This window comes from Dama dama, chromosome 19, assembly GCF_033118175.1.
Source record: "Dama dama isolate Ldn47 chromosome 19, ASM3311817v1, whole genome shotgun sequence".
Taxonomy (NCBI): Eukaryota; Metazoa; Chordata; class Mammalia; order Artiodactyla; family Cervidae; genus Dama; species Dama dama.
This window is the reverse complement of record NC_083699.1, coordinates 81,861,853-82,006,031: the sequence shown is the minus strand read 5'-3', so window position 1 is coordinate 82,006,031 and position 144,179 is coordinate 81,861,853. Positions and strand designations below refer to the sequence as shown.

The following is a 144,179-nucleotide window of genomic DNA, read 5'->3' as shown; positions in this document are numbered from 1 at the left end:
GAAATATTCAGCATTAATACCTGGTATTAATGTTTAAGTTTTTTGACTTAATTAATATAGACATGTCTTAGAGTCATCAACATTAAGTATAATACTTTTATGGCATCTAGATTTAAATAAAATCTTGTTATAGCTATTGCAACTTTGTCAGCAAGGAAGGTAACTTGATGTGAAGGAACTTTAAAGGAAGGAAAATACAAATAATACAAGAGCTCTTAGAAAAACTCTATTAAGAATAATTATGCTTAGAACTGTCTATCTAAAGGGTGGCTCAGAGGTTAAAGTGTCTGCCCTCAATGCGGGAGACCTGGGTTCGATCATCTAAAATAGTCTTTCTAGATTCTGGTAGCTTGAAATTCTAGAGTTGTGCTGAATTAAGTGATGGAAGTTTATTGAATAGCTAGGCCACTCCCAAATAAAATAATATATTGAAACATTAATTACTAAATACTGGCTTCCTTTTTCAGAAACACGAAAGATACTTTGGGGGGCAGTCGTAAGATGGCAGAGGAATAGGACAGGGAGATCACTTTCTCCCCCACAAATTCATCAAAAGAACATTTGAACGCTGAGTAAATTCCACCAAACAACTTCTGAATGCTGGCAGAGGACATCAGGCACCCAGAAAAGCAGCCCATTGTCTTCAAAAGGAGGTAGGAAAAAATATAAAAGATAAAAAGAGAGACAAAAGAGGTAGGGACGGAGATCCATCTGGGGAAGGGAGTCTTAAAAAAGAAGTTTTCAAACACCAGGAAACACTCTCACTGGCGAGTCTGTGGCGAGCCTTGGAACCTCAGAGGGCAACATAACTGGGAGGAAAAATAAATAATTAAAATCCACAGATTACCTGCCCAACGGTAACTCCCAGCGGAGAAGCAGTGCAGACGCCCGCATCTGCCACTAGAAATTGGGGGCTGGGCAGGGAGGCGTGGGCTGCATTGCTTAGAGTAAGGCCCGGGCCTGAATGCCCCGAGGGCAATCTGAGGAAACTAACTTGAGATGGCAAACTAGACTGTGGGATAGCTATCCCGCGAAAAGCCATAACCTAAGACACTGCCAGGCCCACTCACAAAACAAAGGACTGAGCAGAGCTAGCCGGCTGTGGACCGGCCCATCTCCCGCTGGAGACAGGCGAGGGCAGCCAGAGCCGGAAGGGGGAAATCGCGTCTCTAGAGAGGCATCATCTGCAAGCAGGCTTCATTGCTAACTAAGACTTCTTGGGATTCTGGACGGCTGACATCTGCTGGGAGGGTCGCAGCCAGAGACCAGCTCCCCAGAATAGACACACGGCACACCTGAGAAGGTGTGCTGGTTGTACACCCAGAAAACCGAGTGGCGGGGATGGGGGAGGCGATAAGTCGCAGTGACCGCGCTCGCCAAGCTCCTGGTCCCCTGAACTGCTCGGACCTGGGAAGGGCACAAAACGCAGGCCCAACCGAGTCTGCGCCTTTGTGGAGTACCCGAGTACCTGAACTTGAGCGGCTTAGACCTGGGGAGTGCGTACAACCCGGGGCCGGCCTCAGACAGTTCCCGGCAGAGCAACCTAGAGCCTGAGCAGTGTAGACTGGGAAAGCACACACGCCGAGAGCGGGGGCAAACCCAGCGTGGCTGAGACACTGCGAGCGCTCCCCACACACGCCAGTGATATTTCTTGGCAGTGTTCCCCCCCTCCCCACAGCACGACTGAACAAGTGAGCCTAAAAAAGTGTCCACCACTGCCCCCTTGTGTCAGGGCAGAAATTAGACACTGACGAGACCAGCAAACAGAAGAAGCTAAGACAGAGGGAACCGCCTTGGAAGTGACAGGTGCAACAGATTAAAACCCTGTAGTTAGCACCGACTACATGGGAAGGGGCCTATAGATCTTGAGAAGTATAAGCCGGATCAAGGAACTATCTGAAAATGAACTGACCCCACACTGCCCACAACACCACCAGAGAAAGTCCTAGATATATTTTTACTATTATCAATTTTTAAATTTGTAAAAAAAAAAAAATTATTTTTAAGTCCTCTCTTACTCCTTTAATTTTCATTTTTATAACCTACTATTACTTTGCCAAAAACAAGACCCTATTTTTAGAAGCAAATTTCATATATATACATTTTATAATTTTTGTGACTTTGTTTTTTTCTTTAATATTGTATTTTTGAGAATCCAACCTCTACTCTAGATTTTTAATCTTTGCTTTTTGGTATTTGTTATCAATTTTGTACTTTTAAGAACCCAATCTTCACTACCCATTTTTACCTGGGAGCAAGATTACTGACTTGACTGCTCTCTCCCCCTTTGGACTCTCCTTTTTCTCCACTGGGTCGCCTCTATCTCCTCCCTTCCCCTTCTCTTCTCTACCCAGCTCTGTGAATCTCTTTGTGTGTTCCAGACAGTGGGGAACACTTAGGGAACTGATTACTGACTGGATCTGTCCTCCTTTTGATTCCCCCTTTTATCCTCCTGGCCACCTCTGTCTCCTTCCTCCCTCTTCTCTTCTCTGTGTAACACTGTGAACATCTCTGAGGGATCCAGACTGTGGAGGGCACATAAGGAAGTGATTACTGGCTACGTTGCTCTCTCCCCTTTTGATTCCCCCTCTTCTCCCCCTGCTCACCTCTATCTTCCTCATCCCTCTTCTCTTCTCCATGTAACTCTGTGAACCTCTCTGGGTGTCCCTCACTGTGGAGAAACTTTTTATCTTTAACCTAGATGTTTTATCATCGGTGCTGTACAGATGGAGAAGTCTTGAGTCTACTGTAAGAATAAGACTGAAAATCAGAGGCAGGAAGCTTAAGTCCAAATCCTGAGAACACCAGAGAACTCCTGACTCCAGGGAACATTAATCGATGGGAGCTCATCAAAGGCCTCCATACCTACACTGAAACCAAGCACCACCCAAGGGCCAACAAGTTCCAGAGCGAGACATACCACACAAATTCTCCAGCAACACAGGAACATAGCCCTGGGCTTCAATATACAGGCTGCCCAAAGTCACACCAAACCCACTGACATCTCAAAACTCATTACTGGACACTTCATAGCACTCCAGAGAGAAGAAATCCAGCTCGACCCATCAGAACACTGACACAAGCTTCCCTAACCAGGAAACCTTGACAAGCCACCTGTCCAACCCCACCCACAGTGAGGAAACTCCACAATAAAGAGAACTCCGCAAACTGCCAGAATACAGAAAGGCCACTCCAAACACAGCAACATAAACAAGATGAAAAGGCAGAGACATACCCAGCAGGTAAAGGAATAGGATAAATGCCCACCAAACCAAACAAGAGAGGAAGAGATAGGGAATCTACCTGACAAAGAATTCCTAATAATGATGGCGAAAATGATCCAAAATCTTGAAAACAAAATGGAGTTACAGATAAATAGCCTGGAGACAAGGATTGAGAGGATGCAAGAAATGTTTAACAAGGACCTAGAAGAAATAAAAAAGAGTCAATATATAATGAATAATGCAATAAATGATATCACAAACACTCTGGAGGGAACCAACAATAGAATAATGGAGGCAGAAGATAGGATAAATGAGGTAGAAGATAGAATGGTAGAAATAAATGAAACAGAGAGGGGAAAAAAAACGAATTAAAAGAAATGAGGACAATCTCAGTGATCACTGGGACAATGTTAAATGCCCCAGCATTTGAATCATAGGAGTCCCAGAAGAAGAAGAAAAAAAGAAAGACCACGAGAAAATACTTGAGGAGATGATAATTGAAAACTTCCCTAAAATGGGGGAAGAAATAATCACTCAAGTCCAAGAAACCCAGAGAGTCCCAAACAGGATAAACCCAAGGCAAAACACCCCCAAGATACATATTAATCAAATTAACAAAGATCAAACACAAAGAACAAATATTAAAAGCAGCAAGGGAAAAACAACAAATAACACACAAGGGGATTCCCATAAGGATAACAGCTAATCTTTCAATAGAAACTCTTCAAGTCAGGAGGGAATGGCAAGACATACTTAAAATGATGAAAGAAAATAACCTACAGCCCAGATTACTGTACCCAGCAAGGATCTCATTCAAATATGAAGGAGAAATCAAAAGTTTTACAGACAGGAAAAACTGAGAGGATTCAGCACCACCAAACCAGCTCTGCAACAAATGCTAAATAATCTTCTCTAGACAGGAAACACAGAAAGGGTGTATAAACTCGAACTCAAAACAATAAAGTAAATGGCAATGGGATCATACTTATCAATAATTACCTTAAATGTAAATGGGTTGAATGCTCCAACCAAAAGACAAAGACTGGCTGAATGGATACAAAAGCAAGACCCCTATATATGTTGTCTACAAGAGCCCCACCTCAAAACAAGGGACATAGACAGACTGAAAGTGAAGGGCTGGAAAAAGATATTCCATGCAAATAGAGATCAAAAGAAAGCAGGTGTAGCAATACTCATACCAGATAAAATAGACTTTAAAACAAAGACTGTGAAAAGAGACAAAGAAGGACACTACATAATGATCAAAGGATCAATCCAAGAAGAAGATATAACAATTATAAATATATATGCACCCAACATAGGAGCACCACAATATGTAAGACAAATGCTAACAAGTATGAATGGGGAAATTAACAATGACACAATAATAGTGGGAGACTTTAATACCTCACTCACATCTATGGATAGATCAACTAAACAGAAAATTAACAAGCAAACACAAACTTTAAATGAAACAAATTAGACCAGTTAGACCTAATTGCTATCTATAGGACATTTCACCCCAAAACAATGAATGTCACCTTTTTCTCAAGCGCACATGTAAACTTCTCCAGGATATATCACATCCTGGGCCATAAATCTAGCCTTGATAAATTCAAAAAAATTGAAATCAATTTTGAATTTTGAAATCAATGAAATCATTCTGACCAAAATGCAGTAAGATTAGATTTCAATTACAGTAAAAAACTATTAAAAATTCCAACACATGGAGGCTGAACAACACGCTACTGAATAACCAATAAATCACAGAAGAAATCAAAGAAGAAATCAAAATATGCATAGAAATGAATGAAAATGAAAACACAATAACCCCAAACCTGTGGGACACTGTAAAAGCAGTGCTAAGGGGAAGGTTCATAGCAATACAGGCTTACCTCAAGAAACAAGAAAAAAGTCAAATAAATAACCTAACTCTAACCTAAAGCAACTAGAAAAGGAAGAAATGAAGAACCCCAGAGTTAGTAGAAGGAAAGAAATCTTAAAAATTAGGGCAGAAATAAATGCAAAAGAAACAAAAGAGACCATAGCAAAAATCAACAAAACCAAAAGTTGGTCCTTTGAGAAGATAAATAAAATTGACAAACCATTAGCCAGACTCATCAAGAAACAAAGGGAGGAAAATTAAATCAATAAAATTAGAAATGAAAATGGAGAGATCACAACAGACAACACAGAAATACAAAGGATCATAAGAGACTACTATCAGCAACTATATGCCAATAAAATGGACAACTTGGAAGAAATGGACAAATTCTTAGAAAAGTACAACTTTCCAAAACTGAACCAGGAAGAAATAGAAAATCTTAACAGACCCATCACAAGAATGGAAATTGAAACTATAATCAGAAATATCCAGCAAACAAAAGCCCAGGACCAGACAACTTCACAGCTGAATTCTACCAAAAATTTAGCGAAGAGCTAACACCTATCCTACTCAAACTCTTCCAGAAAATTGCAGAGAAACGTAAACTTCCAAATTCATTCAATGAGGTCACCATCACCCTAATACAAAACCTGACAAAGATGCACAAAAAAAGAAAACTACAGGCCAATATCACTGATGAACATAGATGCAAAAATCCTTAACAAAATTCTAGCAAACAAAATCCAACAACACATTAAAAAGATCATACATCATGACCAAATGGGCTTTATCCCAGGGGGGCAAGGATTCTTCAATATCCACAAATCAGTCAATGTAATACACCACATTAACAAATTTAAAAATAAAAACCATATGATTATCTCAATAGATGCAGAGAAATCCTTTGACAAAATTCAACATCCATTTATGATAAAAAGAAAAACCCTCCAAAAAGCAGGAATAGAAGGAACATTAGTTCAGTTCAGCCACTCAGTAGTGTCCGACTCCTTGCGATCTCATGAATCGCAACACACCAGGCCTTCCTGTCCATCACCAACACCCGGAGTTTACTCAAACTCATGTCCATCGAGTCGGTGATGCCATCCAGCCATCTCATCCTCTGTCATCCCCTTCTCCTCCTTCCCCCAATCCCTCCCAGCATCGTGGACTTTTCCAATGAGTCAACTCTTCACATGACGTGGCCAGAGTATTGGAGTTTTAGCTTCAGCATCAGGTCTTCCAATGAACACCCAGACTGATCTCCTTTAAGATGGACTGGTTGGATCTCCTTCCAGTCCAAGGGACTCTCAAGAGTCTTCTCCAACACCACAGTTCAAGAGCATAAATTCTTTGGCGCTCAGCTTTCTTCACAGTCCAACTCTCACATCCATAGATGACCACTGGAAAAACCATAGCCTTGACTACACAGACTTTTGTTGGCAAAGTAATGTCTCTCTTTTTTAATATACTGTCTAGGTTGGTCATAACTTTCCTTCCAAGGAGTAAGTGTCTTTTAATTTCATGGCTGCAATCACCATCTGCAGTGATTTTGGAGCCCCCAAAAATAAAGTCAGCCACTGTTTCCACGGTTTCCCCATCTATTTATTTCCCATGAAGTGATGGGACCAGATGCCATGATTTTAGTTTTCTCAATGTTGAGCTTTAAGCCAACATTTTCACTCTCCTCTTTCACTTTCATCAAGAGGTTTTTTAGTTCCTCTTCACTGTCTGCCATAAAGGTGGTGTCATCTGCATATCTGAGGTTATTTATATTTCTCCCGGAAATCTTGATTCCAGCCTGTGCTTCTTCCAGCCCAGCGTTTCTCATGATGTACTCTGTATATAAGTTAAACAAGCAGGGTGACAATATACAGCCTTGACTTACTCCTTTTCCTATTTGGAACCAGTCTGTTGTTCCATGTCCACATCTAACTGTTGCTTCCTGATCTGCATATAGGTTTCTCAAGAGGCAGGTCAGATGGTCTGATATTCCCATCTCTTTAAGAATTTTCCATAGTTTATTGTGATCCACACAGTCAAAGGCTTTAGCATAGTCAATAAGCAGAAATAGATGTTTTTCTGGAACTCTCTTGCTTTTTCAATGATCCAGCAGATGTTGGCAATTTGATGTCTGGTTCCTCTGCCTTTTCTAAAACCAGCTTGGACATCTGGATATTCATGGTTCACGTATTGATGAAACCTGGCTTGGAGAATTTTGAGTATTACTTTACTAGCATGTGAGGTGTGTGCAATTGTGCAGTAGTTTGAGCATTCTTTGGGATTGCCTTTCTTTGGGATTAGAAAGAAAACTGACCTTTTCCAGTCCTGTAGCCACTGCTGAGTTTTCCAAATTTGCTGGCATATTGAGTGAAGCACTTTCACAGCATCATCTTTCAGGATTTGAAATAGCTCAAGTGGAATTCCATCACCTCCACTAGCTTTGTTCATAGTGATGCTTCCTAAGGCCCACTTGACTTCACATTCCAGGATGTCTGGCTCTAGGTGAGTAATTACAACATCATGATTATCTGGGCCGTGAAGATCTTTTTTGTACAGTTCTTCTGTGTATTCTTGCCACCTCTTCTTAATATCTTCTGCTTCTGTTAGGTCCATACCATTTCTGTCCTTTATCAAACCGATCTTTGCATGAAATGTTTCCTTGGTATCTCTAATTTTCTTGAAAAGATCTCTAGTCTTTCCCATTCTGTTGTTTTCCTCTGTTTCTTTGCATTGATTGGTGAGGAAGGCTATCTTATCTCTCCTTTCTATTCTTTGGAACTCTGCATTCAAATGGGAATATCTTTCCTTTTCTCCTTTGCTTTTCACTTCTCTTCTTTCACAGCTATTTGTAAGGCCTCCTCAGACAGCCATTTTACTTTTTTGCATTTCTTTTCCATGGGGATGGCCTTAATCCCTGTCTCCTGTACAGTTTCAGGAACCTCCGTCCGTAGTTCATCAGGCACTCTGTCTATCAGATCTAGTCCCTTAAATCTGTTTCTCACTTCCACTGTATAGTCATAAGGGATTTGATTTAGGTCATACCTGAATGGTCTAGTGGCTTCCCCTACTTTCTTCAATTTAAGTCTGAATTTGGCAATAAGGAGTTCATGATCTGAGCCACAGTCAGCTCCTGGTCTTGTTTTTGCTGACTGTATAGAGCTTCTCCATCTTTGGCTGCAAGGAATATATTCAATCTGATTTCGGTGTTGACCATCTGGTGATGTCCATGTGTAGAGTCTTCTCTTGTGTTGTTGGAAGAGGGTGTTTGCTGTGACCAGTGCGTTCTCTTGGCAAAACTCTAATAGCCTTTGCCCTGCTTCATTCTGTACTCCAAGGCCAAATTTCCCTGTTATTCCACGTGTTTCTTGACTTCCTACTTTTGCATTCCAGTCCCCTATAATGAAAAAGACATCCTTTTTGGGTGTTAGTTCTAAATGGTCTTATAGATCTTCATAGAACTGTTCAGCTTCTTCAGCATTACTGGTTGGGGCGTAGGCTTGGATTACTGTGATATTGAGTGGTTTGCCTTGGAAACAAAGAGAGATCATTCTGTCCTTTGAGATTGCATCCAAATACTGCATTTTGGACTCTTTTGTTGATTATGATGGCTACTTCATTTCTTCTAAGGGATTCCTGCCCACAGTAGTAGCTATATTGGTCATCTGAGTTAAATTCACCCATTCCAGTCCATTTTAGTTCGCTGATTCCAAGAATGTCGACGTTCACTCTTGTCATCTCCTGTTTGACCACTTCCAATTTGTCTTGATTCATGGACCTAGCATTCCAGGTTCCTATGCAATATTCGCTTTACAGCATTGGACCTTGCTTTTATCACCAGTCACATCAACAACTGTGTATTGTTTTTGCTTTGACTCCATGCCTTCATTCTTTCTGGAGTTATTTCTCCACTGATCTCCAGTAGCATATTGGGCACCTACCAACGTGGGGAGTTCATCTTTCAGTATCCTATTATTTTGCCTTTTCATACTGTTCATCCAGTTCTCAAGGCAAGAATACTGAAGTGGTTTGCCATTCCCTTCTCCAGTGGACCACATTCTGTCAGACCTCGCCACCATGACCTGTCCGTCTTGGGTGGCCCCACATGGCATGGCTTAGTTTCATTGAGTTAGACAAGGCTGTGGTCCGTGTGATCAGATTGGTTAGATTTCTGTGATTATGGGTTTAGTGTGTCTGCGCTCTGATGCCCTCTCGCAACACCTACCCTCTTACTTGGGTTTCTCAATCAATATAGTGAAGATGAGTATACTATCCAAAGCAATCTGTAGATTCAATGCAATCCCTATCAAGCTACCAATGGTATTTTTCACAGAACTAGAACAAATAATTTCACAATTTGTATGGAAATACAAAAAACCTCGAATAGCAAAGCAATCTTGAGAAAGAAGAATAGAACTGGAGGAATCAACCTGCCTGACTCCAGGCTCTACTACAAAGCCACAGTCATCAAGACAGTATGGTACTGGCACGAAGACAGAAATATAGATCAATGGAACAAAATAGAAAGCCCAGAGATAAATCCACGCACCTATGGACACCTTATCTTTGACAAAGGAGGCAAGGATATACAATGGAGAAAAGACAATCTCTTTAACAAGTGGTGCTGGGAAAACTGGTCAACCACTTGTAAAAGAATGAAACTAGAACACTTTCTAACACCATACACAAAAATAAACTCAAAATGGATTAAAGATCTAAATGTAAGACCAGAAACTATAAAACTCCTAGAGGAGAACATGGGAAAAACACTCTCCGACATAAATCACAGCAGGATCCTCTATGACCCACTTCCCAGAATTTTGGAAACAAAAGCAAAAATAAATGGGACCTAATTAAAATTAAAAGCTTCTGCACAACAAAGGAAACTATAAGCAAGGTGAAACGACAGCCTTCAGAATGCGAGAAGATAATAGCAAATGAAACAACTGATGAATAATTAATCTCAAAAATATATAAGCAACTCTTGCAACTCAATTCCAGAAAAATAAATGACCCAATCAAAAAATGGGCCAAAGAACTAAACAGACATTTCTCCAAAGAAGACATACAGATGGCTAACAAACACATGAAAAGATGCTCAACATCACTCATTATCAGAGAAATGCAAATCAAAACTACAATGAGGTACCATTTCACGCCAGTCAGAATGGCTGCTATCAAAACGTCTACAAGCAGTAAATGCTGGAGAGGGTGTGGAGAAAAGGGAACCCTCTTACACTGTTGGTGGGAATGCAAACTAGTACAGCCACTATGGAGAACAGTGTGGAGATTCCTTAAAAAACTGGAAATAGAACTGCCATACGACCCAGCAATCCTACTGCTGGGCATACATACCAAGGAAACCAGAATTGAAAGAGACACGTGTACCCCAGTGTTCTTCGCAGCACTGTTTGTAATAGCCAGGACATGGAAGCAACCTAGATGTCCATCAGCAGACGAATGAATAAGGAAGCTGTGGTACATATACACAATGGAGTATTACTCAGCCATTAAAAATAATGCATTTGAATCAGTTCTAATGAGGTGGATGAAACTGGAACCTATTATACAGAGTGAAGTAAGCCAGAAAGAAAAACTCCCATACAGTATACTAATGCATATATATGGAAATTAGAAAGATGGTAACGATAACCCTGTATGCGAGACAGAAAAAAGACACAGATGTATAGAACAGTCTTTTGGACTCTGTGGGAGAGGGCGAGGGTGGGATGATTTGGGAGAATGGCATTGAAATATGTATATTATCATATGTGAAACGAATTACCAGTCCAGGTTTGATGCATGATACAGGATGCTCAGGGCTGGTGCACTGGGATTACCCAGAGGGATGGAATGGGGAGGCAGGTGGGAGGGGGTTTCAGGATGGGGAACACATGTACACCCATGGCATATTCATGTCAATGTATGGCAAAAGCAATACAATATTGTAAAGTAATTAGCCTCCAATTAAAATAAATGAATTTATATTAAAAAAAAACACTAAAGATATTTTGGACTATTGATAACAAATGTTTGGTGCTACACCAAGATATTTTCTATAAGAAGGCAAATGTTTTTAGAAATTATTACTGATATTTATGTTCACCAACCTACAGAATGCTAATATAAAGGACAGTTCATGGTTGTTTTAGAAAAGTAGGATATGTGTTCTCAGTAAAGAATTTCATTTTTTTAAGGGAAAAGGAAATAGTCTGACTTACAGCTGGCTGGTTCTGAATGGGAAAAAAATATGGATACAGAAAATGATTAAAAGTTACTGGAAAGTAGACCCTGATAGAGTGTCATGCATGGTTAAGACTAAGGTTAAAGTAAATTTGAGTGAATAAATACATTTAAAAGTAAGTTGGTTTAAAACTTGGGTGTTTCTCTCTGTTTAGAAGATAAGTTTTCTTAAGATGCTGAACTGCCTTTGATGATAGATTTTAAGTTATTTACCTTTTAAGTGATCTATTCTGTATTTGCCTTTGAAATCTCTTATTGTTAATTTTTATTGTTTTATTGTTATTTGAAGTCAAGTGGGCCTTAGGAAGCATCACTATGAGCAAAGCTAGTGGAAGTGATGGAATTCCAGTTGAGCTATTTCAAATCCTGAAAGACAATGCTGTGAAAGTGCTTCACTCAATATGCCAACAATTTTGGAAAACTCAGCAGTGGCCACAGGACAGGAAAAGGTCAGTTTTCATTCCAATGCCAAAGAAAGGCAATGCCAAAGACTGTTCAAACGACTACACAATTGCACTCATCTCACATGATAGCAAAGTAATGCTCAAAATTCTCCAAGCCAGGTTTCAACAGTACATAAACCATGAACTTCCAGATGTTCAAACTGGATTTAGAAAAGGCAGAGGAGCCAGATATCAAATTGCAAATATCCGATTGATCATTGAAAAAGCAAGAGAGTTCCAGAAAAACATCTACTTCTGGTTTATTGACTATGCTAAAGCTTTTGACTGTGTGGATCACAATAAACTGTGGAAAATTCAGAAAGAGACGGGAATACCAGACCACCTTACCTGCCTCCTGAGAAATCTGTATGCAGGTCAAGAAGCAACAGTTAGAACTGGACATGGAACAACAGAGTGGTTCCAAATTGTGAAAGGAGTACATCAAGGCTGTATATTGTCACCCTGCTTATTTGACTTATATGGAGAGTACATCATGTGAAATGCCGGGCTGGATGAAACACAAGCTGGAATCAAGATTCTGGGAGAAATATTAATAACCTCAGATATGCAGATGACACCACCCTTATGGCAGAAAGAGAAGAGGAATTAAAGAGCCTCTTGATGAAAGTGAAAGAGGAGAGTGTAAAAGCTGGCTTAAAACTCAACATTCAGAAAACTAAAATCTTGGCACCTGGTCCCATCTCTTCGTGGCAAATAGATGGAGAAACAATGGAAATAGTGAGAGACTTTATTTTCTTTGGCTCCAAAATCACTGCTGATGTTGATAGCAGCCATGAAATTAAAAGACGCTTACTCCTTGGAAGGAAGACTATGACCAACCTAGACAGCATATTAAAAAGCAGAGACATTACATTGCCAACAAAGGCCCGTCTCATCAAGGCTATGGTTTTTCCAGTAGTCTTGTATGGTTGTGAGAGTTGGACTGTGAAGAAAGCTGAGTGCCGAAGAATTGATGCTTTTGAACTGTGGTGCTGGAGAAGACTCTTGAGAGTCCCTTGGACTGCAAGGAGAGCCAACACAAGTCATCCTAAAGATCAGTCCTGAGTGCTCATTGGAAGGACTGATGTGGAAGCTGAAACTCCAGTCGTTTGGCCCCTTGATGCAAAGAGCTGACTGATTTGAAAAGACCCTGATGTTAGGAAAGATTGAAGGCAGGAGGAGAAGGGGATGACAGAGGATGAGATGGTTGGATGGCATCACTGACTCAATGGAAATGAGTTCGAGTAGAGTCTGGGAGTTGGTGATGGCCAGGGAGGTTTAGCATGCTGTGGTCCATGGGGTCGCGAACAGTCAGACAAGACTGAGCAACTGAACTGAACTGAAGGAGAATTCAGGGTTCCAGGTGGCACTAGTGTTAAATAAACCTCCTACCAATGCAGGAGTTACAGGAGATGCAGGTTTGATCCCTAGGTTGGGAAGACCCCCTAGAGTGGTGTATGGCAATCCACTCCATTATTTTTGCCTGGAGAATCCCATGGACAGAGGAGCCTGATGGGCTCCAGTCCATGGGGTCACAAAGATTTGGACATCACTGAAGTGACTTAGCATGCACGAATGCAAGAAGAATTGAAACGTTTATCTTTTTTCTCTATCTGCTTCCTCCAGAGATGGTAAATTCTTAAGTTCCCAGGAACTTTACCAGAAAAATAAGGAAAGCCACTCACTTAACAGCTACAGAAAGCTCAATGTAATTGGGGGACCTTTAAAAAAGACAAATTAACCAATATATCTGTTATGTGAAATCTTTGACAAGCCCTTTGTGTACCTTTTCTAGCCCTGAGAGGATCTTTAAAAGTTCACTCTGAGACTCCTTATAAAATTTTCAGCAAAGAGTGTATATGATCAATTATAGTTACATAAATTATCAGGCCAAATTTTTGAGATCAGACTTATTTTGCAAAAAAAAAAAAAAATAGTCAATTTTGTTATGTTTGGTAGAAATGAGGGTAATTCTAGAGAGAAAAAGATGTTTCAATTAATGTTAAATCCCAGTTTTGTTAACGGAGGTCTATATTTACTAAGCCTCACTTCCTGGATAGGTCCTTGCTGTTATATTAAAGTCAAGTTTAACTGAATTGTTAAAAGAACACTCTTAAATTTGTTTCTGAAGCTTTCTTTATGGTCCAACTCTCACATACATACATGACTACTGGAAAAGCTATAGCTTTGACTATATGGACCTTTGTAGGCAAAGTGATGTCTCTGCTTTTTAATATGCTGTCCAGATTTGTCACAGCTTTTCTTCCAAAGAGTAAGTATCTTTAATTTCATGGCTGCAGTCACCATCTGCAGTGATTTTGGAGTCCAAGAAAATAAAATCTGTCACTGTTTCCACTTTTTCCCCTTCTATTTGCCATGAAGTGATGGGACCAGATGCCATGATCTTGGTTTTTTGAATGTTGAGTTTCAAGCCAGCTTTTTCTCCCTCCTCTTTCACCCTCATCAAGAGGCTTTTTAGTTCCTCTTCCCTTTCAGCCATTAGAGAGGGATTATCTGAATATCTGAGGTTGCTGATATTTCTCCTGGCAATCTTGATCCCAGCTTGTGATTCATTCACTCTGACATTTTGCATGATGTACTTTTCTTTTAAGTTAAATAAGTAGCATGACAATATATAGCATTGAAATACTCCTTTCCCTCTTTGAATGGTCCATTGTTCCATGAGCAGCATGAAAAGACAAAAAGATATGAGACCAGGAGATGAGCCCCTCAGGTCAGAAAGTGTCCAATATGCTCTTGGGTAAGAGTAGAGGACAATTACAAATAGCTCCAGAAAGAATGAAGCAACTGGACCAAAGTGAAAACAGTGCTCATTTGTGGATGTGTCTGGTGGTGAAAGTAAAGTCCGATGGTGTAAAGAACAATATTGCATAAGAGCACAGAAAGTTAGATCCATGAATCAAGGTAAGTTGGATGTAGTCAAGCAGGAGATGGCAAGAGTGAATATCAATATCTTTGGAATCAGTGAACTAAAGTGGACAGGAAAGGGTGAACTTAATTCAGATGATCATTACATCTACTACTGTGGGAAAGAATCCCTTAGAAAAAAATGGAGTAGCCCTCATAGTCAACAGAAGAGTCTAAAATGCAGTATTTGGGTGCAATCTCAAAAATGACAGAACGATCTTGCTTCATTTTCAGGGCAAACCATTCAGCATCACAATAATTCAACTCTATGTCCCAACCATTGATTCTGAAAAGCTGAAGTTGACCAGTTCTATGAAGACCTAATGCAAAAGTAGGAAGCCAAGAGATACTTGGAGTAAGTATCTCTTGTTTGGCTTTGGAGTACAAAATGAAGCAGGGCAAAGTTTAACAGAGTTTTATCAACAGAATGCACTGGTCATAGCAAACTGGTCATCACAAAAGACATCTCTACACATGGACATCACCAAATGGTCAATACTGAAATCAGACTTATATTCTTTGCAGCCAAAGATGGAAAGGCTCTATACAGTCAGCAAAAAAAAAAAAAAAAAAAAAAACAAACAAAACCTGGAGCTGACTGTGGCTCAGATAATGAACTCCTTGTTGCAAAATTCAGATTTGAATTGAAGAAAGTAGGGAAAACCACTAGTCCATTCAGATATGACCTAAATCAAATCCTTTATTATTATACACTGGAGGCGATGAATAGATTCAAGGGATTAGATCTGGTAGACTAAGCGCCTAGAGAACTATGGACAGAGGTTCATAACACTGTACAAGAGGCAATGACCAAAATGATCCCGAAGAAAAAGAAATGCAAGAAGGCAAAGTGGTTGTCTGAGGAGGCTTTACAAATAGCTGAGAAAGGAAGAGATGTGAAAGGCAAAGCAGAAAGGGAAAGGTGTACCCAACTGAATGCAGAGGTCCAGAGACTAGCAAGGAGAGATAAGAAGGCCTTCTTAAATAAACACTGCAAAGAAATAGAGGAAAACAATAGAATGGGAACAACTAGAGATCTCTTCAAGAAAATTGGAGCTGTCAAGGGACTATTTCATGGGAGGATGAGCATGATAAAGGACAGAAACAGAAGAGATTAATAAGACGAGGCAAGAATACACAAAAGAACTATACAAAAAAAGAACTGAATGAAACAGATAACCACGATGGTGTGGTCACTTACCTAGAGCAGACATCCTGGAGTGTGAAGTCAAGTGGGCCTTAGGAAGCATTACTACAAACAAAGCTAGTGAAGTTGATGGAATCCCAGCTGAGCTATTTCAAATCCTAAAAGACGATGCTGTTGAAAGTGCTGTACTCAATATGTCAGCAAATTTGGAAAACACAGCAGTGGCCACAGGACTGGAAAAGGTCAGTTTTCATTCCAATCCCAAAGAATGGAAATATCAAAGAATGTTCAAATTACTGTACCAAGTGTGCTCTTTTCAAATGCTAGTAAGGTAATGCTCAAAATCCTTCAAGCTAGGCCTCAGCAGTATGTGAACCAAGGACTTCCAGATGTACAAGATTGGTTTAGAAAAGGCAGACGAATCACAGATCAAATTGTCAACATTCATTGGATCATAGAGAGAGCAAGAGAATTCCAGAACAGCATTTACTTCTGTATCATTGACTATGTGAAAGCCTTTGACTTTCTCATTGACTATGTGAAAGCCTTTGATCTCCAACTCTGAAAAATTCTTAAAGAGATGGGAATACCAGACTACCTTACCTGTCTCCTGAGAAGCCTGTATACCAATCAAGAAGCAAAAGTCAGAACCAGACACAGAACAACTGAGTAGTTCCAAATTGGGAAAGGAGTATGACAAACTGTATATTGTCACCCTGCTTATTTAAGTTCTATGCAGAGTACATCTTGTCAGATGCTGGGCTGGATGAAGCACAAGCTGGAATCAAGATTGCCAGGAGAAGCATCAACAACCACAGATATGCAGATGATATCACTTTAATGGCAGAAAGTGAAGAGGAAGTAAAGAGATTCTTGATGAGGGTGAAAGAGGAGAGTGGAAAAGCAGGCTTGAAACTCAACATTCAAAAAACTAAGATCATGGCATCTGGTCCCATCACTTCATGGCAAATAGAAGGGAAAAAGTGAAAGTACTGGCAGATTTATTTTCTTGGGGTCCCAAATTACTGCAGACAGTGATTGTAGCCTTGAAATGTAAAGATGCTTACTCCTCAGAAGAAAATCTGTGACAAATCTGGACAGCATATTAAAAAGCAGAGACCTCACTTTGCTGATGAAGGTCTGTATAGTCAAAGCTCTGGTTTTTCCAGTAGTCGTGTATGGATGTAAAAGTTGGACCATAATGAAGGCTGAGCACTGAAGAATTGATGCTTTCAAACTGTGGTGTTGGAGAAGACTCTTCAGAGTCCCTTAAACAGCAAGGGGTTCAAACCTGTCAATCCTAAAGGAAGTCAACCCTGAACATTCATTGGAAGGACTGTTGCTAAAGCTGAAGCTCCAATACTTTCGCCACTTGAAGTGAAGAGTGGATTCAATGGCAAAGACTCTGATGCTGGGAAAGATTAAGGGCAGGAGGAATAGGGGGTGACAGAGCATGAGATCGTTGGATGACATCACGGACTCAATGGACATGAATTTTAGCATATTCCAAGATACCTTGAAGGAGAGCAGAGTCTGGTGTGCTGCAGTCCATGGGGTGGCAGAGCCAGACAGGACTTAGTGACTGAAAAACAATATGTAGTTAACACCAGGCTGAGGTCATTTAAGTTTTAAGCTCCCCCCCACCCGCCAATCTTTTATTATTTAGTCACTAAGTCATGTCTGACTCTTGTGACAACAGACTGTAACCCACCAGACTCCTTTGTACATGGGATTTCCCAGGCAAGACTACTGGAGTGGGTTGCCATTTCCTCTTCTCAGTGATCTTCCTGACCCAAGGATCAAAGCCCATCTCCTGCATTGGAGGCAGATTCCTTTATCTTGGGAACAATTAAATTATATTAAGGATAAACAGCCTAGTAATACTAAACTGGGTGCTTTATGGACAGTGCCAATCCCAGGTGGTGCAGTGGGAAAGAACCCCCCTGTCAATGCAGGAGATGCAAGAAATGCATGTTTGATCTTTGGATTGGGACTATCCCCTGGAGGAAGAAATGGTGACCTACTCCAGTATTTTTACCTGGAAAATTCCATGGACAGATGAGGCTGGCAGTCTACAGTCAATGGCACCACAAATAGTCAGACATGACTGAGCACACAGAAAATTTATTATTTCCCTGAAAAATAAAGATTGGTACAGAACAGATGAAGTCAGACAATCTGAGGATATACTGGGCTACACCTTATGGAAGTTCTTGACTTCTTATTGATGACTTTAATAATACTGCTAGCTATGTTATTTGTACTTTATCTGTTTTACAAGGTTGTTGTTTCTTGCATTACCAAATGTGTGACTGAGCCTCTGATGAAAATATTTTTGAGAGCAATGATTGTAATAGTGTGACTTTAGATATGGTAAGATACAACAAGAGGGAATTTTTCCTGGACATAAGAAGTTAATAAGACGGGTGATCAATAGTTCTGGTTACTGTTGATAAGACCTAGTCCAGTAACTGCACATTGAGTGGTCTATCAGTAAAATCTTTGACAGATCTAGAAATGAACCTTCCTAGCACTGTGTGACAAAATGGTCATGAAATGCCTCCTGAAGCATGGTCGAATTTAATACCAAGAGGGGGCCCTATCAATTTCAAATTGGCACTTGCAATCTACCTCTCAGTTCAGTTCAGTCTCTCAGTTGTGTCTGACTCTTTGCGACCCCATGGACCATAGCACGCCAGGCCTCCCTGTCCATCATCAACTCCTGGAGTTTACTCAAACTCATGTCCATTGAGTCGGTGATGCCATCCAACCATCTCATTCTCTGTCATCCCCTTCTCCTCCTGCCCTGAATCTTTCCCAGCATCAGGGTCTTTTCCAATGAGTTGGCTGTTTGCATTCGGTGTCCAAAGTATTGGAGCTTCAGCATCAGTCCTTCCAATGAATATTCAGGGTTGATTTCCTTTAGAATTGACTGGTTTGAAGGGGCTTGCCTCGTAGATCAGGTGGTAAAGAATCTGCCTTCAATGCAGGAAATCCACCTGCAATGCAAGAGACCCAGGCTTGATTCCTGGGTCCAGAAGATCCCCTGAAGAAGGAAATGGCAACCAACTCCAGTATTCTTGCCTGGAAAATGCCATGGACAAAGGAACCTGGCGGGCTACAGTCATGGGGTCACAAGAGTCAGACACAACTTAGGGACTAAACCACCACTGGTCTGAACTTGTTGCTGTCCAAGGGACTCTTGAGTCTTCTCCAGAACCACAGTTTAAAAGCATCAATTCTTCAGCACTCAACCTTCTTTATGGTCCAACTCTCATCTCTGTACATGACTACTGGAAAAACCATAGCTTTGACCATATGGACCTTTGTTGGCAAAGTGATGTCTATGCTCTTTAATATGCTCTTTAGGTTTGTCATAGCTTTTCTTCCAAGTGAAACAGAGCAGGACACTGTGTCCCTGCCCACTCCTTCATCATGTTTACCTGCCTTTTGTCTGTGGAAAACTTTAGTCAAAGAATAAGCTTAATCAGAGAAGTGATAAATGTGGAAATAAAAGAAAACAGTCAGAAGAGACTTAAGAATAATGTAGTTGTTAAGCATTATCAAGGACCTTTATCAAGGGCTGTAGATAATATTCTGAGCCATATCCTATGAGCTGTTTTATAGATACTAAAACCCCAGGTGGAGAAGATAACTACATGATGACCAGACTGTATCCAGGACATGAACTGCCACAATTTCAAGGACTGATCACAAAAAAATGAGAACAAATGGATCCTGGAAGTGAAGATTAACTGTGCCTAAAACAATCAAGATGATGCTGGTCAGATCACTGATGACCAATTTGAAGATGACTGTTAGAGCTGTACTGTTTCTGCACATAGTCTCCACCCCACCCCCACTCTGTTTATAAAAGTTCTTACCCCACTGCTTGTGGTGAGAGTCAGCTTTTGGAAAGATGTCTGCCACCCTCTCCCCACCCCAGCTGCCAGCATCTGAAATAAAGCAAACTTTCATTTCCATCAACCTGGCCTATTTAAGCATCTTTTAATTTCATGGCTGCAATCACTGGCCCCAGTGATTTTGGAGCCCAAGAAAATAAAGTCTGTCACTATTTCCATTTTTTCCCCATCTATTGGCCATGAAGTGATGGGACTAGATGCCATGATCTTAGTTTTTTGAATGTTGAGTTTTAAGCCTGCTTTTCACACTTTTTTACCTTCATCTAGAGACTCTTTAGTTCCTCTTTGCTTTCTGCCATTAGGGTGGTGTCATCTGCATATCTCAGATTATTGACATTTTTTCTGGCAATCTTGATTTCAGCTTGAACTTCAGCGAGGTATTTCACATTATGTACTCTGTAAATAAGCAGGGTGGCAATGTACAGCCTTGACATACTCCTTTCCCAATTTGGAACCAGTCCATTGTTCCATGTCCAGTTCTGTTCCTTCTTGACTTGCATACCCATTACTTAGGAGGCAGGTAAGGTCAGTTTTCATTCCAATCCCACAGAAAGGCAATGACAAAGATTGCTCAAATTACCACACAATTGCACTCATCTCACACGCTAGTAAAGTAATGCTCAAAATTCTCCAAGCCTGGCTTCAGCAATACAGGAACCGTGAACTTCCCGATGTTCAAGTTGGTTTTCGAAAAGGCAGAGGAACCAGAGATCAAACTGCCAACATCCACTGGATCATTGAAAAAGCAAGAGAGTTTCAGAAAAACATCTATTTCTGCTTTATTGACTATGCCAAAGCCTTTGACTGTGTGGATCACAATAAACTGTGGAAAATTCTAAAAGAGATGGGAATACGAGACCACCTGACCTGCCTCTTGAGAAACCTGTATGCAGGCCTCAGGAAGCAACAGTTAGATCTGGACATGGAACAACAGGCTGGTTCCAAATTGGAAAAGGAGTACGTCAAGGCTGTATATTGTCGCCCTGCTTATTTAACTTATATGCAGAGTACATCATGAGAAAAGCTAGGCTGGAAGAAGCACAAGCTGGAATCAAGATTGCTGGGAGAAATACAAATAACCTCAGATATGCAGATGACACCACCCTCATGGCAGAAAGAGAAGAACTAAAGAGCCTCTTGATGAAAGTGAAAGAGGAGAGTGAAAAAGTTGGCTTAAAGCTCAACATTGAGAAAACTAAGATCATGGCATCCGGTCCCATCACCTCATGGCAAATAGACAGGGAAACAGTGGCTGACTTTATTTTGGGGGGAGGGGGGGCGGCTCCAAAATCACTGCAGATGGTGACTGCAGCCATGAAATTAAAAGACGCTTACTCCTTGGAAGTAAAGTTATGACCAACCTAGACAGCATATTAAAAAGTGGAGACATTACTTTGTCAACAAAGGTCCGTCTAGTCAAAGCTATGGTTTTTCCAGTAGTCATGTATGGATGTGAGAGTTGGACTATAAAGAAAACTGAGCACCGAAGAACTGCTGCTTTTGAAATGTGGTGTTGGAGAAGACTTTTGAGAGTCCTTTGGACTGCAAGGAGATCCAACCAGTCCATCTTAAAGGAGATCGGTCCTGGGTATTCATTGGAAGGACTGATATTGAAGCTGAAACTCCAATACTTTGGCCACCTGATGTGAAGAGCTGACTCATTTGAAAAGAGCCTGATGCTGGGAAAGATTGAGGGCAGGAGAAGGGGATGACAGAGGATGAGATGGTTCATGGCATCACCAAGTCAATGGACATGAGTTTGGGTAAACGCCAGGAGGTGGTGATGGACACGGAAGCCTGACGTGCTGTGGTTTATAGGGTAGAAAAGAGTCAGACACAACTGAGCAACTGAACTGAACTGAAGGTGCTCTGATATTCCCATCTCTTTAAGAATTTTCCACAGTTTGTTGTGATCCAACAGTCAAAGGCTCGAGCATAGTCAATGAAGCAGATGTTTTTCTGGAATTCTCTTGCTTCTCTATGACCCAAAAGATGTTGACAATTTGATCTCTGGTTCCTCTGTCTTTTCTAAATCCAGCTTGAGTATCTGGAAGTTCTTTGTTCACATACTGCTGAAGCCTAGCTTGAAGGATTTTGAACATTACCATGTTAGCATGTGAAATGAATGCAACTGTGCTATAGTTTGAATATTCTCTGACATTGCCCTTCTTTGGGAATTGAATGAAAACTGACCTTTTCCATTCCTGTGGCCACTGCTGAGTTTTCCAAGTTTACTGATGCATTGAGTACAACTCTTTCACAGCATCATCTTTTAAGATTTTAAATAGTTTACCTGGGATCCCATCACCTCCACTTTGTTTGCAGTAATGCTTCCTAAGGCCCACTTGCCTTCCCACTCCAGGATGTCTGGCTCTAAGTGAGTGACCACACCATAGTGCTTTTCTGGGTCTTTCAGACCTCTTTTATATAGTTCTTCTGTGTATTCTTGCCTTCTCTGCTTCTGCTACATCCATACTGTTTCTGTCCTTATTTTGCCCCAAATAAAACTTAACTCATCACTCTCAGGTTGTGCAGTTTTTAAAGTTGACAGTGGCCAACAATGCCCATTTTCTAGAGGACTGCCTAGCAGAGTGAGCAGGAGCCCTCTGTCCACTGTCACTCACCCCACAAATAGTAATTATTATATCAGCTCAGATTTGCTCCTTCACAGTGAATTGTGGCAGGGTTGTCTCTCATTTTTTTTTTTTTTTTTTAAACAAGTCTAGTAACTTTGGTGTATCTGTAAGGCTTTCCTCACTTCCTTCCTGACAACAGGCCTTTCAGTTGGTCTTTCAGTTACTGATTCTGATTCACCTTCCACCTAAGTGTTCATACACTTTGACCCAAGATGCTATCTATCATCTTTAGACGTTTAAAAAACCAAGGTACAGTTCATTAAACTCTCAGGTTACTCAAGTCATGATTTTCTCACTCTCAACAGTCAAGAATAGAATGAGAAGAAACGCTGACCAAGCAATTTGTCATTGGCCATCAACAAGCCAGAGATCCTAATCCTATTTCACCTCCTCTCCCCATTACCTTTGCCATTTGAACATTAGGTTTTATCCCACAATCTGCCCAACACTTGGGAAGCTACAGAGAAAAAAATGAGATGCTCAAGGTGGGAGAATGGGGTGTTAGTCCCAGAGAGGGCACTACTGAAGTTGGCAAAGACCCCCTACGCACCAGGTGTGTAATTCACGTCATCCTGACGTCTTTCTTTCCTTTAGACCCTTGGCTGTTGTAGCTGGTGAACACATTTGGGCTATACTGGAAGAAAATAATCCAGTCCACCAGTCCATGGAGTCAAAAAGACTTGGGTGCAGTCTTAAACTTCTACCACTTACTGTGACCTTGAACACTTCATTTAATTTCCCTAAGCCTCAGTTTTTACATCTGTAAAATGCAAATCAGTATTTGCCTCCCAGAGTTGTTTTCGATAACATATGGTTTCTCGGCATAAAGTATTTATTAAAGAAACCCTCTTTTACCTGTCTTTATTTTTTGATATGTTAGGGTCTGCTCTGAGGCATCAGTCCCCAACATTTTTTGTCACTAGGGACCGGTTTACTAGAAGACAATTTTTCCCAGGACAGGGGGAGCTCGGCGGTTCAGGCGGCAACGCGAGAAATGGGAAGCGGCTCTGCTTCCACCACTAACCTTTCCTGGCCCTGGAGTTGCGAACTCCTGCTCTAAGATACCTCTGACCCGCCGCCCCAAAGCCCTAGCCCTCGGCGCTTGGCCAGTTTCCCGCAAAGGCAAGACCCGCCCTTCCAGCTCCTGAGCCGAAGCTCCTGCCACAGCCTTCCTGGAACACCTTGGCCTCCGGGTCGGAGCCAACCACCACCGCCTTCTTTCGTCTCCGCCCTCCCCGCCCCCGCGCTGCAGCTGTGGTAGCGTCACTTCCGCCGGAAGGGGCGGGCGAGACCGCGCAGTTGGCGCGAAAGTCGGTTCGCGGTTCGGCAACTTCCGGGTCTGCGTTTGCTTTGGTTGGGGGCCCCGCCGGGTGCGGCGGGTGTGCGCCGGGCTGGCGCCCGACCCCAGCCGCAGTCCCGCGCGCCGCGCGGCCCCCCACTCGCCGCCCGGAGATCCCCAGGCTCCACTGAGGTGAGTAAAGCTCAGAGTGAGCACCCAGCTCCCTCCCCAACTCGCGGGGGTGGGAGGGGTCTTCGACGCCGCCTCTGGCCTTAGGGGCCCTGGATTCCGGACTTTGTAACCGGTTCCCGGACCGGTGGATGGGACACCGGAGAGCTAGTGACTGGGGCTGGACTGATAATCGGACTTTTCCCTGGCAGCTGGGGAGCGGGAGCATCTGGCCTTTTAGGGCCCTGACTTGGATGGCTGGCTTTCATGTTCATATTCAAGTTCGTTTACTGAGGGCTTAACCTATCTCGAGGGCCGCAGATGACCTCAGGGACCTATTCGTTCTGAGCATTCTCAAGCAAAATGAAGTTGAATGACCATCGGCTTAGGAGACTTTAGAGCTCCAGGGCAAAGGTCCTCGATGAATTCAGTTTAGCAACATTAATTTCGTATTTTGATTTACGAAGATTGGTTGTTGTCATCTTTTCCCTTGATTCTGTTCACATTCCACTGTTTCTTACAAACCATAATGTACGAGTTTATGGGCAAGAGCAGAATGTTTGTACTTCGGCATTCTTACCTGCGCAGAAAAGTAGGTGCTTTAAACATTTAACTTTATATGTAATGTGTCTTGCTCTTGTTAATGGTTCCTTTATTTTGGCAGTTCAGAAATGTCCAAAAATGAAAAAGAACCGTTTTTTGTGAAGTTTTTAAAGTCTTCAGACAATTCTGAATGTTTTTTTAAAGCTCTTGAGGTAAGACTACTTGACAATGTCTTGCTGTGAATTCATTTTCTTGTTTCTAGTGTTTTTGACTTAGGCCTTTTATGTCTTAGTCATGGTTATTTTATTTTCATAATAGTTTTACTCTACATTTATAGATATCTCATTGTTAACACACTTTTGATATTAGTATATCATGTATTTTGGGGAGCTTGAAATCTTTAATGACATTTATATTGAAAGTGATGGACATACTATTCTTAGAAATTAAGTAGTTTTCTTTTGTCTACTAACCATAGACCTTTGTGTGTTGAAAAAACTTGAGGCAGTCCTATATTGGTTACACTTCATTTTTTGTTTTTGTTGTTGTTAATTGTTAAAAGTATGTTTATTATATAGTTTTATGTGGGAGGATGTAGGGGTAGTGTCTCCCCTAGTAGCATCACCATGGCCTGAGAAATTGGACCCCAACTCAGACTTATCAATTGGAATCTACTTTTTAACAAGATCTTATGTATGTTTAAGAAACACTTGTAGCAGGTTTGTCTTTAAAGTTCATTCATTCAGCAAATCTGATAAGCACTGTTCAAATACTTGGGATACACAGTGATGAGATGATGAAAGCAGGCAAAGATCCATACTTTCTCAGTTTACATTCTATTCTAGCTATAGGAAATAAACTAGTCAGATATATAAATGTGTAAACTATATAGTATGTTAAAGGTGCAAAGTGCTATGGGAGGAGAAATGTGAAACAAGTTAAAGCATTCCAGAAGATGTTAAGGAAGAAGGGAAGTTTACAATTTATTTTAAATATAGTGTGATATTCTCTGTGGAGAAGTTGATATTTGCAGACACTTGAAGGAGGTGAGATAAATAGCCGTGTGAATATGTGGGGAAGGTTTCAGTTTCAGGCAGAGGAAATAATCATACACAGGCCCTGGGAAGGTGCTTGCAGTGTCTATCCTGCTTTATTGTGGCTGTAGTGTAGTGTGAACAGGAGATGTGGGATAAATGTTAAGGTTTGCTTCAGAGAGTAAGAAAGGACTTCAAAATTTGTTAAGGAAATATTTGAGTGCTTATTGGGAGCCAGGCTATGTTGCCAAACAAGATAGATCATGAAACTTTCATTCTTACAAGGGAGAGAGATAAAAACAGTGTGTATGTATGTATATATAATATTATATATATTATATATGCTAGTATACATATTATTACATCTATGTTATTTTTCTTCATAAAATGGGGAAAGAATATTTTAGAGACATGTGACCAGGAAAAGCATCTCTGAGGAAGTGACATGTGAGCAGATGTGGTTGAAGTGAGATAAGTCAGGTGAAGTCCTGGGGGAAGAATATTCCAGGTAGTGGGAGGAAAAAGCAAAACCTGTAAATGAGGTCATGCTTAGCTTGTTCTAGGCCTGGAAAGAAAGCAGGAGTGGCTAGAGAAGAGTGAGTCAAAGGGATTAGAGGAAGAAGTAACAATATTGTAAAGTAATTAGCCTCCAACTAATAAAAATAAATGAGAAAAAAAAAAGAAGTAAGCATGGGGAGACAGAAACAGGCAAGGGCCAGACTCTGGTCTTGTAGGTGATTGTAAGAAATGAGGATTTTATTCTGAGTGTGGTGGGAAGCTGCTGGAGGTTTTAAGCAGAGTGACATGACCTGATTTGTATTGTTGAAAAGATTCGTAGCTGCTGTGTGGAGAATAGATTTAGGGCAAAGGATGAGAAGGAACCCCTTTGGAGACTCCTGCACAGGCCAAGTGAGAGATGATGGTTCCTTTTGATAGGAAGAAGGCTGGATTTGAGATAGATTTTGAAGATAGAGTTCACAGGACATAAATACAGGTGAATAATTTCATATGCATTATTTTTTTCTTTCAGTCAATAAAAGAGTTCCAATCAGAAGAATATCTTCAGATTATTACAGAAGAAGAGGCATTGAAAATAAAGGAGAATGATAGATCACTGTATATCTGTGACCCCTTTAGTGGTGATGCCTTTGATCATCTCAAAAAGGTTTGCTAATTTTTAGTGTGTTCTTTCAGGTAGTGTTTTTGGTTTGCTTTTGCTGCAGTGGACATAAGTTCTTTACTGGTCATGATGTGTTTTGTAAATTATGACTTGAGAGGAATCTTTTGGTTTTGAAAGACCAGAATAGTATTTTTAAAGGGTAATTATGTTCCAGTAGGCTTTGGTTGGGCTTCCCTGGTGGCTCAGACAGTAAAGAATCCACCTGCTGTGCAGGAGATCTGGGTTTGATCCCTGGGTTGGGAAGATCCCCTGCAGGAGGGCATGGCAACCCACTCCAGTATTCTTGCCTGGAGAATCCCCATGGACAGAGGAGCCTGGCGGGCTACAGTCCATGGAGTCACAAAGAGTCAGGCATGATTGAATGACTAAGCACAGCATAGAACAGACTTTGCTTAATATGTGATTTTTATATTTCAGGGAATTTAACCTCACTTAGTATAATTTAACCCTATAGTAGTGAAGTATTTTTTGATGAAGTTCTAATGTACTTAAACTCAGTTTGATTGTAGAGTAAGAAAAGACTTCCTTGTTTACTTAATGTCTTTACTGTGTGCTCTTGAATTTTAGTACCTGTGCTTTGTATAGGGTATGAAAAATTTTATGCTAAAAGGAAGCATTTTGGGGATGACCATTGCTAATATACCATTGAGCCATCTTATTTCTTTTTGTTGATTCTAGAGTCTACTGACTCATTTCTTTTTTGGTGTCTGGACAAGAGAGAAGCATTGAAATAAAAGTAAACTGGCTATAATTCCATCCAAATTACAAAGAAGTGACTCTTGTTTGAAGGAGAAGAAAATATAGAAGAGTAGCTAGATGCAGTACTATACAGTATATGAAAGGTCTGTGCCCATGTTTGCCAAAAGCATTATTGGTCTTACCCTCCTTTTGGAAATAACACTGCTCGTGAGATAGAATCAATAGCATTGAATACTCAGTTTTCTTATGACTGACCAAAAAGATAGAAATGAACATTTACCCTGTAGACATTTGCATCAGTTATGCTTTGGTAACTTAGGGAACTGTAGGCTTTTTAGTCTGGCCTGGATGTGCTGATGTTGAGCAAGATTGTTACTTCTCTCAGTTAGCAATGAAAGTGATACCTTAGGAGAAGTTTCTGTGGGCCTTCTTTGGAGAAACATTGAGTTGTGAGCAGTGTTTAAAAAGACAAATGTAGAAACTACCTAGGATTATGCTTTTTTGTAGCATAATAGGCATTTTAGAGGGGAATTATTTGGGTTCTTACACTTAACTGCCTCATTGGCTGGGTGCTTCTTTTGAAAAGTAAAGGTAGATGTTTCCTACTTATTATGGCATAAGGCTGTTACTTGTATCCCCTATTGCTAAGATTGTGTTTGTTTCAGAGATTGAAATTTTAATGGCAATTTTGAGTGAGTATAACTTTTGGAGCTAATTTCTTTTGATAGCCTGCATTGTTTGATTTGCTTGTGTGTTAATGTGTGGTGTGTCTGAGAAATTATATAACGTGTGTTTGTTTTTTTAACAATTTGGTGGGTTTTCTGCGGTGATCAACTTCTGTAAAGAATTGGTAAATACAGTATTACAAAATATAGTTTTCTAAAACTGGAAGTCTTTTCCTACTTAATAAACTTTCCTTGATTTTGTAGCTTGGTTGCAGAATTGTTGGTCCTCAAGTAGTCATATTTTGTATGCACCACCAGCGTTGTGTCCCAAGAGCTGAACATCCAGTTTATAACATGGTTATGTCTGATGTAATCGTGTCTTGTACAAGCCTGGAAAAAGACAAAAGGGTAAGTATTGCCATATTGAGTGAAATATCATGGTCAATATATATTTGCACATTTAATTTGTCACTGTGTAGGGGATGTTTTGAAAGACCTTGCATTTGGTGTTTATGACATGTAACAGAGTCTAGATGACATTGTATATCTCTTTTTTTTTTTTTTTTTTTTAATTGGAGGCTCATTACTTTACAATATTGTAGTAGTATTTGCCATACATTGACCTGAGTCAGCCATGGGTGTACATGCATTTCCCATCCTGAACCCCCCTCCACCTCCCTCCCCATCCCATCCCTCAGGGTCGTCCCAGTGCACCAGCCCTGAGCACCCTATCTCGTGCCTCAAACCTGGGCTGGTGATCTGTTTCACGTATGGTAATATACTGTTTCAATGCTATTCTCTCAAATCATCCCACCCTCGCCTTCTCCCACAGAGTCCAAAAGTCTGTTCTTTACATCTGTGTCTCTTTTGCTGTCTTGCATATAGGGTCATCATTACCATCTTTCTAAATTCCTTATATATGCATTAATATACTGTATCGGTGTTTTTCTTTCTGACTTACTTCACTCTGTATAATAGGCTCCAGTTTCATCCACCTCATTAGAACTGATTCAAATGCATTCTTTTAAAATCTGAGTAATATTCCATTGTGTATATGTACCACAGCTTTCTTATCCATTCATCTGCTGATGGACATCTAGGTTGCTTCCATGTCCTGGCTATTGTAAACAGTGCTGCAGTGAACATTGGGGTACACGTGTCTCTTTCAGTTCTGGTTACCTCAGTGTGTATGCTCAACAGTGGGATTGCTGGGTCATATGGCAGTTCTATTTCCAGTTTTTTAAGGAATCTCCACACTGTTCTCCATAGTGGCTGTACTAGTTTGCATTCCCACCAACAGTATAAGAGGGTTCCCTTTTCTCCACACCCTCTCCAGCATTTATTGTTTGTAGACTTTTGGATAGCAGCCATTCTGACCTTCCTGAGATGGTACCTCATAGTGGTTTTGACTTGCATTTCTCTGATAATGAGTGATATTGAGCATCTTTTCATGTGTTTGTTAGCCATCTGTATGTCTTCTTTGGAGAAATGTCTGTTTAGTTCTTTGGCCCATTTTTTGATTGGGTCGTTTATTTTTCTGGAATTGAACTGCATGAGCTGCTTGTATATTTTTGAGATTAATCCTTTGTCAGTTGCTTCATTTGCTATTCTCCCATTCTGAAGGCTGTTTTTTCACCTTGCTTGTAGTTTCCTTTGTTGTGTAAAAGCTTAAGTTTCATTAGGTCCCATTTGTTTATTTTTGCTTTTATTTCCATTACTCTGGGAGGTGGATCATAGAGGATCCTGCTGTGATTTATGTCAGAGTGTTTTGCCTATGTTTTCCTCTAGGAGTTTTATAGTTTCTGGTCTTACATTTAGATCTTTAATCCATTTTGAGTTTATTTTTGTGTATGGTGTTAGAAAGTGTTCTAGTTTCATTCCTTTACATGTAATTGACCAGTTTTCCCATACGTATACAATGGAGACTATCTTTTCTCCATTGTAGTGAGTGATTTATCTCTGGACTTTCTATTTTGTTCCATTGATCTATATTTCTGTCTTTGTGTCAGGACCATACTGTCTTGATGACGGTAGCTTTGTAGTATAGTCTGAACTCAGGCAAGTTAATTCCTCCAGTTCTGTTCTTCTTTCTCAAGATTGCTTTGGCTATTCGAGGTTTTTTTGTATTTCCATACAAATTTTGAAATTATTTGTTCTAGTTCTCTGAAAAATACCGTTGGTAGCTTGATAGCAATTACATTGGATCTATAGATTGCTTTGGGTAATACACTCATTTTCACTATTATTGATTCTTCTAATCCATGAACATGGTATACTTCTCCATCTATTTGTGTCATCTTTGATTTCTTTCATCAGTGTTTTATAGTTTTCTATATATAGGTCTTTTGTTTCTTTAGGTAGATTTATTCCTAAGTATTTTATTCTTTTGTTGCAATGGTGAATGGAATTGTTTCCTTAATTTCTCTTTCTGTTTTCTCATTGTTAGTATATAGGAATGCAGGGGATTTCAGTGTGTTAATTTTACATCCTCCAACTTTACTGTATTCACTGATTAGCTCTAGTAATTTTCTGGTGGGGGTTTTCTATGTAGAGGATCATGTCATCTTCAAACAGTGAGAGTTTTACTTCTTTTTCCAATCTGGATTCCTTTTATTCCTTTTTCTTCTCTGATTGCTATGGCTAAAACTTCCAAAACCGTTGAATAGTAGTGGTGAGAGTGGACACCCTTGTCTCGTTCCTTTCTTTAAGGGAAATGCTGTCAGTTTTTCACCATTGAGGGTAATGTTTGCTGTGGGCTTATCATATATGGCTTTTATTATGTTGAGATATGTTCCTTCTGTGCTTGCTTTCTGAAGCAAGCATAAATGGATGTTGAATTTTGTCAAAGGCTTCTCTTCAAAATTGAAAGCAGTGGACTCTTTCATTGCAAACTGACTACTTAAAGTTTTTTGTTTTGATTTAAAAAGGAAACTCACTTTTTTCTCTGTATAATCAATGAGTTTGTCTTTGAGTCACTTTTTTCCACCATAGTTAATCTTTTAAAAAAGGATTCTGAGATTTACATTTATTTTTTTATATATTCTATATGTAATTTGTGTATTTTTAAGTATGTGCATCAGTTCAGTTCAGTCACTCAGTTGTGTCCAACTCTTTGTGACCCCATGGACTGCAGCACACCAGGCCTCCCTGTCCATCACCAACTCCCGGTATTTACCCAAAACTCATGTCCGTTGAATCGGTGATGCCATCCAACCATTTCATCCTCTGTTGTCCCCTTCTCCTTCTGCCTTCAATCTCTCCCAGCATCAGGGTCTTTTCAAATGAGTTAGCTCTTCGCATCAGGTGGCCAACGTATTGGAGTTTCAGCTTCAACATCAGTCCTTCATAGTATATTAAAATATATAGTGTTCACTGTAGAAGCAAGATAATTAAATTCATGGAGTTGCAAAAGATAAACATAGGAAAATAATGTGCATAAAGGTAATTCTAAAATTTATACTTTATCTTCTAAAAAGTAACTTCATGAATATTTAACTTGTAGTGATGAGAAATATTTGTGTGTTCAAGCTAACAACAACAAACAATGTTTATGGGACAGTGTATTTAAAAATGGAAGAAATATTGTTTGTTTCTGTATTAATAATTTTCTTTTGGGGCTACAGGAAGAAGTTCATAAATATGTACAAATGATGGGTGGACGCGTATACAGAGACCTTAACATATCAGTAACTCACCTTATTGCCGGAGAAGTTGGTAGTAAAAAATACTTAGTTGCTGCAAACCTAAAGAAACCTATTTTGCTTCCTTCTTGGATAAAAACACTTTGGGAGAAGTCACAGGAGAAGTAAGAGATATTTTAGATATTTTCTAGATTTGAATAAATGTTATCATTTTGGCATATTATGGGTTTTCATAGGGGAGTTTTTATGGTATCCCCTATGGATTTGTTATTTTGGGACAAAAATTGGATCATTACTCTTTTCTCCAATGAAAACAAAAGATAATCTATAAGTTCTTATTATCAAGATATAAGTTGTTAGGTAGACTGGGCTATGGACTTAGCATTAGCTACAAGATAAGAAATTCTTTGATAATAAAATTGTTTTCAGCAGTGAACAATGATAGAATAGTTGAGAGAATCTGTGTGGCAACTGTAACTTTTATGTTGCATTAGCCTTCAATACCATGCCCTCATGTTAGGATGGAGAATAAATTTTAGCCACTTTGGTATTTGTGTTTCCTCCCAAAAGGGACGTATTTAAGGTTGAATGTAAACATATATAAGCCATTCGCTGAGATGTAATTATTCAGTAAATGTTAATTTAACCCATTTTATGTACCTGTCCTGAGCTAGGCATTAGATATAACTGGAGAGCAAAACAAGACAGCATCCCTGGCCTCATAGAGCTTAGAGCCTATTTCAAAAGATAGAATTGAGTTTCCCTTAGAATTAGATTAACACTCAATAAGTATTTAGTTACCACTGTTTAAGTAGACATTTTCCAGTCTTCCTTTCAGCACCATCTAGCATATTTTAAACATGTCTCTATGTTGGCATCCCCATTCCTAGCCTGTTTGATCAGCACATTTGCCTACCAGGGCAGCAGAATGATGGTATTTTTGTTGGCATTCTGCTGAAAATCTTTGCTTATTATTTGTATAGTATAGCGAAAGGATTAAAAGTCTGTTTTTCTAGTAGGCAACCAAAGACCCTTTGAGTTTTTAGTTAGAAGTTTAGACTTATAAGTTTGGAAAATGCACTTCTTTGACTGGCATGGATTTATAGTTACTGAAATATATATATATTTTCCCTTAAAACAGTTTTATTTGAAACTCTGAAGCATTAATTTTCTTAGAGACATGGTTTGAGCTAGATGAGCAGTTAATATAATTTTAAGTGTGCTTGTCAGTTTCCCTTAATATTGATTAAATTCCTAAAAAATGAAGAAAGCATTAGTGTTATTTCTGTTGTTTGTCATTCTTCAGATAAAATTTAAACTGTCTGGTGTTTTGATATCTTAATTTATGGGTTTTTGTTTGTTTTTTTTTTTTGGTTCATTTTCCCCAGGAAAATAGCTAGATATACTGATATAAACATGGAAGACTTCAAGTGTCCTATTTTTCTTGGTTGCATAATCTGTGTGACTGGCTTGTGTACCTTAGACAGGAAATCGGTTCAGCAGCTCACAGTAAAGCATGGAGGACAGTACATGGGACAATTGAAAATGAATGAGTGTACACATCTCATTGTGCAAGAACCAAAAGGTAAAACTGTTTCACAAATAGATGAATGCAATATTTTCTAGTATTCATCATTTTGAGATCATTCTAGAATACCTTTTACTTCTGATATTTCATAAACATGCACATTTCTTTTTTCTTGCAAAGATAGTTTTGTTTATAATCTAGAAAAATTACAGACTGGTCCAGATCATTGAATAAATATTAAAGAATAAGAATTTCCAGGGGTGTTTTATCTAAACTTATTGCCTGGTCTTTTGGGTTTTTTTCTTTTTTTTTTAAGTCCCCACACAGCCACCCAGTACTCGAAAGATGAAAGATTTAGATGAGTTTAACACAAAAGCTGATGTTTTTTTATCTAATGGTAATTTTAATAAAATAATTTTATTTATTTATTTATTTTTGGCTCTACTGGTTCTTTGTTGATGCACAGGCTTTTCTCGAGTTGCAGCAAGTAAGGGCTGCTTTCTAGTTGGAGTGGCTTCTCTAGTTAACTGGCATGGGGTCCAGGGTATGTGGGCTTTAGTAGTTGCAGTTCCCGGGCTCTAGAGCATAGGCTTAATAGTTATGGTTCACAGGTTTAGTTGCTTCACAGCATGTGGGATCTTCCTGGACTAGGGATTGAACCTGTGTCTCCTGCATTGGCAGGTAGATTCTTCACCACGAGCCATCTGGAAAGCCCTCTAATAGTGAGTTTTAAAGGCTTGGCCTCATTTTTAATTGAATGAGTTAACCTTACTGAGTAAACTACAAGTTTTAACTTGAAGATACACCTTGAAGAACATGGAACTGCTAAAAGAAAAATATATTACCAGGAAAAGGGGTTCCTTAAAATGCAATTAATTTTGGCATTCTATAACCATTATAACTATTCTGGAGAATATTTTTACCAGTTGTTTTAAAATATATAAAAGTTGATGAGAACAGAATTTTATTAACATTTTTACTGTCTCTTTTTACCTACACATAGACATCAGAGTTGCTTTTTTCTTCCTAGGTGTGATTGTGAACAACTTTAATTGAAAAAAAAATTGTTTTTATGTTTTATATTAGAAATATGTATTTTGAAACTACTTTCCAAAATGTTTTATTGTATCATGTCACCTTTGTTTCCATCTAAGCTTATTCATCCTCGTATATCTCTATAAATTATAAATATAGTTATCCCTTAACCCGTATTCCTTATAGTATGAAACTGAGGGTCAGAATCTCCTGAGCAGTAAATGCTCTAGATAGAACGGCTTCTTCAGGGGGTCAGAGCAATTTAAATACTTGTATTAAGTAGGAGTTAAAGTATATATACACATAAATATATCTGTGTATATATACACAGTAATTAGTTTAAAATGAAAAGCATAAAACCACTTAATTCTGTGAGTTATCCACATGTTACAGATTAAGAAGCTGGTTTAAAGAATTTAAATGATCGAAGCTATACTCAGAAATATTACTTCAGTTACCCCACTAATGCCTTCTGTCTGCAGTTTTGTAAAACATAAACCCCCTCACATAGCATGTGTATTTACACAACACACAGAAAATATAATTGGATAGTAACCTAATATATTGCCTTTTAATACACTGTATAGCATACTGTTTAAAAGTAAGAGTAATTGCTGGTAATTTTCATTTTGTTTCAGGTGAATTTTTTTCATAAGCTTTCATATAAATATTTCTGCAAAGATAGATTCTAATGGCTTGCATTTCTCTCTTTTTTATTTGACATGATAGGTCAAAAATATGAATGTGCCAAAAGATGGAATGTACACTGTGTGACCACACAATGGTTTTTTGACAGTGTTGAGAAAGGTTTTTGTCAGGATGAATCCATGTACAAGACAGAGCCTAGATCAGAAACAAAGAGTATGCCTGATACTTCAACTCCTACTGGCCAGATCAACACAATTGACAGTAAGTCTCTTTGGGATTAAACAGTCATTTTTAAGACAGTTTTCTGTGTAAGAATTGATTTGTTAATAGGATCGATGAGATACAGTAGGGAATTCTTATCTTTTCCTGCTTTGTTTCCAGGTATAATTGTATAATAAAATAACCAAATTATATTTAAAAAGTCCAGAACTTCTGCTATTTCATTTTCTAATGAATACCTACTTTCTTTCATATCCTTATATAATGCACAAGATGGTTAAAGAAATTAAGAATATTAATAAAGACTTAAAATTAGAGAATTAAGTTTATAAAACTTGACTGGCATGTGGATATTAGTCACATTTCTTTATTAGTTTGCCACAGTTGTTATAGATCATCTATATTCATATAAAATTTAAAAACCATTTCTGTTTTGGAAGTACCATATATACTTGTTGTTGGCAATATAACAAATGTTACCAATTTTTTTTCAAATATAACCTTCCTGGACCTTGAAGTCAGCAACTTCAGATTTTTATTGGAAGCCAGTCACTATTAAGAGAATATATTAAGTATATTTTCATTAAAATGAACCTTAATTAGATTCATTTTCCGTTTTCATACTTGACCCCCAAGATTTCATTAAAACCATTTGAATTTTACTTTAGAAATTGTTCATGGCTCTTGTGGTATAAGAAAAGTTTATCTATAGGAAAATATGTAATCAGTTATTTTATTTCCATAAATTTATGCATCTTTGTTTTTAATATGTAGGTCGTACTCTTTCAGATGTCAGCCATATTTCCAACATCAATGCAAGCTGCATAAATGAATCAGTATGTAATTCAGTTAGTAGCAAACTGGAACCTACAGTTGAAAATCTGGAAAATTTGGATATCAGTGCATTTCAGGCACCTGAAGATTTATTAGATGGTTGTCGGGTATGTCTTTATTATGCAAAGCACTAAGTGATAATACATGTTGGTACTTGTAGCTTCACTCTGAAGACCCTTCAGAGTTGGGCTTGCTCCTTACCTACAGAAGCCCACCACTCAAGCTAAGCAGATGCACTCATTAGGCCATGTTTGTCTTTTAGCTATTAGGGTCTCTTTGCGTGGGATGTACCTTCATTTGTCATCCATTAAAGTTCATATCATTTTTCAAATCTTCTTTGAACCCTCCTAACTGCCTTAATCTTCCCATGTACTGTGGGGTTTTTTTGACTGCATTGGGTCTTCATTGCTGTGCTCAGGCGTTCTCTGATTGCTTCGAGCACGGGCTGTGCTTCATTGTAGCATAGCCCCTGTAGCACAGGGGTTCAGTGTTTGGGGTGAATAGAGTTGCTCACTCTGTGGCATGTGGATCTTTCTAGACCAGGGATCGAATCCCTGTCCCCTGCATTAGCAGTATGGATTCGTAACCACTGGACCCCCAGGGAAGTCCCATCTACTGTATTTTGAGATCATTTAGTTTTTGAACCACTTAATGGATTTTTATTTATAACTGTCAGGTATTGTTTATAATAAGTGAGACACTGTGCTAATTATTTCATATACATGTTAGTATGTCATATATAATCCCATATAATTCCCACAAATAACTCTAAAATGGATATTATTGAGGCTGAAACTCAGAGGATTAAAGTTCTTGTCCAGAATCTCACAGACAGTAAGTAACTAGCCATCTATTTCAAGCCTGTATTTCTAAAGATTAGGTATACCACTTTATTTACTATCTCTTGGGCTATTTAATTTTTTAGTGTCTTGAGTAACTGACTAATAAATGCCTTGATGGGAACATCATATATATCTTTTAGAACTAAATACTTAGTATATTTCTTGCTTGTAGAATGAATAGGTTATGCACTGATGTGCAGAGTAGCAAAGACTTAACTTTCTTTTTTTATTCTTCAGAATATTGGGCAAATTACTTTCCTTTCTATACTTTTAAAACTTAACAGTTTATTAACGGAATAGGAGGTGTCATGCAATCTTTTATCTACACTCTACTAATTGTGGATGTGACTTAATTATTCTTATAGGAAATGTATGATTACGCATTTTTTGTTAAAATGTAATCTAGTGATGGAGGTTATTTAGTTTGGAATATAAATGCAGTTTGGAATAGATTAAGACATTTTTTAAAGATCCATTTTATAAAATAGAGATGAAGAAGATAAAATATAGTAATATTGATTGAATTGGTTTCAGTTCAGTTCAGTTGCTCACTCATGTTCGACTCTCTGCGTCCCCACGGACCGCAAAATGCCAAGCCTCCCTGTCCATCACCAACTCCTGGAGTTTACCCAAACTCATGTCCATTGAGTCAGTGATGCCATCCAGTCATCTCATCGTCTGTCATCCCCTTCTCCTCCTGCCTTCAATCTTTCCCAGCATCAGGGTCTTTTCCAGTGAGTCAGCTCTTCGTATCAGGTGGCCAAAGTTTTGGAGTTTCAGCTTCAACATCAGTTCTTCCAGTGAACACTCAGGACTGATCTCTTTAGGATGGACTGGTTGGATCTCCTTGAAGTCCAAAGGACTCTCAAAAGTCTTTTCCAACACCACATTTCAAAAGCATCAATTCTTTGGCGCTCAGCTTTCTTTATAGTCCAACTCTCACATCCATACATGACTACTGGAAAAACCATAGCCTTGACTAGACAGACCTTTGTTGACAAAGTGATGTCTCTACTTTTTAATATGCTGTCTAGGTTGGTCATAACTTTACTTCCAAGGAGTAAGCGTCTTTTAATTTCATGGCTGCGGTCACCATCTGCAGTGATTTTGGAGCCGCCCCCCCTCCCCCCAAAATAAAGTCAGCCACTGTTTCCCTGTCTATTTGCCATGAAGGGGTGGAAACGGATGCCATGATCTTAGTTTTCTGAATGTTGAGCTTTAAGCCAACTTTTTCACTCTCCTCTTTCACTTTCATTAAGAGTCTCTTTAGTTCTTCTCTTTCTGCCATAAGGGTGGTATCATCTGCATATCTGAGGTTATTGATATTTCTCCTGGCAATCTTGATTCCAGGTTGTGTTTCATACAGCCCAGTGTGAAAGTGCTGCAGTCGATATGTACTCTGTCATGATGTACTCTGCATATAAGTTAAATAAGCAAAATACAGCCTTGATGTACTCCCTTTTCCTGTTTGGAAGCAGTCTGTTTTTCCATGTCCAGTTCTAACTTGCTTCCTGACCTGCATACAGGTTTCTCAAGAGGCAGGTCAGGTGGTCTGGTATTCCCATCTCTTTTAGAATTTTCCACAGTTTATTGTGAGCCACACAGTCAAAGGCTTTGGCATAGTCAATAAAACAGAAATAGATGTTTTTCTGGAACTCTCTTCTTTTTCGATGATCGAGCATGTGTTGGCAATTTGATCTCTGGTTCCTCTGCCTTTTCTAAAAACCAGCTTGACAATCTGTAGATTCAATGCAATCCCTATCAAGCTACCAATGGTATTTTTCACAGAACTAGAACAAATAATTTCACAATTTGTATGGAAATACAAAAAACCTCGAATAGCCAAAGTAATCTTGAGAAAGAAGAATGGAACTGGAGGAATCAACCTGCCTGACTTCAGACTCTACTACAAAGCCACAGTCATCAAGACAGTATGGTACTGGCACAAAGACAGAAATATAGATCAATGGAACAGAATAGAAAGCCCAGAGATAAATCCATGCACCTATGGACACCTTATCTTTGACAAAGGAGGCAAGGATATACAATGGAAAAAAGACAACCTCTTTAACAAGTGGTGCTGGGAAAACTGGTCAACCACTTGTAAAAGAATGAAACTAGAACACTTTCTGACACCATACACAAAAATAAACTCAAAATGGATTAAAGATCTAAATGTAAGACCAGAAACTATAAAACTCCTAGAAGAGAACATAGGCAAAACACTCTCCGACATAAATCACAGCAAGATCCTCTATGACCCACCTCCCAGAATATTGGAAATAAAAGCAAAACTAAACAAATGGGACCTAATGAAACTTAAAAGCTTTTGCACTACAAAGGAAACTGTATGTAAGGTGAAAAGACAGCCCCCAGATTGGGAGAAAATAATAGCAAATGAAGAAACAGACAAAGGATTAATCTCAAAAATATACAAGCAACTCTTGAAGCTCAATTCCAGAAAAATAAATGACCCAATCAAAAAATGGGCCAAAGAACTAAACAGACATTTCTCCAAAGAAGACATACAGATGGCTAACAAACACATGAAAAGATGCTCAACATCACTCATTATTAGAGAAATGCAAATCAAAACCACAATGAGGTACCATTACACGCCAGTCAGGATGGCTGCTATCCAAAAGTCTATAAGCAATAAATGCTGGTGAGGGTGTGGAGAAAAGGGAACCCTCTTACACTGTTGGTGGGAATGCAAACTAGTACAGCCGCTATGGAAAACAGTGTGGAGATTTCTTAAAAAACTGGAAATAGAACTGCCATATGACCCAGCAATCCCACTTCTGGGCATACACACTGAGGAAACCAGATCTGAAAGAAACACGTGCACCCCAATGTTCATCGCAGCACTGTTTACAATAGCCAGGACATGGAAGCAACCTAGATGCCCATCAGCAGATGAATGGATAAGGAAGCTGTGGTACATATACACCATGGAATATTACTCAGTCGTTAAAAACAATTCATTTGAACCAGTCCTAATGAGATGGATGAAACTGGAGCCCCTTATACAGAGTGAAGTAAGCCGGAAAGATAAAGAACATTACAGCATACTAACACATATATATGGAATTTAGAAAGATGGTAACGATAACCCTATATGCAAAACAGAAAAAGAGACACAGAAATACAGAACAGACTTTTGAACTCTGTGGGAGAATGTGAGGGTGGGATATTTCAAAAGAACAGCATGTATACTATCTATGGTGAAACAGATCACCAGCCCAGGTGGGATGCATGAGACAAGTGCTCGGGCCTGGTGCACTGGGAAGACCCAGAGGAATCGGGTGGAGAGGGAGGTGGGAGGGGGGATCGGGATGGGGAATACGTGTAACTCTATGGCTGATTCATATCAATGTATGACAAAACCCACTGAAATGTTGTGAAGTAATTAGCCTCCAACTAATGAAAAAAAAAAAAGAGAAACAAACAAAAAAAATAAATAAAACCAGCTTGAACATCAGGAAGTTCACGGTTCACGTATTGTTGAAGCCTGGCTTGGAGAATTTTGAGCATTACTTTGCTAGCGTGTGAGATGAGTGCAATTGTGTGGTAGTTTGAGCATTCTTTGGGATTGCCTTTCTTTGGGATTAGAATGAAAACTGACCTTTTCCAGTCCTGTGGCCACTGCTGAGTTTTCCAAATTTGGTGGCATATCGACTGCAGCACTTTCACAGCATCATCTTTTAGGATTTGAAATAGCTCAACGGAATTCCATCACCTCCAATTGCTTTGATTGTAGTGATGCTTTCTAAGGCCCATTTGACTTCACATTCCAGGATGTTTGGCTCTAGGTGGGTGGTCACACCATCATGATTATCTGGGTTGTGAAGATCTTTTTTGTACTGTTCTTCTGTGTATTCTTGCTACCTCTTCTTAATATCTTGTGCTTCTGTTAGGTCCATACCATTTCTGTCCTTTATCAAACCCATCTTTGCATGAAATGTTCCCTTGGTATCTCTAATTTTCTTGAAGAGATCTCTAGTATTTCCCATTCTATTGTTTTCCTCTGTTTCTTTGCACTGATCACTGAGGAAGGCTTTCTTCTCTCTCCTTGCTCTACTTTGGAACTCTGCATTCAAATGGGTATATCTTTCCTTTTCTCCTTTGCTTTTCACTTGTTTTCTTTTCTCAGCTATTTGTAAGGCCTCCTCAGTCATTTTGCTCTTTTGCATTTCTTTTTCTTGGGGATGGTCTTAATCCCTTTCTCCTGTACAGTTTCAGGAACCTCCATCCATAGTTCATCAGGCACTCTGTCTATCAGATCTAGTCCCTTAAATCTATTTCTCACTTCCACTGTATAATCAGAAGGGATTTGATTTAGGTCATACCTGAATGGTCTACTGGTTTTCCCTACTTTCTTCAATTTTATTCTGAATTTGGCAATAAGGAGTTCATGATCTGAGCCACAGTCAGCTCCTGGTCTTGTTTTGCTGACTGTATAGAGCTTCTCCATCTTTGGCTGCAAAGAATATAATCAATCTGAATTTCGGTGTTGACAGTCTGGTGATGTCCATGTGTAGAGTCTTCTCTTGTGTTGTTGGAAGAGAGTTTTTACTATGACCAGTGCGTTAACTTGGCAAAACTCTAATAGCCTTTGCCCTGCTTCATTCTGTACTCCAAGGCCAAATTTGCCCATTATTCCAGGTATTTTCTTGACTTCCTACTTTTGCATTCCAGTCCCCTATAATGAAAAGGATATTGTTTTGGGGTGTTAGTTCTAGAAGGTCTTGTAGGTCTTCATAGAACTGTTCAGCATCAGGTTCTTCAGCATTACTGGTCGGGGCATAGACTTGGATTACTATGACATTGAATGGTTTATGTTGGAAATAAACTGAGATCTTTCTGTCATTTTTGAGATTGCATCCAAGTACTGCACTTCAGACACTTTTGTTGAATATAATGGCTATGCCATTTCTTCTAAGGGATTCTTGCCCACAGTAGTAGATATAATGGTCATCTGAGTTAAATTCACCCATTCCAGCCCATTTTAGTTCGCTGATTCCTAAAATATCGACATTCACTCTTGCCGTCTCCTGTTTGACCACTTCCAGTTTGCCTTGATTCACTGACCTGACATTCCAGGTTCCTATGCAATATTGTTGTTTACAGCATCAGACCTTGCTTTTGTCACCAGTCACATCCACAACTGGGTGTTGTTTTTGCTTTGGCTCCCTCTCTTCATTCTTTCTGGAGTTATTTCTCCACTCATCTCCAGTAGCATTTTGGATGCCTACTGACTTGGGGAGTTCATCTTTCAGTGTCCTTTTTGCCTTTTCATACTGTTCATGGGGTTCTCAAGGCAAGAATACTGAAGTGGTTTGCCATTCCCTTCTCCAGTGGACCACATTTTGTCAGAAATTGGTTTACACACATACATACATATATATATATATATAAAACCCTGTCTTTGCCACAAAAAACATAGGTGGTGGTGGTTGTTCAGTCACTAAGTTGTCTGACTCTGTGACCTCATGGACTGCAGCACACCAGGTTCCCTTGTTCTTCATTATCTCCTGGAGTTTGTTCAGATCCATGTCCATTAAGTCAGTGATGCTATCCAACCAGCTCGTCCTCTGCTGCCCCTTTTCCTTCTCTTCAGTCTTTCCCAGAATCAGGGTCTTTTCCAGTGATTCAGTTCTTCTCATCAGGTGGCCAAAGTATTGGAGCTTCAGCAACAGTCCTTCCGATGAATATTCAGAGTTGATTTCCCTTAGGATTGACTGATTTGATCTCCTTGCAGTCCATGGGGTTCTCAAGAGTCTTCTCCAGCACCACAATTTGAAATCATCAGTTCTTTGGTGCTAAAGTTTCTTAATGGTCCAACTCTCATATCCATACATGACTGCTGGAAAAACCATAGCTTTGACTATGCGCACCATTGTGGGTAAAGTGATATTTCTGCTTTTTAATACACTGTCTAGGTTTGTCATAGCTTTCCTTCCAAGGAGTAAGTGTCTTTTAATTTCATGGCTTCAATCACTCTCAACAGTGATTTTGGAGCCCAAGAAAATAAAATTTTCACTGTTTCCATTGTTTCCCCATCTGTTTATTATGAAGTGCTGGGACCAGGTGCAATTATCGTAATTTTTTGAACATTGAGTTTCATGTTGACTTTTTCACTCTCCTGTTTTACTTTCATTAAGAAGCTTTTTAGTTTCTCTTCATTTTTTGCCATTAGAGTGGTGTCATCTGCATATCTGAGGTTGATATTTCTCCCGGCAGTTTTGATTCCAATTTCTGATTCATCCAATCTGGCATGCTTTCCTGGTGACTCAAAAGGTAAAAATACCTGCTTGCAATGTGGGAGACCCAGGTTCGATCCCTGGGTCAGAAAGATCCCCTGGAGAAATGGCAGTCCACTAGAGTATTCTTGCCTGGAAGATACCATGGACAGAGGAGCCTGATGGGCTACAGTCCAAAGGGTCAGACAGGACTGAGCAGCTAACAAATTCATTTATTCACTCTGCATATATATGTGTACATCAGTTCAGTTCAGTCACTCAGTCGTGTCTGACTCTTTGCAACCCCATGGACTGCAGCACGCCAGGCTTCCCTGTCCATCACCAACTCCCGGAGCTTGCTCAAGCTCATTCCATCAAGTTGGTGATGCCATCCAACCATCTCATCCTCTGTCGTCCCCTTCTCCTCCTACCCTCAATCTTTTCCAGCATCAGGGTCTTTTCAAATAAGTCAGCTCTTTGCATCAAGTGGCCAAAGTATTGGAGTTTCAGCTTCACCATCAGTCCTTCTAGTGAATATTCAGGACTGATTTCCTTTAGGATTGACTGATTGGATCTCCTTGCAGTCCAAGGAACTCTCAAGAGTCTTCTCCAACACCACAGTTCAAAAGCATCAGTTCGTCGGTGCTCAGCTTTCTTATAGTCCAACTCTCGAATCTCACGTGTACATTATTGATAGTTAAAAATAAGTTACTGAATATGTTTCATCCTCAAAGCATTGTGCTTAGCTCTTTGACCTAGTTTTTTTTTGTTTAATCAACTATGAAAACTGTATTTCAGCATAAAAGGAAGAAAATTGGTTTAAATAGTATAAGTTGGACTTGCTTGGTAGTCCAATCATTAAGAATCCGCCTCCCAATGCAGAGTACACAGGTTTGATCCCTGGTCTGGGAAGATTCTTCAGTGACTCAGCAGTAAAAAATTCACCTGCAGCGCAGGAGACGAGGGTTTGATCCCTCGTTGGGAAGATCACCTGAAGTAGGAAATGGCAACCCACTCCAGTATTGTTGCCAGTAAAATCCCATAGACAGAGGAGCGAGCCTGGCAGGCTACATAGAGTCCATAGAGTCGAAAAGATTCGGACAGAAAATGAGCACGCTCGCACCCTGAGGATTCCCACGCCGTCAGGCAACTAAGCATGCGTGTCACAGCTGCTGAGCCCACGCGCCCTCTGAGCCCATTCCCTGAAAAAAGAGACGCCACTGCGTTGAGAAACCTGCACATGCTCTCTAGAGAGTAGCATCCACCTGTCCCAACTAAAGAAAGCCCTCGCGCAGCAAGGAAGATCCACACCACCAAAAAAAAGCCTAGTATGCTGAAGTGGTTGTGTGGTCAATCATTGGCAGCTGACCCAAAATTTAAACCTAGATTCTCTGAATTCACATATTTAACTCCAGTTTATTTCTGTAATTACTTTGAAATTTATAAGCAGTAAGACCAGTTTAAGAAGCTACCTACATTTTAGAAATTGTTGTGCACTAATATTCAAAAGATATTTGAATTATTCTTGTTTCTATTTTATTTAAAGCCACAGTACTTATCAGTAATGGGTAATAATGTTATGGGATTGTGAAGAAGTGATAAAATTTTAGATTCTTTAGAAATCAAAGTTTCAGAATATACTTCTTAATGTACTTAAACTGTAAATATAAAGGTTGCCTTATTTACACACAATGGGTTTAGATACTACACACTTTAAATAAATAGATTGCTATTGAGAGAAATAGGCCATTTTAAATGTGTTAATCTAAAGCCAAGTTTTTTTTTCATTGCAGATCTATCTTTGTGGTTTTAATGGCAGAAAGCTAGATAAACTGAGAAGACTTATTAACAGTGGAGGTGGAGTTCGTTTTAATCAGCTCAATGAAGATGTAACTCATGTTATTGTGGGAGATGATGATGATGAATTGAAGCAGTTTTGGGATAAATCAGCCCACAGGTTTTGTTGGTTTTTAATTCAAAGCAATTTCTACTCTGTAATGATTTTTCTTAAAATTGCATATCCTGGCAGTTATGGAAACTGCATGGCACATGGGATAATGGTATTTATAGTTTAATCTAATATATAACTGTACTGTTTTTGTAGGCCTCATGTAGTGGGAGCAAAATGGTTGCTAGAGTGTTTTAGTAAAGGTTATATGCTTCCTGAAGAGCCATATATCCATGTTAACTACCAGCCAGTGGAAATTCCAGTTTCAGATCAACCTGAAAGTAAAACAGCCCTTTTAAAAAGGAAGAACAGCAGCTTCTCTAAGAATGACTTTGCTCCTGAGGAAAAGCATGAGCAAGCTGATGAAGATCTACTCTCTCAATATCAGACTAATAACTCAACAGTAGGTAAGAAAGAGTGACCAGTGTTAACATTCATTAAATATTTTGGTAGCAGAATACATACTTATGTGATTTCTGACAGTTCCTATAGAATTTAGGTCATACTAGCCTCTTTCTTCCCTTGAAGTTTTATTTGTGTTACTTTTTTTTTTTTAACCTGGCAAGGCTAAGAGATTCTAGACTTTCTGAGTCCCTCTTTTCTCTTCAATTCATCTGTACCTCCTGGGTTCGGTTTTTAAATACAGTCACTTGGTTTGTGTGTTTGTAACATCCTGAGTTTGTTACAGGGTCAGTTCAGTTCAGATGCTCAGTTGTGTTCGACTCTGCAACTTCATGGACTGCAGTATGCCAGGCTTCCTTCTCCATCACCAACTCCTGGAGCTTACTCAAACTCATGTTCATCAAGTTGGTGATGCCATCCAGCCATCTCATCGTCTGTCATCCCCTTTTCCTCCCACCTTCAATCTTTCTCAGCATCAGGGTCTTTTCCAATGAGTCAGTTCTTCGCATCAGGTGGCCAAAGGGTTGGAATTTCAGCATCAGTCTTTCCAATGAATATTCAGGACTGATTTCCTTTAGAATTGACTGGTTTGTTCTCCTTTCAGTCCAAGGGACTCTCAAGAGTCTTCTCTAACTGCACAGTTCAAAAGCATCAATTCTATGGCACTCTTTTTATGGTCCAACTCTCAACATCCATACATGACTACTGGAAAAACCATAGCTTTGACTACACGGACCTTTGGTAATGTCTCTGCTTTTTTATATGCTGTCTAGGTTGGTCATAGCTTTTCTTCCAAAGAGCAAGTATCTTTTAATTTCATGGCTGCAGTCACCATCTGCAGAGATTTTGGAGCCAAGAAAATAAAGTCTCTCACTGTTTCTATTGTTTCCCCACCTACTGGCCGTGAAGTGATGGGACCAGCTGCCATGATCTTAGTTTTCTGAATGTTGAGTTTTAAGCCAGCCTTTTCACTCTCCTGTTCCACTTTCATCAAGAGTCTCTTTAGTTCCTCTTTGCTTTCTGCCATAAGGGTAGTATCATCTGCATATCTGAGGTTATTGGTATTTCTCCTGGAAATCTTGATTCTAGCTTGTGCTTCATCCAGTCCAGCAAGGTATTTTTCACAAGGTATTTTAAGCTTATAACAAATGCCTCTTAGTTTGTAATTGTGGCTTTAATGAGTATAATGCACTGTAGGCTACTGTCTCAGGATGTAGTCTTCTCAGTGTGCTAAACATAATTGCCAGTGAAAAGTTGTGAACAGCATTTCTACTTTTTAAAAACTTTTATTATAAAGTATTTAATACATCCAAAAAGATATAAAGAACAATTTAACAAATAACCATATACTACTAATCTAACTGTTTATAGGATATTCTGCTTGGTCAAAATTCTCCTGTGACTCCCTCCTCATTTTCTTAGTAGTTTATAACATATATATATCTGTAAGTAATATACACACTGTTTTGTTTTGTGTGTATTTTAACTTACATAAATCATATATGATATGTACTCTTTTGCTACCCTACCCTAAACATGCAAGATACTCACCTCAGCCTAGTAACTGGTTATGAATATATCACGCTGGTATATCAACATTCCATAGTTTATCTATTGCCCTTCCTGAGGAGATTTTTATTGTGGTTTTTTTGTTTTGTTGTCTAATAACAAACAGTACTGGTGAAATTGTTCTTATGTGTATCTCTGTGCACGTGAGCAAGAATTTCTCTAGGGTGGGATGGCTGATTCCTGGGATAAGTATGTCTTCCACTTTCTTACATAAAGTGTATTGCTTTCTGGAGTGTTTTAGTTTACCACTTTATACTAGAACAGTAGTAAGGGTTCCTGTTGTTGCACATCCTTTCAACATTTAGTATTTCTCATAAGACTTGAAATTCCTATTTATTTGATGGGTGTAGAGTGGGATCTCATTGTAGTTTTAACTTTATAACATTGCTAATAAGGTAGAGCATCTTTTTGAGTATTATTCGGTTATAATTTTTTTAATTTATTTATTTTTTATTGAAGGATAATTGCTTTACACAGTTTTGCTGTTTTCTGTCAAACCTCGACATGATTCAGCCATAGGTGTACATATATCCCCTCCCATCTCCCTCCCAATCCCACCCCTCTAGGTTGATACAGAGCCCCTGTTTGAGTTTCCTGTAAAGTAGGTTTTTTAAACCATTATTTTGTGGTTTGTGCTTTTCTGTTTTATGTAAGTTTTCCTATCTGAAAGCCATAAAGTTGTATTTTAAAAGTCTTAAGGTTTTGCTTTTTCATATTTCATCTTCAGCCCACATGGGATTGATTTTTGCATTTGTTAAGAAGCATTCAAATTATCAGTATAAATAATCACTTATTCTCAAACTTTTTTGAATAGGCCATCCTTTCTCTACTAATTTGCCCTGTTGCCCCTGTCATTTATTAAGGGTCTGTTAAATGGGGATCTAGGTTTAGGCTTTTTATTTTGTTCCATTGAGATACTTCACTGATAAACCATCTTATTTTAATAGCCTTTGTAATATGTTTTGGTATCTGAAATGTCAAGGCTCTCCAGTGTTCTTTACAAATGTTTCTTACCTATTCTTGGACTTTTGCTTCTATATAAATTTTTAAAATTAGTTTGTCAGTTTGAATAAATCTGTATGGGAATTTGGTTGGGATTGTATTGAATTAATTTATTATTTGGAGCGGGATTGACATCTTTACAATGAAAAGATCTTCCTATCCATGAATATAGAATATCAGCATACAGTTTATGTTTTTCAGTAAAGTGTAACTGGAGTCATAAGATACTAGACATGCTGTGTTACAACTATCCCTAATTTTTTGTGTTTTGTGTCTGTTCATTTGAAATTTTAGTTCTTAAAATTATATTTTACTGGTGTGTAAGAATAAAACATTTTGAATAAGAACATTTTGGGTATTGAGTTTTTTAAAAATTGTGGTAAAATATGCCTGACGTGAAATTTACCATTCTAACCATCCTTAGATATACAGTTTAGTGGTATTAATTATATTCACATAGTTTTGCCACTATCATTACCATCCATGCCTGAACTTTATCTTCCCAAACTAAAACTTTATAGGCCTTAAGCAGTAACTCTGTAGTCCTCCTTCAACCCATTTCCTGGCAACCACCATTATATTTCTGTCTCTATGAATTTGACTATTCTAGGTAGCTCAAATACATGGACTCAAGACAGTACCTTTTGTGTCTGGCTTATTTCACTTAGCATTATGTCCTCAAAGCCATGTTTTAGCATGTGTCAGAATATGATTCCTTATTAAAGTTGAATAGTACTCCATTGTATGTTGAAATTGTTCCATTTTCTGTTGATGGACACTTGAGTTATCTCTACCTTTGGCTGTTGTAAATTGTGGTGCTGTGAACATTGGTGAACAGATATCTGTTCAAGTCCCTGCTTTCAGTTCTTTTAGACATAGTCTCAGAAGTGGAATTGATGTCATATGGGAATTCTATGTTTAACTTTTTGGGAAACCACCTTGCTGTTTTCCAAATGCTGAACTACTTTGCATCCTCACCAGCTGTGCACAAAGATTCGTTTTTCTACATCCTTAGAACATACTGTATTTCCTTTTTTTTTTCTTTCATAATACAAGTCATCCTAACGGACTTGAAGTGATATCTCACTGGTGGTTTTGATTTTCATTTCCCTGATTAGTGATGTGCATCATTTCCTGCTTTTATTGGCCATCTATATATTTTCTTTGGAGAAATGTTTTTTCAATTGGGCTGACTTTTTGTTCCTGAGTGGTAGGAGTTCTTTATATATTCTGAATATTGATCTCTTATCAGTTATTTTATTTGTATATATTTTCCCCCTTCTTTGGGTAGCCTTTTCACATTGTGTTCTTTGGTAGACGCTAGTTTTAATTGTGATGAAGTCCAATTTATCTGTTTTTTCCTCATTCCCTGTGTTTTTGGTCTCGTAATTAAGAAATCACTACCAAAGCTAGTCATGAAACTTTCTCATATGTTTCCTTATAAAAGTTTTGTTTTTATTCTTCTTTAGGGCTTTAATTTGGGTATTACATACTTTTCCTCTGCTCATTGGAATTATCATATGGTTTTTCCTTTTTGGTGTGATAAATTGTATTAGTAAATTTTATATTGTTAAATCAAGTTTAAATTCTAGATGTGATATATTCATCTTTTTTACACATTACTATATTTAGTTTGCTAATATTTGATTTAGGCTTTTATCTATTCAGTGTGATACTGGCCTATACTTTTCCTTTTTCTGTTATCTTTTTTGGATTTTGTTAACTAATTGATAAAATGGATTGGGGGGTTATTCTTCATTTTTTAAAAAATCTCAGAGTTTGTGGTAGATTGGGGGGTTATTTTTTCCTTTTTTTAAAAATCTCAGTGTTTGTGTAACATTGGGGTTCCCTATCCTTGAATGTGTGATAAAACTCATCTGTCTATTTGGGCCTAGTGTTTCTTTGTAGGAAAATTTTATAGTACTAATTCACTTAATGGATATAAAACTGTTCAGTTCTGTTTTTTTCTGAATCAATTTTTGTAAGCTGGGTTTTCTAGGAAGCTTAATGGCTAATTTTATTAGTCTTTTTAGCAAACTAACTTTTGATTCATAAATTGTTTTTTTCCTTCTGATTTCTTGAGTTGCATGATTTGCTTTCTCTTTTTTTTTTTGGTAGTCTTTTTATCTAAGTATGTCAATAGATTTCTCTGAAAGTACTCACTCAAGTAGTTGTATTTCAAAAGATATTTTATTTTATATTTTGATTGCACTGGGTCTTCGTTGCTACACACAGGATTGCTCTCGTTGGCGGGCAAGGGCTACTCTCTTTGCAGTGCACAGGCTTCTCGTTGCAGTGCATGGGCTTCTCCTTACAGTGACTTCTTCTGTGGAGCACAGGCTCTAGAGCACTTGGGTTCTCGTAGTTGTGGCATGGGCTCAGTAGTTGTGGCACATGGACTTTAGTTGCCCGCAGCATGTGTAATCTTCCCAGACTGGGAGTCAGACCCATGTCCCCTGCTTTGGGAGGCGGATTCTTCTCTACTTTACCACCAAGGAAGTCCCAAAAGATCTTTTATGTAGCATTTTTGTAATTTGTTATTGTTGTTACTCACTTGCAAAGTAGTGTCTGACTCTTTGCCACCCCATGGACTATAGCACTCCAGGCTTTCTTGTCATTCACTGTCTCCTGCTCACACTTGTATCCATTAAGTCAGTGATGCTATCTAACCATCTCATCCTCTGCTGCGCCTTTCTCTTTTTGCCTTCAATTTTTCCCAGCTTCAGGGTCTTTTCTAATGAGTCTATTCTTTGCATCAGTCACCAAAGTAATTCTAAATATTTTCTAATTTTATAATATCTTTGGTCTGTGAAGTGTTTAGGAAGTGGTTTTTGTAAATGTTCTTCTGTGCCTGAGAAAAATGTTTTCTATGATTATTTGGAAATTTCCATACATTTATATGATCTAATAAGTTTTGTCAGTTCTGTCTATGCATTAATGAAATAGATGTCACACTCCTCTGTTGTGATGGTGACTGTTACTTTTTCCATGTAGTTCTGTCACATTCAGTTCTTTTGTGTATATTTTGAAGTTTTATTACATGGTGATCCTCATTTTCCTAATTTTTCTTTTACTTAAGATCTATTTTATCTGATATTAAAACACCTATGCCTGCTTCACATCGGTATTTTTTTAGTATGACTTTATTTTAATTGAAAATTGGTTGATTTACATTTATTGTTATTTGTGATATATTTTGATTATTTTCTGTCCTCTTGTGCTGTTTGTCTCATTTTTCTATGCTTCCTTGATTTTCGTTTGTTTTTTAACATCTTTATCTTTTGGATGGGTTGAGCTTGCCTTTTCCTTCCCCTGATGACACTCCCAATCCTGCATCTTTCCATCTACTGATTTGGAAGCTTATATATACTATTTTATGTTTTCAATGTTTACCCTTGAAAATCTAATGTACATTATAGCTTAAAATTTAAAATTAATCAGAATTTTTGTCTTGTGAATAATATAAGAACCTTATAACATTTATCTTTAGCATCACTACCAACCATACCCTCTACACATACACTCATTAATATATTCAACTTATGTGATTTTTGTCTTGTATTTTCATTATCCTTTAATCTCACAATTAGGCATTTTTGTTGTTTTCTATATTCCGTTATTGTTTTGATTTACCAGCATATTTGCTATTTCTTTGCTCCTGACTCCTTATTGCATCTGATCTCTCTCCTTCGGAATAATTTTCTTTTTTCTTAAGATATATCCTTTGGAAATTTCTTCAGTTTCTGTTAATGTCTTTATTTTGCCCTTGTCCTTAAAAGACAGTTCTAGACAGTTAATTTGTCAAAGCTCTTGGGAGATATTTTTTCTTTGTCATGTGTTTCCGTGACTGCTGATTAAGAAGTCAGATATCAGCTTACTTGTCATTCTTTTGTAGGAAATCTTTTTTTCTCTGTTTGTTGGTGCTAATAGTTAAGAATCCACCTGCCAATGCAGGAGACACAAGAGATGTGGGTTTGATCCCTGAGTTGGAAAGATCCCCTGAAGTAGAAAATGGCAACCTGCTCCAGTGTTTAAGCCTGGAAAATTCCATGGGCAGAGGAACTTGGCAGGCTACAGTCCATGGAGTCGCAAAAGAGTCGGACACAGCTTAGTGGCTAAGCAGCAGCAGCATCTTTTTTCTTTATTTTTAATACCTTTTATTTTTTGTGTCCTGAGTTTTACCATTTATTTATCTTATTTGCAAGTCATTGTGCTTTTTGAATCAGAGAATTAGTGAGTTTTTTTTCCCTTTGTTAGTTTTTTTAAAATTTTCGTCTATTATGTCTTTGAATATTGCTTTCCTTCATTGTCTATGTTCTGTAACTCCCCTTTAGCTCTGTGTCCTTAATCTGTCCTGCTAATTTCATCTTTTTGTTTATTATTTATTATATGTAATTTCTTGAGTTTTTCCTGTCAAAACACTGTTTTTCTGCTTAGCTATTGCCTAATGTGTTTAACCCATCCATTAAACTTTCAATATTTTGAAAAAAAACTTCCAGTATTTTTTCAGTTTGTAGGAGTCCTAGTTCTTTCAGTAGTGAGTTATTCTGTATTTATTGGGGTTTTTTGCTTTATTTCTTGAGACATTTTAAACCTGTTGCAACATCTGGATGGACAGGGGTAGTTCTCTTGATTGTTGTCCATGATGCCTGGTTTCCTCATGTGTTTTGTGACATTTATTATAAACTCTTTCTTGTTAGGACTTGAGGTTCTAAGAAGCCTGGGAAGAGAATTAGGTCCTTCGGATAAAGTTTATGTTTAAATCTGCCAAGAGCCTAGGAATTTCCCAACTTAGGACACCCCTAAGTTAATTTTTAGCTGGATCTTCTTGGACATCAGGCCCTAACCTACTCTGATGACCAGCCTATAATGACAGATTCCCAAGAGAGATATGTTGACACCCCCCACCCCCCAAAAGCCAAAATAGTGTACTTCTCATCTCTTTGCAGGGTGAACGTGGTGGTGGTGGTTGATTGGTTTTTGATGGACATTTTTACTGAAGGCATCTTCCTTTAGGGTTTCTGAGTGGAAGGGTATACTCCACCCCACCTCTAAATAGTATGGGATAAAAGGCTTGACTTCTGTCCCTCCATGTGACATCCTTAAATCCTAAGGGTTTTGGTCACTGCCAAAATAGATAGTAATTGTTACCTTTATTGATCATTTAATGCTCTGGATTCATGCTACTACTTCATTTTTAGCCAACTCAGCTTTGCATTTATAATAATATCTTTAATATTTCATCCTCTATTTTTAGGTGTTTTATGGTGAGAAGGTTCTGCATGTCTAGCTGGCCATATTTTTATTTATTTATTTTTGACATATTTTTAGAGAATTTCAATTTTCCTTTTTTTAAAATTTAATCCACACTCTGTTCATGTTGTTCTGCAAGATGATTTTTGTCAGAAATTTGCTTATGCTTTAGTAGTGTATCATATCAGATCATCCTAATTTTTTTAGGATGTTTTAGTACAAAAAGACCACCTGTTGACTGGAAGCAGTTTTATGTGCTATCCTTCAACAAGGGTTCTTGCTGGAGGCAGGCAATTAGTTTCTCAAATTTTCTTTTCTGAAGCAGCTGGTAGGGTACTGACTTTGAAAGCATTTAGTAATAGTAAATCTCAGTGAATCCCCAAGTACCTTTGAAAGAATATAATTGTTTACTTCATATTGAAAAAGCTATCAAAAAGTGTCTGTTGGGCTTCCAAATGGCATCTGTTTGAAAAGAGGGTTCTATTGCTAAAAGAACTGCTATGAAATGTGTTATTTTATTCTGAACCTTTAATAACTTCAGGGTTTTACTTATAATTTATAAGCACATAGTATTTCTAGTTTGTTTTTATAGTATGTACTGATGTGTTCAGTCATGGCCAACTCTGCGACCCCACAGACTGTAGCCCACCAGGCTCCTCTGTCTGTGGAATTTTCCAGGCAAGAATACTAAAGTGGGTTGCCATTTTCTTCTTCAGTTTTTATTGTAGTAGTCTAACATTCCCCCAGGTTTCTTTTTTCTTCCCACTTCACCAGTTACACAAAAACATCAAACAGAGTCGGTTTTTTCCTCCTAGATGTGATTGTGAACAATTTTAATGCAAAAAAATTTGTTTTTACATTTTATATTACATATTTTAAAACTACTTTCTAAATGTTTTATAGTATCATGTCACCTTTATTTTCATCCAGGCTTATTCATCCTCATGTGTGCTCAGTCATGTCTGACTCTTTGTGACCCTTTAGACTGTAGCCTGCCATGCTCCTCTTTCCTGGCATTTTTCAGGCAAGAGTATTGGAGTGAGTAGCCATTTCCTCCTCCAGGGGAATGTCCTGACCCAGGATTAAACTGTAGTCTCCTGCATCTCCTGCATTGCAGGCAGATTCTTTACCTGCTGAGCCATTGGGGATACATCTGTCTAAATTATAGATACACTATTATCCTTCATTCTTTGCAGTATGAAACTGAGGGTCAGAGAGTCTCCTGACGTACTGATCAGTAAATGCTCTAGACACAACGGCTTTTTCAGAGTCTCAGAGCAATTTAAATACTTGTATTAAGTAGAAATTAAAGTGTGTATATACACACTTTATTATATATATATATATATATACACACACACACACACACACACACACTTTATACATACTTTTCTCCAATAAGCATGACTTTTCACTTTTCAACTAATGACTGTATGCATGTGTATATAGAGTAATTAGTTTAAAATTGTAAAGGGTCACATGTATATACATACACACACACCCACCCATATACAGTAATTAAAGTAAAGAGAGTCCTGCCTATTAGAGATGAGGATAGAAATAAGAAGATAGCTTCCCTGGTGGCTCAGCAGTAAAGAATCCGCCTGCTGTGCAAGAGATGTGGGTTCAGTCCCTAGGTCAGGAAGATCCTCTGGTGAAGGAAATGGCAACCCACTTCAGTGTTTGCCTGGGAAATCCCATGGACAGAGAATCCTGGTTGGCTCCAGTCCATGGATTCAGAAAAGAGTGGGACATGACTTAGCAACTGGAACAACTATAACATAATGTTATGGACCCTGGAGTCAGACATACTTTGGTTTATATCTCATTTCTGCCAGCTAATAACTGTGTCACCTTAGAGAAATTACATAACCTCTTTAGACCTGACATTCTTCTTGAAGGATGGGTGTAGATACAGCAATAGAGCTAGCCTTATATTATCATAAGCATTAATTACATGCACGAAAAGCACTTAAGTACAGTACCTATGTCCCTGGTGGCTCTGATGGTAAAGTATCTGCCTGGAATGTGAGAGGCCCAGGTTCGATTCCTGGGTTGGGAAGATCCCCAGAAGAAAATGGCAACTCACTCCAGTGTTCTTGTCTGGAAAATCCCATGGACAGAGAAGCCTGGCAGGCTGTAGTCCATGGGGTCACAGAGTCAGACACAGCTGAGCAACTAACTCTTATGTAAATAGAAAAGAATCTTTGAATAGCTTTCAGGCTTGTTGGAATCCCAGGAAGCAGGGCTTGTAAAATTCTGAAAGTTGCTCAGTTGTATTTGACTCTTTGCAACCCCATGGACTGTCCATAGAATTTTCCAGGCCAGAATACTGGAATGGGTGGCCTTTCCCTCCTCCAGATCTTCCCATGCAGGGATTGAACCCAGGTATCCTGCATCGCAGGCAGAGTCTTTACCAGCGGAGCCACAAGGGAAGCCCCTTGTGGAGTTATTGGAGCTTCATAATTTTCGAGTTACTGGAGCCTCATAATTTTCTGATACACTAAGAATACATAGAATACTAACATGACTACTCTTATCCCAGGATGGTAATACTCATTGCTGTCTTGGGAACCCAGAGGATGGGGTAGGTCGTATTCTTTCTTCATTGTATACTTAATAAAGCCTTAGTTTTGTAAGTGTGGTCGCAATTCTCAGGTTCCCTGTTAACCTTTATATCCTTACTAGGAGATAAACTTTATAAAGTAAATTACCTGTTAGAAAACATTTCTCTTTCTTTTCCAGTTGAAGTTGCCAAGTCCGAAGTTGGGCTCTGTAGTGACTCTACCCATGTGGAGCCCCTTAATGATTCTACTCGTATTTCTCTGCAAGAACACCAGTCTTCCATCAGTCATTGCTTTCCTGATGTTTCTACAATTACCGAAGAAGGTTTATTTAGCCAAAAGAGATTCCTAGTTTTGGGTTTTAGTAATGAAAATGAGTCTAATGTTGCAACCATCATAAGAGAAAATGCTGGGAAAATTGTGTCCCTTCAGAGCAGAGTTGTTGCTGATTACGCTGTGGTTCCTCTGCTGGGGTGTGAAGTACAGGCGACTGTGGGAGAAGTTGTAACAAACACGTGGCTGGTAAGAAAACACCGCATCAGTTCAAGTGTAGTGTTGAAGGGTGTCCGAAGCCAAGAGCGCATGTTTATATCTTTGGCACTCTAGTTTCGGTAGACTGGTATTTGGGTTTGGGCACTGTCTGGATTTTGCTTTTAGCAAAGGAAATTATAAATAATAAAATATGCAAGCTTCTTGGTCCTAATCCTGGTAGAATAGAGGGGCTACATCAGCAGCATTCCTTCCTAGGAAAGTGACTCCAAGTCTTCTCATACTTAGGTTTTCCCTGTTTTCTTACTACCAAAGCATGACGTGAACTTTTGTATTATTGCATCTTGTTGGCTTATCACTGATCATTTCAACCATTGGCTTTTTCAACTTACCAAGACTTAAGAGAAAAAAATGATAACTACATTTTGGAAGAAATTAAATTTAAAGAAATATTTAGGAAATCCAGTGATAAATCTGACTGATTTTAATATCTTGTATAATGACTGATACATTTTAACATTATAATTTTAAATGTATTGTGAATGAGCATATACACATTTAAAGTAAAATTGCTTTTCACTGTAACTGAACCAGTGTTAACCACTAATCACTTATTTCAGGTTGATGATGATGTTTTTCTTGTTTTTAAAAGGTAACTTGTATAGACTACCAGACTTTAATTGATCCAAACTCAAATCCTCTCTTCACACCAGTTCCAGTTATGGCAGGAATGACTCCTTTAGAGGATTGTGTTCTTTCGTTCAGCCAATGTGTAGGAGCTGAAAAAGATTCATTGACATTCTTAGCAAATCACCTTGGAGCCAGGTATGTAGTATTTTTAGTACCTGCCATCTTGGTGTACGTATTATTTGTTTTTACTTACTGAAAAACATACAAATTAGCATTTTGCTGGATGTCTTATAATATTTATGAGGAGTGTGTTGTGTATCTGATGTGGTGGCTCAAAGTGGAAGGGAGAGAATGATGTTAGACAGGCACTTAGCAAGTATTAAGACTATAGGCATTAATGCTTACCTACCAGGAAAAGGAAAATATTTAAAGCCGATACATAGGTTGTTACCGAATATTGCTTTTCTCAGTGTTATTTCCTTCTGTGTGCCGTATGGATGATTTATTCTTTTTCAGTATATATTAATTGTTTCTCTGCAGTGCATCATTAAGCAGAAATAATGAATACTTTGGGAGAAAGAAAATGAATTTAAAAGTTCTAGAATCCAAATTAGCCCAACCCCTAAGTGAACTTTAATGGTGGCTGTTTAAAAAGAAAGTAGAAAACTGTTACATAAATAATTATAAATGAACTAACTTTCACATTAAAGGAAAAGTTCTTCTAGATTATATTATGAAATAACACTTAAAATACTTTTAAACAAGAGCCACACCTAAACCAAAGTGATTCAGAACATTTGGGGAAAAAAGTAAAGATAGGCAAAGATATGTGAAAAGAAAGGAGAGGGGTATAATTTTATTATCAGACAAGTTTGAATTCAAACCAAAAGGCATTAAACAGGGGGAAAAAAGTGTGTTGTAAATAAAAGAATGCTATTTACATGGAAGGTTTCTAATTTCTAAAAAAATTAGAAATGAGTAGTAGAAATGGAAAATGAAGACTGTATCAACTGGACATTTTAGAACTTTTTAATAACTCTTGGTTTAAAGAGGAATTCAAAACCATTTATAAGCCTAGATATCATTGTCAACCCAATAGTAACAAGCAACACCAGTACCCACATTGTGACCTTAAAATACCATTTCGCACTAAAAGAAACTAAAGCTTAAAGAAATGATCAGTTCCAGATCTGGGTCAGAAAAGATACCAGTGAGTCTGGAACCTTTTGTCAGAATGGAGAGCAAGTGTATTACTGAAGACTACTTCAAAGGGTTGTGTCAAAAGGATCGCCACTGGCCAAAGACAGGAGAAGTGTCAACAGCAGCAGTGGCTCCAGACATCATCAAATAGTATTTCAATCATGGCTTCATAATGGCACCAAAAACTAAGCTGATTGGCCATGTTTAAAGGATGCTAGGAAACCAGCTCATCATTTTTGAAAGCTGGTAAGTGAGGAGAAAGGATCTGGTGTTTATCCTGCCTTCCTGTACAGTCTGCATCAGACTGTATCCATAATAGTAGATAAGACAAAGTTTCCCTTTATAGAGGTATTCCAACAAGTAAGTGAAGAAGAAATGGTAAAATTTTGACTCCTAATATTAATGGAAGAATCTAGACATTGAAAACCAACATTCACATAATAAAGAGAAAACTAGACATATGCCTCCTTATGAAGAATATACAACCATCTTGAAACAATCTTATCAAAATAATGAAACCTCATGATCCAGTGTCTTCAGCAAATATAAAGGGGGCATGGAAAGAAGAGGGAACCTGGAAGCCAAAAGACATAAAAGATTAAATGCAGTGTTTAAGGGTGGGATGTGATAAAAATAAAGCAAAGTAAGGAAGTTCAGTTCAGCTCAGTCATGTCTGACTCTTTGCAACCCCATGAACTGCAGCACGCCAGGCCTCCCTGTCCATCACAAACTCCTGGAGTCCGCCCAAACCCATGTCCGTTGAGTCAGTGATGCCATCCAACCATCTCATCCTCTGTCATCCCCTTCTCCTCCTACCCTCAATCTTTCCCAGCATCAGGGTCTTTTCAAATGAGTCAGCTCTTCGCATCAGATGGCCAAAGTACTGGAGTTTTAGCTTCAACATCAGTCCTTCCAATGAACACCCAGAACTGATCTCCTTTAAGATGGACTGGTTGGATCTCCTTGCAGTCCAAGGGACTCTCAAGAGTCTTCTCCAACACCACAGTTCAAAAGCATCAATTCTTTGGCGCTCAGCTTCCTTTATAGTCCAACTCTCACATCCATACATGACCACTGGGAAAACCATAGCCTTGACTAGATGGACCTTTATGTTTACTACTGTGGGCAGGAATCCCTTAGAAGAAATGGCTTAGACATCATAGTCAACAAAAGAGTCCGAAATGCAGTACTTGGATGCAGTCTCAAAATGACAGAATGATCTCTGTTCGTTTCCAAGGCAAACCATTCAACATCACGGTAATCCAAGTCTGTGCCCTCACCAGTAACACTGAAGAGGTTGAAGTTGAACAGTTCTGTGAAGACCTACAAGACCTTCTAGTACTAATACCCAAAAAAAGATGTCCTTTTCATTATAGGGGACTGGAATGCAAAAGTAAGAAGTCAAGAAATACCTGGAATAACAGGCAAATTTGGCCTTGGAGTACAGAATGAAGCAGGGCAAAGGCTATTAGATTTCTGCCAAGAGAACGCACTGGTCATAGCAAACACCCTCTTCCAACAACACAAGAGAAGACTCTACACATGGACATCACCAGATGGTCAACATTGAAATCAGATTGATTATATTCTTTGCAGCCAAAGATGGAGAAGCTCTATATAGTCATCAAAACAAGACCAGGAGCTGACTGTGGCTCAGATCATGAACTCCTTATTGCCAAATTGAGACTGAAATTGAAGAAAGTGGAGAAAACTACTAGACTGTTCAGGTATGACCTAAATCAAATCCCTTGTGACTATACAGTGGAAGTGAGAAATAAATTTAAGGGACTAGATCTGATTGATAGAGTGCCTGATGAACTATGCACGGAGGTTCGTGACATTGTAAAGTAAGGAAGTGATAACTATAAATATCCAAACAGTGGCTGCTGTTAGCACGGGAAGGGAGGGGTGGTAGTAACTGAGAAGAAGCATATTGGAGAGGTTCTGGAGTGACTGGTAAGAGTCTGTCTTCCGACATGGGTGAGGAAAATAAGGGTTTTCATCTTATGATAATTCACTAAATCTTATATTTCCTTTTTTGCTGTGTTCTGTACTTTTGATTATGCTAAACAATAAGTTTTTGGAAAAAACAAATTGTAGAAAAGAACAGTAAGAAAATATGGCAATAGACTAAAGCAGTGCTCATAGAAAAATTCAGCAAACTGATTATGTAAAATACTAATATACAGAAGTCACTGACCTTCATATGTGCAGCTAGTTAGAAGAGCTAATGAAAACAGAGCTCTCTTACTTAATCTGTAGTAAGAGATAAAATAGGTAGCAACATGATATGTAATCTTAAAAAGAAAGAAAAGGAATGAAGAAAACAAAATCAAAATAGACTCATAGATCCAGAGAACAAATTAGCGGACAACAGAAGGGAAGGGAATAGGAAGCTGGGCAAAATTAGTGAAGAGGATTAAGAGGTACAAAATTCCAGTTATCAAATTTAAAAGTCACGGGGATGTAATTAGACTTGGTATTGATCTTTTGTAATGTATTTAAATGTTGAATCACTATATCATACACCTTAAACTAATATTGTCTGTCAACTATACTTCGATTTAAGAAAAAAGTTGAAAGTGAAACTTGGAAGAGCTACGGAAACTTGTAAAATGCTATTGAGGGAAACAGGACTTGAAGAGTATGAAAGATGTACCTGTTCTTGGACAGGAAGACTAAACATTGTAAAGGAATTTTTTAGAGAGGGCAATAAGCAAACTAATTCTTAAAATTCATAAGAAAATATTAGCAAGCAGGAAAGTCATAAAAATTCTGAAATAGAATTGTTATTTAAATATATTTTGTTAACCTCACTAGATAATAGTATGTCTGTAAGTAGCAGAAAGTTCAGTGAACTTAGAAATAGACCTAAATACAAACAGGAATTTAGTATATGATAAAGGTGATGTTTTGGCTTATTGAGGAAGAGATAATTCAATAAAATTGGAGCAACATCTCATACCAAAATAAGTACCAAATTAATTGATCAGTGGGTTAAATGTGAAAAATGAACCCTTAAAAGTACTAGGGAAAATGTGGTATACTTAAAAAAATCTTAAAAGTGAGGAACTAGACCTGAAACCCAAAAGTCCTAAAAGATATTTCTGTTTGTATCTCAAATGGTGGACTTCTTCTCAAATGGTGTTGTTCTATTTAATATTCTGTGATCTTGAGGAAGACACATAATTTCTCTGCATCTTTTCCCAAGTTATATCTTTATGATAACTTGTAAAATATTGGTATTTCACAGATATTGAGAGGATCCAATGATATATGTGAGAATGCTTAGAGAAGTTGTGGTGTAGGGCTAGAAGTTGTGTTATTCATACTCATCCTTTGCTCCCCTAGTTGTTCTGTGTCTTTTAGTGGGAGGAAAGACAAGGTGGGTGGGTGGGTGGGTGATGACCAATTAAATAGATGATCTTTCTGGTTAATTCTTGTAAGTCTGGTTTAATTTGCTTATTTTTAAATTATTAATTTTGAAAAGTTCAATTTTAACAATACATTTTTATCCTAAAGTATTTGTAAGAGGATTAACTTAATTTAAGAAATAGAACCAACTTTTAATGTATTTTCTTATACTTAGAACTCTGACAACACCATTGTATTAGAAATGTCATTCTTTGCCAACTAATTATGCATATGACCATTTGCTTTTTTTTAAACGTAACTTTCAGTGTTCAAGAATACTTCGTTCGCAAGTCCAATGCAAAGAAAGGCATGTTTGCCAGTACACATCTTGTATTGAAAGAGCCAGGTGGTTCTAAATATGAAGCTGCCAAGAAGTGGAATATACCAGCGGTCACTATAGCTTGGCTATTGGAGTCTGCTAGATTGGGAAAGAGAGCAAATGAAAGCCATTTCCTGATTGAAAATTCACCTAAAGAAGGTTAATATTTTTGTTTATCATTTTATTTATATTTTTATAGTTTGGTTTCTGGGATTGTGTTCAGTTGCTAAGTCGTGTCTGACTCTTTGTGACCCCATGGTTTCTGGTATATGAACGTACTAAAGCTTGTTTTTAAGACAGGTCATTAAGATTTTGCCCTTTAACATGAGCCACTGTTGGGCACCCATTATTGGGGAGGGGGTGGGCAATATAAGTACGTTCATAGCAGAATGTTTAATTTATAATTGTAGTATCGAGTGTAGGCACTGTCTGAAAGCTAGAAGGTACAGAACAGTGTGGGAGTGTTCTAGGGTCTCAGTGTTTGAAGTCTGAAGATACGAGCTTGGATCCCACTTACTGTTCCTTATGTGAGTAAAGTGCTGTCTATTCCTTTTTTTTTTTTTTCCTATCTATGTATTTTATTCTGTTCCAGTCTGTTCCTGAACTTCTGCATGTTATCTCTTGCCCACCTTGTGCTTGCTTGTTCCTCCTTATCTTTCAGCTCCCAGCTTGGATATCACTTTCCCTGGAAAAACCTTCCTTGACTCATAAGTATGGCCTTGTCTTGCCATAACATCATGTCTCTTTTGTAGCTCTTATCCCAGTGTTACCATTCTAGTTTACTTTCCTGTTTCCCTGCTCAGCCATAAGCTCTGAAAAGGCAAGGAGTACATGCATCTTATAAATTATATATTTTCATTGTCCAGATTGGACCTGGCATGGAGCAGTCATCTAGTAAGTGGTTTTGATAAATGTTGAAAGATGGTAGGAGTGGGAGGGGGGATCGGGATTGGGAATACATGTAAATCCATGGCTGATTCATATCAATGTATGACAAAACCCACTGGAAAAAAAAATAATAATAATAAAAATTAAAAAAAAATAATAATAAAAAAATAAAATGAAAAAAAAAAAAAAAGAAAGAAAGATGGTAGGAGGCAGAATGGGAGGACACAGTAGCCTCTCTTATATAACATGATGACATCCCGGGTCACACTTTAGGGAACCTTGGGAACAGCTCTCAAAGCTATTACGTATTACTTTTCTCTAGACAACCTGGGAATTTTACAACTGAGGTAAAGTAATGTTTAGGTCATACTAAAATCTCATTAAGAACTTTTCAAAAACTTGACTGTAGTTGTTACTCTGAGTACATGTAATTGGGATTTTCTTTTTACTCTGCCATTGGCCAAAATGATATTAACTTCTTCTTGTTCAATCACTAAGTCATGTCTGACTCTTTGTGACCCCATGGACTTAGCACACCAGGCCTCCCTGACCTTCACTGTCTCCCAGAGTTTGCTTATGCTTATATCCATTGAGTCAGTGATGCTGTCTAACCATCTCATCCTCTGCCACCCTCTTCTCCTTTTGCCTTCTGTCTTTCCAGTGAGTCAGCTCTTCATATCAGGTGGCCAGAGTATTGGAGCTTCAGCTTCAGCATCAGTCCTTCCAATGAATATTTAGGGTTGATTGGTTTGATCTCCTTGAAATCCAGGGGACTCTCAAGTGTCTTCTCCAGCATCACAATTTGAAAGCATCAGTTCTTTGGCACTCAGCATTTTCTTACATAATTTTGGGCAAATTATGAGGTTTATTGAGAATATTTCAAGTTATAACAGGATGAAACAGGAAATTAATTTCATTCATTATTTCAGTCGATTTGTTTGTCTAACTCAACATATATTTTAATATATTGTCTGGTTTGTTTCTTTGAAAATAAGTATATAGCTTTGTGGTATGAAGTATACTTAAGAATTCACAGGAAAACTAATAGTAAGATAAAAAACATCACTTCTTGTATGCCTCTTCAGAGACAAGAAAACGACATCAGTGGCTCACATTTGTTTCTTTTCATTTTAAATCTCTAGAACAAAGTTTGGAAACTGAAACAACAAATGAGGTGAATCTAAATCCAGATACTCCAGAGCATCCTGTAACACCTCTGGAAACTCACAGGAAAACAGCCGTTACACCTTTAGATATGAACCGCTTTCAGAGTAAAGCTTTCCGCACGGTGATGTCACAGCACTCTGGACAGGCTTCAGTCTCCCCTACCCCAGGACAGTCACTTCAGAAGGAGCCCTCATTACACCTGGATACGCCATCAAAGTTTCTGTCCAAGGACAAACTCTTCAAGCCTTCCTTTGATGTGAAGGTGAGGCTTGTAGAAAATGGTTCTGGAGATAACAATTTTATAGTTTATAAAGTTAAAGCACCAGGTTCTCCATCACTTAGTTTGTAGTAGTAACTTCAGAAATGTTGGCAAATAGATTCATGGTAATGAGTCCCTATGTATACCCAGCATTGAGGTAACCGCTAGAGATATATATGGTGTGAAATCAGAACATCTGGGTTCAAGTCCTGTATCTGTCAGGAATGGTGTGATTCACAGATCATTTAACATATTTGAGCATCAGTTCCATCTTTTGTACAAAGATAATATCACTGAAAACTTACAGATTTACTGTAAGGATCAAGTGAAATTGTGTGAGGACTAGTTTTATAAACTGTAAAATTACATAGACACATTGGACTTAGGTTTTGATTCTAGGAGTACACCCAGTGCTCTTTCTGAAAATGTTACCTCTTTACCTTTCAATCATTTGCCCTAAAAAGGTGAGTTAAGTGTACATCTTTCTTTGATCTTCTGAGCATTGGAATATGGCTCCTTGTCTAAAAAATGCATTCACAAATGAAGGTTTAATTCAGCCTTCTCAGATGGTTTTCTTTCATTCCCCAAAGATAATTTTCTTCACTATTCCTTTTATAGTTTTTGGCCTTTCAAATAGCTATTCGAATCATGATTTTTTTTAATCCATGAACCTTTGCAAAATTATTGTGTGGTTTTACTCACAGTATGTTTTGGAGCAGACTTAAAGTTTGCAAGTTGTTCAGCTTCAGAAAATACATATAAATTGACCTGGGACAGTTTTCTCCAAGCTAAAACTTTGATCAGATTTCTTCTGAAGTAGCATTTTGTTCTGTAACACTACTTAACGCTGTAAAAACTAGAGGGGAAGCACTGGTTTGGGAACTGTGAGATCTAGAATCAGGCCTCTGCTTTGCCTCTTACTGCCAAGTCAGCTTCTTTGTGTTTCATTATCCCCATCTGTAAAATTATGGAGCATATCTAGATGATTTCTAAGGTCTCAAAGCTAGTAATATTCTTTGAATAGTAAATGGAATAATAATAGGCAAGATAGTAGAAATATTTCTGTTCATTGAGACCATTCTTCTACCTTACAGTGAAAAACTGATGATTCCAAAATAGTCTTGGTGAAGGTACAAAACACATTTAAATGTTTTATTGTTTAGTGATAATGTGTTTAGCAGTGTCTCTCTCTTTTATGATATATAAAATAGTACTTCACCTTGTAATCAGTGGTCTTTAAATTGATATAACAGATTGGCAAAAAAGAAAAATCTGATTGTCTACTGTGCTCTCTAGTATGTGCTGAAACACTGATGCTTTGCCCATGACAATGTATCAGTGTTGGTGCATGCATTTTGCTTACATGGTTTCCTTTACCTGTGCAAATTGTGTGTGTTCAAGGTTAATACTCATCAGTTGAGCACTGGCTAAACACTTTCTGCTGTGCACATGGAAGACTATTCAGATGGGAAAGGGAATGAGCACAAGTCCTGAATAGCAGTGACTAGTCCTCATGTGGGAATTGGGGTGGCTTGGGAATAGGCATATGTTTTGTACCTTTGAAGATTTTTCATAATCCTCAGCTCAGTATGACTTTTTTTTTTTTTTTTCTTGTTGGCATTTAATTCAACTGCCTCCATGATCTTTTTTTTTTTTTTTTAATTTTTTATTTTATTTTATTTTTTTTAATTAGTTGAAGGCTAATTACTTCACAACATTTCAGTGGGTTTTGTCATTCAGTATGACTTTTTAATCCTCCTCGTTGTTCGTGTCTAAGTTTATATCCATCCTTGCTTACTTGTTTCCTTCTGCGTTTTTTGCTTGTTTACTTGTTTGTTTTGTTTGTTTTTTTGGTATCATTTTAACCAATTTCAACTGTAAGATCAGACAAATGTGGTAAAATACTGCTGAAAATGTATTAAGCTTCTTAGTCTCTTTCAACCAATTTGTTGGACAATATGGAATTGTTTTTTTCATTGTCTATATAGATACAGATAATACTTTGTTCTTTTTATTGTTGTTTGGAGGAAAGCTGGAGGGGGTTAAAGCTATAATCCAATTAATACTGAGGATTATTCCCCTTCTTTCTTTACCTCTTTTTTCCCCCTTTCCTTTTTCTGTTTACCTCTCTCTCTTCCCTCTCTCCGCTCTTCTTTCTCTTTCCTTTTCTCCTCCTTTTCCTCACTTCCTTTCTCCCTCTCCTCCTCCATATACACAGGATGCACTTGCAGCCTTGGAAACTCCAGGAGGTCCCAGCCAGCAGAAAAGGAAGCTGAGTACACCACTCTCAGAAGTCATTGTCAAAAACCTGAAACTTGCTTTGGCAAATAGCTCTCGAAATGCTGTTGCTCTTTCTGCCAGCCCTCAACTGAAGGATGCCCCGTCAGAAAAGGTGGAATTATATCTCTTATTAAAAGGAAGTTTTAGATTAAAAAAAATTAAAATAATAATGATTGACCTGTTTCTTTTGTTTTCTATGGGCAGGAAGACGCTCCGAAGCCACTTCAGAAGGTAGTGGTGTGTGTTAGTAAGAAACTCAGTAAGAAGCAGAGTGAGCTAAATGGAATTGCAGCCTCTCTAGGCGCAGACTACAGGTAGCCGGCACATCTTTTTTTTTGGTGGTGATACAAACTCAATTTATAGGGAAACCTAAAGCTGTTGTGAGCATCTATTTTAAAAAAAGCATTATTTTGCCTTTTATTAACAGTTTATCATAGTATCTACAAAATCCAATTTTTATTTAATTTACCTCATCCTTTTAAAATACCCTCTCCCATATCAATTCACTCTTACATGTGTGTTTTTAGGGCATATTTAACAAATATATGAGAACATACTTTGTGACACTATTCTAAAAATTTGGGATCCATGAATGAGTACAGTCTAGAAAAAAAATCCTTGTCTTCAAGGAGTTTATTAATACATTTAGATCAGAGATTTTAAGCATGTTTCTTAGTGATTTTCAAATCAGAGCCCTTCTGTGAGTACTGCTAAGTGCTGCAGCAATCCTGAATTAAAATGGTCTTTTTGAGGGTGTTGAATGCCTATCATTTTTACTTTGGAGGCATAGATTACCACTCTCAACCTGACAGCCCAGCCAGAGACAGGTCCCTCAAACAAATGGCATCAGTATCGGGGATTGAGAGACCCTATTCCAGCCAATGCCGAGTTGATCATATTTCTTCTTTGTCTGTGGTACTCAAGCTTTCTTGATCACTGGTTTTCAGCAGTTCACAGTTGGCATAATGATTGGTTTACAGTTAACAAACAGTTTGAGGAATATGATTAGCTTTATCTTTCCCTTTTGGTAAGTCATTTCAGTTATCTTTCTGATAGAGAAATTAAATGAGGAGAATGGAAAAATAAATTTGTGTAATTATAGGCACCTTAGTGTTTCATTCATCTATTGTAGAAGAGTAAAGCTTTCTTACTTACAACTATTATTTGTATTGTCTATATATTGTTCTTACCTGGTTGCTGAGTGAGTGCTCAGTATGAGGCAAGTATTATCTCATACCATTCTCTCAGTAGCCCTAAGAGAGTATACATATTTGTCAAAATTGAATGCGTCCTTGGGTATTCTGTTTAGATGTGGACTTATGTAAGATTTAAAAGACACATATAGGACTTATGTTTTTATAAGATTTAAAATGCCAGTCCTGGGAATTCCTGGGTCCAGAGGTTAGGATTCTGCACTTCCACTGCTGGGGGCCCAGGTTCTATCCCTGGTCAGGGAACTAAGATCCCACAAGCCACACCAGACAGCCAAAATAAGTAAATAAAATGCCCCAGTCTTCTCAATATTAAAAAAAAAAAATACATTGCTGAAATCCCTAAATAGAATTTAATAGTCAAGGGCATTAATTTGAAATTTGCATTAGGTGTATTCCTGAAGTGAGTTTCTGAGACTTGATAATCAATGAGAGGAAAGAACTCTTATTATGCAGAGGTTACAGTATGTATGTGTGCACAGGGTAATTGGCTCTCAAGTGCTGGTGTTCCAGATGTTCCCTTCCATACTCACTGAAGAGATCAGTGATACAGTCTCCCACCTGCCGACAGTTAAAATCTAGACCAGATCTTCCTGACACATCAGATGTAGCCTTCCTTTATTATTACAGATATTTATACAACATTCCTTCTACTAAAATGGATTTCATAAATCTGACTTTTATAATTTAAAGTCAGTAGAAGGTACATAGTAATAGAATATACATTAAATATGTAAATGCCGTTGTCTGATAACACAGAGGGGAGTGGAGTATTTCTATTTTTGCATACATAGTAAGAGCCCTTCAAATGTGATAGCTGGAAGACTGAAATAGATATGGAGACTCAGATACCATAAACAGCATTTCTGTTGGTAATATGACTACCACGAGTTGTTCACATTTAGCAAACTAGGTTAAGGAAATATTAAATGGGAGGAAATCGGGAAAACAGTGTAATAGCTAAGAGTGTGCATTTTGAAGTCAAAGCTGGCTCTACCTCTTATTCACTGAGTATGTTACTTTAATCATGTCCTTCAGTTTTCTTATCTGTTAAATGGATAAAATAATACAGTGTTTTAGAATTGTTGTGAAGAATGGATGAATAATGCTATGTAGAACACACAATATTATGGAGCACAGAGCAAACGTACCGTGACTAGTGGCTGCCAGCAGCTGGAGGATAGGTCGGATACCTAACTTGAAAATATCTTTATTGTTATATCACCTTTATGAAGTGATATTACAGAAAATATTTTAAAGAATATCTTTCTGCATCTCTCTCTGCATTTATATATTGAGATATATGTATAAAATTTAACAGTGAAAGTGGAGTCTGTCATTTAGTGTTTTTGCTTACTTTGGTTCTTGAAAGGTTTTGCATATTCTTTTTATAGAGAGTAATGATAAACTAACGTAGTTATCTCTCTCAGGTATTCAGGCTTTTGTGTGTTTGATTGTTTTAGGTGGAGTTTTGATGAGACAGTGACTCATTTCATCTATCAAGGACGACCAAATGACACTAATCGGGAGTATAAATCTGTAAAAGAGAGAGGAGTGCACATTGTTTCAGAGCACTGGCTTTTAGAAGTAAGCATACTTTTCCCCCCTCCCCTTTCTGTTAAATGAAACCGTATAAACAGTATTTCAAGGCACAAATCCATTTCTCTGTACATAAACAAGTTTGGTGACCTTATTTAATTGCACATTTCCTTTCTTTAGCATCAGAAACTTAAGGTCTTTAATCCTTAAATGCTTAGTAAATCTTTAATGGGTATTCTTTCAGATTGTCTGATTCTTTCTGCTAGTTAAAAATGATATGAAAGAAAACTTGGTAATGCTTTGAGGAGAATTAATTTAGCATGCCAGTACAGTTTCTTTTCTTTCTTCTTCCATTTTCCTTCTGGGTATTCCCTGAAATGTGATTGATACTTTGGCAAAAGCATAGAAATAGAATTAGATTTTATACTTTAGTGGACAGGACATTTAAAAGTGAGGACAAATTGTTATTTGTATGATGGAATTTTAAAGTCAACTACGTTTCAAAACTTTAATTTTGTGAACTTTTGCCATCTTAGAACATAATGTTTTGGCTATCTTTTTCCTACTTAACATCTCTTAGTCAGTAAAATTTTTTTTAGTCCTGTTTTAAAGCACACCATTGTATTACAGTGTGCCCAGGAGTACAAACATCTTCCTGAATCTCTTTATCCACATACTTATAATCCCAAAATGAGCTTGGACATCAGTGCAGTGCAAGATGGCCGACTCTGTAATAACCGACTACTCTCAGCTGGTTCTGCAATGAAGGATGATGAGGTAAACCATATGGATGATACATTTACCCCCTCTTTAAGCTGAATGTACAGTCATATATTGCTGTGAAGCCTTATACAGGGCTTGGTTTGAGAAACTGTAATTTTTCTTCTTCAATAGCCAGATCATATGCCTGTAGAAGAAAATGATATAGACAATATGACCACCAGTAATAAAGAACTAGCAACATCAAATGGAAATGGAAGGAATGACTCTAAAGGAGGTAAAATATTTTAAATTACAGACAAAATTTATAAATATGTATCTTTCATACTGAATGCTCCCTTTGCATCAGATGAACAAAGTTATCTTCTATGTTACTAAATACAAGTAAAGCATATATTAATATTTGAGGATTGAATTGAGGTTCCATGTCAATCGTTAATAGTTAGCAAAGCTTTGAGTGCTTTAAGTGTGAAACCTGTAAAGTGTGTGAAACTATGTATTCTACAGAGTTGGTGTGATACAACCCTATTCTCCTAAACATAGGTAGAGATGGTAATTTTTCAAAAATTGGTCCTTTGATTCAAAAAATTTCATTATATGCACAATATATTTTAACATAAATTCACATGGTTTTAAAGGTATAGAAGGAGGTATAAAGAGTTTCTCTTATCTTTCTGATGTTATTTTGTTTATTTATTTTTGGTTGTCCTGAGTCTTCCTTGCTGTGGGCAGGCTTCCTCTAGTTATGGCACATGGGCTTTATTGTGGTGATTTATCTTGTTGTGGAGCACAGATTCTAGGCACGTGGGCTCAGTAGCTGTGGAGTAGCTACTTAGTAGCTCGCAGGCCCTAGAGTGCTCGGGCTCTAGTAGTTGAGGCAGGCAGGTGAGGCTCTAGAGTGCGGGCTCAGTAGTTACAGCACATGGGCTTAGTTGCTCTGCAGCATGTGGGATCTTCCCAGACCGGGCATTGCACCCATGTTCCCTGCATTGGCAGGGGAACTCCTATCCACTCTACCACCAGGGAAGTCCTCTGATGTTATTTTCGTATGATTTCTTTCAGAGCTGTTTTATGAGTACACAATCATAAACATATGTTTTCTCCTTCCCCCATTTAAAAAAAATATATATATTAAACTACTATATATATTGTTTTATACTTTGATATTGATATTTTTATTTAGCAGTTCAACTTGTGAAGTGTCATATTAGTACATAAGGAGCTTCTTCAGTCTTTTCCCCTTTTTTGGCAACTGTATAGTATTCATAGTATGAATGGCCCACTTTGTTTAGCCAGTTCCTTGTTGATGGGCATGTTGGTTATTTCTGATTTCTTGCTATTATAAAGAGTGCAGCAATGAGGAATGTTATAGGTCTAGGTGTCCTCTCTTTAATGGATTTAATGGGTCAGTATTTTCTATTTTCCTTACCCTACCAGAGCATTCCCTGTGATTTACCAGTTTAGTTAGTCCCACTCTGTTCATTCCAAAAATATTTATTTAGTACCTACGTCAATAGTCTGCAAAGAAACCAAAGATAAACATGTTGTGGTCTGTGTTTTCGAGGACCATGGGGGAAGATCATAAATGACTGTAATATACGTCAGGGTGTGTGGTACAGAGCAGGAGAGGATCAGAAACCGGCAGGGTATCTGCAGAAAGATGATGGCCACGAGTCTCAGCACAGTGTCTGCAGAGGGCTTCCTGATTATTTCCTACTTCATCCCCATAGTAAGGGCTTCCTTTATGTCCTGGTTCTGCAGTATTCATAGTCTTAGTACAGTACTGTAGCCTGTAGTAAATATTCAGTAGATGTCAAGTCAATAAATTTGTGTTCAACCAAATCTAGACAAAATAGTTAATATGAATAGGGTGTGGTAAAGAGAAACTTACCTTGATTGATATATTTGTGTTTGTTTCAAGCTCTGACACAGACTTTGGAGATGAGAGAGAACTTTCAAAAACAGCTTCAGGAGATAATGTCTGCAACTTCAATAGTGAAACCCCAAGGGCAGAGGACTTCCCTCTCAAGAAGTGGTTGTAACAGTAGTACCTCTTCAACTCCTGACAGCACCCGCTCTGCCCGCAGTGGACGAAGTAGAGTCCTAGAGGCACTGAGGTCTGTGGCAGAATAGCTTTTCCTTCCTCCCTTCCTTGCTCACTTATCCTTCTTTCATTTCATGTAACTCCAGAATTCTTATTTGGGAATAGGAAGCAGAGGTGTGTTCCATACCAAGGAACTGCTTCCAGTGAGGCATGATTAATACATTTTATTACCTCCCATGAGAAAGACATGATTTAAGATCCAGTTTGCCTTGTTTGAAATGGATTGAATGGTAGTCCTCTCTGTTCTGTGTATTAGACTTAACTAATATTGGTATTAGACAGTAAGTAGGTGTGTGTGTGTGTATATACATACATAAATTTAGGCAGTTTTCTTATTGGATTACATGTATTTTGTATTCTCTTTATAACTCTTATCTTCTAGGGAAGGTGATTACAGATCTTAGTGTGATGTGATTTAAGTTCAGTAGAAATAACTTCATCTTTTCCTTAATAGAAAAATCTCTGATGAATGTTAATGGACTTATATCTTGAATTGATTAATTGGACTCTGCATTTATCTGTATTAACTGTATGTTTCATGAGACTGTTTCTTTAGCTGAGTACTGAGCAAAAATGATTTTCTATTTAATACACCTCAGGTCATATTTTACATTTCAGAGTGCCTAAATCTTGTGCCAAAGTCAGTAAGTAAATATATTCTGAGAGTAAAAGGCCATCATCCTTGTATTTGAGGCAAATGAACACTTTGCCATCAGCTTTGGCAAATTATTTTTATTAGTAATTCTTTATGTATATACATTGAAATATTCAGTATACACATTGAAGTCAGGTATTGGAATTCTTCAGTGAAATTGATACACCATGAAACATGCTTCACTATAGAGCTGGCTTACTCTGAGAGGTTTGGTTGTCAGTAACCAAAAGAACCTTCTTTAAAAGCAACCTATAGATACTAGGTACACTTCCTATGTAATTATAGCTATTGTTTAATTATAGTTATTGTTTCCAGTGATTAAAAATACATCCTGTGAATGGTCAGCAAAGTAAACAGGTTTCTAAACATTGTTTCCCTAAGCCTATATAATTGAGAGAAGTCCCTTTTCTAAATGCTGTAATCATTTTAGAATTTTTAAAAATTTCCTACAGTAAACTTACCCTCTGAAGTTTTAAATATAAAGAGATTGAATGTGTTTTATTTTCTAGGTAAAACAGATAAGTTTCTGGGAAAAAAATTTTTTTAAATAAAAATTTCCCAAAGTTCAAATATTGAATAAGTATTTTCAAGTGTTTATTGGGTGCTAGATGGTGGACATTTAAAGGTGAACTACCAATTTGCAGTCTAACTTAAAGGAAGTTATGAGGATGGATTTTGTTATGGCTATCTAATATTAAAATTGTGACTTCTATTCCTTAGGCAGTCTCGTCAAACAGTACCTGATATCAACACAGAGCCCTCCCAAAATGAACAGATCATTTGGGATGACCCTACAGCCAGGGAGGAGAGAGCAAGACTTGCCAGCAATTTGCAGTGGCCTAGTTGTCCCACACAATACTCTGAGCTTCAGATTGATGTTAAAAAATTGGAGGATTCTCCTTTCCAGGAGCCTTTACATGATTCAGAAATTGCTGAACAGGGTAATGAGAAAGAAATCTGTTTAATTGCTCGTTTTAAGTACATGTTGACTTCTTGAAAATAAATAGATAAGCACCTTGTGGTTCTCTGAATTGTACATGCCAACAAAAACTTAATAAGATATATTTGGGCTTAAACTTGAAAAAGTCAGAAAAATAATTATAAATTGAGACAATTTATATTCTGGTTGGGAGAACTCCATGGACAGGGGAGCCTGCAGGCTACAGTCCGTAGGGTCGCAGAGAGTCAGACACCACTGAAGCGACTTAGCCACATAGGCGTCATAAATTGAAATATGTATTTTGATTAAATTTGGAAGTTAAGGATTAGGCAATTTTTCCCCCGGACATTTTTCCAATTCTTTTTGCATTTGTGTAGTTAATGCTTGATTTTTCTCTCAATCATCTTGTTCATTTAATTTAAGTCTTAACTCCACCTTAGCACGTACCTACATTTCTCTAGAGCTGTATGAGTTTCTTTCTGAATTCCCTGTATTTTTCTTCCTTAGACTTTACCTTGAAAACAAAATGCTTCCTGTTTCTCATCATTGGTCATCTTTCTCTTTCACATCACATGAGTTTTTCTCTGTACTAGATGTATAGATTTATCTCTGCTTCTGATTTTCTCTTATGAGAAATTGCTCTCATTTTTAAAATCTGATTTACATTTTACTGATGAAGGTGTGGTATTTAAAGAAAGAGAGAAGCACACAGATAACACCATTTGCCATTTTAATTGCATTCATTTATAAGCTCTAGAAATAGGCTACTTCTTTTGCATGTACATTTTACATTTTAGAATTTCTGTTTAATTTCATCTTGGCTAAGACAGATGAGAATATTCCCCAGACTTTGTTCTTAGTTGTATTTGGATAACATCACACTGTAGCATTTTATTGCCCTCAGCTGTTTGTGATCCTGGGAACATATGTGTGACTGGAGCCCCAAAACACCGTATCTCTGAAGAACTGGAAACTCCAATGAAAGACAGCCACCTGATCCCTACGCCTCAAGCCCCCAGTATTGCCTTCCCCCTAGCCAACCCACCGGTGGCTCCACACCCTAGAGAAAAGGTTTGTTTATCCTTAGTATGGTGATAAGACTTTTGGATATTGCTGTTATGCTACATTCCGAATTTTTTGATATCAATATCAAGGGTTTGTCATATGTTGAAAACTGTATTTCTTTGTACTCTATTATAATCATTTCTGAATTTGATAACTAAGAAAACTAAGTAAAATGTTACTGTAAAAGAACAATAGACTTGATAGCTATTTTGATGTTAATTTTTTCCTAAAGTCAACTCTTCCATTCCAGATTATAACAATAGAGGAGACTCATGAAGACTTAAAAAAACAGTACATATTTCAGTTGTCATCTCTGAATCCTCAAGAACGTATTGATTATTGTCATCTGATTGAAAAACTAGGTACAAGTATTTTACTTATGTTGAAAATGTAACCTTATTTGGAAGTCAAATGTAGCTAATTATTGATACTATTTTTAAGCTGTAGAAATTGAGATTAAAAAGATGGATAACTTGTCTCAGGCCATACAGCCTATCAGCAGTAGAACTTAAGTCATAGGATTTAAAGATTTAAAGTGAATCCCATCATTAAGGTGTAAGAATCTTGTCCTGCTTTGAGTGTTCATTGTTGAAACTCTTGTCAAAATCAAAGGAATTATATAGTTAAAACTACGTTTTCATGAAGTTGAAAGTACAGTGATATCCAGACAGGAGCTCCTCCTGCTGTGACGTTCTTATTCCACTGGTTGTCAGGCTCTCCATCTGACACCATTTTGGAAGCAGCATACTAGAAAAGTAAACCTCCTAGCAACTACATTTTAAAAAGTAAAAAGAAACAGGTGAAATTAATTTTAGATATGTACTTTATTTATATTTGTACTTTATTTAATATGTGCTTTATTAATAAATGCAAAATGTCATATTCAAAATATTATATTCAACATGTAATTAGTATAAAATATCAGTGAGATAATTTACCTGTTTTTCTTACTAAGTTTGAAATCTGGGATATAGTTTACATGTACAGCACATCTCAGCATCCCAATAGGGTCTAGCTGTGCTTCAGGTGCTCAGTAGCCACATGTGGCTAGTGGCTACTGTATTGGACAAAGCAGCCTTACAGAACTTAATATGACAGCTTGACCCAGAGAAACATTAAGAAATAATGATTGTTTTTAATAGTGGCCCTGAATCATCAAGAAAAGATTAAAGGTTCTTTAGTGCTCTCCTTTTAAGTTTGTGGAGAACTGTGACACTTTTTTTTTTTTAATATTTCTTTTAGACATAGTTGTACACTTAAGAAGCTGTGTGTTTTGGAAACTTTACGCCTGTGGAACATGTGTTTCTCAGTCATATAATAAATTAGATGGAGATAAGTCAGAATTGCTAAGCGTTGCCTAGAGCTCACCAGATGAAGCACTGTTGAGTGTCCATCTTCTGTCGAGTGTTCCATCTCTGTAAATGATGGACAAGAGTAGTAGCAGCTAGCAGAGACTTGTCTAGAAGAGAACAGAGAGCAGAGGCCGATGTGTGCAGACTGCTGAACTGTGTCTGTGACTAGAGGGCTTTTGATACAGACTGCAGAGTCCCTTCATTGTATATATGAAGCAGCTGTGGCCAGCTGATGTACATAAATAAGTTCGCCTGTTGTCTGAGTTATAATAAATTCATTACATAGAATTAGATATCAATATTAATAATGGAATTTTTTACCTTATTGTTCCTTAGTCACTGTGATTCTGGGTTAGTTACTCTGCACCTGTGTCCTCATATGTAAATTGTACATAATAGAATATTCATTGAATAGTGATAATTAAACTTTAAACTCCCTGACTTGTTTAGTAAGTGCTCAAAAGTATTGCTGCTCTTAATTACTAAAGTCATCTGTAAAGTGTGACTGGAGTTCCATTGTTTTGTTAAAAATCTCAGAAAGTCCTTGGTACCACATGCCTAACCTCTAAAGTATAAATAAAAGCATGCTTTACATGTGCTTTGGTTTAGTTAGGCCTTCTTCTGTCCTGTCAGACTTCTTAGTTACATATCTGAGAAGAGGGGTGAGCTCTCACCATCTCCTTCATCTCTATTTACCTAGTGTGTGTTTTCCTCCTGAGCTTCTGTGTTGGTCTACTGACCTTATTTCCACTAAAAGCAGGACAAAAATTTTTCTTCTTCTGTTGTTAGTCTGTAGATGCCCATTTTTGACCTCCGTCTCCCTAGTGACACATACTCAGTGCTTGAATATTGCCAAGGTAGTTGAGAGAGACTTAAGAGTTGTGACCCTAAGAGAGACTTAAGAGAACAACCAACTGCAGTTTGTTGCTCTCATTTGTATTCAGTTTCTTTTTTTCATCTTAATTGTAACAAACCAATTTCAGAGAATCAGGAAATTTTGTGTAAACATTTTATAAAAATACGCATGTAAAGTAATTGTCAAGGGTTTTGTTTATTTAATGCACTTCATTTATAAATAACTTCTCTGCATTCCTGGGTTCAGTTGCTGGGTCGGGAAGATCCCCTGGAGAAGGAAATGGCAGTCCACTCCAGTATTCTTGCCTGGAAAAACCCATGGACAGAGGAGCCTGGCGGGCTACAGTCCATGAGGTCGCAAGAGTCAGACATGACTTAACGACTAAACCACCACCACTGCATAGTTGAGGTACATTTTCCCTCAGAAAAGGTTAAGAATCAATAAAGTATCAATTTTTCTCTAATTAAGGTGGATCAGTGATTGAGAAGCAGTGCTTTGATCCCAGCTGTACCCACATTGTTGTGGGGCATCCACTTCGCAACGAGAAGTATTTAGCCTCAGTGGCAGCGGGAAAGTGGGTACTCCATCGCTCCTACCTTGAAGCTTGTAGGACTGCTGGGCGCTTCATGTCGGTATGTATGCAAATTAATGTGAAGGGTCATTTTTCTTCAGAATTAAATGTCTTAATAATTGATTCCAGCACATAAAATATTAGTTATTTGAAATATTTTGGTTTGTAACTGACCATCACAATAATATCTATCATGTAGTTTTTGAAGTTTTCAATCAAGATACCTCAGGGATCTCTCTTGTATAGACTAGTAATCAAACTGTTAATATATACCTCCTCTGAGACCATGTCCTTCTGTGAAGTTCATCTTATAGTAGGTAAAGCCCAGTAATCTAAATATTACCAGTTGCTAAGATGAAGCTAGATGTACGTGACTTTCATATGAAGGCAAATTAATCTACATTTCCTCCTGCTCATAAATTGATGCTTGCTTAGTACTCTCTGTATTGAAAGGAACAAAATGTGTAGCTTGTAGCTCTTATTAGATTGTGGACTCTTTGAGGACATATTGTAGGAATTCAAAAGTTTGTTGAACTGATTGTCTAGGAAGAAGACTATGAGTGGGGAAGTAGTTCCATACTCGATGTTTTGACTGGAATCAATGTACAGCAACGAAAACTAGCCCTTGCAGCAATGAGATGGAGGAAAAAAATCCAGCAAAGACAAGAATCAGGCATTATGGAGGTATTAATATATATAATTATGTAGGTAGTATAAATGGCATTTGATGTCATGACTAGTCCAGATTTTAATTTTTTAAAGAGAACCTGTATTACAAAGTAAGAATAATTCTATTTGTCTTTTATACTTTGATTGATATACTTAATTTGGGCATTCTAAATTGAGCTTAGTGTGATTCCTAATTCTTCTAATTGTGATCAACAGTAATATATATTTAGTGTTGATGGCTCTCTTAAAAATCATTTATATGTGTAAAATGTGACCCATACTATATTTCTTCCAAAGAATCTTTTCAGCCTCTAGCTTCGGGAGTTCTCAACTGGGGGTCCACAGATTATCAAATCAGATATCAAAGGAGTTTATAGATCAAATTCAGAAAGATCAAATTTGGAAAGGCTATACACTTTTGATGGGGGCAAAAATACATCCTTATTTTTACAAACCTCTAATTGAAAGTTTGCATTTCCTTCATTATATAAGTCTACGCAACAAATCACAACATTGTTAACAGTGCTGTGACGTTCCCCACAGAAATCAGATATTTTTTAAAATTTATTTATTTATTTGGCTTCATTGATTCTTACCTCCAGTGTGCAGGATCTTCACTGCATCATGTGGGGTCTTTCCTTGTGGTGCACGAAATCTCTAGTAGTGGCTTTCAGACTCAGTAGTTGCAATGTGGGTTTAGTTGTTTTGCAGCATGTAGGATCTCCAACAGGGATCAAACTTGCATCCCCTACATTATAAGGCAGATTCTTAACCACTGGACCACCAGGGAAGTCCCAGAAATCAGGTATTTTTGCTTGCATTATGTTTGCAACTTGAAATATTGTTTATGTTCATCACAACTTTAAAATTATAGTACGTATAGACCTCCTTGACTTGCAGTGGTTTGACTTTATGATGCTGCAAAAGTGATACACATTCAGTAAAAAGCATATTTCAAATTTTGCATGTTGGTCTTTTTCTAGGCTAGCATTATGCAATGCAGTATTCTCTGGTGATGCTGGGCTGTAGCAGCAACCACTGCGCCCAGTGAGCCACGTGATCATGGGGGCAGTAAACAACTGATACAACCATTCTGTTTTTCACTTTCAGTATAGTATTCAGTGATTACATGAGATATTCAACTACTTTATTATAAAATTGACTTTGTGTTAGCTGATTTTGCCCAACTAAAGACTTCTGTAAGTGTTATGAGCATGTTTAATGTAGGCTAGTAAGCTATGGTGAGATAGTATTACCGACTCAAAGGACATGAATTTGAGCAAACTCTCAAATTAGTTAGTGGAGTTAGTGGAGAACAGATGAGCCTGGCATGTTGCAGTCCATGTGGTTGCAGAGTCAGAGACACAGCTCAGCAACTGAACAACAACAGCAGTAAGACTTCCCTGGAAGTCCTGTGGCTTAGTGGCTAAGGCTTTGTGCTCCCAGTGCATGCGGCCCAGGCTCAGTCCATGATCAGAGAACTGGATCCCACATGATGCAACTAAAAGTCCCGCGTGCTGCAACTAAGACCTGGTGCAGCCAAATAAATAAAGTTTTAAAAAAACAGTAGTAATCGATGTTTAGTACATTAGGTGTATTTAAATACATTTTTTACTAAATGTTGTCTTCAACCCTCTGATGGGTTTCAGGTAGAAGCACATCTATTATTATGTCACAATTTTTTAAATATTTTTATAATTTTCAATAAAATGGTTTCTTTTGTAATACTTTCTGTTTTATTTTGAATGTTTATAAAACATTCATATGGTATGGAAATTACATTTCAATAAAGCTATTATTTTTTTTTTAATTATTTGGAAAACAGATCATAGGTTTTACTAGACTGCCAGATGGGTCCATGCCTCACAAAAAGGTTAAAAATGCAAATTATATCATCTTTTATGTTATATTCTGAGTTCTGTGCTAATCTCCAAGTCCCTATTAGCCTTGATTCCCTTTATTTTAGAGTAATTCCACTAGCTTCTGTTAACTGTTAATTCTGTACTTAAATTTCCAATTTGTAGTCATTTTCAAGGTAAATAGTAGCGAGCCTTCATCTAATCTAAGAAGCTGTGTTTTAGATTCTACAGTTAGATTAGTTGTAAGGAAAAAAAATACTAGGGAAAAAACTAAACAAATTTCAAGTTGCTTTGTTTTATTGTTACCTAATTATTAAATCATTGTTTTATTCTTTAATTATTTATTGATGGCCTACTGTATGCCAGACACCATGACTGTGTGTATCAGAGTGTTCTGACCAAGTGTTCAGTTCATCAGAAGCAAAACTTAAAAGATTATTCACTTACATAAAACTAAGACTACAGAGAAACTAATGTTTTTATATTGTCATTTATTTTCCAAATAATTTCTACACTTATTATTTTTTATTTGTAGGGGGCATTTAGCGGGTGGAAAGTTATTTTACATGTTGATCAGTCCCGAGAATCAGGATTCAAACGCCTACTTCAGTCTGGAGGAGCAAAGGTCTGTATTGAGTAAACTTAACTGGATATTTTACAATTACTTCTAACCAAGGTTGCTGTGATCAGTTCTTGATTTTCTGTACTTTATGAGATGGTAATCCTTAGGTGTAGATGATACAGTTGAACTACCTGGAAACACTGATAAATTGTGGTGCTTTTTGTTTTTTCCTTAGGTGCTGCCTGGTTATTCTGTATCTTTATTTAAAGAAGCTACACATCTCTTTTCTGACTTTAATAAACAGAAACCAGATGACTCAGGAGTTAATATAGCAGAAGCTGCTGCCCAGAATGTATACTGCTTGAAAACAGAATACATTGCTGATTTTCTTATGCAGGTTTGTAAAATCCTGTCCTTGACAACCTCGCTACCAGAAACATGCTTATATGCATACAGATATAACTATACAGCAAAACCCTTGGTTGTTATTCATAGAATGTTAATCTCCCATTAGTCTCCTTGATTCAACCCTTTCAGTTTCCATCTATTTTTTAAAATAATGAACACATGTAAACATTTAGCATGGAAGGTACATATGAAATGGGTATGAAAATCCGGGGGCCTCTAAAAGCCTTAAAAGTGCCCTCTAAAATGTTGGAATATAAAGAAAGCAGAAATTGATTCTGCGAATCCAAGGAGAGATATTTACCCAAGGGTCCTTTCTAAATTTTCTTGACCTTTTTGCTTTGTTGTTGTTTAGTCGCTAAGTCGTGTCCGACTCTTTGTGACCCCATGAACTGCAGCACACCAGGCTTCCCTGTCCTTCACCATCTCCTGGAGTTTGCTCAGACTCATGTCCATTGAGTGAGTGATGACATCCAATCGTCTCACCCTCTGTCACCCCCTTTTTCTTCTTTCAGTCTTTCCCAGCATCAGTCTTTTTCCAGTGAGTCACCTCTTCCTGTCAGGTGGCCAAAGTATTTGGAGCTTCAGCTTCAGCATTAGTTTTTCCAGTGAATATTCAGGGTTGATTTCCTTTAGGATTGACTGGTGTGATCTCCTTGCTGTCCATGGGACTTGCAGGAGTCTTCTCCAGCACCACTCTCCTCTTTTACCCTCATCAAGAGGTTCTTTAGTTCCTCTTCTCCTGTTAGAGTGCTATCTTTTGCATATCTGAGGTTATTGATATTTCTCCTGGCAATCTTGATTGCAGCTTGTGATTCATCCAGCTGAGCATTTCACATGATGCACTCTGCATAAAAGTTAAATAAGCAAGGTGATAGTATACAGCCTTGATGTACTCCTTTCCCAATTTTGAAATAATCTGTTGTTCCATGTCCAGTTGCTTCTTTACCTGCATACAGGTTTCTCAGGAGGCAGGTATGGTAGTCTGATATTCCCATCTCTTTCAGAATTTTCCACAGTTTGTTATGATCTACACAGTCAAATGATTTAGCGTAGTCAATGAAGGAGATACTTTTCTGGGATTCTCTAGCTTTTTCTATGATCTGATGGATGTTGGCAGTTTGATCTCTGGTTCCTCTGCCTTTTCTAAATCCAGCTTGTACATCTGGAAAATCTTGGTTCACATACTGTTGAAGCCTAGCTTGAAGGATTTTTGACCATCACTTTGCTAACATGTGAAATGAGTGCAATTGTGTGGTAGTTTGAACATTCTTTGACTTTGCCCTTCTTTGGGATTGGAGTGAAAACTGATCTTTTCCAGTCCTGGGGCCACTACTGAGTTTTCCAAATTTGCTGGCATATTGAGTGCAGCACTTTCACAGCATCATCTTTTAGGATTTGTAATAGCTCAGCTGGAATTCCACCACCTCCACTAGCTTTGTTCATAGTAATGCTTCCTAAGGCCCACTTGACTTTGCACTCTAGGATGTCTGGCTCTAGGTAAATGACCCCATCATCATGGTTATCCCAGTCATCTTTTTTTGTATAGTTCTTCTGTGTATTCTTGCTACCTCTTAATCTCGTATGCTTTGGTACATTGTGAATACCTGTGTTAGACAGTGAGGGAAATCATGCACTTGCTACATGGAAGGCTCACTATATTCCTGCTCAGAATTGGCCTATGTTGGTTGATTTGAATGAGCAAAGAAAAATCTTGACACCAGAGTGCCTAAAATGCCATTAGGAATCAGTGAGACATGACACATCATAAATGTCTTACCACAAAGGATTTCAAATAGAAGGAAGTCAAAACTCAACCTGCTTTGTAATTGTTGCTGCTTGCGTTTGGAAGTTGGTCAGGGTTTAATAGAAGGAATGCCTGAAACGACATAAAACCTGTTATAAAGCAGTGAAGTGTACTGAGTAGAAATTAGTAAATCAGTGCTTGTTCTCCTTGAACATCTAAATATATATATATATTTTAAACAGGTATGCATGCTTCATTAATTTTAAATGACAGATTTCTTGAGGTAAAAGAACACCATTTATACAAGAGATCGTGAAGATTTATTCTTAAGAGCCATCTCTGATGAATTCATGGTTCATTAGAATGCCGTGTAAAGGATTCTGAAGTTGTATCATTAGCAATGCCAACATAGCCATGTTTTTGTTATCCTTGCTCAACTTGGAATCTTTTTTCAGTAGTAGCATTTCTTTCATTACAGAATGAGAGCTTTATGATCCATTTAATTTCCCTTTTAGTTGCTAGAAACTCAGGGGAATTTTTTTTTAATATTAATTTTCTCCTTTCCCTTTATTACTTGATTTTTTCTTTTATTTTGTGGACTGTTACTATACTGTAATTTGTGGGGGTTTTTTTAATCAGTTAATTTATTTTAATTGGAGGCTAATTACTTTACAATATTGTGATGGCTTTTGCCTTACATTGACATGAATCAGCCATGGGTGTACATGTGTCCCCCATCCTGAACCCCCCCACCCACCTCCCTCCCCATTCCATCCCTCTGGGTTGTGCCAGAGCACCAGCTTTGAGTGCCCTGCTTCATGCATTGAACTTGCACTGGTCATCTGTTTCACATATGGTAGTATACATGTTTCAATGCTATTCTCTCAAATCATCCTACCCTTGCCTTCCTCATAGGATCCAAAAGTCTGTTCTTTACATCTGTGTGTCCAGTTCCATTCTTCTTTATCAGGATTGCTTTGGCTATTTGAGGTTTTTTGTGTTTCCATACAAACTGTGAAATTATTTTTTCTAATTCTATGAAAAATACCATTGGTAGCTTGCATTGTTTTGGGTAGTATACTCATTTTCACTATATTGATTCTTCTGATCCATCCATCTGTTTGTGATTTCTTTCATCAGTGTTTTATAGTTTTCTATTTATAGGTCTTTTGTTTCTTTAGGTAAATTTATTCCTAAGTATTTTATTCTTTTTGTTGCAGTGATGAATTGTTTCTGTAATTTCTCTTTCTTCTCTGATTGCTGTGGCTAGGACTTCCAAAACTATGGTGAATAGTAGTGGTGAGAGTGGGCACCCTTGTTTCTGATTTTAGAGGAAGTGCTTTCAATTTTTCGCCTTGAGGATAATGTTTGCTGTGGTTTTGTTATATATGGCTTTTATTATGTTGAGGTATGTTCCTTCTATGCCTGCTTTCTGGAGAGTTTTTATCATAAATGGGTGTTGAATTTTTTCAAAGGCTTTCTCTGCATCTATTGAGATAATCTTATGGTTTTCGTCTTTCAGTTTGTTAATATGATGTATCACTTTGATTGATTTGTGAATATATTTAAGAATCCTTGAATCCCTGGGATAAAGCCCATGATGTATGATCTTTTTAATATGTTGTTGGATTCTGTTTACTAGAATTTTGTTGAGGACTTTTGCACCTAATTTCATCAGTGATATTGGCCTGTAGTTTTCTTTTTGGGTGGCATCTTTGTCTGTTTTTGGTATTAGGGTGATGGTGGCCTCATAGAATGAGTTTGGGAGTTTACCTGCCTCTGCAGTTTTCTGGAAGATTTTGAGTAGGATAGGTGTTAGCTCTTTTCTAAATTTTTGTCCATTTTGTTCGCATATAGTTGCTGATTTCTCCATTTTTATTTCTAATTTTATTGATTTGATTCTTCCTTTTTTTCTTGATGAGTCTGGCTAATGGTTTGTCTATTTTATTTATCTTCTCAGAGAACCACATTTAGTTCTGTTGATTTTTGCTATATTCTCCTTCCTTTCTTTTTCATTTATTTTTGCTCTGATTTTTGTGATTTCTTTCCTTCTGCTAACTTTGGGTCTCTTCTTTTTCTAGTTGCTTTAGGTGTAAAGTTAGGTTATTTATTGATGCGTCTCTTGTTTCTTGAGGTAGGCTTGTATTGCTATGAACCTTCCTCTTAGCACTGCTTTTATTGAATCCCATAGGTTTTGGGTTGTTGTGTTTTCATTTTCATTTGTTTCTATGTATATTTTTATTTGCTTTTTTATTTCTTCTGTGATCTGTTGGTTATTTATAAGTGTGTTGTTTAGCCTCCATAAAGTGAAGTGAAGTTGCTTGGTCGTGTCTGACTCTTTGCGACCCCATGGGCTGTAGCCTACCACACTCTGTTCATGGGATTTTCCAGGCAAGAGTACTAGAGTGGGTTGCCATTTCCTTCTCCAGAGGATCTTCCCGACCCAGGGATCGAACCCAGGTCTCCCGCATTGTAAGCAGACACTTTACTGTCTGAGCCACCAGGGAAGTCCAAAGTGAAAGTTGCTCAGTAGTGTCTGGCTCTTTGTGACCCCATGGACTATATAGTTCATGGAATTCTCCAGGCCAGAATATTGGAGTGGGTAGCCAGCCTTTCCCTTCTCCAGAGGATCTTCTCCACCCAGGGATCGAACCCAGGTCTCCCACATTGCAGGCGGATTCTTTACCAGCTGAGCCACAAGGGAAGCCCTTAGCCTCCATGTGTTTGTATTTTTAATCATTTTTTCCTTTTCCTTTCCTTTCTTTTCATTTCTAATCTTACCACATTATGATCAAAAAAGATGCTTGAAATGATTTCAATTTTTTTTTAGTTTACTAAGGCTAGATTTATGGCCCAGGATGTGATCTGTCTTGGAGAATGTTCTGTGTGCACTTGAGAAAAAAGTGAAATTCATTGTTTTGGGGTGAAACACCCTGTAGATATCAATTAGGTCTAACTGGTCCACTGTGTTATTTAAATTTTGTGTTTCCTTGCTAATTTTCTGTTTGGTTGATCTATCCATAGGTGTGATTGGGGTATTAAAGTCCCCCACTATTACTGTGTTACTGTTTTAAGTTCCCCTTTCATACTTGTTAGCATTTGCCTTACGTATTGAGGTTCTCCTGTGTTGGGTGCATATATAATTGTTATATCTTCTTGGATTGACCCTTTGGTCATTATGTAGTGTCCTGCTTTGTCTCATCACAGTCTTTATTTCAAAGTCTATTTTATCTGATATGAGTATTACTGCTTCTGCTTTCTTTTGGTCTCCATTTGCATGAAATATCTTTTTCCAGCCCTTCACTTTCAGTCTGTATGTGTCCCTTGGTTTGAGGTGGGTCTCTTGTAGACAGCATATATAGGGGTCTTGTTTTTGTATCCATTTGGCCAGTCTTTGTCTTTTGGTTGGGGCATTTAGCCTATTTACGCTTAAGGTAATTATTGATAACTATGATCCCATTACCATTTACTTTGTTTTACATTAGATTTTATAAACCTTTTCTGTGTTTCCTGTCTAGAGAAGATCCTTTAGCATTTGTTGAAGAGCTGGTTTGGTGTTGCTGAATTCTCTCAGCTTTTGCTTGTCTCTAAAGCTTTTGATTTCTCCTTCATATCTGAATGAGATCCTTGCTGGGTAGAGTAATCTTGATTGTAGGCTTTTCTCTTTCATCACTTTAAGTATGTCCTGCCATTCCCTTCTGGCCTGAAGAGTTTCTGTTGAAATATCAGCTGTTATCTTTATAGGGATCCCCTTGTGTGTTGTATGTTGCTTTTCCCTTGGTGCTTTTAATATTTACTCTTTGTGTTTAATCTTTGTTAGTTTGATTAATATGTATCTTGGGGTGTTTCCCCTTGAGTTTATCCTTTTTGGGACTTTGGGTTTCTTGAACTTGGGTGGCTATTTCCTTCCCCATTTTAGGGAAGTTTTGGACTATTATCTCCTCAAGTATTTTCTCATGCCCTTTCTTTTTGTCTTCTGTGACTCCTATGATTCGAATGCTGGGGTGTGTAACATTGTCCCAATAGTCTCTGAAGTTGTCCTCATTTCTTTTAATTCTTTTTTCTTCTGCCTCAGTTATTCTACTGTTGGTTCTCTCCAGAGTGCTTTTGATCCTCAGTTATTGCATTATTCATTATTGATTGACTCTTCTTTATTTTTTCTAGGTCCTTGTTAAACATTTCTTGCATCTTCTCAATCCTTGTCTCTAGTCTATTTATCTGTAACTCCATTTTGTCTTCAAGATTTTGGATCATATTTACTATCATCATTCTGAATTCTTTTTCGGATAGACTCCCTATCTCCTCTGTTTTTTTTTTGGTTTGGTGGGTATTTATCATATTCCTTCACCTGCTGAATGTTTCTCTGCCTTTTCATTTTGTTTAGATTGCTGTGTTTGGGGTGCCATGTCTGTAGGCTGTAAGTTCATGGTTTCTCTTTATTGTAGAGTCTATTCCCTGTGGGTGGAGTTGGACTAGTGGCTTGTCATGGTTTCTTGATTGGGGGAGCTTGTGTCTGTGTTCTGGTGGGTGGAGCTGGATATCTTCTCTCTGTAGTGCAGTGAAGTGTCCAGTAGTGAGTTTTGGGGTGTCTGTGGGTTTGGCATGGCTTTGGGCAGCCTGTGTTTTAATGCTCAGGGTTGTGTTCCTGTTTTGCTGGAGAATTAGCATGGGATGTCTTGCACTGGAACTTGTTGGCTCTTGGGTGGAGCTTGGTTTCAGTGTAGGTATTGAGACTTTTGGGTGAGTTCTTGTTTATTAATGTTCCCAGAGTCAGGAGTTCTCTGATGTTGTCAAGTGTTGGAGTTAAGCCTCCTGCCTCTGGCTTTCAGTCCTTCTCTTACAGTAGCCTCAAGACTTCTCCATCCATACAGCACAGATGGTAAAACATCTAGGTTAATTGTGAAACAATTCTCCACAGCAAAGAACACACAGAGGGATTCATAGAATTACATAGAGAAGAGAAGAGGGAGGAGGAGGATAGAGGTGACCAAGAGAAGAGGTGGAGTCAAAGAGGAGAGAGCAGTCTAGCCAGTAATCAATTCCCTAAGTGCTCTCCACATCCCAGAACACCCAGAGAGATTCACAGAGTTAAGTAGAGAAGAGAAGAGGAAGGAAGGACATAGAGGTGATCTGGAGAAGAAAAGGGAGGGTCAAAACGGGAGAGAGCAATCAAGCCAGTAGTAAATCCCTAAGTGAAAATGGATACTGAAGATTAGATTCTTAAAGGTACAAAATTGATAATACCAAAAAGCAAGATTAAAAATCTAGAATAGACTCTCAAAAATACAATATAAAATACAAAAATAAAATCAATCACAATATTTATATATATATGTGAGATTTACTTTAAAAAATGGGGTCCTTTTTATGCTAGGTAATACAAGGTTATAAAAATTAAAGGAATAATAAAAAACTTTCTTTAACAAATGAAAAAGTCATAATAGTAAAAATATATCTAGGAATTTCTCTGGAGCTATTGTGGGTAGTGTGATGTTATTTCAGTGTCAGATAGTCCCTTTTTCCAGCTTGTACTTGTTTTCAAGGTCTATAGGTCCCCCTCCAATGCACAGTCAGTATTAACTGCAGGGTTTTAATGTGTTGCACCTGTCTCTTCCACAGCGGTTCCTTCTTCTGTTTATTTTGACTTCCTCTGTTTGCAAGTCTCTTCAGTGTCTACTTTCCTCCCTGACACAGGGGGGCGAAGGTGGCTACTTATTTAGGCTCACTTGTTCAGTGTGTTTTGGGGAGGGAGGGACACTGCAAACAAATACCACTGGCGTGTGTGGGGAGTGCTCGCAGTGTATGGACCACCCTGGGTTTGCCATAGCCCAAGGCAGCATATGTTTCCCAGGTCTACCCTGCTTAGACTCCAGGGTGCTCTGCAAGGGCACTGTCCCAAGTGGGCCCTACATTCCATGCGATCCCCAGGTCTGAGCTGCTCAGGTTCTCGAGAGTTTTGCAGGGCAGAGGTCCAGATGGGCTGTGTGTTTTGTACCTCCCAGGTCCAAGCAGCTCAGGCAACCCAGTGCTTGATGAGCACACTGTCCCACGCATCTTAATCACCTCCCTGGTCCTGGCCTGTTGGTTCCCCCGGTGTGCCGCGAGAGCACCATCACAGGTATGCCGTGTGTCTCTGGGGAGCTGATCTCAGGCTGTGACACTCCTGGCAGATGTCAACCATCCAGGATCCCAGGAAGACGTAGCTAGCAACTGGGAGTATGCTCACAGTTTGGTGGAGGGTGCAGTCTCCAGGGCTGAGATTGCCGCAGCCCCTTGCCTTCCGGCTCTGGCTCTGTCACACGCCTGCCTCTGCCTCTGGGGAGGGAGGGCCCTATATTGCAGCTGGCTCACACTCCTTTGGCCTTCACTCATCTTTGTTCTGTGAGCACACCAGGGGTGACTGTGCTGTGTTAGAGCCTTTCTCAGGAAAGTTTTTTTTTTTTTTTTTGTCTCTGGTGATCCCATGTTGTGGTATCATGTTAGCTCACTCAGATTGTCATCAGGGCATTCAGGCCCAGTCCTTACCCTAAGGACTGATGATGCTGCCCACACCTCCCTGCCCAGCCCCCACTCTCTGGTGGTAGACACAAGCATCTGGGCTACTGTGATGCTGGCAGTTGTGGTTAGGTGTGTATTCTGTGAGGTCTTTTTTTTTTTCTCCCAGTTATGTTGCCTCTGAGATTACAAAACTCCCCACAGACCCACCTGTGAGAGGGCTTCCTACTGTGTGGAAACTTCTTCACACTCTCTCCCCAGGATGGGTCTCCATCCCCAAATCTTTTGTCTCTGTTTCTGTCGTTTATATTTTGTCCTACCTCCTTTCGAAGAGAATGGGCTGCTTTTCTGGGTGTCTGGTGTACTCCACCAGTGTTCAGAAGTTGTTTTGTGGAAGTTGCTCAACATTCAGATGATCTTTTGATGAATTTGTGAGAGAGAAAGAGGTCTCCCTATCCTATTCCTCCACCATCTTGGAACCGTCTCCCCCTAAATATATTTTTTAGAAATCTGTTTGTTAAGATATGAGGTTTTAAAATTCTACTAATTGAATAAGGGGCGGAGATTAGAGGAATGTGGAGAGGCTCCTGTACTTCATCCCTCCAGAAGTTACTGATTGTTTCAGGGATGTGGCTGCCATCTAAGATAGGACCCAACATAGATGAATTGCTTAATTTGTACTGTGTCAAGTGTTTGTAAGTGTACTATAATTTGTTGGTATTTTTTCTTACATATGAAAGAGTGTATAGAAAGTATTTCCTGGTAAAGGATTGCAGAATGTCATCCAGGCACCCAGGATAAACTATAGATGCTAGGCTCATACGACCGCCAGTTGCTCCTCTCTGGTTGTTCATATCCTTGCCTTTGTCAGGGTTGATATGTGTGTCAAGTTCTAGATATCTGGAGAAGTGCATTGGGGGAGTAAACTGCACTGTATTTCTGCATCTGAGCTCATCATTGCCTATCTCTAGGTCTCAGGAGTAGGTCAAAACAGAAGACCTTTGTAGAGTGAGGCAGCAGGCTAAGGATGGGAGAGCAGCAGCTTCACGTCAAGTTCATGGCCAAGAGAAACCGAGCAGAGGTAGGACCCTGAGATAGACTTATCCCAGTGTTCTGACTTCAGGTTAGAAACTAGGTGCTGTGGCTGCAGGGATCCTCGTGGTAACAGACGTCAGCATGTCTTCATGTTACGTTGCTTCGGTTTGGATGGTCACCCTGCATCTACTTCTGTACACTGCCGTCATCCCAGGAGCTCCATTCACTGCCCTTTGTCTCTTCTGGTAACTTTTGTCTCCTTGCTTCTAGTATTGCTGTTGAGTAGTCTAAAGCCATCTGATTCATAATCCTTTATATGTAACTGTAATCTGGTAGGAGGTTCTTTTTTTTTTTTACATTTTCTTATGTCTGAATAGTTTCTGTTTCCACTAAGCTGTGTTTTCACAGCTGGGTTTTCATCTTCCATGTTAGAGGGATTTATCAGATATCTAATAATTCTTGGTTTTCTATACATGATTAAGACAGGGGGGTAAAAAGCTGTTTAAAAGTATTGAGCACATTCGCGTCTTGTCCATTTTGAGCTGGGTGAGATGGTGTAGGTGGACTAATTATTGGACCTCCTCTCCTAGATTCATAACAGTGATTCATTTTATGTATATATTGCAGAGTGATCCCCACAGTAAGTCTAGGTACAACCACACACAGTTACAAAATTTTTTGTATTTTGTGTTGAGAACTTCCAAGATTCACTCTCAACAACTTTCAAATATACCATACAGTACTATTAATTATAACCACCATACTGTGAATTATATCCCCATGACTTACATATAACAAATTTTTATCTCCTGACCACCCTCATCCTTTCTGCGTACCCACTCCTCAACCCCCTGCCTCTTTCAAGCAACCATCAATCTGTTCTCTCCATCTGTTGAGTTCTGAGGGTTTTGTTTTTTAGATTCCATTTATAAAAAAATCATTTAGTATTTGTATTTCTCTGTTTGACTCTTTTTGCTTAGCATAGTGCCCTCAAGGTCCATCCATGTTGCCACAATTGGCAGGGTTTCCTCTTCAATGGCTGCCAGTATTCCATTTAGTCTCTGTGAGTGTGTGTATGTGTATATACCAGTTTTCTTTATCCATTCATTCATTTCTGGATACTCGTATCTTGGCTATTGTAAATAATGCTTCAGTGAACATGGGAATATAGATATCTTTTCAAGTTAGTGTTTTTGTTTCTGTTGGGTAAATACCCAGAAGTGGAATTTTTGGACCATGTAGTAGTTCTGTCTTTAATTTTTTGTGTAACCTTCATACTGTTTTCCATAGTGGCTGTAGCATTTACATTCCCACCAGTGGTGCACAGAGGTTCCCTTTTCTCTGCATTCTTGCTAATGTGTGTTGTTTCTTGTCTTTTCTGTATAAAAGTTATTCTAACAAGTGTGAGATGATATCTCATTGTAGTTTTGATTTGCATTTCTCTGTTGATTAGTCATGCTGAGCACTTTTTCATGTACCTGTTATCCATCTGTATGTCTTCTTTGGGAAAATGTCTGTTCAAATCCTCTGCCTATTTTTTAATGGAATATTTTTTTTTTTTTTTTTTTTTTTGCTATTGAGTTTTATGAGTGTTTTGTATACTTTGGATATTAACTCCTTATCAGATACATAATTTGCAAATATTTTCTCCCATTTGACAAGTTGCCCTTTCATTTTGTTGATGGTTTCCTTCATTGTGCAGAAGCTTTTCATTTGATAATCTCACTTGTTTATTTTTGCTTTTGTTGTCTTTGCTTTTTGTGTCAAGTCAAAAAAACAAAAACTACTGTCAAGAAGTTTGCCACCTGTTTTTTTCTAGGAGTTTTATGGTTTCATGTCTTATGTTCAAGTCTTTAATCCATTTTGAGTTTATTTTTGTGTGTGATGTAAGATATTAATTGAGTTTCATTCTTTTGCATGTGGTAATTTAGTTTTCCCAACACTGTTTATTGAAAAGACTGTCTTTTCCCTGTTGTATATTCTTGGCATCTTTCTTGTAAATTACTTGACCATGTATGCATATGATTATTTCTGGGCCTCTAGTCTATTCCCTTGATCTGTTTTTTGGCCAGTGTTGTTCAGTTGCTCGGTTGTGTCCCAAGTCTTTGTGGCCCCATGTATTGCAGCACAGCAGGCTTCCCTGTCCTTCACCATCTCCCAGAGCTTGCTCAAACTTATGTCCATTGAGTCAGTGATGCCATCCAACCATCTTGTCCTCTGTCATCCCCTTCTCCTCCTGCCTTCAGTCTTTCCCAGCATCAGTGTCTTTTTCTGTGAGTCAGCTCTTCACATCAGGTGGCCAAAGTATTGGAGCTACCAATACTTTGGTCCTTCCAATGAATATTCAGGATTGATTTCCTATAGGATTGACTGATTGGATCTCTTTGCAGTCCAAGGGACTCTCAAGAGTCTTCTCCAACGCCATAGTTCAAAAGCATCAATTCTTTGGTGCTCAGCTTTCTTTATGGTCCAGCTCTCACATCCATGCATGACTACTAGAAAAACCATAGCTTTGACTAGACAGACCTTTGTTGGCAAAGTAATGTCTCTGCTGTGTAGGTTTGTCATAGCTTTTCTTCCAAGGAGCAAGTGTCTTAATTTCATGGCTTCAGTCACCATCTGCAGTGATTTTGGAGCCCCCCAAAATAAAGTCTGTCACTGTTGCCATTCCCCATCTATTTGCCATGAAGTGATGGGACCAGATATCATGATCTTAGTTTTCTGAATTTTGAGTTTTATGCCAGCTTTTTCATTCTCCTCTTTCACTTTATCAAGAAGCTCTTAAGTTCCTCTTTGCTTTCTGCCATAAGGGTAGTATCATCTGCATATTTGAGGTTATTGATGGTTCTCCCGGCAGTCTTGATTCCAGCTTATGCTTCATCCAGCCCTGCATTTCACATGATGTACTATTTTGATAACTGTAGCTTCGTAATATAGTTTGAAATCAGGGCACATGATGCTCCAACTTTGTTGTTCTTTCTCTAAGTGAAGTCACTCAGTCGTGTCCGACTCTTTGTGACTCCATGGACTGTAGCCCACCAGGCTTCTCCATCCATGGGGTTTTCCAGGCAAGAATACTGGAGTGGATTGCCATTTCCTTCTCCAGTTCTTTCTCTAGATAGCTTTGTTTGAGGTCTTTTTTGTTTCCATACAAATTTTAGGATTGTTTGTTCTATTTCTCTGGAAAATGCCATGGAATTTTGATAGGGATTGCATTGAATCTGTAGATTGCTTTGGGTAGCAAGGACATTTTAACAACATTAATTCTTCTAATCTATGAGCACAGATTATCTTTATGTATATTTGTATCTTTTTCATCAGTCTTACAGCTTACAGTTTACTAATTTATAAGTCTTCATTTCATCAGTCTTACTGTTTATAAATGTTAGTTAAATTTATTGCCCAGTATTTTATTCTTTCTGGTGCAGCTATAAATGGGATTATTTCTTCTTAATTTCTCTTTTTTAAAAATTTTAAATTATCTTTGTCTTTAAATGAATTTCTTGAAAGGGAATCCTCTTGAACTGTTGGTGGGAATGTAAATTGGTAGAGCCACTATGGAGGACAGTGTGGAAATTCCTTTAAAAACTAGGAATAAAACTACCACATGACCCAACAATCCCACTACTGGGTATATACCTAGATGAAACCATAATCGAAAAAGACATGTACCCCCAATGTTCATTGCAGCACTATGTATGTATATGCATAGGTACATGTATATATGTATATACATATGTGTGTGTGGTGGAATATTACTTGGCCATGAAAAGGAGCACATTTGATTCAGTGCTAATGAGGTGGATGAACCTAGAGCCTATTAGAGTGAATAAGTCAGAGAAAAATATTATATATTAACACATATATGTGGAACCTAGAAAGATGGTACTGATGAACCTATTTGCAGGGCAGCAGTGGAGACACGGACACAGAGAACAGACTTGTGAACACAGAGAAGGGGTGGGAGGAGAAGGTGGGACGAATGGAGAGTGTAGCATGGAAACATACAACCGTGAGTAAAACAGATAGCCAGTGGGAATTTGCTGTATTCCTCAGGGAGCTCAAACTCTGGCTCTGTGTGTGACGACCTGGAGGGGTGGGATGGGGTGGGAGGCAGGTTTAGAGGCAGGGGACATATGTGTACCTATGGCTGATACATGTTGATGTATGGCAGAAACCAATACATGTCTTTTTTGGTATTAAATATCTTGTAGAACTCCATTTTGTTCATTGTCCTTTTTTTGTCTGCACTGGCTCTCTCTTGCTGTGTGAGCTTTCTCTAGTTGCAGAGAGTGGGGTTCACTCTCTAGCTGTGATGTATGGGTTTCCATTGCTGTGGCTTCTCTTGCTGAGCAGCATGGGCTCTCGGCACATGGACTCCATAGTTGCAGCACGTGGGCTTAGTTGCTCCATGGCGTGTGGGATCTTCTGGACCAGGGATTAAACCTGTGTCCCCTGCATTGGCAGGTGGACTCTCAACCACTGACTGCCAGGCAAGTCCAGCGTCCGTTCTTTTTAAAGCAACAGCTTCTCTGCTTTTTTTTGATAGGTGGAAGTGTTTTGCTCTACTGATTACAATATACTTAATTTTTCATAATCTTTCTAGAGCTACTATTGTACCATTTTGCATAAAATTTATAAATCTTGAAACCATATAGATTCAGTTGCTTCCCCTGTTCTTCAAACCAGGAGTCAGTAAACTATAGCCCACAGTCCAGTCTGTTGCCTATTTTATAAATAAAACTTAGAAAGTTGAAACCCAGCTATGTTCACTCATTGGCATATTCTATTTGGCTGCTTTTGCACTCCAACTGCATAGTTGAGTAGTTGCAACACAGATTTGCAACTACTAAAATGTTTAATGTCTGACCCATCTATCTGCTACAACTCCACAATTTTGTGTTATACTTTGTAAGTTATGCCTTAGACAGTCTTATTTATATTAAGGAAATCAAAAGGGAAGCCTTTTATATTTACCCTAATATATATCATCTTAAGTGTTATTTCTTTCTAAAGAGCTAAGTTTTCGTGTGGTATCATTTTCCTTCAGCCTGAAGAACTTTCTTTAGTTTGTAGTACAAATATGATGGGGACCAATTCTAGTTTTCTTTTTTGAAAATGTCTGTTTTACTTTTATTCTTGAAGATTTTTGATAGGATATAGAATTGGGGGTTGAGTTTTTTTCTTCTTCTAGTACTTTAAAGACTTCATTCTCTCCTGGCCTCTTTTATTTCTGATAAGAAGTTAGTGGTAATTTGAATTGTTCTTTATGCAGTGTGTCATTTTTCCCCCCTTCCAAGCTGTCTCTAATGCCTGGCAACCACCAATCTTAAGAGGACACTAAAAAACAAAAGTCACTATTTCGCTGTGTGAGGTCTCGGTTGCGGCACATGGGATCTTGATCGCACCACGCAAAGTCTTTTGTCGCAGCCCATGGACATCCTGACTGTGGCGCATGGTCTCCCATGTATGGGCTCAGTCGTTGCAGTCCGTGGGCTCAGTTGCTCTGCAGCTTGTGGAATCTAGTTCCCCAAGCAGGGGTCAGACCTGTGTCCCCTGCTTTGCAAGGTAGATTCTTAACTACTGGACCACCAGCAGGTCCCAGTTAGTAATCTTTTGTCCATTTCTATAATTTAGTGATTTTTTAAATCTTCAGTAAATAAAATTACCAATAGTGTGTGAACTTTGACAGTTGGCTTTTTTCACCCAGTAAAATTCTTTTGAGATTCATCCAAATTGTTGTGTTAGTATACACTTTTATTCCATTTCATTACTGAGTAATACAGATATACTACAGTTAATCTTTAACCTGTTGAAGGACATCTGGGTTATTTCTGGATTGGAGTGGCTAGGAATGTTTGTATAGTTTGTATGTGAATATAAGATTACATTGCACTAGGATAAGTGCCCAAGTGTATGTTTCCAGAGTGGGCATATTTTACATTCCCACCGTCAATGTCTGAGTGATCCAGTTTCTTTGTATCCTCATCTACATTTAATTATCATTTCACTTGGCATATAATCTCTCGTGGTTTTAGCTTGTTGCATTTCCTTAATGGCTAATCAAAGTGAACATCTCTTTGTGTGCTTTTTTACCATGTTTATAATCCTCTTTATTGAAATGTCTCCTCATGTCTTTGGCCCATTTTGTAATTGAATTTGTTTTATCCTTGAGAGATGTTTGTAGCAGATGCTCGTCTTTTGTTGGATATGTATTTGCACATATTTTCTCCCTGTCTCGGTTTATCTATTTACTTTTATCCTCTCTTTTTTTTTTTGGCTGTGCCACACAGCTTGCAGGGTCTTAGTTCCCCCACCAGGGGCTGAACCCCCAGGCCCCCAGCAGTGGAAGCACTGAGTCCTAACCCCTGAACCAACAGGGATTCCCTACTTTTATCTCTTAACAGGATTTTTTGCAAAACAGAGGTTTAAAAGTTTCTAGTTTTTATACTTTCTTTGACCCATTTTCCATAAAACATATGAAAGTCTCTAAGTTCTGTCCAACTCTTTGTGACCCCGTGGACTATAGCCCACCAGGCTCCTCTGTCCATGGGATTCTCCAGGTAAGAATACTGCAGTGGCTAGCCATTCCCTTCTCCAGAGGATCTTCCTGACCCAGGGATTGAACCCAGTTCTCCTGCATTGTAGGCAGATTCTTCACCATTTGAGCCACCAGGGAAACCTCGTTGTGAGGTTTAGGACAAAATTGTCAGAGGATTAGCTGGGGGGTTTTCTGCCTCGGAATATCCAGTTGCTCTAGAACCATTTGTTAAAGAGCAGACGGTTAATCCTCCGTTTAGTTGCATTTGCACCTTTGTCAAAATTCAGTCGTGGGTTTTGTGTCAGTCTGTTTCTGGATTCTTTGTTCTGTTCCATCAATCTATGTGTCTTTCCCTCTGCAAGGCTTTTTTTTTTCTTTTTGCAAGACTCAATTAGTCCTAATCCTAGGTAATGATTCCTTTCTCTTTATTCCTCTTTTTCAAAATGTTGTTGCTATTCTAGCGCTTGTGCTTTTTTTTTTTTTTTTTTGGCTTCTATCTTTATATGTAAATTTTAAAATAAGCTTGTTTGTCTATAAAAACACCTTGCTATGATTTTAATAGGAATTACATTAAACCTGCAGGTCAGTTTAAGTGTTTGACGTCTCTAGTATATTAAGTCTTTACGTCCTTGAAGACAGTAGGCAGTTTGCTTGGCTGACCTTACACAGTAAGTTGCAGCTCAAATCTCAGTTGGGTTCTTGGGGCCTTACCTTGAGTCTCTGACATACATGATTTAGAGGTCAAGTAAGAATTTGGTCAATGTTTATAATACAGAGTTGGAGCTCCCCTCAAATTTTCTGGAACGTCCCACCTCATTTTCTAGTGCTATGGTGCCATTCTGTCCTGTGCCTCTTCCAAGTTTTCTGTTTTAGCCAGTCAACACGACACAGACAGGGGCATCTCCCCTGACTAAAAGCTGTAAAAAGTGAAAAAGAGGATTCACCCCATTCAGTCCTTTCTTTCCAAAGGTCGACCCCCCTTTGGTGTTTGCCTGATTGTTTCTTCTACAGTATTCTGGTCGGAAGTTATACTTGTTAAACTTTGGAAGAGTTGGATTGAAAGGCATTTATTTACCCAGTGTGGGTGTGATTCCTTGTGTTCTCCAGGCTACCATGTTGCCAGGAATAAATTGCACTTTTAATAGCTGTTTTCTTTTATGTTGCAATATGGTTGTAAGGAAGAAAAATGCAAAGGATTTTGGAGTCAAGTGGAGAGGTATATGAATTTTGGCTTTGCCACCCGCTAGTTATATAACACTGTGTCATTTAACCTTTTTTATCTGTAAAATGGAGAATAAAAAACCTATCTTACATATTTATTGAAAAAATTTTTAAAGGTTTTCAGAAACTTGCAATAAATACAATGTCTCACTTAAATGATAGCTGTTAACTGTATTTTATGTTTTCTCTATTCTGTTTTTAATCTATATTTAATCCATTAAAATCTGAGTTAGCCCCCCTCTACCTGAGCTGTAAACTCATTTTTCTGATGAAAGGTGAAATTTTTGTTACGTGGGATCTGTTCATTAAGGGTGACAATTGCTAAGTAGCTATCTTGGAAGACTGATGTTTAAGTTTTTTGATTATAAAGCAGAGTAAAGGAATCTTTTACCTTATTAACAACAGTTTGAAATCTGAAAAAAAAAAAGAAAAATTAACAATGTTGGGTTTTTACCCTCTTTTGTAGGAATCCCCTCCTCAAGTAGAAAATTACTGTCTACCAGAAGCTGCATCATTTCTTCAGAATAAAAAGGAACCTGGGCCTGGATTCTCACAAAAGAGGAAAGCCCCTACAGAAAAAAATAAAATCAAACGACCCAGAGTACAGTAATTATATTTACTCAGTTACCAAACATTAAATGTTTTTTAAATTAATAACTTGAGTATGACTGTTATGGATTTGTAATTTAAAGACAAGAACCTGGAGAATTCAGCTTCAGTGTAATGGTGAAGCTTGAAGTTAGTTTTCAACACCTGAAATTTTAATCACTGAAATATTAACTGATCCTAATAGTTACCTGAAATAACAAAATGCAGCTCTTCAGCTAGCTTGTCATTAAACCATATTGATGTGTGTAAGGTGGGTTTTTATTTATTTGCTTGTAAGTATCCAAGTCTGTAGTTTAGTGGAAGTTTTAGCAAGGTGTTAGATTTTGCCTTAAAATGTCTGCTTTATTTCATAACGACAAGAAAGTTGTCAATTGGGATTCATTCATATTTTCCCTGATTTTTAGCTTCTCAAACCATTTTACCTCTTCTTAATAGGAGCCTGAGAACAAGGTTTAATGAGGAACTGAGGCTTTAAACTTAAGTGCGTGTGTATATATGTATATGCATGTTTTTACAAATCTCCATGATGTTTGCCAAGTTTGGGGGCCAAAACTTGGACAATAAAGACAATAAAGAATAAAAGTAGTGACTCAAAGTAGTTGTTCAAATAGATAATTTAAAGAAAAAAACAAACATTCTGGTAACCATTCTCTTGTTGAAGCAAATAAAAGATTTGTAAAACAGCTTTAAAATGAATCTAGTTATGTTTCTGATGTTGTTTATGTAGAATATTGGGGCTTCCCTGGTGGCTCAGTTGGTAAAGAATCTGCCTGCAATGCAGGAGACCTGGGTTAGATCCCCGGATTGGGAAGATCCCATGGAAAAGGAAACGGCTACCCACTCCAGTATTCTGGCCTGGAGAATTCCATGGACTGTATAGTCAATGGGGTCACAAAAGAGTCGGACATAACTGAGCAACTTTCATATACACATGTAGAATATTGCTCTGGTGGGTTTTAAAAAGGAAGAACTACAGAACTGCATTAGCCTCTGTTAATCTAAACACTAGATACTACATGCATGGCCACAGTTCTCTAAATATAAGGCTACCTCACTTTGTTTAAGGGACTGTAATTTTGATGTAAATTGTTCAATTCCTAGTAATAATCTTTGAAAGGCAAACTCAAATGGTGATGAATTAAAATCCTTAACCTGAACACCAAACCCCTGAAGTTTTCATCAGATTTTTATCTAAATGAAGTAGGGGTTATCACTGTCCTTCAGTCTTTTTAGCTTTGAAGCTAATTCACACCTTAGGACAACACAAATTCTTACACCAGCAAACAGGTAGCATTGTCATATAAACTGTACTCCTGCCCTCCTCCAAACAAAAACCCATAGACCTGGTTTTATTAGAACCATTTTGTATTAGCTGGTCCATTCATCGGCAGTTTGAGGTATGTTTCTCTCTGAATTTCACTACTTAAAAATTCTTTGAAATAGTTACTCTTTTCTTGATGAGCACACTGTTACCAGAACAAATATTATTTTCCTATTTCTCTATCTCAGAAAAAATGAACTAATGTAGCATTGTCTTCTCTGCCATGATTATGAACTATTTTCTCTTTCAGGCCTTAACATACAATTTTAAGCCTCCAGATCTCAGCTTCTCTTGACTCTCCAGAATCTGTCTAACACTGCATAACACATTTTCACTCAGGTTTTGACTCTTACACTGTAAATGTCCTTATGCCTGCAAAGTCTTTTTTTTTTTTTTTTTTGCAAAGTCTTTTTACATGCAGATAATTCTAAGCATAGGTAGATATCTCATTTAAAAGGGAAGAAAAAAAACTTTCCTTAATTATTCTTACTTTCTCCTTAGAACTACTGTAGTATTTTAATCTATGACATTTAAATTAGCATTTCTTATATTCCCCCGTGACTTTTCGTGTGCATTACTCTGGCCTTATCATGATTCATTGATTCAACAAATATGACTCCTCAGCATGTAAGGTAGTTTGTGGACTTCAGGAGCAAACCACTTAGCACACATGCTCCCTCAGAGTTATAGAGGTAGGGCCCTCAGTGCAGACATTTCAGGCTGAATTTTATCTTCCTCAGCCCACTAAGGAAAATTTCACAGATTGACACTTAACCCTATATGTGACTGTACTTGGAGATTGGCCTTTAAGGAAATAATTAATGTTAAATGACGTCATAAGAGTGGGTTTTAAAGGAGAGACCAGGAGTTCATGGGCACAGAGGAAATGCCACGTGGGGACACAGGCAGCTGTCTGCAAGTTAGGAGAAGATGCCTTACTAGAAGCCTCCCCTGGCAGCACCTGGACCTTAAACTTCTAGCCTCCAGAATTGTGAGAGGTTTGTTGTTTAAGCTCTAGTCCATACCTGTTTGAGACAGGAGGGGAAGGGACAGGACAGAACCTCTGGACAGTGAAGGAGGGCACAGCTATTTATTAGCATGCTGAACAGGCTGGAACTGGCTGAAACCAAGATGTCTTCAAGAATAATCTGGTCATTGACATTTAGCTTATACTTTCATTGTAATAAAATCACTCAGATGGGAAAAGTGGGCAGTGGCCCAGTTTCTGGAAAAATCCCATCCTTCCCTGAAATAGCAAGAATATTCCTCCCAGCCATTAGCTTATGAAATTACTCAGCCCATAAAAACCAACAACCCCATGGCATGAGTCCAGTCTCACTTTCTGAAGAGGTTCTGCCAATGGAGTGTGCATCCCTCAAACTCTCACTTTTTTGGGGAGGGTCGGGGCGTGGCTCATTTGTGAAGTCTTTGCTGCATGAAGCAAAAGATCCCTTCTTAGCGCTCCATCCCAGGACCTGATGTTTCCCTCTCCTGCAGCAACTTAACAGATAAACCTTTAACTTGGAGATGCTTTCATACATGTTGCTTTATAGCAGGGGTTGGCAAGCTTTGTCTATAGAAGGTGGAAAATGAACTTTTAAGTAATGTGGGCTGGTCTTGTGGCATTTTTCCTCCAACCCTCTAAAATATAAAAACTATCCTGAGTTCAAGGCAATATGGAAATAGGCAGTTGGCCATAGTGTGACCCCCCACTCTAGCCTAAAAAATACTTTTTTAATCTGTATTTATTGACCTGTTTTATTGGCATGCCCCCAGCACCTCAAACAGTGGATGGAATAAGCAGATACAAAATAAATATTTTTAAATCAATTCATGTTTCTTGGGGAAAAAAATCTGTGGTCAACCAGCAAGACACACAGCTCTTTGTTTTTCTCCCACTTATAAGGAGTAGTATCCTTTTGGCATTTCATGCTTCTTTAGCATTTGGGATTCTGTAATTGAAAGTATTGAGTGTTTTAAATTTGTGAGGTGTTTATAGGAAGAAAAGCCAGGATACAGATATTTATGTTTTTCAAGGCATAAAGAGAAGCAATAGAATGTTTTGCTTTTAATGTAATAGCAATATTTTTAAAGCAAGAGAAACTGATAAAGGAAAGATAATCAGGCAGTTATCCTACCATTATGACTGCATTTCAGGGTAACCTGACAGCTGAGAAACGGCCCTATAGAATAATTCCAGGCAGAAAGTGCAGAAGAAATGATAGAAGTCAAGCCATTTTATAACTTCTAATGAAATCATAGATCTAAGCAAAGAGGGACTTTTATGATGGGTCAAGCTGATAATACCTGAACTCGCTGGTCACAAAAAGAACCAGACATGCCTCCTGATGTGATGTAGCAGGAAATGGAGAACATCTGTAATCTTGCCCCCAGCCCCATGACTTGGGTTTGATCAAGTTCCAGATCTTAATAAAATCAATCAACATTGAGTAAGGAGAGATCTGGGCTTCCTGTATGGCTCAGCTGGTAAAGAATCTGCCTGTAATGTGGGGGACCTAGGTTCAATCCCTGGGTTGGGGAGATTCCCTGGAGAAGGGAAAGGCTACCCACTCCAGTATTAATGACGTGGAGAATTCCATGGACTACAGTCCATGGGGTCACAAAGAGTCAGACACAACTGAGCGACTTTCAAGGAGAGACCCAGTTCAAAATGATGATGTTAGTGAATCCTGTGTCCCACGGACACGCTGCATCCACAGCTTATATACAGAACAATTTCCTCTGAAAGAGCCACAAAAAGTGGCTGCTACATATCAGGCAAATGAGAAAACCACATCAAAGCAGGTAGGGGGAAGCTGAGACACAATCTCACCATAAACCCCATCCCCAGCACATCACCCACAATCAGAAGCGGACTGGCACACCTTAGCTTCTCCCGTGGAACAAAGGCTTTGAACTCCACATCTGACATCCCACATTGTAAGACCTATACCTGAGAGGCAAGCTTCCAAAGTATCTAGCTTTGACAGTCAGTGAAGCTTGTTTTGTCAGGATCCACAAGGCTACAGTTATCTGGGAACGCAGTGCAGAGGCAGACTGAAAAGGGCCAGTCTTTCTGTAAAAGAGGCCCAACTGCTTATTGTAAAGCTTTGACATTTGTATTATAAATGGAATATAACTTAAAAATTGTGAACCACTGTTGTACACTTGTATATCAACTGTACCTCAATAAAACAAGCAAAAGCTTTGGCCTGAGGGGCAGGCATTTAACCCAGATGTTGCAGGAAGGGGCAGCCCGAAAGGGGGCTCTTGTGTCACATTCATAAATGAACTGTCAGAGGAGACACGCATGCTGAGAAAACAAGGGACTTTACTGAAGGGCCTCCTGAGTGGAGAGCAGTGGGGTAAGGGAACCTGGGAGAACTGCCCTACCCCGTGGCTTGCACTCTTGGGTTTTATAGTGATGAGATTAGTTTCTGGGTCCTTTCTGGCCAGTCATTCTGACCCAGGGTATTCCTGGTGGCACACGCATTGCTCAGTCAAAATGGAGGGCATTGAGAAGGAGTCTGGGAAGTGGTAGAGCACGTGGCGTCTCCTTTGACCTTTCCCAAGTTCTTCCAGTTGGAGGTGGCTTGTTACTTCTGTGTTCCTTACCAGGACCTCCTGTCGTAAAACAACGCATGCAAATGCTTACTATGGTGCCTGGCCAGGGTGGGCAGTTTCAAACATTGTGTTTCCCCTAACACAAAGAGGTGACCACTGCACCTGCCTTTCGTACACTCTCTGCCTTGCTCCAGATCTCTGGTACCTCCCAGAAAGGAGCCTGTACATTTGCCTGGTGCCCTGATTTGGGGAGGAGCCACCCTCACACAGAACACCCCTTCATCACCTGGTTCTAGTAGCCAGTGGGGCTTAGGCCTGCAGGTCCCATAGGACAAATGGAGAAGAGTTCTTAAACAGCTACCGCTCCCAGGGCAGAGCAGGGAGGCAATAGACTGAAATACCCATTCTTTCTGTAAAAGAGGATTGGTACTTATTTTCATTGGTACAGCTTGGGGGCAGGTTTCCAATTAAACACACATTGAGAGGCCTCCTGAAATACTTTTCTTAAAGTCTACAGAGGCTGGTTGGAGCCATCTTCAACCTCTCCCTCTGCCTCTCTCTTAGTATCTCCTAGGAAGGAGTTTGTGCTCATGCCTGGCACCCAAGTTTTTGTGGCTGCTCCCCAGGGGACACCCCTCAATCACCTGGCTCTGGTGGTCAACAGGGCTAACACTCACACGTCGCTGTAACACTGTAACAAATGGAGAAGTTTTTTTTAACCAGCTATCATCCCCAGGGCACATAACAAGGACATCGGACTTAAACACATCCAGTCTTTCTGTGAAAGAAGTCCATTAGCATGTCTTCATAGCTTTGGCCTGAGGGGCAGGCGTCTAATTAAACACACACCGAAAGTTTGATTACATTCTTCTCCAGAGACCTCAGAGGGTGAACACCATCTTCTCACTCTCCCTTCTGCCCTACCCAGGTTACTGGTACCTATGAAAAAGGAGCTGTGTACATACATGTCTGATGCCCTAACTTTTGTGGCTACCACCTAGAGGACACATACCTTGATAGCCTAGATCTGGGCGTCAGCAGGACTTGTGTTCACAGGTTCAGTGGGATGGTAGCAAACAGTTTTGAACAGGCTATCACCCCAGGGCTCAATGCAGAGTAGCAGACAGAAATGCTCTTTTTCCAGTATTCCCCTGGAGAAGGTATATTTGCATACTTTAAAAGCTGCTTCCCAAGAGTCTGACTTCCAGTCAGCCTGAATCTTGGGTGCTGACTGAGATCCTCCCCTTTGGAACACTGAGAGGTCTTGGCATACCCTCAAGTACTGGGAGCCACTAAGAACAAATTAGTCTACTTAAACAGTCGCAGAAGTTTGAAGGACAACCAAGAACTAGAGCAGGGTTGAATGATAAGTTTCATCTCCAACACAAGCCCACTTCTTCAGCACTAGAAGAGGTGGTTGCTTTATCTAATGTACAGAAACCAATAAAGAGAGGCAAGAAAAAAAGAAACAAGGGAATATGTTCCAAACAAAAGAATAAAATTTCAGAAAAAGACCATAATGAAACAGATGAGTGATTTAGCTGATAAAGAGTTCAAAATAACAGTCATAAAGATGTTCCCCCAAGCTCATGAGAACAGTGAACGAACAAAGTAAGAATTGCAGCAGAAACAAAAAATGTAAATATCAAACTGAAGTCACAGAGCTGAAGAATGCAATAACTAAACTTTTGAAAAATAACAGTAGAGGGTTTCAACATCAGACTAGATGAAACAAAAAAAGATCAATGAACTTGAAGACAGTTCAGTGGAATCCATTGAATTAGAGCAGCAAAAAGAAAAAAAAAAAAAAAGGTGAAAAAGAGTAAAGATAGTTCAAAGGACTTATGGAACAATATCAAGTAGACCAACACTCACTTTATATGGTTCCCAGAATGATGAGAGAGAGATACTGAAAATTTTCCTAACCTGGAGAAGGAAAAAGATATTCCATAAGATGAACTCAAAGAGACATTATATTTAGGGTGTCAAAAGTTAAAGACAACAAAAGAATCTTAAAAACAGCAAGAGATAAAACAACTTGCTATGTACAAAGGAACCCCCACAAAGATCATTAGCCGATTTTTCAGTGGAAACTTACCAGGCCAGAAGAGAGACTGGCATGATATATTTAAAGTGCTGAAAGAAAAAATACTATACTGGCAAAGTTGTCCTTCAGAATTGAAGGAGAGATAGAGAGCTTTCCAGACAAGGAAAAGATAAAGAAGTTCATCAACACTAAACCAGACTTACAAGAAATGCTAAAGGAACTTCTTTAAGCTGGGTGAGGGGGACACTAATTAGTAATAAGAAACATGGAAGTATAAATCTCAGTGTTACAGATAAATATATAGAGATAAATACATAGTAAAATGCAGAATAAGTAAAGTTGGTGAGTTAACCACTTTATAAAGGTACTATGAAAGTTAAAACAAAAGTAGTAAAAGTAATTATAACTACAATAATTTGTTAATAGTTACATAAGATTAAAAGATGTAAATTGTGACATCAAAAATACAAAACATGGTGAGGGGAGTAAAAATGTAGTCTTAGAATGAAAGTTGTTTTATGTAAGCTCATGGTAACCACCATAGATATACAAAAGACCAAGAGAATCAAAGCCTACCACTCTGGAAAACCATCAAATCAAAATTAAGAGAGCACAAGCTGAAAGCTGAAATGGAACCAAATTAAAGCTGGAGTAGCTATACTTATAGTAGACAAAATAGACTTTAAGTCAGAGACAAGGAAACTCAATATACAATGATGAAAGTGTTAACCCAAAAGAGAATATGATATTTTTAAGCATTAATGCACCCAACATAGAAACACCTAAGTGTATAAAGCAAACAACACACGTAAAGAAATAGACAGCAATATAACAGTAAGTGATTTTAATATTCCTCTTTAATCCATGAGTAGATCCCCCAGACAGAAAATCAATACAGAAACATGAACCTTAAATGACACATTGGATCAAATGAAGTTAAAAGACATATAAAACATTCTACTCAAAAGTAACAGAATATACATTCTTCTTAAGTGCTCATAAAACATTCTCCAGTATGGATTATAAGTTAAGCCCACACAAAAAAATCAATAAATTGAAGACTGAAATCATACCAAGTATCTTTTGTGACCACTATGATATGAAACCAGAAATCAATTACAAGAAGAAAACTAGAAAATCAACAGATATATGGATATTAAACTACATGCTACTGAACAACAAATGGGTCAAAGAAGACATCAAAAATTAAAAAAAAAATACTTTGAGACAAATGAAAATAGAAATGCAACATATCAACCCTTATGTGATGCAGCAAAAGCAGTTCTAAGAGGGAAATTCATAGTGATAAATGCCTGGGGCTTCCCTGGTGGCCCAGTGGCTTACATTCCATATTTCCAATGTAGGGGGCCCACTTTTGATCCCTGGTTGGGGAACCAGATCCCGCATGCTGCAACTAAAGATCCTGTGTGCCTCAACTAAAAGAGCACTCGTGTAGCAACATGTGATCAACATGGGATCATGTAGATTCCAACAGAATGCCACAACTAAGATTTAGTGCAACCAAAATAAATAAATATTAAAATAAAAAAGGAACTCCTCAATAGTGATGCCTTATTAAGAAATAAGGTCTCAAGCAACCTAACCTCAGACCTCAAGGAACTACAAAAGAATAAACTAAGTCTAAATTTATAGAAAGAAGAAAATAACAAAGATCAAAGTAGAAATGAAGGAGAGACTAAAAGACAATAGAAAAGATCAATGAAACTAACAGCTGAGTTTTTTTAAAATATTTTTATTTTTGTATAGTCTAATTAATCTTTTATTTATTTATTTGTGGATGCTCTGTGTCTTCATGGCAGTGAGTCAGGGCTACTCCCTAGATGTGATGTGCAGGCTTCTTGTTGCGGTAGCTTCTCTTGTTGTGGGGCAGGGGATCTAGGGCACACAAGCCTCAGTAGTTGTGGCTCACGGGAGTATAGCCTCAGCAGATGTGGTACACAGGCTTAGTTGCCCCGTGGGATCTTCCCAGAGCAGGGATCGAACCCGTGCCCCTGCATTGGCAGGTGGATTCTTAACCACTGGACCACCAGGGAAGTCCCTAAGAGCTGTTGTTTTTTTTTTTTAATTAGTTTACTTATTTTTGGCTGCTCTCGGTCTTCATGCAGGCTTTCCCTAGTTGTGATACATGGGAGATACTCTTCATTGCAGTTCATAGGTTTCTCATTGTGGTGGCTTTTCTTATTGTCAAGTATGGGCTCTACTTGACAAGTAAGAGCATCCAAAAGTAAGAGCACTGGCTCAGTAGTTGTGACACACAGGGTTAGTTCCTCTGCAGCACGTGGAATCTTCCCAGACCAGGGACAGAACCCATATCCCCTGCATTGGCAGGCAGACTCTTAACCACTGGACCACCAGGGAAGCCCAAAGATTTATTGATTGATTTTGATTGATTGACCTACTAAGAGTTGATTTTTGAAAAATTAATTATCAACTATAAACTAAAGAAACAAATCTTAGCTAGACTCACCAAGAAAATAAAGTGAAGAAGTGAAGTGAAGTCATTCAGTCATGTCCGACTCTTTGCAACCCCGTGTACTGTAGCCCACCAGGCTCCTCTGTCCATGGGATTCTCCAGGCAAGAATACTGGAATGGGTTGCCATTTCCTTCTCCAGGGGATCTCCCCAACCCAGGGATCGAACCCAGGTCTCCTGCATTGTGGGCAGACACTTTAACCTCTGAGCCACCAGGGACGCCCATAAGAGGACTCAAATAAAGTTAGAAATGAAAGCAGAGACATTACAATGATACCACAGAGATAAAGAATCATAAGATTCTAGTATGAATACTTACATATCAACAAGTTGGACAATCTAGAAAAAAATGAATGAAAGTATAGAAATATACAGACTATAAAGAATAAGTCATGAAAAAAATTTGATTACAGTGATTAAGGAGATTGAATCAGTAATCCAAAACTTCTCAACAAACAAAACTCCAGGATCAGATGGTTGTACTGGTAAATTCTGGTAACTTCTAGAGAACATTTAAAGAATAGCAACCCTTCTCAAACTCTTTCAAAAAAATAGGAGAAGAAAGAACACGTCCAAACCAATTTTATAAAGCCAGCATTTACCCTGATATGAAAACCAAAGATAGCAGAAAAGACAACAATGAACATAAATGCAAAAATCCTCAACAGAATATTAGCAAACTGAATTCAGCAATACATTAAAAGGATCAGAAATTATGATTAAGTAGGATTTATTCCAGAGATGCAAGGGATAGGGGTGGTTCAATATCCACAAATCAATCAATGTGATATACCACATTAACAAAATGAGGAATAAAAATCATGATCACCTCAATAGATGCAGAAAAGGCTTTTCACAAAATTTAAATGTTAAAGTTTAAATTTAGCATCCAGTAGACTTTAAATTTAACATGCATTTTAAAAATTCTCAGAAAAGTAAGTAGAGAGAGAATGTGCTCCAACATAATAAAAGCTATTCATGTGAAGCCAACAGTCAACATCATACTCAGCAGTCAATAGCTGAAAGTTTTTTCTCTAAGATTAGGAATAAGACAAAGATACTCATGTCACTTTTATTCATCATATTATTATGATATTGGAAGCCTTAACCAGAACAATTAAGCAAAAGAAAGAAATAAAAGGCATCAAAATTGAAAAGGAAGTAGTGAAACTGTAACTGTTTGCAGATGACATGGTATTAGAATAAGAAAATCCTAAGGACTCCACCAAAAGACTATTAGCACTAAATAATGAATTCAGTAAAGATGCAGGACACAAAATCAACATGCAAAAATAAGTTGTGTTTCCATATGCTAAAAATGAACTATCAGAAAGAGAAGTTAAGAAAATGACCCAAGACCTATATGCTGAGAACTATAAAGGGTTGCTAAAGGAAATTGAAGATGATGTGATCCAAAGAAATAGGAAGATGTCCCATGCTTTTGGATTGGAGAAATTAATATTGTTGAAATGACTACCCAAAAGCAATCTATAGATTTAATAAAATCCCTATGAAGTTATCCATGACACTTTTCAGAGAACTAGAACAAGTAATCCTAAAATTTATATGAAACCACAAAAGATTGTTCTTGTTCCTCAGCATTGCTTTGGTAATTCTCAAAGTATAGCTCTTCCAGACTTTGGACAATATTACAAAGCTACAGTAATTAAAATAGCATGGCACTGGCACAAAGCAGACTTATAAATTAATGGGAGAGAATAGAGAGCCCAGAAATAAACCCACACACCTATGGTCAATTAATCTATGAAAATGGAGACAAGAATATACGATGGAGAAAATCTCTCCAGCAAGTTGTGCTAGGAAAGCTTTTAGACTGCCTTATGGCAAATCTATGAAATTATAACACTCCCTCATACCATATACCAAAAAAAAAAAAAAAAAAATTCAAGAAGGTTTAAAGACCTAAATATAAGACATGACACAATAAAACTCCTAGAAGAGAACATAGACAAAACATCTTCTGGCATAAATCATAAAATATGTTCTTAGGTTAGTCTCCCAAGATGAAATAAACAAATGGGACATAATCAAACTTATTCGCTTTTACATGGCAAAGGAAACCAGAAACAAAATGAAAAGACAACCTATAGAGTGGGAGAAAATATTTGCAAATCATGTAACAGACAATAGATCAATTTCCAAAATATATAAACAACTCATATAACTCAATATAAAAAAGAAAACCAAATAACTCAATCAAAAGAAGGGCAGGAGGCCTAGATTTTTCTCCAGAGAAGGCATACAGATAGCCAACAGGCACATGAAAAGATACTCAACATCACAAATTATTGGAGAAATGCAAATCAAAACCACAGTGAGATATCACCTTGCATTGGTCATAATGCCTACCATTAAAAAAAGTTTATAAATAATAAATGCTGGAGACTGTGTGGAGAAATAGGAACTCTTCTACACTGTTGGTGGAATGTAAATTGGTGCAACCACATGAGAAACAGTATGGTGGTTCCTTAAATAGCTAAAAAACAAAGTTAATGTATGATCAAGCAGTCTCACTCTAGAAAAGATAAAAGCTCTAATTGAAAAATACATGTGGGACTTCCCTGGTGGTCCGGGAGTTAAGATTCTGTGCTTCCAATGCAGGGGGCATGGGTTCAACCACTGGATGGGAAACTAAGATCCTACATGCCACACAGGGCAGTCAAAAAAAAAAAAAACAAGCATACATGCGTCCCAATTATCATAGCAGCACTATTTACATTAGCCAAGATATGGAAGCAACAGAAATATCCATGAACAGATGAATGGATAAAGAAGATATACATATACATATATATATTGAAATATTACTCAGTCATAAAAGAAGAATGAAGTAATGTCATTTGCAGCAACCAACCAATTTGGATGGACCTATAGATGGTCATATTAAGTAAAGTAAGCCAGACAAAGACAAATCTCATGATATTGCTTATATGTGGAATCTCAAAAATATATACAAATGAATATATATAAAACAGTCCTAAAATGTGCACAGAATTACAAAAAATCTGAATAGCCAAAGCAACTTGAGAAAGAATAACAGTTGGAAGCATCATTTTTCTTAATTTCAAACTATATTACAAAGATATAATAATCAATATAGTATGGTATGGACATAAAACCAGGCACATATATCAATGGAACAGAGTAAGCCTACACATGCATGCTCAGTTAACTTGCAACACAGGTGTTAAAGATATACAATGGGGTAAAGATAATCGCTTTAGTAAATGGTGATGGGAAAACTGAGCAACCACATGCAAAACAATGAAACTGGACCACTATCTTATTCCATACATGAAAATAAAACTCAAATGGATTAAAGACTTGAACGTAAAACCCGAAACCATAAAACTCCTGGAAGAAAACACAGCAGTGATCTCCTTGACACAGGTATTTGTGATGACTTTTTAAGATTTGACACCAAAACCAAAATAAGTAAGTGGGACTAAATGCTTCTTTACGGAAAAGAAAACCATCAACAAAATGAGAAGGTAACCTATCAAATAGGAGAAAATATTTGCAAACTATGTAACTGATAAAAGGCTAATATCCAAATTATAGAAGAATTGATACAACTCAATAGCAAACATCCAAACTGATTAAAAACATGGGTAGAGGGTCTGAATAGACATTTGTCCAAATAAGACATACAGATGGCCAACAGGTACATGAAAAGGTACTTGATATCACTTATCAGGGAAATGCAAATCAAAACTATATGCTATCACTCACACCTGTTAGAATGGCTATCATCAAAAAGACAGACATAATAAGAATTGGTGAAGATATGGAGAAAAGGGGACACTTGTCCCACTGAGGGTAATATAAATTGGTGTAGTGACCACGGAAAACAGTATGTAGCTTCCTTAAAAAATTAAAAATAAAACTACTGTGTAATCCAACAATTCTAATTCTGGGTATTATCTAAAGAAAATGAAAACACTAACCCAAAAAAACTGACCCCCATGTTCATTGCAGCATTATTTACAATAACCAAGATATGGAAGCAACCTTAGGTGTCCTTTGATGGATGAATGAATAAAAAAATTGGTAAATACATACAGTGGAATACTATTCAGCCATAAAAAGAAGGAAATCTTGTCATTTGTGACCTTAGGGGTATACTGCTAAGTAAAATAAGTCAGATGGATAAAGACAAATGCTATATGATTTCACTTATACATGGGCTCTAAAATAAAACAAAACTCATAAAGAGAACAGATTGATGGTTGCCAGAAGCTGGGGTCAAGGGTGTGAAATGGGTGAGTGAAGGTGTTCAGAGGTATAAATAAGTAACTCCCGGGGAATGCAATGTATAGCATGGTGACTATTGTTAATAACACTGTATTGAATGATTGAAAATTGCTGAGGGTAGATCTTAAAATTTCTCATCACAAGAAAAAATTTTGTAACTATGTATGATCTTCACAACCCAGATAATCACAATGGTGTGATCACTCACCTGGAGCCAGACATCCTGGAATATGAAGTCAAGTGGGCCTTAGGAAGCATCACTACGAACAAAGCTAGTGGAGATGATGGAATTCCACTTGAGCTATTTCAAATCCTGAAAGATGATGCTGTGAAAGTGCTGCACTCAATATGCCAGCAAATTTGGAAAACTCAGCAATGGCCACAGGACTGAAAAAGGTCAGTTTTCATTCCAATCCCAAAGAAAGGCAATCCTAAAGAATGCTGAAACTACTGCACAATTGCACTCATCTCACACGCTAGCAAAGTAATGCTCAAAATTCTCCAAGCCAGGCTTCAGCAGTACGTGAACTGTGAACATCCAGATGTTCAAGCTGGTTTTAGAAAAGGCAGAGGAACCAGAGATCAAATTGCCAACATCTGCTGGATCATCAAAAAAGCAAGAGAGTTCCAGAAAAACATCTATTTCTGCTTTATTGACTATACCAAAGCCTTTGACTGTGTGGATCACAACAAACAGTGGAAAATTCTGAAAGAGATGGAAATACCAGACCACCTGACCTACCTCTTGAGAAACCTGTATGCAGGTCAGGAAGCAAGTTAGAACTGGACATGGAACAACAGACTGGTTCCAAATAGGAAAAGCAGTACGTCAAGGCTGTATATTGTCACCCTGCTTATTTAACTTATATGTGGAGTACATCATGAGAAATGCTGGGCTGGATGAAGCACAAGCAGGAATCGAGATGGCCGGAAGAAATATCAGTAACCTCAGATATGCAGATGACACCACCCTTATGGCAAAAAGTGAAGAGGAACTAAAAAGCCTCTTGATGAAAGTGAAAGAGGAAAGTGAAAAAGTTGGCTTAAAGCTCAACATTCAGAAAACTAAGATCATGGCATCAGATCCCATCACTTCATGGGAAATAGATGGGGAAACAGTGGAAACAGTGTCAGACTTTATTTTTCTGGGCTCCAAAATCATTGCAGATGGTGGTTGCAGCCATGAAATTAAAAGAAGTTTGCTCCTTGGAAGAAAAGTTATGACCAACCTAGACAGCATATTAAAAAGCAGAGACATTGCATTGCCAACAAAGGTCTATCTAGTCAAGGCTATGGTTTTTCCAGTAGTCGTGTATGGATGTGAGAGTTGGACTGTGAAGTCTGAGCGCTGAAGAATTGATGCTTTTGAATTGTGGTGTTGGAGAAGACTCTTCAGAGTCCCTTGGACTGCAAGGAGATCCAACCAGTCCATCCTAAAGGAGATCAGTCCTGGGTGTTCATTGGAAGGACTGATGCTGAAGCTGAAACTCCAATACTTTGGCCGCCTCATGCAAAGAGTTGACTCATTGGAAAAGACCGTGATGCTGGGAGGGATTGGGGGCAGGAGGAGAAGGGGATGACAGAGGATGAGATGGCTGGATGGCATCACTGACTCCATGGACGTTAGTTTGAGTAAACTCCGGGAGTTGGTGATGGACAGGGAGGCCTGGTGTGCTGAGATTCATGGGGTTGCAAAGAGTTAGACACAACTGAGTGACTGAACTGAACTGACTGATGGTGATGGATGTTAACTAGACTTATTGTGGGGACCATTCTGTGATATATACAAATATCAAATCATTATGTTGTATACCTGAAACTAATGTGTTACATATCAATTTTACCTCAAAAAAACAAAAAATATAGGCTACCACTGAGTCCAAGTTTCAGTCATCCAACCCAGTAATATGTTAGAGCTCTCAGTGCTAACACTTTAGGTCTAGAATCTCTGGTTAATGAACCCATGTCAATGGATTCAGCTCAATCTAGTAGTATATCCTCTTCTCCTTACTCTGAAAGTGAAAGTCGCCCTGTTGTGTCTGACTCTTTGCGACTCCATGGACTATACAGTCCAAGTAATTCTCCAGGCCAGAATACTGGAGTGGGTAGCCTTTCCATTCTCCACAGGATCTTCCCAACCCAGGGATCAAACCCAGGTCTCCCACATTGCAGGCAGATTCTCTACCAACTGAGCTATCAAGGAAGCCTAATGCTCTTCAAATACATTCTCACATGTTTATTTCAGAATTCTGCTAATATATGTTAGGAAAATCTTAATATTTTTTCCCTTTTTAGGTCACTTACTATGTGGGTGGTGGTGGTGGTTTAGTCGCTAAGTCGTGTCCAAGTCTTCTGAGCCCATGGACTGTAGTCTGCCAGGTTCCTCTGTCCATGGGATTCTCCAGGCAAGAAAACTGGAGTGGGTTGCCATTTCCTTCTTCAGAGGATCTTCCCAACCCAGGAATCAAACCTGGGTCTCCTGCATTGCAGGCAGATTCTTTTACTGTGTGGGTAGTGGTGTCAAAACAAGTTCTTGAGAATGGGCATGTCTTTGCATGGGAATTTGACTCAAATTAAGAATCTCAAGATTTGCAAAAAAACATTAGCTACCTTGGTTAACACAGGATGATAAACTATGTCCACTGACAAGGAAGGTTCAGTTTAGTCTGAGTCTGGCCAGAAGCTGCCATTCCAAGTTTCCCCATCTCTCCCAGTCAATGTCTTAATCACATAAGCAATTTAATGATTTTGTGAAGTCAACTGATGTTATAATTCTGCAACCTGCACAATTAAGTTTTGTTTGATTTTCAGCAACATCAAGCCCCCTGGCTCCATGAAATAATTCTCTTAGGATTGCCATGGATGCTCTCTGGTCCTTGGACTGTGACTTGGGCTGAGAGTTTAAGGCCTCGAGCTTGTCATTTCTTCTTGTCAGCACTCCAGTGCATGGAGAACCAACCCCACACTAGCCCTTGCAGACATCATTACTGCCATAAAAGTCAAGTGCAGCCCAAGTCCCATGGGCTCACAAAACACTTACTTCAGCAGACACTTCATCCCAAGCAAAGGTAGTAGCTGAACTGCTATGCATGTCATGGATTATGAAAATCCCACTTCCCAGTGGCAAGGAGCTCATAATTTTGCTTGAGTTCAAAGGTACCACCAAACCAATCCCCAAATCAAATCTTTGAAGGTTTTTCTCCTGAGACCATTCCTGGTACCATTTCATCTGCAACCATTCAGTCAGGAAACAAATTAAACCAGTAATTTAGACAGGAAAAATATAAAGAATTATTACCTAGTAAAAGTGGTTAACATTTAAGAAGGATAAAAGACTATGCTAAGGCATACGTCAGTATCAACTATAGAAAGCATCCACCAGCCCTAGAGTTGAGGAAGAGTGAACAAGAAAGGAACTTTTAGAGCAATGGTACAAGACAGAAAGTCCAGAGATAAACCCATGCACCTGTGGGAACCTTATCTTTGACAAAGGAGGCAAGAATATACAATGGGGAAATAATAGTCTCCAAAAAGTGGTGCTGGGAAAACTGTACAGCTACATGTAAAAGATTAAATTAGAACGCTTCCTAACACCATACACAAAGATAAACTCAAAATGGATTAAAGACCTAAATGTAAGACCAGAAACTATAAAACTCTTAGAGGACAACAGAGGCAGGACGTGTATGACATAAATCACTGCAAGATCCCCTATGACCCACCTCATGGAGTAATGGAAATAAAAACAAACAAGGGGGACCTAATTAAACATAAAAGCTTTTGCATAGAAAAGGAAACTATAAACAAGGTGAAAAGAACACCTTCACAATAGGAAAAAAATAATAGCAAATGAAACAACTGACAAAGGATTAATTTCCAAAATGTACAAGCAGCTCATGCAGCTCAATACCAGAAAAACAATCCAATTAAAAAGTGGGCAAAAGACCTAAACAGACATTTCTCTAAAGAAGACATACAGATGGCTAATAAACACATGAAAAGATGCTCAACATCTCCCATTATTAGAGAAATGCAAACCAAAACTATAATGAGATGTCACCCGCCCTGGTCAGAATGACTATCATCAAAAAATCTACAAACAGTAAAAGCTGAAGAGGGTGTGGAGAAAAGGGAATCTTCTTATACTGTTGGTGGGAATGTAAATTAATACAGCCACTATGGAACACAGTATGGAGATTCCTTTAAAAACTAGGAATAAAGCTACCATATATGTGTGTATGCTCAGTCGTTTCAGTCTTGTCTGAGTCTGTGACCCCGTGAACTGTAGCTAGCCAGGGTCCTCTGTCCATGGGATTCTCCAGGCATGAATACTGGAGTGGGTTTCCATGCCCTCCTCCAGGGGATCTTCTCGACCCAGGGATCGAACCAGTGTCTCCTGTGTCTCTTTCATTGCAGGTGGATTCCTTACCACTGAGCCACCAGGGAAACCCAAAACTACCATGGAACCCAACAATCCCACTGCTGGGTATATACCCTGAGAAAACCATAATTGAAAAAGACACATGTACCCCAATGTTCAGTGCAGCACTAGTTACAATAGGATATGAAAGTAACTTAGATGTCCACTGACAGACCAATGCATAAAAAGTTGTGGTGCATATATACAATGGAATATTACTCAGCCATAGAAAGGAACACATTTGAGTCAGTGCTAATGAAGTGGATGGACCTAGAGCCCATTATACAGAGTGAGGTAAGCCGAGAAAAACAAATATCATATATTAATGCATATATATGAAATCTAGAAAAATAGTACTGATGAATGTAGTTGCACTGCAACAATGGAGACGCAGCCATAGAGAACAGACTTGTGGACATGGCGAGGGGGCAAGAAGGGGAGGGCGGGATGAGTTGAGAGAGTAACATGGAAACATGTACACTATCATATGTAAAACAGATAGCCAAAGAGAATTTGCTGTATGCCTCAGGGAACTCAAACTGGGGCTCTGTGACAACCTAGAGGGGTGGGATGGGGAGGGGGGTGGGAGGGAGGCTCAAGACGGAGGGGACATGTGTATACCTGTGGCTGATTCATGTGGATGCTTGACAGAAACACAATATTGTAAAGCAATTATCCTTCAACTAAAAATAATTAAACTAAAAAGAAAGGAACTTAGAAACTTAAAGGCAGGGTCCCTCTCAAGGCTCAGGTTCAGCCCTGGGAGGGGAGAGTATGGCTGCACTGCAACAGCCAACCTGCTGGTGGATATGGGCTGAAGTTACGTCTGGAGGGTGTTAGCCATGGCTGAACCCTGAGGGCTACCGAGGTGAGCATCCAAGGTGAACCTGACAGTCTGCCCAGAGGACTGGAAGAAAGGCGTAGTCCTGTTGCTAACTCTACCATTTTCCTCCAGCTCCCTCTGTTGGCGAAGCAGAGCTGTGTACAGGGTCCAGAGTTCCTTGAATCACAATGCAGGGTGAAGAAGGGCAGCTTTGGAAACTAAAGTCTATAAATTAATAACGGGCACACCACTTATTTATAGGAGTTGTAGGAAAGTATCTGCTAAATTCAGAATGTGGACAATTCTACAAGCCAATAACCAGAATTGTTGTAAGAATACAATGGGAAAATCATAGGAACTTAAAGACTAAATGCAATGGTCATTCTTGTCTGGTTCCACACAAACCAACTGAAAAGCATCAGGAGAAATCAGAGTAATTTTAACACCAGCGGGATACTTGATATTAAGGAAATGTTAGTTGTTTAGGTGTGATAATGGTGTTATAGTTAGGAATCTTTATCCCTAGGTGAAATATTTACAGATGAAATAGACCTGGGATTAGCTTTAAATTAATCCAGAAAATGGGGAATGTGTTCCCAGGTGAAATAAGAGTTGCCCACAGACTGATCATTGTTGAAGCTAGGTCATAACCTCAAGGACATTTATTATACTATTCTCTTTACTAATGTATTTGAAATTTTTCATCATAAAACATCCTAAAAAATAAAACCCCACACTCAGATTTAAAGATAATACAACTCACCTCAGTGTCAGGAACTCTATATTCTGCTGTTTTGAGAGGGAGACAGTAAGGAAGCCAGCCTCAAGGACATCCATGCTGGCTTTGGGATGGGAATACAGCAAAAGGCATTTCCAAACCCAGTCTGAAGAAACATTAGTTTTCTGCTTTATTTCTTTAGTTTTAAATCTAACAAGAGGAGTGGAAGCAAAGCCTCATGGTTAAGAACACGCCAGAGTCAAAACAGCTGGGGTGGAATCCTGGCTCCTTCATCACCTGCTCTGTGATTCAAGCAAGCTTATCTAAGCTTTCAGAAGCTATTTTCCCATCTTTAAGGGATTGCCAGGAATTAAATGAGTAACATTTGTTACATGTTTTGGACAGTGCCTGCCCAAAGGTTAAACACTTTATGAGTAAGTTTTTAAAATTCTAAAAAATGATTTGCTATTTGATACTCTTGCTAAGGTTAGAAAAATATATGAAAGGACGATGGGAGGATCAGAGAAGGACATAGGAACATAACAGAAACTGCAAGCTGCCTTTAACCCCATTATACTAACATGGTGCTACTGAGGTGGGGAGTCCCTGACATCCAAGTTTAATTCAGGCTCTAATTAAAGGCATACATTTGAACTGTAAAATCAGAGGAACCCAGGAAGACAACTGCAATAGTTCCATCAATTTAAAGCCAAAGACAAGCCTAAGAGGCTTCCTCTCTGTGCCCATGTGCTATTCACGACCCCTAGAAGGTGACTGAAGTCAACCATCAGCCTGGAGTGTGGTCAGTAAAGAGCCTGAATTTCCAGTGCTGAGTAGGCAAATTGCACAATAGTGCAGTTGCTGAAGCCTGTCTCTGGTGAAGTTAATCATGTTCATTTCATAGTCACTTGGGAGAACTACAGAATTGCAAAGAAACTCTTAAAACCCAGAGGTGTTGTTACTAGCAACATAATGGAAGGGCAAATTTAAAGTAGCCAGGAGTGATGTAAGGCAAGTTAAGATTTACAGTGAGTAACTTCTGGAATGGTCAGATTTATTGTCAAGACACAAGAGAGACAAAGTTAGTGTATGAGAAGGAAAACGAAGGAAAACAAAGGAACTATAGTAATTATATTGATGGTGAGGTAGTTTTCTTGGAAAAGAGAGGATATATTTAACAGTTTTTATATTGATAATTACTGAATGATAAAATGTGTATGTAAAATTTTTATAAAAAATTGTATTTCAGCTTCCCACACTCTTTTAGTATTCATTCCCCACCCCCACCCCTCATTTCACAGTCTCTGATAATGCAAAGATGCTTGCTCCTTGAAAGGATAGCTATCATGAACCTACATAGCATATTAAAAAGTAGAGACATCACTTTCCCAACAAAAGTCCAGATAATCAAAGCTATGGTTTTTCCAGTAGTCATGTATGGATGTGAGAGTTGGACCATAAAGAAGGCTGAGTGCCAAAGAATTGATGCTTTCGAATTGTGGTGAACCTTGAGAGTCCCTTGGGCAGCAAGAAGATCAAGCAAGTCAATCCTAAAGGAAATCAACCCTGAATATTCATTAGAAGGACTGATGCTGATGCTCCAATACTTTGGCCACCTGACGCAAAGAGCTGGCTCATCGGAAAAGACCCTAATGCTGGAAAAGGTTGAAGGCAAAAGGAGAAAGAGGTTGGCAGAGGATGAGATGGTTGGTTGGCATCACCGACTCAATGGACATGAATCTGAGCAAACTGGGAGATAGTGAAGGACAGGGAAGCCTGGTGCTGCAGTCCATGGGGTTGCAAAGAGTTGGACACAACTTAGCGGCTGAGCAAAAACAATAACACATTTAGAAATACGATAATCCTTTTTTGGACTAAACTTACAATCGAAAGGATTTCCTACATAACTGGCTGTGTGTTTTCCCACTCCATCACAGAGAGATCAATTCTCTCTTTGACATAGTTGTGGTTCCCATATTTTGCCACATATTAGAATTAACTGGAGAAAAGAAAAAATCCCTATGTGCCATTCATACCCCATACCAATTAAATCAGAATACCTGGGGTAGGGGTGGGAGTCGGGCATCAGTATTTTTAAAAAGATCTCCAGGTTCTTCCAAAATGAAGCAGTTTCAGAACTGTGGATGTAACCCATAGAGTTGCCTCACTTCTTAGGAAGAAAATCAGCTACAGTCTTTTTAGGGATGATATACTGTCTAAACTTTGGAGTTGAAAATCAAGTACACAAAATCTCTGTCCTGAGGTAATGTTTTGAGTTTCCATACAATCACATTCAAAATAATTGATAGTTTATTTCATATATTTGTCTCCCTACATAGAAAAAGATTTAAAAAAAAAAGTTTGAGTTTTCTGGGGAAAAAAAGGTAAAGTTATACAACAGAAGTTAAGAGATGGTATAGAAAATTATTGTCAAATAGTTTGTTGTAACAAAGTAAGAAAAGGTAAAATATCCTGGTTTAGGATTTGAAACTTGAGAGTTTGGGGTCTTAAGGGAAAGAGCAAATAAGCCAAGATGGCACGGTCAGGCTCTCTCACCCCATGGCCTCTCACTCTTGCCCCATGATTTGTAAATTGTAAATAATGATTATGCAACAGCTGAGATCACTTATAGCACTGCGTATGTGTGTCACGAGGTACTTGCTTGGCCATGAGCTACTTTTGTTCTGCAAGCATATATAAGTTCCACCTGGAAAGCCCTTGCGGGTTATGCTATGTGATGGCTGCTGCATCAGCCAGGAAAGAATAAATGTGTCTGCAGTTCCTATGTCTCCTTGAGTCTTCTTCCAGCTTCCCTGCTCATACCTTGCCTACCATGGGTTCAGCAAACAGTGTGCACAGTGAGATACAGTGAGACAATTAGTGTGGTCAGCAGGATCAGTAGACAGGGTCAAAAGCTACTCAGGTTTAAAGAAAAACAAAAGACCATGTTTCCTAAAATGGCACTGCAAAAATGTAGAACATCACATTAAATATTTGCAATAAATTTTAAAAATCACTCCCTTAGTTGAATCTGCTCCCTGTTTCAGGGAGCAAGTGGCTGCCTCCTTAGTGGTGCTCACCTGATACTAAAGCGGTCAGCCTGTTACCAATTAAGAAAGACTATGGATGCTGCTTCATTCATACTTAACACACTGTCTTTCACCATATTTGGAGACAAAGGATCTATCCTTACACTTTAAAAAATTTTTACTAGAATATATGTTGCTTTACAATGTTGTGTTAGTTTCTACTGTATAGCAAAATGAATCAGTAATACGTATACATATATTCCCTCTTTTTTTGGATTTCCTTCCCTTTCAGGTTACCGCAGAGCACTGAGTAGAGTTCCCTGGGCTATACAGTAGGTTCTCATTAGTTATCTAGTTTATACATACTATCAGTAGTGTGTATACGTCAGTCCCAATCTTCCAATTCATGCCACCCCCCGCTTTCCCCCTTGGTATCCATCAATTTGTTCTCTATGTCTGTGTCTCTATTTCTGCTTTGTAAATTTGTTGTTTCATTCAGTTGCTAAGTTGTGTCTGACTCTTGGTGATCCTATGGACTGCAGTATTCCAGGCTTCCCTGTCTTTCCTTATCTCCTGGAATTTTCTGTCTCATGTCCATTAGGTCGGTGATGCGGTCCAACCTTCTCACCCTCTATCACCACCTTTTCCTCCTGCCCTTGATCTTTCCCAGCATCAGGGTCTTTTTCAGTGAGTCAGCTCTTTGCATCAGGTGGTCAAAGTATTGGAGCTTCAGCTTCAGCGTCAGTCCTTCCAATGTATATTCAGGGTTGATTTCCTTTAGGATGGACTGGTTTGATCACCATGCTGTCCAAGGGACTCTCAAGAGTCTTCTCCAGCCCCCACAACTTGAAGGCACCAATTCTTTGGTGCTCAGCCTTCTTTATGGTCCAACTCTCACATCCATACAGGACTACTGGAAAAACCATAGCTTTGAGTATATGGACCTATGTCAGCAAAGTCTCAGCTTTTAAATATGCTGTTTAGATTTGTCATAGCTTTCCTTCCAAGGAAAGAGCATCTTTCACTTTCCTGGCTACAGTCAACATTCGCAGTGATTTGGACCCCAAGAAAGTAAAATCTGTCACTGTTTTCACTTTCCCCCCTTCTATTTGCCATGAAATGATGGGACCAGATGCCATGATCTTAGTGTTTTGAATGTTGAGTTTTAAGCCAGTTTTTTCACTCTCCTCTTTCACTCTCATCAAAGAGGCTTTTAGTTCCTCTTTGCTTTCTGCCATTAGAATGGTATCATCTGCATATCTGAGGTTGTTGATATTTCTCCTGGTAATCTGGACTCCAGATTGTGATTCATCCAGCCTGGCATTTCATATAATGTACTCTGCATATAAGTTGAATAAGCAGAGCCTTGATGTACTCCTTTCCCAATTTCGAACCAGTCTGTTGTTCCATGCAAGGTTCTGACTGTTGCTTCTTGACCTATATACGGGTTTCTCAGGAGACAAGTAAGATGGTCTGGTATTCCCATGTCTTTAAGAATTTTCCAGTTTGTTGTGATCTACATAGTCAAAGGCTTTAGTGTAGTCAATGAAGAAAAAGTAGATGTTTTTCTGGAATTGCCTTGCTTTCTCTATGATCCAACAGATGTTGGCAATTTGATTTCTGGTTCCTCTACCTTTTCTAAACCCAGCTTGTACATCTGAAAATTCTTGGTTCACTTACTGCTGAACCTAGCTTGAAGGATTTTGAGCATTACCTTGCTAGCATGTGAAATGAGCACAACTGTATTATAGTTTGAGCATTCTTTGGCATTGCTCTTTGAGATTGGGGTGAAAACTGACCTTTTCCAGTCCTGTGGTCACTGCCAAGTTTTCCAAATTTGCTTGCATTCTGAGTGCAGCACTTTCACAACATCATCTTTTAGGATTTTAAATAGCTCAGCTGGAATTCCATCACCTCCACTAGGTTTGTTTGTAGTAATGCTCCCTAAAGCCCACTTGACTTCACACTCCAGGATGTCTGGCTCTGTGCTGTGCTGTGCTTAGTCACTCAATCATGTCCAGCTCTTTTTGACTCCATGGATTGTAGCCTGCCAGTCTTCTCTGACCATGGGGATTTTCCAGGCAAGAATACTGGAGTAGGTTGCCATTCCCTCCTCCTGGGGATCTTCCCAACCCAGGGATCGACTGGGTGAGTGATCAAACCATCATGGTTCTCCAGGTCATTAAGGCCTTTTTTGTGTAGTTCTGTGTATTCTTGCCACCTCTTCTTAATCTCTTCTGCTTCTGTTAGGTCCTTACCTTTTCTGTTTTTCACTGTGTCCATCTTTGCATAAAATATTCTCTTGATACCTCAGATTTTCTTGAAGAGATCTCTAGTTTTTCCCATTCTATTGTTTTCCTCTTTCTTTGCATCGTTCAGTTAAGAAGGCTTTCTTATCTTTTCTTGCTATTCTCTGGAACTCTGCATTCAGTCGGGTATATCTTTCTCTTTTTCCCTTGGCTTTTGCCTCTCTTCTTTTCTCAGATATTTGTAAAGCCTCCTCAGACAACCACTTTGCCTTCTTGCATTTCTTTTTCTTTGGGATGGTTTTGTTCACCACCTCTTGTACACTGTTACAAACCTCTGTTCATAGTTCTTTAGGCACTCTGCAACCAGATCTAATTCCTTGAATATCTATCACCTTCACAGTATAATCATAGGGATTTGATTTGGGTGAAACCTGAATGGCCTAGTGGTTTTCCCTACTTTTTTCAATTTAAGCCTGAATTTTGCAATAAGGAGCTCCTGATCTGAGCTCCAAGTCTTGTTTTTGCTGACTGTATAGAGCTTCTCCATCTTCAGCTGCATAGACAATAATCAGTCTCATTTTTGTACTGACCATGTAGTGATATCCATGTGTAAAGTCATCTCCTGTGCTGTTGCTGGATGAGGGTGTTTGCTACGGTCAGTGACCAGTGTGTTCTCTTGATAAAACCCTGTTAACTTTTGTCCTACTTTATTTTGTACTCCAAGGCCAAACTTGCTTGTTACACCAGGTATCTTTTAATTTCCTATTTTTGCATTCCAATCCTCTATGATGAAAAGGACTTCTTTATTGGTATTAGTTCTGGAAGATCTTGTAGGTCTTCATAGAACCAGTCAACTTCAGCTTCTTCAGCTTTAGTGGTTAGGGCATAGACTTGGATTACTGTGATGTTGAATGGTTTGTCTCAGAAACGAACCAAGACTATTCTGTCGTTTTTGAGACTGTACCCAAGCATTTCAGACTATTTTGTCGACCATGAGTTCTATTCCATTTCTTCTAAGGTATTCTTGCCCACAGTAGTAATAGTCATCTGAGTTAAATTCACCTATTCCCATCCATTTTAGTTCACTGGTTTCTAAGATGTCGAGATGGTCTATACCAATTTTTTCAAATTCTACCTAATATATGATATTTGTTTTTCTTTTTCTGACTTACTTCATTCTGTGTGACAGTCTCTAGGTCTATCCACATCTCTGCAAATGACCCAATTTTGTTTCTTTTTATGGCTAAGTAATATTCCCATCTTCTTTATCCATTGCTCCTGTTAATGGACATTTAAGTTGTTTCTTGCTGTCTGCTCTGACTGGATCCCTGCAGAGTGCAGTTGGGGGATGGTGTTCAGTGGACAGGATACTCACGGGTGAAATAAGAATTGATAACTTGAGTTCTACCCACCTCCTATTACTATATCCAGCTATCATCTAAAATGCTAGTTCTCACTTGGGCTATAATTTTTTAAAAGGTTTAAAATACCTTAATGATTTCCTTGATGTGGACATATCCCTTCTCATTTATTTTTAGATAATAAAAATGCTGTTTAGAGTGGTTATTTATGTTCGTTGATTAATATAATCATAATATTCATTACCTTTATATCAAGATTGAGAAGCAATTCATGGGAATTCCCTTGTTGTCCATGGTTATGACTTGGTGCTTCCACTGCCACAAGTTGCACGGCACAGCCAAAAAACAAACAAATGAAAGAAGCAATTCAGGACTTCCCTAGTGGCGCAGTGGATAAGAATCCGCCTGCCAGTGCAGGGGACACAGGCTCAATCTCTGGTCAGGGAAGATTTTTCATGCTGCAGGGCAGGCAAGCCTGTGCACCACAACTACTGAACCCATGAACTAAAACTTCCGAGCCCGCGAGCCTAGACCCTGTGCTCTGTAATAGGAGAAGCCACCACAATGAGAAGTCCATTCACCACAACAGTAGCCCCCACTCGCCATGACTAGAGGAAGCCTGTGCAAAGCAATGAAGATCTAGCTCAAAAAAAAAAAAGAAAAAGATTCAAAACTTGCCTGCATTTTGCAGGCCCCACTATGACTTGTCATAGTAGCTGGGGTGATAAAAACTATTCTACAGTTTCAGGACTCTAGTTATTGAAGTATCTGTGTAGATGATTCTCTATGTCCTGGATTCTCCTTCCTAGCTCTGATTGTCCTATTAAATTCTGTCTCCACTGTGTAATACAGATTATGACCTCAATCTTTTCCTGTCTACCACCCTCCACCTAACCTCTCCCCAATTCCTGTCCCACACTCCCAAACTCCTGACATCCTTTCCCATGTGTTTTTATTCCAGTTTCACATCCTAGTAGAGGGTGGTATTAAGAAAGTGAAAATGGGAAAAAAAAAAGTGTTTGCAAATCATGTATCTGATGAGGGACTAGTATCCAGAATATATAGAGAACACTTATGACTCAACAATAAAAAGAGAAAAAGCTCAATTTAAAAATTAGTGAAGGATTTGAATAGATGAATTTTTCCAGAGACATAAAAAATGGCCAATAAGCACATGAACAGATGTTCAACATCATTAATCATTATAGAAATGCGAATCAATACCAAGGGATACCACTTCATCCCAACTAGGATGACTAGAACTAAAAGTCAGGTAATGAGTAATTATAAAGAGAAATCAAAATCCTCAGACACTGCACAGCTATTTTGGAAAAGAGTTTGGTAGTTACTCAGAAAGTTAACATAAGACCCTGCAATTTCACTCCTAGATCCTAACCTTAACCCAAGAGAATTGAAAAACATGTTGATACAAAAACTTGTACTTGAGAGTTCATAGAAGCATTATTCATAACAAGGACAAAGTGGACATGACCAAATGCTTATCAAATAATGAATGGGTAAATGAAATATGGCATATCCACATAGTTAAATACCATCTAGCAATCAAAAGTAATGAAGCACTGATACATGCTATAACATGGATGAATCTCAAGAACATGCCAAATGAAAGAAGACAGTCAAAAAAGACCATATATTGTATAGCTCTGCTTATACGAAATGTCCCGAATGGAGAAATCTATAGAGGAAAAATAATAGTCACTACCTAAGGTTGGGGATTTGAAGGGAAGTGGGAAAGGGCTACTCATGGGCATGGGATTTCTTCTGGAGATGATGAAAACATTCCAGAATTAGACATAGTGATAATTGCCCTCCTGGTACTAATAAGCCAGTGTCCTCATGATATAATGAGCTCTCCAGAATGGCTGCCACTCACTTTAATGTTAAAAATTTACTATTTAGACAAACTTAGAGGAGGGAAGAGTGATAGGAAGTATGGTTTTATGTGTGCTCTATTTTTGAATAGGACTATTGAGAATCATCTTAATCTAGTACAAAGAATGACCAAATAATAAATCATTAACAGTAATGGCGGGTGGCAGCCATTCTGGAGAGCTTCATCTATCATGAGGACACTGGTAATGGCAGGTGCTATTTTGAAATCTTCCCTCTGGCTTATTAGCACTGGGACCTCACCTCACTCACCAGCCTGTTGGTTCCAGTCCTGGCCCTCTGCCTAAGCTGAGTAGCTATCTGCATGGGGACATAGCTTTACCCACCAGGAAGCCAGTAGCAGCTGTGGGATCCCATGAGGCCCCCAGGGTCCTGGGACCTGGCCCATCATAACAGGTAATTGAGGAATTGGCCACACACTAGTGGGCTAGCACTAGCTTCAGGATCCCCAAAGTCCCTAAGCCCACCATGTCAAGACCATGGCCTCAACCACTAGCAGGCTGATACCAGCTTCAGAAACTCAGGCCCTTATAGCTAGAGACCCAGGACCCAGCTCTGTCTTTTAGTGGGTCAGCACTAGCCTCAGACTTGTCTCACTCACCAGAGGGTGGATATCAGTTCTGAAACACCTGGAGTCCCTCAGCTAGCAGCCTGGAGTCTGGCCCTGCCTATGGTGGGCCAGCACTAGCCCTGGAACCTGGCCCCATATACTCGAATCTAACACCGGCTCTAGGACACCAGTAACTGCAAGCAACCATCCCAGAACCCAGATTTCTCACCAACAGGCTGGCACTAGCCCTGGAAGCTCCCCTGAAGCCAGATGCCCACAAATTAGCCCAGTGGCTGGTGGCCTCTGCACTAGATAGGGCCTGGTAACCAATCGGACCAGGGGCTAGTCACAACTACCAGCATGCCCACCCACAACAGAAAGGCCTAGAACTTTACAAAGAGTGAAGAGCATATAGTGAAGAGCACCCCCAGAGCATATAGATCTGGTGACCAGAGGAGAAAGCACTGCTGTAACATAGGATATTCTACAGAAGGCCACTTCTCCAAAATCAGGGAATAGCTGACCTGCCTAATACATAGAAATTAAAATAGCAAATTAGGCAAAAAAGAGGAAACAGAGGAATATGTTCCAAACAAGGAAAAAGATAAAATCCCAGAGGAAGAGCTAAATGAAGTGGAGATAAATAACCTATCCAGTAAAGAGTTCAAGGTAAATATCATAAAGACACTCAATGAACTCAGAAGAATGGATGAACACAGTGAGAAGTTTAACAAAGTGTTAGAAAATACATAAAGAAGATTCAGAGTTGAAGAATACAACTGAAAAAAATAATACACTAGAAGGGAATCAACAGATTAGATGATACAAAGGAATGGATCTGCAAACTGGAAGGCAGAGTAGTGCAAATCACCCAAGTTGAACAGAAAAAAGAGAAAAAAAAGTGAAGACAGACTTTTAAGAGATCTTCAGGACAACATCAAGTGTATTAACATTTGCATGATAGAGGTGTACCAGGAGAATAAAGAGGCAAAGAACATATTTGAAGATAAGGGTTTAGCACCACTAAACTGGTTCTACAAGAAATATTAAGGGACTTCTCTAAGTGAAAAAGAAAAGACCACAACTAGAAATGTGAAAATTACTAAAGAAAAATCTTATCGGTGAAGGTAATTATACAGTCAAGGAACTAGAAATAACTTCATAATCACTTATGAAGCTACTAGGAGGGTTCTATGAAAAAAGTAGTAAAATCACCTATGCCCACAAGTATAGATAAGGGATACATAAAACAAAAAGATGCAAATATGTTGTCAAAAGCATTAAATATGGGTGAGTAAAAATGCAGGGCTGTCAAAATGTGTTCAAACTTAAGTTATCAACTTATAATAATCATATATACATATTACACACATATATTAATACATATACATATTTATACTAATACACAGCAGCATATATATATATATATATGTATTAATATAAACCTCATATTAACCACAAACCAAAATCTACAATAGATGCACACACAAGAGAGGAAACCAAATATAACACTAAAGAGAGTTATCGAACCACAAGGGAAGAGAACAAAAAAAGGAACCAAAAAGAACTATAAAAACAACCAGAAAATAATTAACAAAATGGCAATAAGTACATACTTATCAATAATTACTTTAAATGTAAATGGACTAAAAGACAGTGGCTGAATGGATACAAAGACCAGACCCATTTATGTGCAGCCTATAAGAGACTCACTTTAGGTCTAAAGACACACACAGATTGAAAGTGAGGGGATAGGGAAAGGTATTCCATATAAATGGAAATGAATAGAAAGCCAGGGCAGAAATACTTATATCAGACAAAATAGACTTTAAAACAAAGACTGAAACAAGAGACAAAAAGAAGGACATTACATAAGGATCAAGAGATCAATCCAAGAAGATATAACAATTGTAAATCCAAGAAGATATAATAATTGTAAATATACATAAACCCAACATAGGAGTACCACAATAAATACAACAAATATTAATAGATATAAAGGGTAACACATAATAAGGTAACACACAGTAAGGAACTTAAACTCCTTCCTCTCCTCACATAAATGGACAGATCATCCAGGTAGAAAATCAATAAACGCTGGCCTTAAATGATACATTAGGCCAGATGGACTTAACAGACGTGTATTTTTCAACCATAATGTCATGAGACTGGAAATTACAAGAAAAAACTGCCAAAAAAATAAACACATGGAGGCTAAACAATAAGCTACTAAACAACCAATAGATCACTGAAAAACTCAAAGAGGAAATAAATACATGGAGACAAATGAATACATAATGAAACAAAAATGTATGGGACACAGCAAAAGCTGTTCTAAGAGGAAAGTTGATAGTAACAGAAGCCTCAGAAAACAAGAAAAATCTCCAATAAACAACCTTACACCTAAAGTAACTAGAAAAGCAAAACCCAAAGTAGAAGGGAAGAAATAAAGATCAGAGCAGAAATAAATGAAAGAGAAACTGAAAATACAATAAAAAAAAAAATCACTAAAACCGAGAGTTGGTTCTTTGAAAAGATAAATAAAATTCATAAATTTTTATCCAGATTAATCAAGGAAGAGAGAGGGCCCCAATAAGTAAAAATCAAAAATGAAAATAGAGAAGTTACAACCAATGCCACAGAAACACAAGATCATGAGAATATTGTGAACATTTATGTCAATAAACTGGAAAACTTAGAAGAAATTCCTAGAAATGTACAGTCTCCCAAAACTGAATCAGAAAGGAATAGAAAACAGGAACGGACTAATTAACAGGAATGGAAACTGAGTCAGTATTTAAAAAAAAACCTTCAACAAAAGTCCACAAACTTACAGCTGAATTCTACCAAACAGTTAAGGAGTTAACACCTACACTTCTCAAACTCCAGAAGGTACAGAGGAAGGAACGCTTCCAAACTCATTCTACAAAGCCAACAAAACCCTGATACCAAAACCAAAGATATCATGAAAACAAGAAAATTACAGGCCAATATCATTGATAAATACAGATGTAAAAATACCCAACAAAATATTAGCAAACTAAATCCAACAATATATTAAAAGGATCATACACCATGATTAAGTGAGATTTGTCCCAGAGATGCAAGGATGGTTCATTATTCCCAAATCAATTTGTGTGACACACCATATTAACAAACTGAAGAGGGAACACCCTTGGTGGTCCAGTGGCTAAGACTCCATGCTCCCAATGCATGGGGATTGGGTTCAATCCTTGGTCAGGGAACTAGATCCCACATGCCACAACTAAAACATCCTGCATGCTGCAAAAAAGATTGAAGATCCTGCACGCTGCAACTGAGACCTGCCACAGCCAAATAAAATACTTAAAAAAAAAAAAATCAGAAGGAAAAATCATGATCATCTTAATAGATGATAGCTTTTGACAAGATTCAAAATCCATTTATAATTTAAAAATTCTCAACAAAGTTGGTATAGAGGGACACACCTCAATATAATAAGTCATATATGACAAGTCCACAGCTAACATACTGTAAAAAGCTAAAAGCATTTCCTCTAAGATCAGGAACAAAACAAGGATGCTCACTCTCACTTTTCTTAAAATTTATTTTAATTGGAGGATAATTACTTTACAATATTGTGATGGTTTTTGCCGTGCAACAAGATGAATTGGCCACAGGTATACCTGTGTCCGCCCCTCCCCCATCCCGAAACCCCTTTCCACCTCCCTCCCCAACCTATCCCTTTGGGTTGTCCCAGAGCACTGGTTTTGGGTGCCCTGCTTCATGCATCAAACTTGCACTGGTTAACTATTTTACATATGATAATGTATAATTTCAATGTTATTCTCTCAAATCATCCCACCCTCACCTTCTCCCACTGAGTCCAAAAGTCTTCTTTACATCTGCCTCCTTTGTTGCCCTGCATGTAGGATCGTTGGTACCATCTTTCTAACTTCCATATACATGTGTTAATATATAGTATTTGTCTTTCTCTTTCTGACTTACTTCCCTCTGTATAATAGGCTCCAGGTTCATCCACCTCATTAGAACTGACTTAAACGTGTTCCTTTTTATAGCTGAATGATATTTCATTGTGTATACATACCATAACTTTCTTAATCTGCTGATGGACATCTAGGTTGCTTTCATGTCCTAGCTATTGTAAATAGTGCTGCAGTGAACACTGGGGTACATGTGTCTCTTTCAATTCTGGTTTCCTAGGGGTGTATGCCCAGCAGTGAGATTGCTGGGTCATATGGCAATTCTACTCCCAGTTTTTTAAGGAATCTCCACACTGTTCTCATAGTGGCTGTTGTGGTTTGCACTCCCAACAGTGTAAGAGGGTTCACTTTCCTCCACACCCTCTCCAGCATTGTTTGTAGACTTTTTGATGATGGTCATTCTGACTGGTGTGAGATGATACCTTATTGTGGTTTTGATTTGCATTTCTCTGAGTGATGTTGAGCATATTTTCATTTATTAGCCATCTGTATGTCTTCTTTGGAGAAATGTCTGTTTAGGTCTTTGGCCCACTCTTTGATTGGGTTGTTCGTTATTCTGGTATTGAGCTGCATAAGCTGCTTGTATATTTTGGAGATTAATTGTCAATTATTTCCTTTGCTATTATTTCTCCCATTCTGAGAGCTATCATTTTGCCTTGCTTATAGTTTCCTTTGTTGTGCAAAAGGTTTTAAACTTAATTAGGTCCCATTTGTTTAGTTTTATTTCCATTACTCAGTGAGGTTAGTCATACAGGATCTTGCTGTGATTTATTTTGAAGAGTGTTCTGCTTATGTTTTCCTCTAAGAGTTTTATAGTTTCTAGTCTTACATTTAGATCTTTAATCCATTTTGAGTTTATTTTTGTGTATGGTGTTAGAAAGTGTTTTAGTTTCATCCCTTTACATGTAATTGACCAGTTTTCCCATACATATAAGATGGAGACTATCTTTTCTCCATTGTATATTTTTGCCTCCTTTGTCAAAGATAAGGTGTCCATAGGTGAGTGGATTTATCTCTGGACTTTCTATTTTGTTCCATTGATCTATATTTCTGTCTTTGTGCCAGTACCATACTGTCTTGATGACTGTAGCTTTGCAGTATAGTCTGAAGTCAGACAGGTTGATTCTTCCAGTTCCATTCTTCTTTCTCAAGATTGCTTTGGCTACTCAGGGTCTTTTGTGTTTCCATACAAATTTTGAAATTATTTATTCTACTTCTATGAAAAATAACATTGGTAGTTTGATAGGGATTGTGTTGAATCTATAGATTGCTTTGGGCAATATACTCATTTTCACTATATTGATTCTTCCAATCCAAGAACATGGTATGTTTCTCCAACTATTTGCGGCATCTTTGATTTCTTTCATCAGTGTTTATACTTTTCTGTATACAAGTCTTTTGTTTCTTTAGGTAAATTCATTCCTAAGTATTTTATTCTTTTCATTGCAGTGATGAAAGGGATTGTTTCCTTAATTTCTCTTTCAGATTTTTCATTATTGGTGTATAGGAATGCAAGGGATTTCTGTGTATTAATTTTGTATCCTACAACTTTACCATATTTATTGATTCAGTTCAGTTCAGTCATTCAGTTGTGTCCGACTCTTTGTGATTCCATGAATCACAGCAAGCCAGGCCTCCCTGTTCATCACCAACTCCCGGAGTCTACCCAAACCCATGTCCATTGAGTCAGTGATGCCATCCAGCCATCTCATCCTCTGTCGCCCCCTTCTTCTCCTGCACCCAATCCTTCCCAGCATTAGGGTCTTTTCCAGTGAGTCAACTCCTCAAATGAAGTAGCCAAAGTATTGGAGTTTCAGCTTCAACATCAGTTCTTCCAATGAACACCCAGGACTGATCTCCTTTAGGATGGACTGTTTGGATCTTCTTGCAGTCCAAAGGACTCTCAAGAGTCTTCTCCAACACCACAGTTCAAAAGCATCAGTTTTTCAGCGCTCAGCTTTCTTCACCATCCAACTCTCACATCCATACATGACTACTGGAAAAACCACAGCCTTGACTAGATGGACCTTTGTTGGCAAAGTGATGTCTCTGCTTTTAAATATGCTACCCAGGTTGGTCAAAACTTTCCTTCCAAGGAGTAAGTGTCTTTTAATTTCATGGCTGCAGTCACCATCTGCAGTGATTTTGGAGCCCCCCAAAATAAAGTCTGACACTGTTTCCACTGTTTCCCCATCTATTTCCCATGAAGGGATGGGACCAGATGCCATGATCTTAGTTTTCTGAATGTTGAGCTTAAGCCAACTTTTTCACTCTCCTCTTTCACTTTCATCAAGAGGTTTTTTAGCTCCTCTTCACTTTCTGCCATAAGGGTGGTGTCATCTGCATATCTGAGGTTATTGATATTCTTCCCGGCAATCTTGATTCCAGCTTGTGCTTCATCCAGCCCAGTGTTTCTCATGATGTACTCTGCATATAAGTTAAATAAGCAGGGTGACAATATACAGCCTTGACGTACTCCTTTTCCTATTTGGAACCAGTCTGTTGTTCCATGTCCAGTTCTAACTGTTGCTTCTTGACCTGCATACAGGTTTCTCCAGAGGCAGGTCAGATGGTCTGGTATTCCCATCTCTTTCAGAATTTTCCACAGTTTATTGTGATTCACACAGTACAAAGGCTTTGGCATAGTCAATAAAACAGAAATAGATGTTTTTCTGGAACTCTCTTGCTTTTTCTATGATCCAGCAGATGTTGGCAATTTGATGTCTGGTTCCTCTGCCTTTTCTAAAACCAGCTTGAACATCTGGAAGTTTACGGTTCATGTATTGCTGAAGCCTGGCTTGGAGAATTTTGAGCATTACTTTGCTAGCATGTGAGATGAGTGCTACAGTGCAGTAGTTTGAGCATTCTTTGGCATTGCCTTTCTTTGGGATTGGAATGAAAACTGACCTTTTCCAGTCCTGTGGCCACTGCTGAGTTTTCCAAATTTGCTGGCACGTTGAAGGCAGCACTTACACAACATCATCTTTTAGGATTTGAAATAGCTCAAGTGGAATTCCATCACCTCCACTAGCTTTGTTTGTAGTGATGCTTTCTAAGGCCCACTTGACTTCATATTCCAGGATGTCTGGCTCTAGGGGAGTGATCACACCATCGTGATTATTTATTGATTAGCTCTAGTAATTTTCTGGTGGCATATTTAGGGTTTTCTATGTAGAGAATGATGTCATCTTCAAACAGTGAGAGTTTTACTTCTCTTCCAATCTGGATTCCTTTTATTTCTTTTTCTTCCCTGACTGCTGTGGCCAGGACTTCCAAAACTATGTTGAATAGTAGTGCCACTCTCACCGCTTCTATTCAATATAGTATTGTAAGTCCTAGTAACAACAATCAGATGAGAAAAATAAAAGAAATTCAAAGGATGAAGTAATGCTGTCACTGTTTGCAGATGACATGATCCTAATATATACAAGATCCTAAGTGAAAATGTTAGTGGCTCAGTTGTGCCCAATTCTTTGTGACCCCATGGACTGCAGCTCACCAGGTTTCTCTTTCATGGGATTTTCCAGCCAAGAAGATGGGAGTGGTTTGACATTTCCTTCTCCAGGGGATCTTCCTGACCCAGGAATTGAACCCCAGTCTCCTGTACTGCAGGCAGATTCTCTACCAACTGAGCTAACAGGGAAGCCCAATAAAATCCTAAAGATGCCACCAAAAAAAACTATTAGAAATTACCAATGAATTCAGTAAAGTTGCAGGATATGAAATTAATATACAGAAATCTATTGCATTTCTATATACTATCAGGAAGAAAAATTCCATTTACAGTCTCATCAAAAGTAATACAAAGAATAAATCTAAGGTGAAAGACCTGTACTCAATGATGAATGAAATTGATGACACTAACAAATGGAAAGCTGTATGGTGCTCATGGACTGAAGAATTTTGTTAAAATGACCATACTCTACAGATTCAATGCAATCCCTATTCATGCAATCCCGATGATATTTTCCACAATGATGTTTATTGTTACCCTGTTTATTTAACTTATATGCAGAGTGTATCTTGCAAAATGCTGGGCTGGATGAGTTACAGCTGAAATCAAGATTGCCAGAAGAAATAACAACCTCAGATATATGTGAATGATACCACTCTAATGGCACAAAGTGAAGAGGAACTTAAGAGCATTTTGTTGAGGAGGAGAGTGAAAAAGCTGGCTTAAAATTCAATATTAAACTAAGATCATGGCATCCAGTCCATCAGTTCATGACAAATAGAAGGAAAAAAGGTAGAAGTAATGACAATTTCCTCTTCTTATGCTCTAAAATCACTGCCAAAGGTGACTGCAGCAGTCATGAAATTAGATGATTGCTTCTTGGCAGGAAAGCTCTAACAAACCTAGACAGTGTGTTAAAAAGCAAAGACATCACTTTGCTGACAAAGGGCCATATAGTCTAGGCTATGGTCTTTCCAGAAGTGATGTATGGATGTGAGAGCTGGACCATAAAGAAGGCAGAACATTGAAGAATTGATGCTTTTGAACTGTGGTGTTGGAAAAGACTCTTGAGAGTACTTTGGACAGCAAGGAGATCAAAACCGGTCAATCTTAAAGGAAATCAACCCTGAGTACTCATTGGAAGGGCTGATGCTGAAGCTCCAATTCTTTAGCCACTTGATGCAAACAGCTGACTCATTGGAAAAGACCTTGATGTGGGCAAAGATTGAAGGCAGAAAAAGAGGGGACAGAGGGTGAGATGGTTGGATGTCATCACCAATTCAATGGACATGAACTTGGGCAAACTCTGGGGGGTGGTGAGGGAAAGGGAAGCCTAGTATGCTGCAGTCCATGGGTTTGCAAGGAGGCATGATTTGGCAACTAAACAACAACATTCTTCATAGGACTAGAATAATTCTAAAATTTCCATAAACACCAAATAGGCAAAACAATCTTGAGACAGAACAAAGCTGGAGGTAACATGATCCCTGATTTCAAAGTATACTACAAAGTTATAGTAATCAAAACAGCATGGTACTGGCATAAAAACATACATAGATCAATGGAAAAGAACCAGAAACAAACCCACACTTATATCATCAATTAATCTATGATAAGGGACATACAACAGAAAAAAGACAGCCTCTTCAATAAATGATTTGGGAAATTGAACAGCTACCTGGAAAAGAAACTGGACTACTTACTCACACCATACATAAAAATAAACTCAAAATGGGTTAAAGATTTAAATGTAAGACCTGAAACCATAAAACTTCTAAAAGAAAAAAACATAGGGACCATACTCTTTATTCTCTATTGTTCAGTTGCAAAGCTGTGTCCAACTCTTTGTGATCCCATGGGCTGCAGCATGCCAGGCTTCCCTGTCTTCCACTATCTCCTGGAGTTTGTCCACTGAGTCGGTGATGTCATTCAACCATCTCATCCTCTGTCACCCCTTTCTTCTCCTGCCCTCAATCTTGCCCAGCATCAGTCTTTTCCAATAGAAAAGTCTCTTCCAGAATCTCTTCACAACAGGTAGCTGAAGTATTGGGAGCCTCAGCTTCAGTTCTTCTAATGAATATTCAGGGTTGATTTCCTTTAGGATTGACTGGTTTTATCTCCTTGCAGTTCAAGGGACTTAGTCTTCTGCACCACAATTCGAAAGCATCATTTCTTCAGCACTCAACCTTCTTTATGACCAACTCTCACATCCATACATGACTACTAGAGAAACCATTATTTTGACTATATGGATCTTTGTTGGCAAAGTGATGTCCCTGCTTTTTAATACACTGTCTAGGTTTGTCATAGCTTTTCTTTCAAGGAGTAAGTGTCGTTTTAGGGCTGCAGTCACCATCTGCTGTGATTTTGGAGCCCAAGAAAATAAAATCTGCTGTTGCCTCCCCTTTTTCTCCATTTGTTTGATGTCTCCTCAGGCAAAAGAAACAAAAAAATGAGACTACATCAACCAAAAAAGCTTTAACTCATTTGCACAGTGAAGGAAACTGCCAACAAAATGAAAAGGCCACCTACTGAATGGGAGAAGGTATTTGCAAAGGATATATCTGGTAAGTGCCTAATGTCCAAATTTCTAAAAAATTAATTTAATTGGAGGCTGATTACAATATTGTAGTGGTTTTTGTCATACAGTGACATGAATCAGTCACGTTCATGTCCAAATTTAACACATACAAGGATTTTCCTGGTGGTCCAGTGGTTAAGGCTTCATGCTTCCACTGTAGGGAGCAAGGTTTTGGTTCCCAGTTGGGGAACTAAAATCCCACATGCTGTGTGGCAGGACCAAAAAAAAAAAAAAAAAACCAAAAAAACAAAACTTTAAATGGACAGAGGACCTGAGAAGACATTTTGCCACTGAAGTCATACAGGTAGCCAGATACATGAAAGGATGTTCAACATCAGTATTAATCAGGGAAACATATGTAAACCAAAGCCACAATATCACCTCACACCTGCCAAAATGGCCATTATCGTAAAGACAAAAAGTAAGTGTTCTCAAGGATGTGGAGAAAAGGGAACCCTCATGCTATTTGTGGGAATGTAAATCTGTGCAACCACTATGGAAAACTGTATGGATATTTCTCAAAAAATTAAAAAAAACTGCTGTACAACCCAGCAATACCACTCCTGGGTGTTTATCCAAGACAAGAAAAATCTCTAAATTGAAGACACATGCATCTCTATGTTCAATGCAGCATTATTTACAATAGCCAAGCTACTGTAACAGGAAGCAACCCGTGTCCATCAACATACACATGAAAAAATGTATTACATATATAGAATAATTGTTTAGTCATTAAGTTGTGTCTGACTCTTTGTGACCCCATGGACTGCAGCCTGCCATGCTCCTCTGTCCATGGGATTTCCCAGGCAATAATACTGGAGTGGGTTGCCGTTTCCTTCCCCAGAGTCTGCCTGCCAGATTCAGGGACTGAACCCCCATTTCCTGTCTCCTGCATTGGCAGGTGGAGTCTTTACCACTGAGCCACCTGGGAAGCCCACATACTCAACCATAAAAAAGAAAATTTGCCATTAGCAATGTGGATGAACTTGGAGGGCATTATGCTTAGTGAAATAACTCAGACAAGTAATGATTCCACTTATACGTGGAATTAGAAAAAGAAAAAAAAAAGTAACAGAACTTCGAGCTTGTATTTGCCAGAGGAGAGATGGGCATATGGAGATGGGTGAAATGGATGAGGAACATAAACAGGTACATAATTCAATTACTAAACAAATGAGTTGTAGGCTTGAAAAAAATACATATACTTACATTTCAAAATTAATAGTTCAAATACTTGTATTTGACTTTTGGTGTTTCAAAAATTACTTAAAATATACTTTCTCTATTGTTTAGAAATTTAGGGACTACATGTGCTATGCTGTGCTTAGTCACTCAGTCATGTCTGATTCTGACCCCATAGTCTGCAGCTCACCACGCTCCTCTGTCCATGTGGGATTCCCCAGGCAAGAATACTGACATGGGTTTCAATGGCCTTCTCCAGAGGATCTTCCTAACCCAGGGATTGAACCCAAGTCTCCAACCCATGTCTCCCACATTGCAGGCAGATTTATTGTCTGAGCCATCAAAGAAACCCAAGAATACTGGCGTGGGTAGCCTATCCCTTCTCCAGGGGAACTTTCCAACCTAGGAATTGAATCAGGGTCTACTGCATTGCAGGTGGATCCTTTATCTGAGCTACCAGGGAAGCCTAGTAGGGACTATAATTCAGACTAAATTCTGAAATTTCTCATTCGAGAAATTTGTAAGCTTCTGAGGATAAGGCCTCAAATCTTTAGTTTACATAGTAGATACAGTAGATAGTGTAGATTCCCCTGCCACGGACTAAGACAACAAAGCTTAATACAGCAATGAAGACAAGTGTGCATCTCAGTTTTTACCTTGGAAAAGAATATTCATCACAGCTTCACCATTTCATTCCAGGTCTGGTTTTTTAGCATTAAAAACAAACATTTCTCAAATGGGAAGTTCACTCAGGATGAGATTATCATTCTCCCAGAGCAAACTAGGAATGTCATCAATCCTCCATTTGCAAAGATAGAGGATAAGTTACCAGTTGAGCAAAAACCAGACTCCAAAATCCATATATTTACTTTTATTGAATTTGTTAATGACACATAGTTTTTGCACTGCCAAACCATGCCTGAGAATTCAAAGAAAGAAATGGTACAATGGACAGCCTCATCCACCCATCATACAGCATATTAAAACTTGATTCATGTGCACTTTGATAATTCCACAATCTTTTAAAAAGTTGTAACAAGGGTTGGGATTTTTAAGTCTCCTTGCAGGTCTTTAGATTTCTATGCCATTAAATAACTTTTCCATATATTCATCTCTGTTCCTCAATAACATAATCCCCAACAAAATTTTGCTGGAAAAAATGCACTTTTCAGGGGAAATATGTGGCTCAAGGTTCAAGAGATTATTTGTTAAAAGATTTTTGGTTCCCAAATGAAGTCTTCAGATTAACCAAGAATCCTTTGTTTCTCAATCATCCAACCTCTCCTTGGCTGGCTCAGCTACTCACCCAAGCACATCAGAACATAGGCATCCTGCCTGCCACCTCAAGTAACTCCAACATTATTGCCCAGATACAGTTTGCAGGTCCCATCAGGTGATTCTGTTAGCTTCCCAGGAGTGGGATTCCTGCATTGACACTTTTATCAAGACTCAATTCCTAGAGGAAAACGCTCCCACAACAGGATAGTTTTACTCACCCATTTGCTTCACTCTTGCCAGTAGCAAGTCTGCAACTCCTACATTTGGCAAAGGGATTTTATTATAGAGAAACCCAGACTCTGCATCAAGTGGTCACATGCCACTTTGAAATATTTCTACTGAAGATACAAAACTAGGAAATTACGAGACTATCTCATTAGATGGAAAGACTTCTCAATAATCCTGGGTAGAGTCCTGGTGTCCCTTTTCAGGACTAAAAATTACTGGATAGTTTAAGCTGTAATTATTAAAAACAGAAGTGCTACATCACCTGTCTTTCGCCCCTGACGCTCCAAATGATCAACTTAAAGACACACCAGAAGGTTGATACCAAAGCTAGGCTGGGACAATCACTGCATCTACAGAATACCTAACACCTTAAATGTTTGGGCACAAGTGCATCTCGAATTCTTGTCAAAGATCATGCAAGATCTGTGAAACTTAAGTGTGTTTCAGGTTGAGGTTCTGCTCTTACTGCTTTAAATTTGTAAGGACAGGACAGTGATTCCCTTGGCCTAAACAGAAACTAAACAAAGTCTTTCCACCAGTTTACTATACAATTTAGACCTGATTAGAGGAGGCTTTAGCAGCACCTGAAGTAGAGCCCCCTGCATTTACTGCCCTTTACATTAAAAAGGCCATTTGGTTCCACTCTAGGGATTGGCAAATTCATGAGACATTTCACAATTCCAATGTATACTTCAGGTTACTGAGCTAAGCAATATGCTCTGTCAAAGAACTATTCCAAGTGATAGCAAAAAAAAAAAAAAAAAAAGCCTTAATATGGAACACAGAAAAAGCATTACCCAAATAAAAAATTACTAAAAGAAATAAGATTCTTCCCTCCTACCCCTTTCCCCACTTGGTGACCCAAGTTTGGTTGAATTTAATTTGTGGTTACCTCAGAATACAACTCAAAGTTTTAAATTATAAGTCAGAGCCCTACAGATTATCCAAGCACATCAGTTCTTTTGAGAGCGGCATGTTCCAGGAAGTCTAATCCAGCCACAGTCCACCTCAGAGTATTCCTTATAGATGGGGCACAGGGCAGGTTAATTAAGGTCACTTAAATCTTCATCTTTTACAGCAGATCAGAACCCAGATGGCTGACTTTCTGCAGGATTAAGGAATCCAGTAGAGCTGGTTTCAAGTTTCACATCAACACTTAATAGCTGTAACCTTCTTATCCAGAAGTTGTGATCCACATGAAGTCCACAATGAGTGCAGCAAATCTGAGGTAGTCAACCCTTACGAAGGCTCAGTATCTGAACATAAAAAGATTTTGATATGACCACTGGCTGCAGTTTTTGATTTTTTTTTTCGTACTCGCAGAGTAATTATGAAAGAACACTGCTGAATCTAGTTTGAACATTAATATAACTATGAAAACCCCCCTAAAGCCAATACACATAAAGAGCAGTTATAACACTTAAACTTCCATAGTGCAACATGGTCAGTCACGTATACCAAGTGGTCTGCATCGGCTGTAGATCCAGCAGAGATCAGATGGATGGCTGTCCGTGGTGGTTAGCTGTGGTTTAGTTACCTTAGAAGGGTTAGCAAACACCATTCCTTAATTGTACTGTGTGTGGCTGCTTTTCTGATTCTCAAGCACAGCATACTGGTTGTCTAGCTGAAGTTTAAGGGCCTGGTTTTTTGAAAACTCATCCCTACCTCTAGTTTTGTGTCTTACTACTTCAAAGCTCTTCTCCATTTCTTTATCCCTAAGGGAAAAGAAATGTAATCAGTAAATATTTCTTCTTCACTAGGCTGTTCTGAAAATATTCTTTCTTGAATTAAAATAAAAAAGCCACCCCTTGGAAAAATCTTGAGGAAGGGATAGGAGGGGGAAACTGGTGTGTAAAATCCTTATCAAAACCATTTTTAAGGCTTCAATTGAACAGAAAATATAGAATACTGTACTGAAGCTCTATGGTCATATTTTCTGTGGTAGCAATTCTACCAAATACTATTAACTGAAATCCTGTTCTGGGACCAACTTCAAGACAACTGCAAAGTTAAAAAGCTGTCTAATGGCATGGTGAATCCTTCTAAGACTCACTTTTAGCAAAAAAAGGACAATACATCTCTTTTTTTTATACGTTAAGTAAGGGCAACAGTCTTCTCATTCAAGTGAAGTTTTACTCATTATTTAGAGACTTCTCTGCACTTCTACTTTACGGGAATGGATCAGATAAAGATGAGTGTGGTGAATCAGTGCCTCGTGTGTACGACAGAGCAAGGCCAGAGGTTTAGATTCAAGTCAGTTGTGCCCTCAAAGAGGCAAAAGGCTAAGATTTAATTTAAAAGCCACTCCCTAACAATTCCATATTATGTCATTTACATGCTTCCTATTTTATTTACTTAAAAGAAAAAATCATGTCCCTATAAGATGTGGATGTCCCATATGTGGTCATTTAACTCCAGGTAGCATTCATTTAAGTACTTGCTGAAATAAGATTATTTTTAGTATTAGATATATAAATGTCAACATCTTTCATCTATTCACATTAACTGGGAATACAATACAACTGCTGATTTCTCTAGTCTATAACATAAGGAACGCTGAAGCAGCAATAATGTACCTAATACTTATTAAAAATTCTAACTAGGTAAGACTTCTCATGGCTACAGAATGACATAAATCAGGGAAAAGAAGAACTTGTAGAAGATGTCTTTGGTGCTCTTTCTCCTCAGCCCTTCCAGGGTTCTTCCTCTCCTCCCCAATTCCTGGGCATATAAGACCTACCCTAATTCTCAATTCCTCTCAGCTGCAGCCTGGGCTTTACTGCAACCCCCAAGGTGGGTTTTCAAATACCAAACACCCCATTTTCTGGCCAAGGCAAAAGGCTTCAAAACAAAATATTGAGAATACTTACTTCCGGCTTTCTACATGCTTGGCAGTGGACTGCAGGGATGGGAACTGCGTGTCACTATAGATTTCCGGTGGTCCTTGTGGTGCTTTCCTTGTTGTGGTCAACCTGGCTCCAGGAGGCCTGTACACGCCACTAGTCATTGTCGGTTCTGGGGTTTCTGTAACTGACGTTTCGTAACAGTTTAGAGAAACCACTCAGTGCCTGGCATTTTAACAAGCTCCTCCTGAATTCTTGATCATTTAACAATTATGGGAAAAAACCAATATTTATTTGCATTAAAGGTCTCTGAACAACAGAAAGAAAGAAAATTATCCGAGATATTCCCCTTCTGAGAACTCATTCTTCAGACTGAGTAAAATGGGAAAAGGAAAAAAAAAGATGGGTACTTAGTCAGCTGTCAAAAACAGAAAAACAAACAATCCCAAAACCTTGAACATGTCTGGCAAGCTATAGGATCACTATAGGATTACTCTAAGACTTAAGCAGCCTACAGCCTTAACTTCCAAATTCCTTTACTGAGGATATGAACATGTTTATATCAGACACAAATCTCTCTCTCCTAGCAACTGAAAGAAGACCCTACTCACTCACTGCAAACATGCATTTAGTTGAAAGCTGACTGCCTATAAAATTATAGACAAATAACACATCTTTATGAAAATGAAATATTAAGATTACCAACTACTGGAGCAGGAGGTGCCTGTACCGGAGCAGTTTTATTCCAAGGGCCTGAAGATTTTTCTACACCACCACCACCACCTCCACCTCCACCTTCTTCCCAATTATCACTTGGATCTTCTCTTTTTTCAACTTCATCTTCTTCCTTTTCACTATTGGAAAATAAGTACATGAATTCAATTACAGAAACAAGTTTTTTGTTTGGGTCCTGGGAGACAGGCCTCATGAGGGATACTGAAAAAAATTAAACACCTGAGCAGTCCAATTTTCAGGTGGAAAATCTCTCAGTCCAAATCCTTAGTTTTATCAATACTGATCTGTGATTCTGGAGAAGGTACTTAACCCTCTTCAAGCCCAAACGCCAAGCTTTTTTTTTTTTTTTTTTTTAAGGGAAAGGAAGAAACAGGGAATTTTATTTTATGCATTGGGGCCTCAATTTAACTTCATGTGCAAGAATTCATCACTGGCAAAAGTTCATAAAACCACTGACAGTCTCCATTTCCCTTTTTGCAAACTTCATACAATCAAGAACATCTAGAAATATTTAACGTACTAACACATCAACTTATAACAATCTACGCTGATTACTTATAGGAGTCCCTACTGAGGCAGGGAAGAAAGGTCAATCTAACCTGACATGTAGA

General features: G+C 38.4%; 2 protein-coding genes across 8 annotated transcripts in view; one reads left to right on the top strand and one right to left on the bottom strand.

The window, feature by feature from the left end:
• Positions 1 to 23,799: 23,799 nt before the first annotated feature.
• Positions 23,800 to 99,219, top strand: TOPBP1 (DNA topoisomerase II binding protein 1). Of its 3 annotated transcripts, XR_009697040.1 has the most exons (29): positions 23,800 to 23,897; positions 24,538 to 24,628; positions 26,481 to 26,615; positions 28,259 to 28,402; positions 31,618 to 31,799; positions 33,024 to 33,220; positions 34,928 to 35,107; positions 35,840 to 36,006; positions 44,777 to 44,940; positions 45,088 to 45,338; positions 55,903 to 56,243; positions 56,863 to 57,035; positions 61,721 to 61,932; positions 63,804 to 64,090; positions 66,306 to 66,479; positions 66,572 to 66,681; positions 69,042 to 69,165; positions 69,748 to 69,894; positions 70,012 to 70,114; positions 71,759 to 71,954; positions 73,317 to 73,537; positions 74,441 to 74,607; positions 74,852 to 74,963; positions 77,278 to 77,441; positions 77,927 to 78,064; positions 80,444 to 80,533; positions 80,706 to 80,867; positions 90,089 to 90,198; positions 98,381 to 98,516. XR_009697040.1 is itself a non-coding variant. In XM_061167618.1 (28 exons), exons 2-28 carry the CDS (start codon positions 24,545 to 24,547, stop codon positions 98,522 to 98,524), a joined length of 4,569 nt encoding a protein of 1,522 aa, XP_061023601.1. In that variant the 5' UTR covers positions 23,801 to 23,897; positions 24,538 to 24,544; the 3' UTR covers positions 98,525 to 99,219. The 3 variants fall into 3 exon arrangements, 2 of the variants coding, with proteins under 2 accessions (XP_061023601.1, XP_061023602.1); XM_061167618.1 differs by lacking the exon at positions 90,089 to 90,198 and having other exon boundaries at positions 23,801 to 23,897; positions 98,381 to 99,219; XM_061167619.1 differs by lacking the exons at positions 23,800 to 23,897; positions 24,538 to 24,628; positions 90,089 to 90,198 and adding an exon at positions 27,309 to 27,472 and having other exon boundaries at positions 98,381 to 99,219.
• A 40,295-nt stretch (positions 99,220 to 139,514) lies between these two features.
• The window catches only part of CDV3 (CDV3 homolog), a 13,745-nt gene continuing 9,080 nt past the window's right edge, over positions 139,515 to 144,179 (bottom strand). Inside the window, exons 3-6 of one of the 5 annotated variants that reach the window (XM_061167614.1) lie at positions 143,536 to 143,687; positions 142,861 to 143,020; positions 141,656 to 141,705; positions 139,515 to 141,246 (exon numbers count right to left, since the gene is read on the bottom strand). In XM_061167614.1, coding sequence (XP_061023597.1) covers positions 141,230 to 141,246; positions 141,656 to 141,705; positions 142,861 to 143,020; positions 143,536 to 143,687 — 379 coding nt within the window. In that variant the 3' untranslated portion in view covers positions 139,515 to 141,229. The other 4 variants (XM_061167615.1, XM_061167613.1, XM_061167612.1 and 1 more) reach the window with 4 other exon arrangements.

Excerpts from the sequence above, each read along its gene's own strand:
- TOPBP1 (XM_061167618.1), top strand. The coding sequence starts at position 24,545 with ATGTCCAAAAATGAAAAAGAACCGTTTTTTGTGAAGTTTTTAAAGTCT. Across the intron at positions 69,166-69,747 it reads CAGAGCACTGGCTTTTAGAA|TGTGCCCAGGAGTACAAACA; the intron begins GTAAGCATACTT and ends ATTGTATTACAG. Across the intron at positions 69,895-70,011 it reads CTGCAATGAAGGATGATGAG|CCAGATCATATGCCTGTAGA; the intron begins GTAAACCATATG and ends CTTCTTCAATAG.